This window comes from Oppia nitens, unplaced genomic scaffold (assembly GCF_028296485.1).
Source record: "Oppia nitens isolate AA-2021 unplaced genomic scaffold, nextdenovo-longstitch-racon4-pilon3 scaffold3_pilon_pilon_pilon, whole genome shotgun sequence".
Lineage (NCBI taxonomy): Eukaryota > Metazoa > Arthropoda > Arachnida > Sarcoptiformes > Oppiidae > Oppia > Oppia nitens.
The window spans coordinates 73,317-217,495 of record NW_026533221.1 but is presented as its reverse complement, the minus strand read 5'-3'; the positions used below and the strand labels follow the sequence as shown (position 1 = coordinate 217,495).

The 144,179-nt window shown below is 30.1% G+C and overlaps 18 protein-coding genes across 18 annotated transcripts in view; 9 read left to right on the top strand and 9 right to left on the bottom strand.

Moving 5' to 3' along the window:
• Positions 1–602: 602 nt before the first annotated feature.
• On the bottom strand, positions 603–1,541 carry LOC128958909 (keratin, type II cytoskeletal 1-like). The gene is made up of 2 exons (XM_054304870.1): positions 1,533–1,541; positions 603–1,310 (listed from the first exon to the last, which is right to left on the bottom strand). Exons 1-2 carry the CDS (start codon positions 1,539–1,541, stop codon positions 603–605), a joined length of 717 nt encoding a protein of 238 aa, XP_054160845.1.
• A 6,729-nt stretch (positions 1,542–8,270) lies between these two features.
• On the top strand, positions 8,271–9,065 carry LOC128958908 (keratin, type I cytoskeletal 10-like). Its single transcript, XM_054304869.1, has 2 exons — positions 8,271–8,279; positions 8,367–9,065. The coding sequence occupies exons 1-2, from the start codon at positions 8,271–8,273 to the stop codon at positions 9,063–9,065; spliced, it is 708 nt and encodes a 235-aa protein (XP_054160844.1).
• A 3,645-nt stretch (positions 9,066–12,710) lies between these two features.
• LOC128958907 (probable H/ACA ribonucleoprotein complex subunit 1) lies at positions 12,711–13,786 on the top strand. Its single transcript, XM_054304868.1, has 2 exons — positions 12,711–12,719; positions 13,043–13,786. The coding sequence occupies exons 1-2, from the start codon at positions 12,711–12,713 to the stop codon at positions 13,784–13,786; spliced, it is 753 nt and encodes a 250-aa protein (XP_054160843.1).
• Positions 13,787–15,722: 1,936 nt separating this feature from the next.
• On the top strand, positions 15,723–27,530 carry LOC128958906 (fatty acid synthase-like). Its single transcript, XM_054304867.1, has 17 exons — positions 15,723–16,005; positions 16,390–16,539; positions 16,651–16,923; positions 17,011–17,372; positions 17,449–17,713; positions 17,787–18,059; positions 18,138–18,731; positions 18,806–19,678; positions 20,231–21,015; positions 21,130–21,166; positions 21,227–21,266; positions 21,396–22,657; positions 22,730–22,984; positions 23,072–24,417; positions 24,890–25,987; positions 26,675–26,747; positions 27,421–27,530. Exons 1-17 carry the CDS (start codon positions 15,861–15,863, stop codon positions 27,528–27,530), a joined length of 7,941 nt encoding a protein of 2,646 aa, XP_054160842.1. The 5' UTR covers positions 15,723–15,860.
• A 16,743-nt stretch (positions 27,531–44,273) lies between these two features.
• On the top strand, positions 44,274–50,961 carry LOC128958899 (cytochrome P450 9e2-like). Its single transcript, XM_054304859.1, has 5 exons — positions 44,274–44,371; positions 47,847–48,024; positions 48,309–48,551; positions 49,523–49,994; positions 50,615–50,961. The coding sequence occupies exons 1-5, from the start codon at positions 44,274–44,276 to the stop codon at positions 50,959–50,961; spliced, it is 1,338 nt and encodes a 445-aa protein (XP_054160834.1).
• An 803-nt stretch (positions 50,962–51,764) lies between these two features.
• LOC128958896 (protein white-like) lies at positions 51,765–54,879 on the top strand. The gene is made up of 15 exons (XM_054304857.1): positions 51,765–51,948; positions 52,041–52,089; positions 52,181–52,370; positions 52,494–52,565; positions 52,699–52,797; positions 52,913–52,941; positions 53,028–53,212; positions 53,291–53,325; positions 53,447–53,495; positions 53,600–53,643; positions 53,729–53,959; positions 54,046–54,177; positions 54,363–54,455; positions 54,538–54,673; positions 54,770–54,879. The coding sequence occupies exons 1-15, from the start codon at positions 51,765–51,767 to the stop codon at positions 54,877–54,879; spliced, it is 1,638 nt and encodes a 545-aa protein (XP_054160832.1).
• A 927-nt stretch (positions 54,880–55,806) lies between these two features.
• On the top strand, positions 55,807–59,970 carry LOC128958895 (protein white-like). Its single transcript, XM_054304856.1, has 17 exons — positions 55,807–56,097; positions 56,180–56,228; positions 56,337–56,526; positions 56,744–56,815; positions 56,941–57,039; positions 57,125–57,153; positions 57,231–57,415; positions 57,507–57,541; positions 57,652–57,700; positions 57,782–57,825; positions 57,915–58,166; positions 58,243–58,374; positions 58,887–58,979; positions 59,093–59,228; positions 59,352–59,457; positions 59,597–59,889; positions 59,942–59,970. Exons 1-17 carry the CDS (start codon positions 55,914–55,916, stop codon positions 59,968–59,970), a joined length of 1,977 nt encoding a protein of 658 aa, XP_054160831.1. The 5' UTR covers positions 55,807–55,913.
• Positions 59,971–63,045: 3,075 nt separating this feature from the next.
• On the top strand, positions 63,046–74,679 carry LOC128958893 (fatty acid synthase-like). Its single transcript, XM_054304852.1, has 16 exons — positions 63,046–63,193; positions 63,307–63,459; positions 63,577–63,849; positions 63,942–64,303; positions 64,391–64,655; positions 64,722–64,994; positions 65,080–65,086; positions 65,163–65,653; positions 65,717–66,589; positions 66,749–67,542; positions 68,002–69,265; positions 69,363–69,617; positions 69,719–71,064; positions 71,142–72,230; positions 72,949–73,021; positions 74,672–74,679. The coding sequence occupies exons 1-16, from the start codon at positions 63,046–63,048 to the stop codon at positions 74,677–74,679; spliced, it is 7,674 nt and encodes a 2,557-aa protein (XP_054160827.1).
• A 65-nt stretch (positions 74,680–74,744) lies between these two features.
• On the top strand, positions 74,745–77,124 carry LOC128958891 (mitochondrial ribonuclease P protein 1 homolog). The gene is made up of 2 exons (XM_054304851.1): positions 74,745–76,145; positions 77,105–77,124. The coding sequence occupies exons 1-2, from the start codon at positions 74,912–74,914 to the stop codon at positions 77,122–77,124; spliced, it is 1,254 nt and encodes a 417-aa protein (XP_054160826.1). The 5' UTR covers positions 74,745–74,911.
• A 312-nt stretch (positions 77,125–77,436) lies between these two features.
• On the bottom strand, positions 77,437–81,594 carry LOC128958890 (fatty acid synthase-like). Its single transcript, XM_054304850.1, has 4 exons — positions 80,406–81,594; positions 80,068–80,322; positions 78,615–79,960; positions 77,437–78,537 (listed from the first exon to the last, which is right to left on the bottom strand). Exons 1-4 carry the CDS (start codon positions 81,409–81,411, stop codon positions 77,437–77,439), a joined length of 3,708 nt encoding a protein of 1,235 aa, XP_054160825.1. The 5' UTR covers positions 81,412–81,594.
• A 95-nt stretch (positions 81,595–81,689) lies between these two features.
• Positions 81,690–84,426, bottom strand: LOC128958888 (fatty acid synthase-like). The gene is made up of 5 exons (XM_054304848.1): positions 83,962–84,426; positions 83,018–83,887; positions 82,100–82,893; positions 81,762–81,948; positions 81,690–81,709 (listed from the first exon to the last, which is right to left on the bottom strand). The coding sequence occupies exons 1-5, from the start codon at positions 84,404–84,406 to the stop codon at positions 81,690–81,692; spliced, it is 2,316 nt and encodes a 771-aa protein (XP_054160823.1). The 5' UTR covers positions 84,407–84,426.
• Positions 84,427–84,599: 173 nt separating this feature from the next.
• Positions 84,600–86,555, bottom strand: LOC128958887 (fatty acid synthase-like). Its single transcript, XM_054304847.1, has 6 exons — positions 86,391–86,555; positions 86,124–86,276; positions 85,739–86,011; positions 85,293–85,654; positions 84,953–85,217; positions 84,600–84,886 (listed from the first exon to the last, which is right to left on the bottom strand). The coding sequence occupies exons 1-6, from the start codon at positions 86,533–86,535 to the stop codon at positions 84,600–84,602; spliced, it is 1,485 nt and encodes a 494-aa protein (XP_054160822.1). The 5' UTR covers positions 86,536–86,555.
• A 2,402-nt stretch (positions 86,556–88,957) lies between these two features.
• Positions 88,958–98,961, bottom strand: LOC128958885 (fatty acid synthase-like). The gene is made up of 9 exons (XM_054304845.1): positions 98,497–98,961; positions 97,549–98,421; positions 96,657–97,427; positions 94,946–96,190; positions 94,608–94,862; positions 93,155–94,500; positions 91,956–93,044; positions 90,362–90,434; positions 88,958–88,968 (listed from the first exon to the last, which is right to left on the bottom strand). Exons 1-9 carry the CDS (start codon positions 98,939–98,941, stop codon positions 88,958–88,960), a joined length of 6,108 nt encoding a protein of 2,035 aa, XP_054160820.1. The 5' UTR covers positions 98,942–98,961.
• A 173-nt stretch (positions 98,962–99,134) lies between these two features.
• Positions 99,135–101,117, bottom strand: LOC128958884 (fatty acid synthase-like). Its single transcript, XM_054304843.1, has 6 exons — positions 100,939–101,117; positions 100,669–100,821; positions 100,284–100,556; positions 99,831–100,192; positions 99,488–99,752; positions 99,135–99,421 (listed from the first exon to the last, which is right to left on the bottom strand). The coding sequence occupies exons 1-6, from the start codon at positions 101,084–101,086 to the stop codon at positions 99,135–99,137; spliced, it is 1,488 nt and encodes a 495-aa protein (XP_054160818.1). The 5' UTR covers positions 101,087–101,117.
• A 1,605-nt stretch (positions 101,118–102,722) lies between these two features.
• LOC128958882 (fatty acid synthase-like) lies at positions 102,723–113,580 on the bottom strand. The gene is made up of 15 exons (XM_054304841.1): positions 113,313–113,580; positions 113,056–113,208; positions 112,695–112,967; positions 112,276–112,637; positions 111,922–112,186; positions 111,579–111,851; positions 110,913–111,506; positions 109,971–110,843; positions 108,868–109,643; positions 107,147–108,707; positions 106,814–107,068; positions 105,379–106,724; positions 104,206–105,282; positions 103,352–103,421; positions 102,723–102,742 (listed from the first exon to the last, which is right to left on the bottom strand). Exons 1-15 carry the CDS (start codon positions 113,455–113,457, stop codon positions 102,723–102,725), a joined length of 8,043 nt encoding a protein of 2,680 aa, XP_054160816.1. The 5' UTR covers positions 113,458–113,580.
• A 3,965-nt stretch (positions 113,581–117,545) lies between these two features.
• On the bottom strand, positions 117,546–135,617 carry LOC128958879 (fatty acid synthase-like). The gene is made up of 16 exons (XM_054304839.1): positions 135,479–135,617; positions 135,227–135,379; positions 134,854–135,126; positions 134,418–134,779; positions 134,085–134,349; positions 133,748–134,023; positions 133,068–133,580; positions 132,141–133,001; positions 122,429–123,225; positions 122,253–122,307; positions 120,801–122,135; positions 120,463–120,720; positions 119,619–120,355; positions 118,998–119,519; positions 117,781–118,926; positions 117,546–117,668 (listed from the first exon to the last, which is right to left on the bottom strand). Exons 1-16 carry the CDS (start codon positions 135,615–135,617, stop codon positions 117,546–117,548), a joined length of 7,815 nt encoding a protein of 2,604 aa, XP_054160814.1.
• Positions 135,618–139,361: 3,744 nt separating this feature from the next.
• Positions 139,362–142,564, top strand: LOC128958877 (ABC transporter G family member 23-like). Its single transcript, XM_054304837.1, has 5 exons — positions 139,362–139,429; positions 139,563–140,030; positions 140,150–140,884; positions 140,972–141,471; positions 142,274–142,564. The coding sequence occupies exons 1-5, from the start codon at positions 139,414–139,416 to the stop codon at positions 142,562–142,564; spliced, it is 2,010 nt and encodes a 669-aa protein (XP_054160812.1). The 5' UTR covers positions 139,362–139,413.
• A 574-nt stretch (positions 142,565–143,138) lies between these two features.
• LOC128957533 (alkylglycerol monooxygenase-like) overlaps positions 143,139–144,179 on the bottom strand; it is a 4,309-nt gene continuing 3,268 nt past the window's right edge. The window contains exons 5-7 of the mRNA XM_054303308.1: positions 144,147–144,179; positions 143,968–144,050; positions 143,139–143,859 (exon numbers count right to left, since the gene is read on the bottom strand). The exon at positions 144,147–144,179 is cut by the window's right edge and continues 540 nt beyond it. Coding sequence (XP_054159283.1) covers positions 143,427–143,859; positions 143,968–144,050; positions 144,147–144,179 — 549 coding nt within the window. The 3' untranslated portion in view covers positions 143,139–143,426. The remainder of the gene's footprint in view (positions 143,860–143,967; positions 144,051–144,146) is intronic.

The window sequence follows — 144,179 nt, the reverse complement described above, 5'->3', positions numbered from 1 at the left end:
TATGCGATGGACAGTCGGCTAACTAAATTGGATGAACGTATGGCTAGACTAGAGGCTGTCGTTCAATCCAACACTCCCTACCAATTGCTTGGATCAGCCGCCATATTACTGGCCATATACTGGGCCGGCTGGGTGTTGATGGGCTGGTTTTTTGGATGGGTATAGTTCCTGTGCCTGTGCATAATAATAATAATAATAATAATAATAATAATAATAATAATAATAATAATTTAAAGATATACCATTATTATTTGTATTTTTTTTATAAGCAATTATTTGCTTATTATTATTATTTATTAAATTAAATACATTAAATAACAGTAAAAAGAAAAAACAATTTAGAAATTTATATTTAATTAATTATTAAAATTATTAATTATAATTGAAAAAAAATAACAAAATATATATATATATATTATATAAAATTAATTTCAAATTTAAAACCTAAATAATAAAAAAATATTAATATAAAACAATTAATTAATTAAAAATTAAAAATCTCTGAAATTTTGTTGCTATAATTAAAAAAAAACTTTTTAAAACTTTTTTATTACTACTAATAATTAATATATATTAATAATTTAATCTAAAAAAAACTTTAATTAATAGGCTTTTTTAGTTTGTCCGCCGCCATAGCCACCACCAACACTGCCGCCGACGCCGCCGATAACGCGTCCTCCGCCGACAACACCGCCGGCAATACTGCCACCAATTGCGGCAAAATTATTAGTATTAGTATTAATATTTCTATTGACTGTTTGACTATTCAATTCCCGTTGTTGTTGACCTCTGGCCACAATAGTCTGGATCTCTTCCTGAACCGGTTGTATCTCTTGGACTATCTTACGGAACGGTGTAATCACTTCCCGGACCTCTTGAATGATCGGTTTGGATACTTCATGAATGAGTCGATGGGGTTCGTCCTCCGATTGGCTACGTTGGGTATCGCCGCCGCCTCCCTGATGATCCTGTTGTACATTCAAGTTGGACGATGACGATCGGAACAGTATGTTCAGGGGTACGGATGATGAGCCGACTTCAATGGTTGCCGGATTGACGGCACCCGACGATGGGACGTCCTTGAAGTCGATTTGATGGCGTGTATGGATGGCTGCCTGTATAATACCGCCACTGTGTCCACCACCACTTTGTACGGCTCCTCCACTGCCACCACTATAACCACCAACACTTGCACCGCCACTATAACCGCCACCGCCTGAACCACCATATGATGCACCACCTGATGATCCTCCATAGCCGCCAGCGCTGGCCATACAATAGGCCATCACTGATGACAATACAATTGTTAACTATATTTTATCAAAAATAATAAAAAAAATATTTATTAGTAAATTTTATTATAATATATATATAAAGTATTGATATAAAAAAAACTTTTATTTTTTATATTATATTGTAATATAATATTTATTTTATAAATAATAAAAATTTAATAGCAATAATATACTAATAAAACAAAATAATAAACAAAAATTAAAAAAAAATAAAGTTATAAACTATTAAATACTTACTTTAAGCATCTTTGACTCAAAAAAATTTTTTTTTTGTGTTTAACAAAAATAAAAAATAAAATAAATATTTTTTTTAAATAATAATGTTTTGTTTTTTTCGTGGGCTTTTATATATACTGGAAAAAATTATCCCAAAAAATAAATGTTAATTAATATTATTATTAATATTAATAATATGCCCGGACTTACTTTCAAAATAATAATAATAATAATAATAATAATAATATATACTGTACTATACGGTTGTGTTATAAATTACATTAAAAGATTGAAAATAAATATTATATATATATAAAAAATAAAATAAATTTACAATCATGTATTTTTTGTGTGTAATTAATGCAATAAATTATAATTTCTATACTAAAAAAATAATTGTAAACTTTTTTTTTTTTGATTTAAAATAATAATAAATGTATCCCATTTCTGGTTAGATAACATAAACATATAGTCATACATACATATAAACACAAATACACACACATACAACATTTACACACATACATACATACATACACGCACACACATACATATACACACACACATATATATATATACACACATACATACACACATACACATAGACAGGTAGTAAAGTATAACAAATTAACCCATAAACACTTTGGGCTAATTGATAATTTTGTATTATATATATATATATATATAAATAAAAAGTTTATATACACTATCAAATATATATATATATATATACCTGTATATATATAGATATACAGTATAATATATGATACAATATAATATATGTGAATTTTTATACATACACACACACATATGTGTATATAAACACACACACACACACACAAAATTAAAACAAAAGTTATTTAATTAATAGCAATCAATACAAATAATAATTAAAAAAAATATATTATTTCCTTTATGATTTACATTTATATAATAACTATTTAAAAATTTGGAGTATTTTTTTATAGTTATAAAAAATAATAATAATTAATCTTTATTTTTATCAAATAATAATCATATATATATATAACCTATAATACTAATAGCTTTATTTAATCAAGGTGGTATTATTGGTATATCGATATTATAGATATATAGATTTTATGATTTAAAAAAATATAATTATTACCAGTCCTAGTTTTATTAGGTTAATATTTTTAGGCCATAACCTATGGTCCCCTACTATATGTCAATGTCATAAAATAAATACTGTAATTAATTGATAAATGTGTTAAATGTAATGAATTTTTTTTTAATATAGACTTATAATATTAATAATTTTTTTTTAATTATTTACTCATGTATAATTTGTATAATTTAATTAACATTTTTTTAAAACAATTGTTATACTAATTGTTGTTATTGTCATAAAACTTGCATTATTTCACATTAATTAGTTACTAGTTTTATTTTGTTGTTGTTGTTGATTTTTATTATTATAATTAATTTTAATTTCAATTAGAAAACACCAAGGTATTAACTATACAAATATATATTTATATAAATACTGTATATCATAATTGCCATATTATATGTTATGCTATAGTTATGCTACAAAAAAAATTGTTAATAATTATCATAATAAAAATCAATTGATATATTATCCTATTATAAACAAACATTTACAGTACTATACAAAGTGATTAACACTGAAATAGATTTATGTAATAACTATATAATTTTAAATAAACTTTATATAATATAAGTTATTAGACGTTTTGCAATTAGTAGCAATCAATACAAATACAAATATAATAATAATTAAAAAATATATTATTGACTTTACGATTTACATTTATATAATAACTATTGAGTATTTTTTTATATAAAAAAAATAATAATAATTAATCTTTATTTTTATCAGATAATAATCATTTTTTTTATATACAGTATACTATCATATACAGTATAATACTAATAGCTTAATTTAATCAAGGTGGTATTATTAGTATATGGATATTATAGATAGAGATTTTATGATATTTAAAATAAAATTATTACTAGCCCTAGTTTTATTAGATTAATATTTTTAGGTCATAACCTATGGTCCCCCCTATATGTCAATGTCATAAAATAAATATTGTAATTAATTGATTTTAAATGTAATCAAAATATTTTTATTTATTTTTTACTTTTATTTTAAGGTTTATATTAATAAAAAATTTTAATTTTAATTATTTACTCATATAAAATTAGTTGAAAAAAAATTAATAAATTAAATAAACATAAAATATACTTATTTTATTATTTTGGGGATATATTTAATAACCCAATAATCCGATATTATTTATAAATGACAAATAAAATAATTATTTATATCTTAATATATTTACAGGTATAACATAAATAGTTTAATATTATCAAGGACAAACAAACAAACAAATAAAATTATTATTATTAATAATAAGTTAATACAGAGTCTATATATCTATATATAATTTTATAAAAATTATTAACAAAATTAATACCCACTGTATTGAACAAAGTAGGTATATATATATATATATAAATAGTTTGAAATAAAATACATTTATTTTAAAAGTAATTTATTAAATGTGAAACTTAACAGTTATTTTTGTTATCATTATTATTATTGTCAAACAATAAACTGTTAACTACTTTACTATATATATATTATAGTAATTATTATATTATTATCAAAAAAAATTAAATTAGTTTTCTATAAAATTAAAATAATAAATACAATATATTAAACTAATTATATTTTTAAAAATTAATAATTAAAAGTATATACAGTTATAGTTTAAAATAATATATAATTTCTATATATATATAATAATTTAAGTATAATTAATGTAAATTATATATTATTATTATTATTACTACTAATTATTTAGTTTATAGAGGATATGCCTACTATTATTGGTGACGACAACAATCAACAAACAGATAGTAGTCGTACCGATGATAGGTTGACACTAGCGGCCAAACAGTTGGCCGATGACCTGCTATGCGGTATATGTCTGGCAATAGCCGGCGATCCAGTGGTAACTCCATGTTGTCGGCAGCTATACTGTCGCCGATGTATGAATCGTTGGCTACTGACTGGTCCACGACTGAATACGTGTCCATTGGACAGCAAACACATAACTGTCCAACAGTTGATGATACCGCCACTGATTATTCATAATCTAATAGTTATATTAACTGAAAATAAAAAAGGTATAAAAGTATTGGTAGTATTTTTTTTAAATAATAAATTTAAAAATATTGAATATATAATATTATATTACAATCTAATATACAGTATATGAAAGCTATATATATATATATTATATATATATATAATTATATAAATAATATAAATGTTATTAAACTTAATTGATGTTTAATTTAAATTTTATCTATAATTATATAGTATTTTTAAGGAATGATTAGAAATTGATATAATATATTGACTATTAATATATCGACTGTATGTGTGTATAATAATTGAAATTTTAATATTTTATAATAAATTATAAACTATTAATTTTTTTTATATATATACATACTGTATTTATATTATTATAATATAGATATCATAGTTATAAATAAAATAATCTCAAAAGTTTTAAATGTTAGCAAAAAAATTTCCACTAATTTTTAAGTTATATTATCGAGAATTATTTATATATATATATATTATAGTGTATAAACTTATAGTAATAATAATATATTATTTGATAATTTATAATATATATATTTATAATAATTTAAAAATAAAAAATATTCATTTCATTACCATTTTTTTTGTCCAGTGATATACTGTTTAAAAGTATATTTATAGTTAATTTTTTTTTGTTTTGTAATTAATTAATTAATTTTTCATAATTTGTTTATTATATGAATATAAATATACATTAGTTTCCGTCACTTATTTCAAAATGGATCCAAATATACGCCAAATAATAACCACTAAAGAGTCGGAAACATCGGCGGCCGAAACATTGGCTACAACGGCGGCCGAAACATTGGCTACAACGGCGGCCGAAACATTGGCTACAACGGCGGCCGAAACATTGGCTACAACGGCGGCCGAAACATTGGCTACAACGGCGGCGCCGGCAGACAACCGACATTTGTCTAAAGTCTGCTTAATATGTATTCATGTATTGGATGAAAGGCCGATCGTATTGCGTAATTGCGGCCATGAGATCATTTGCGTCAATTGTTACGCTTCTGTATGTCGTTGGGTTGGCTGCGGCCATTTGGCTGCTCTATCACCGCCGGCGACCATCATTGCCGAACCGGTATTAGTGGCGCACGTGTTTCCCAATACGGTAGTCCAATGTAGGTTCGGCTACTATGGCTGCGATATTAACGGCTCATTAGAGTTTATTTTCGGCGGCGGCAATACAGGCCATGAACGTGAATGTCCGTTTCGTTTAGCAGATGATGAGTGGCAACAACAACAACAAGCGGCGGTCAACGAGGAGGCGGTCAACGAGGAGGGGGTCAACGAGGTGGGGGTCAACGAGGAGGGGGTCAATAATCCTCGCCTCCGACACTGGTTTAGGGTTTATAACCACTATATTTCATTGGCTATCGTCTGTTTAATTGGCATTATTTGTATTTTACTTAGATTTTTATTTAATTAAATATATAATCAGATATTTTTTAATTAAAAATTTTTATAAATCTATATAAGATTTACTATTATTATTATTAAATTTAATTAAAATTCAAATTGATTTTTTTAGAAAAAACTGCATTATTTTTTGAAAAATTTATTTATTTAGTTGTTTAAACATAATTTAAAAACTATATTTTTATTGATATGCAATTATAATATAATTTTTTTCTATCGAAAAAGTTTTTTAATTAAATATCGTATTTATTTTTTTTTTTTGATTATAAACTAATAAGTTTTCAATTTAAAACAAATTTAATTCATGATTATATTATTATACACTTATTATAGATTTTTAAAAAAAAAAATTACGAAAAATCTAATATAAATTATATATTTTAAAAATAAAATAAATCTATACACGAATTACATAATTTCTAATAATTAGTTTTTCGCCCCCTTTTTACACTCATATTTGTTTCACAACATTATATCACTTATTATATTATATTATAGTATTATTTTATTAGTTATAATATAAACAGTAATTGTATTTATTTAATATTTAAAAAAAAACTAAATATTTTTTTGTGTGTTTTAGGGCTATAAACTTGAATTGAGTACCAATTAGTTTGATTTTTTTGTGATAAATATTTAATATATATATATATATATATATAAATTAAAATATTTTTTTTATTAACTTATACATTATGTTAACGGTAATAATAATAATAATAATAATAATAATAATAATAATAAAATTGAGCAATACTAATTACTGTAAAATTAATTATTATTATTTTATGTTTGTTAATTTTTACAATTATTGTTTATTATTTAATTATTATTATTTTAGTCATATTTAAATTATTATTATATAATGTTAGTTAGTTAGATAAATCAAGATTTTTTAAAAAAAAATAATACATATATTTAGTATATCTAAAAAGTTAATATTAAAAAATTATTATTTTATATATTTAATTAATAAAAAAAATTGAGTTTATTTTAATTATTTATTTATTTATTTTGTTTTTTTTGAGGAAAAAATAAATATAATTTAATTAACATTTTTTTCACAACAATATTGTTATACTAATTGTTGTTATTGTTATAAAAGTTGCATTATATTAATATATTAATACACTGTATATTTCACACTAATTAGTTACTTGTATTTTTAAAATTTTTTTTATTATTATAATTAATTTTTATTAGAAAACACCAAGGTATTAACTATATAAATATATATTTATATATATTTATTTATATTTATTTATACAAATATATATACATATATATCATAATTGCCATATCATATGTTTTGCGATAGTTATGCTACAAATTTTTTAAAAATAATTATCATAATAAAAATCAATTGATATATTATCCTATTATAAACAAACATATATCATATATGATACTACTATACAAAGTGATTAACACTGTAATTGATTTATGTAATAACTGTATAACATATATATATACAGTATATATAAGTTATTAGACTTTTGCAAACAAAAAAATTTTAATGTAAATCAAATGCATGTAACCCCTGGCCATCAAATAATATACACACAAAACACTTACACATAAACTTATAAAAAAAAAATGATGAAATATTTTTTAAAATATTTATTATCATATAATGCAATAATTGATTTTTTTCGGCTAAAATATATTGTAACATACAGTRTGTGTTATATAATTACAATAATAATAAAAAATTCAAATCTCATATACAACTAAACTAAAGTAATGCAATAATATGTAGATATTTAAAAAAWATATAAATATTTATTATTATTCCACACGTATTTACTCTACAATCCCTTTCCCCCCAAAAAAAATGATCTCCCTTTCCCTTTACACACACACACACACACACACACACACACACACACACACACACACATAAAAAAACCATCCCTAACCTCCAAAACATTTTTTTTACAAATAGATGTATTTATGCAATTAAAATGTAATCGACTTTTTATATATTAATATATATATACAGTATAACCGATTTTTTCTCAAGTATATATAAATGAGACGAAAATTATTTTTTTATTTATCAAACAATCATCAGTCAGTTTAGTTTAGTTAGTTAGTCGACTAAATAAATTGTTTTAATATTATTAAACTATTTGTTTGTTTAAAAAAAAATTTTTTTTTTATCAAAGATGCTTAAAGTATTGATTTGTTTCTATATAATTGTTTTTTAAATGCAATTTGTATTTATATTGTATTTTTTATTTTTTTATTTGTTTGTTAAATAGTTTATACTGGTATCAACATTAGTAGCTTATGTAGCTGGCAGCCAGGGATATGGCGGTAGCAGTGGTGGTGGTGGTGGTGGATATGGTGGTGGACGCAGCAGTGGTGGAGGATATGGAGGCGGACGAAGCAATGGTGGCGGTTATGGCGGCGGAAATGGTGGTAGACATGGCGGTGGTGGTGGTGGTGAGGTAGTCCAGGCTGCCATCCATACTAGACACTCGATCGACTATAAGGACGTACCGTCGACCGGCAATGTTAACCCCACTACCATCGAAGTCGGTTCATCATCCATTCCCCTTAACATACTGTTCCGATCGTCATCATCCAACCTGAATGTCCAACAGGAGCATCAGGGAGGCGGCGGCGATACCCAACGTAGCCAATCGGAGGACGAACCTCATCATCTCATTCACGAAGTATCCAAACCGATCATCCAAGAAGTCCGCGAAGTCATTACACCCTATCGTAAGATCGTCCAAGAGATACAGCCCGTCCAGGAAGAGATCCAGACAATTGTGGCCCGCAGTCAAAATCAACGACACCAGCAGCAAAACAATGGCGGTTTCAGCGGTAGCCGCGGCGGCGGTAGTGGTCACGGAAATGGTGGTTCATTTGGCGGTTCATTTGGTGGCGGATATGGCGGCGGATCTAGTCGTGGATCTAGCGGTGGATATGGAGGCCAATCGAAAAATTATTAAAAAATAATAACAAACTGATTGATAGAAAAAAACTGATTTTTTTAAAAATATATAAAAAGATATATAATATATTGTAAATAAATTTATTAAGTAATTATTTTATTATTATAATATATATAATTATTTGGGAAATTGTAATTTAAATGAAAAAAATAATACATAAAAAATAAATAAAAAAATATTGCCATTTATAAAGAAATTTATATATTTGTATTTAATTTTGTTTTTTTTTAATTTATAACAATTTTTGATAATATTTATTGTGTTTCTTAGGTTTAATAATTTTTTTATTGTTGAAATAATCATAACATTTAATCAATAGTAATAAAGTTAAATAATATTATTACAATAATATTAATAATTTAAATATATTATTATTAATTAGTATTAATATTAAAAATAAACTTTTTAATTGATTATTATTTGGTAACTAAATTTTTAATTTGTAAATATTTAGTATTATTAAATTAACAAATTTAATTAATTTGATTAATTTATTTATTATAATTAGTACAATTTAAACAGCACCATGGTTAAATAATTAAATAAACAGTTAAATATATTAGATTAATTAAATTAAGTAGTTTATTTTAACAAAATCATAATTAATTTTATATAAATCAGGTTTATTACATTAGAAAATAAATTATCCAAAAAAAAATTAATACTATACAAACATGTATTGTATTTAATTAAATATAACTAAATCAAGTGTTTAATTATTATTACATAACAAAATAAATTATTATTATTTTGTTAATTTTTAAATTAGCATTTAAATAAATTGTGTGGCAATAGACTACTCAAAAAAAAACAAACAATATCGTGCTTAACATTATACATATATTAGATAATATATATGTATATATTGTATGGATAGCCCTAGAGTAGATTCATGGACAGGTAGTTTTTTTTGGGGGGCGGGGATATGTAGATATACTTATTTTTTTTTAAAAAAAAAGCGTATGGGTGCACCTGTGTAAATTATAGTTAAATATTTTTATTAATTTTTTTTTGCCTAAACCGTGTTAGTGGTGTTAGATAATAGTCTCTAACAACAAAAAAAGTTATATAATAACTAAATAACTTATATATATAATTAAAAAAAAAAAATCATTACGTGTTATATCACGAGGTTTTAATGGATTTTAATTGATTGCTAGGAGTATCACGATTTTGGTAGAGAGAGAGAGAGAGAGAGAGAGAGACAATTATATATTATTATATAATATAATAAAACACATCAACTATTTTAGTTGACCTCAAACTAAATTCACTTTTGTTTTCATAAAACATAATTTATATTAATATCATATATATATTGTATTAATTTAAGTAATATATGTTTATGTGTGTCTGACTAAACAATATACCCTATATATTATACAGACATGTGTATTGAAAATAATTAATATATACTATAGTATAGTATATATATAATATACAACATAGAAATTTATTATAATTTATAAATTATTTGATAAATTTTTTGATTTAATTACGATATACAATGTATAACTATATTAAAGTATATCACAATTAAATCACAAAATTTAATAAAATAATTTAATTTTACAATAAAATTCATTATTACTATGCATATAATAATTAAAAAAAAATATTGATAATTAAATAAAATAAATTGCATAATATTTATTAGTAATGTAAAAATTTAAGTATTATTATTATTACCAACAAAAAAATAAATAAATAAGATTTAACCAATTAGCCATATAATTATTTAATTATAACCAATGATAATTTATTTTTTTTATAAAAATAAAAATAATAATTATTAAATTTACAATTTATTCATTTTTTAAAAATAATTATGTTCATAATAATTATAATAATAAAAAAAATTTATAATTTTTAAATATTTTAAAATTTGTTAACAAAAATGATTGAGTGCTCCGAGAAAAAAGGGATAAACAAAACAACAAAAATAAAAATAAACAAAAAAATAAAATTTAATTAACAATAAACAAAAAAAAATATTATTTGTTGTCAATATACTGGAAAAAATATTATATTTTTTTTGTTAAAAAATCAAACAAATAAAATAATAATTAAAAAATATTTTACAATTATAATAATAATAATAAAAAACATACCATAAGTTTAAAAAAAATAAAATAATCTGAACTATAATAATAAAATGTAATAAAATTATTGTATTATATTATAGTGTATTTAAATGTTTAGCTATCGTTAATAATAATAATAATAAAAAAACTTTATATAACATTTGCATGACAAACATATTGGGATTGAAAAGACACACAAAAAAAATTATTTATACAAAAAAATGCTTTTGATTTGTTTAATAACATATATAATAATAATAATAATTTTGAAATAAATTCATTAATTCATTTACTATAATTACCTGTTATTAAATTTATATATATGTATAAACAAAATAAATTTTTACATTACATTAAATATATACAGATATTAGATAATAAAAAATTATATGCATTACATTTATTTATAAAAAAAAATTTATATACAGTATATATATTGTATTAGTAATAATTTTTTTGTTGATTTCCCCAAAAAAAAAATTTGAAGCAAATTGTATTTTATTTATTTATTAGTAAAATAATATATCCCAATAGTTTACTTATCAAGATATTAATCAGAAATCAATGCATAGTTTAACTATAAATTTTTAAAAAAATATTATTGAGAGAGAGAGAGAGAGAGAGAGAGAGAGAGAGAGAGAGAGTGGAAAAAATTATTAAATAAAAATTAAGGCCTTAAAGACAGTGTGCCCCCAAAAAAGTGCAATTAAATATCTATTACTTTAAGTTTTTATATTATGTATATAATAATAATAATAATAAAAAGTAAAAATGAAAAGTTTTTAACTTTCTCTCTCTCTCTCTCTCTCTCTCTCTCTCTCTAAGTAGAAAAAAATGATGGAAAAGCAAATCTATAACATAATTATAATACATACTATACATTATGCTATTATAATAAATAATAATAATAACAAAAAAACACTATTAGTTTTTTTTGTATATAAAAAAAATTTAAATCTATTTAAATTAGCTTTTACTTAAGTATTGTATATACAGTACAAAAAAATTAGCAAAAAACAAAAAAAAACAAAATTAAAATTTTTCTCTGAATATGTATATATTATGTGAACTTTTGTTATAAATCTTCAATATTATTATATTATATATTATATATTTTCATTTTATATTTTATTATTATTATTATGTTAAATTTTTATTTTGCATGTTTTTGTTTGTTTGTTTGTTTGTTTGTTTTTTTATGAATACTTAATGATTGATAAAAAAATGTATTGCATATTATATTTTATTTGAAATTGCAATTTAGGATTTTTTTTTCTCACTGACGGATATATAAACCGATTAATTTTGTTGGAAATAAATTTATTAGTTAAATGAGATCCTAATAAATAGTTGTCTAAAAAAGTTTATAAATTTATAAGTTTTAATCCTAATTTTTTTTTGTGTGTGTAGTAATACTAATAGAAAAAAACTTATCGATTACCAAATGATTATTATAATTAATTGTTAATTAAATATAGTTATTATTAAATATATATATATATATATTAAAATTGTGTGTTTATTATAAAAGGAATAGATCTAAATAATAATAATAATAATGTTAAAAGTAAGTACCGAAAAAAATTGTTTATCCAAAAAAAATTATTACAATAATTTTTATCTAAATAATTATATACTTTATATATAATTTTTTAGATAAAATAAATTATATATTATTTTTTATTTAATTTTCTATAATTTATTAATTAAAAATATTTCTATTATTATTGAATACTATTGAAATCAATAATAATATTTCTAAAAAAAAAATTAATAATAAAACTATTATATAACTACAGTATTATTTTGTATTATATTATATATAAAGATAATTTTTTATTTAAAAAAAAATATTATATCTTTAATTTTTTTTTGATAATTATTTAATAGGTATTTATATTGTCTGCACTCATAGCCTATTGTAAGGCTGGCGGCGGAGGAGGTTATGGAGGTAGCAGTGGTGGTGGAGGTTATGGCGGCGGTGGACGCGGTGGTGGTGGAGGTGGTTATGGAGGAGGCGGAGGAGGACATGGAGGCGGCGGTTTCGGTGGCGGCGGAGGATTTGGAGGCGGTGGTGGAGGAGGAGGTGGCGGCGGCGGTGTAGTCCAAGCGGCCATCATTTCGCGTCATAGCATCGATTTCAGGGATGTTCCGTCATCGGGATCCGTGAACCCGACAACCATTGAAGTCGGATCATCGGCCGTACCCCTGAACATACTGTTCCGATCGTCGTCGTCGAACATCAACGTACAACAGGCTCACGAAGGAGGCGGCGGCGGTACTCAACAGAGTCAGTCGGAGGATGAACCCCATCGACTCATACACGAAGTATCCAAACCGATCATCCAAGAGGTTCGGGAAGTGATTACACCGTACAGACGTATTGTCCAGGAGATCAATCCCGTCCAGGAAGACATCCAGACTATTGTCGCCCGAGGAACGGGTGGCGGTGTTGGTGTCGGAGGCGGCGGCGGTGGCGGCGGAGGATTTGGTGGCGGTTTTGGAGGCGGTTTCGGTGGCGGCAAAGGTGGCGGCGGAGGCGGTTATGGCGGCAGTAGTGGCGGAAAAATTATGGGCGGAGGCGGCGGCGGCTATGGAGGCGGCGGTGGCGGCGGTGGACGAAAAGCCTACTAAATACACAAAAAAACGCACCAATTATTTAGTATTAATTAATTAATTATTTTTTTTTATATATAAATAATAATTATTTTATTTTTTTCTAATTATCAAATAATCATTTTATTAATAAGTTTTATATCATATATATATATGTATATATTGTAATGAGAAAAAAAATATTAATTTAGTTATTTGATCAAGCAACAAAAAAAAGTCAACAAAAAAATCAACATTTTTTTATAAAAAAAATATTATATATATATATTATATAATCTCATATTTGTGATAAAAAATTTTGTGTTTTATTTTTTATTTTTGAAAAGTAAAATATGTAAATATTAGTAATAATATTTATAATAAATAAATATATGGAAATAAATTATCATTAATTTTATGTATAACTATTGAAATAAGTGTTTATTTTTTTAATGAATTATGAATAATATTATTTAATCCTCAAAATTTTTTTTTATTTGTATTTATCATTCATTATTAGTTTAATTAAAAATATTGAATTTATTTTAATATTTAAAAAAAATATCGTTATAATAATTATTAATTTTCTACATAAGTCTACCAATTATTACTATATTACTAGTAAATACACTAAAAAAATAAATAATAATTTTGTAAACTATTGTTATATTTATTTTTTTATCAATAATAATAAATAATTTTTTATTTTCAAAATATAAATTTAATTTTTTTTTTGTTTTTTGTTTGTTTAAAAACTTGTATAATTATTAACCGGTAGTTATATTGAAATATCTATTTAGTCCAAAAAATATATATATGAGACAGTATTATATAAATCATATATAATTATTTTTTTTAATATATAATTTAAATAAATAATCAATTAATTAAAAACTAATTACTATTTGCTAAAAGCTATAAATTTATTTTTTTTATTAAAAATAAAATTATATGTATAAAATATTATAAAATTATTATACATAAATTACTAGAAACTAGATAACTGAGTATGATAATTTATTTAATAATTTACTATTACTTGTTTTATTTTATTTAAAAAAATATTATTAAAAGTGTAACAATAATAAAATAAAAATTATTAGTTATGTTTAATTTGATTATAATATATTTCTAAATTATACACTTAATATATATATATATATATATACTGTATATATATATATCATATATACATGTAGTTTTAATATATTATTTCAATTGATATATTTCTTAAAAATATTATTGAATAAACATTTTAATAAAAAAAACTACTAATAAATTAAAAAAATATTATCATATTTACCCATTAAAACCCATTATAAATAATAAAAACAAATTAGTGTACCATATTGATTAGTATATTATAAATTAATAGTGAAACTGATTAGTTAATATTTTTAATAAAAAATTAATAAATATTTAATAAATAAAATAAAAAGTTTTATTAATTGTAATTAATATTTTTATAGAGTAATTAACAAGTAATAATATATATATTAAAATTTTAATTTGTTTATTAACATTTATTTTTTATGTGTATGTGTGTGTATGTGTGTGTATGTGTGTGTATGTGTGTGTATGTGTGTGTATGTGTGTGTATGTGTGTGTATGTGTGTGTGTGTGTGTGTATGTGTGTGTGTGTGTGTGTGTGTGTGTGTGTGTGTGTGTGTGTGTATGTGTGTGTGTATGTGTGTGTGTGTGTATGTGTGTGTATGTGTGTGTGTGTATTTTAATATAATACAAAAATTTTTTTATAAAAACTATTAATATAACATTTTTATTAAAAATTCTAATATTAGTAATAAAATCAGTTATTTTATTAATTAAATTTAAAATATATCATATTTGTTATGAGTATAATTTTATTTAATATAATTATAAACCATTTTTTACTAAAATTACAAAAAATTAATTAATTAAATTTTAGCTTAAATTTATATATATATCATTAAAATAATTCATATATTTTAGTTTGTTAAATATGGTTAGTTTTTTATTAAGTCAAGTATTCAAACTTATAGATAACAATAAGTAACAAAAATAAAAATAAAAACAATTGTTAAGTTTTATTGTGTGTGCAAATCAACAACAAAAAAATATTTTTCATTTAAAAATGAATATAAATAATGATATAGTAATCAGTGGTATGAGTGGTCGGTTCCCATTATCTGATAATATCGATGAATTTGCTGACAATCTATACAATGGTATCGATATGGTTACCGATGCCGATGACGGTGATTGTCGATGGCCTAAAGGTTATTAGTTAATTAGTTAATTATCAATTAATATGTATATATGTGTGTGTGTATGTATGTGTATGTGTGTGTATGTGTGTGTATGTGTGTGTATGTGTGTGTATGTGTGTGTATGTGTGTGTATGTGTGTGTATGTGTGTATGTATGTGTATGTGTGTGTATGTGTGTGTATGTGTGTGTATGTGTGTGTATGTGTGTGTATGTGTGTGTATGTGTGTGTATGTGTGTGTGTGTGTGTATGTGTGTGTATGTGTGTGTATGTCTGAGTGTTAATTAATGTTAATATGCTAATAAAGTTTTTTAAATTAATTTCTTTTAATTAATTAACTAAAAAAAATTATTACAAAAAAAATAAATAAATAATAAAACAAAACAAATCAAAAGATTTATACGGAATTAATTCAAGACAAGGAAAGGTTAGGGACTTTGACCGCTTCGATGTGTTTTTCTTCGGTATTACTGAACAACTGATGGAAATTGATCCGCAATCGCGTAAACTATTGGAGACCACATACGAGGCCATTGTCGACGCCGGTAACCATAAATGCTATTTTAATAATAATTATTATTATTATAAATACCAACAACAAAAAATTCTGTGTATTTGTGTGTTATATTAGATTTTATCGATTTTTAATATTATAGGTATAAATCCGAGTTCATTGAGCGGCACGAAAACCGGTGTCTATATCGGTGTGTCGACCTATGCTATGACCGATAGCTATCCCGAAGAGATACAGCCGGACATTATGGCGAGTAGACAGTCGACAATGTTGCAGATTGTGGGCAATTCAAAGTCTATGTACGCCAACCGGATATCCTATGTTTTTAACTTTAAGGGACCGTCGCTTATGACTGATACGGCCTGTTCGGCCAGTATTGTGGCCTTTAATTTGGCCATAAATGACTTGAAATTAGGTATCGGATTATTAATATTAATATTATATTGTAAATGAAAACATATAATTCAAATATATATTACTATATATAACCTCTAATTCATAGGCAATGTTGACTACGCTGTGGTCGGCGGCACTCATATGACATTTGAACCGTTTATCGTCCAAATGTCTCAGGAGATCAGTGTTTGTTCACCGCGTGGCCTGTCGTCGGTGTTAGACCAGGAGGCAGATGGCTTTGTCAAGGGTGACGCCATTGCCTGTCTATTCCTCCAGAGACGACCCGAGGCTCGCCGTATCTATGCCTCAGTGTTGGCCAGTCGTGTCAATGTTGACGGCAAGAAAACCAAAGGCATGTTCTTTCCATCGACAGAAGCACAACAAGATCTGATGATTATGACCTACAAAGAGGCTAATGTGGATCCATTGAAAGTCAACTATTTTGAAGCTCATTGTACGGGAACCAGAGTAAGATAGTACTCATACCATACCATATACTGTATATAAAATACAAAAGTTTATATATATTAATACAACTAAATAGGTGGGCGATCCTCAAGAGGTTAAGGCCATCTATAATGCCTACTGTTCGACACCTAATCGTATAGGATATCTACCGCTTGGTCTACTCAAGAGTAGTACGGGTCATACGGAAGCGGCATCGGGTGTATCGGCAATCATTAAGACATGTCTAGTATTTGAAAACGAGTTAATACCGGCTAATATTAATCTGAAAACAATAAAAAATGAATGCAAACACTACTGTCCACCACTGTATCCCAATACTGAACCATTGGCCTATGAGCCAGGTATGAGTCAAAAGCAAACATACATACATAAGCTACATATATAATTAATTTAATTTTTTTAAAATATGTACAGCCATTGCCGGCATAAATAACTTTGGCATTGGAGGTGCCAACGGACACGTACTCATTGAATGTAATTATAAGTTGGCCGACGATAAAGGCCTGGATATTGCCGAACCCATACCGCGTATTGTAAACATCTGCGGCCGCACTGAAGCCGCCATTCAACACGTGTTTGAATTTATCGAAAAAAATCCTCACAAAATCACGCGCGACTTTTTAGCCCTTTTGACCGATACTATGAAAGTCAGTCCCAGTGTTAATTCATCTGGATTTCCCTACAGAGGTTTATTTAACTAATTTATAGATAAAATTAAATTTAATATTTTTTTATTATTAAATAATATTAAATATTTTAATTTAGGATCAATTATTTTAAAGAAATTAAGTGATGACAACAATAATAACAAAAACATTAGATATGAATATAAAAAACAATTTTCATTATTTAAATGCAAATCTTTAAGACCTGTTTGGCTGTTGTTTCCGGGTTTGGGCGGACAATGGCCTGCAATGGCTAAGGCTTTAATGCCAATCGATATCTTCAAAAATAAAGTCGAAGAATGTCATAAAATATTACTTGAATTTAATGTCAATTTAAAACATTGGTTACTCTCTGAAGATAACACTTCCATCTCAACAATGACTGCTAAGTTCTGTACGACAACTGCTATAGAGTTGGCGTTGTTTGATGTGATTAAAGCATTGGATATCAATGTCGACGGTATTATTGGACATTCATTTGGTGAGATAGCCTGTGCTTACGCTGACGGATGTCTGACCACAAAAGAGGCAATAATTGTGTCATACATTAGAGGAGCCGTCACTGAAAACGATAAGAAAATACCGAAAGGTTTGATGGCTGTCGTGGGTCTGTCGAAAAACGAAGCAAAGAAATTGTGTACACAAGGAGTGTATGTGGTCTGCAATAATGCCAAAGATACTGTTGTCGTATCTGGTAATCAATTTTAATTATAATCTGTTAATAATTTTTATTCAATTAATCTGTTTGATAATTATACATAATTATAGGCAAACAACAAGAAATGGAGGAATTGATTGAAAAGATACGATCTATGGGTGTATTTGTTCGCCAATTGGACAGCAGTGGTATACCCTATCATTCGCCATATATGGAGAGTTCGGTTAAGCCAATGATTGAGACAACCAGAAAATACATATTAAAACCACGGCTCAGATCCAGTCGATGGTTGTCGACATCAGTGGTAAACTTAGAACAACAGGACAATGACAACAACGACATCTTGAAATACGCTTCTTCAGAGTATTTTGCATATAATGTGTTAAATTCTGTCCATTTTTATGATCGCCTGAAAACACTTCCGACCGATTCGATTGTCATAGAGATGGGTCCGCATACGGTATTCGGCAAAATAGTTACCGAAACTCTTGAGTCGTCCACTTATTTGTCGTTTATGAAGAAAGACTCGAACGACACGAATTTGGATCTGTTTTTGTCGTGTTTGGCCAAACTATACGAATTGGGATTAAATCCGTCTATCGATAAGCTCTATCCGCCTGTCGAGTGGCCAGTGGCCAGAAATACCCAATCAATAGGATCGCTCATTCGATGGGATCATTCGCATCAATACATTTGCAGAAAATATCCCGAGTTTTATACCCGAAGCACGGCATCGGATATGAACGTTGCGGTCAACATACAGATGCCTGAAGATTGTTATTATGCCGATCACGCTATCGACGGCAACATACTATTTCCGGCCACCGGCTATATAATGTTAGTTTGGCGACACTTTGCCAGCTATTGCGGCAAAATCTGGAACAAAACGGCCGTCCAGTTTGAAAACATACAATTCAAACGATCAGTTTTTCTGTCCGATACGTCGCCGACCCGATTGAAAGTCAGATACTTTCAAAATAGCCGTAAGTTTTTATTTGTTTATCAAATAATCAAACAAAACAATTACATAAAATAAATTGCATTATTTCTAAACTATTTTTTTTTAGTTACAATGCTTTTACAGTTCAGTTTAATATAATAATAATAATAATAATACTGTAATAATAATAAGTTTTAATATTCCTATAATTTTATTTTGTTTTTTAAATTATTAAATAATATTTTATTAATTATAATATTCAACAACAAAATATTACAAAATAGCTGTAAGTTTTTATATAAAATAAATATATTATTTCTAAACAAATTTTTTTTTAAGTTACAATGCTTTTACATTTCAGTTTGAATGATAATGCTGTAATTATAATATATATATTATTAGTTTTATAATTTTAATTAGTTTTTTTTAATTATTAAGTAATATTATATTTATAATTAACAATAACAACAACATATTACAGTAATAATAATAACAATTAATTATATTTAGTGTTTAACATTTTATTAATTTAATAAAAAAAACTAAAACTAATAATTATATCACAGTTATATAATTAGTTATCAATTTTTTTCAGATGATTTTGTAATATTGGAAAATGATAATGTTTGTTGTTCGGGTAAAGTTAGCCGATTAACCGATGATGGACTATACGCACAGAATCTAATCTATGAGAATGATGAGAACCGGGAGCTAACCGATGAGTATAGTTTGTCCAGAGATGACATCTACAAAGAGTTACGTATTGTTGGCTACGATTACGGACCGGCATTCAGACGTCTGAAACGGGTTCGGACCAACAATTTTGTCGAAATACTCGGTAGTTGCGAATGGAACGGACTGTTTGTACCGTTTCTCGACTCAGTACTACAGTCGACGGCATTTGTGTTACCGTTTCGTAAGCTAATGGTACCCGTAATGATCAAATCGCTTAAAATCGATCCGAAACTGTTTTTCGAGGCTATCGTCAAAAATCGATTGACCGTCGATGATGACGACCAAGTCGTCAACAAAATCGCCGACAAAGACTGTCAAGAAGTGGCCAAATGGAAATGTCGTCCTAAGGAACTGGATGTTAACGAACAGACAGCTTATACGGATTTATATGAACAGACCGATGAAATACTTAAACAGATTTCTGAACGCTTTCATAAATACAAATCGTTGGTATCGTTTTATTTTGATTACGACACGAAATTGTTGGTCACCTATGGTATCGAAATCTGCGATCTCATAGTGTTTCCCATTACCCGACGATCAGACAATCAGGATCTGGTACTCGATTCCTATGAGTTTGTCGCCAATGAGGACATGGATGCCATCGAACCGTCCCTAAAGCATACGATTTCTGAATATTTAGAGGTAAATACATATATATATTATAATAATAAGATACGAATTAATACAGATTAATTTAATGTATAAAATTGGTATAAACTTTTTTTTAACTATATATTTACTATGAAATCAAAATAGGTTTGCAAAATGTTGATTGTTTTGATAAAAAAAATTGGTGTTAATAATAATAATATTTTATACGATATCAACACTAATATAAACAATGAATTAATAGAAAAATATAGAAAATCATTAAACAATGAAAATTTTGTAATGTTTCGTATTTTGGATAAAATATTGACAACTATTTGCGGTCAAAATTATCTTAATAATGATATTATAATTACAAATAATAACAACGAAAACAATATTATTGATAATATGATACTAAATGATAATAATAGTAAAATTGTTGGAAAAATATGGTCAGAAATTAAGTCCGAACCTGAATATGATTTTGCTAAAGACATCACTAATGAGATCCATACAAATGATTTGTTGTTACGATCGTTGGTCGATATTGTCAATGAAAATCTGGTGCCACAAAAATCCATAAATGTTGTTGAAATTAACTTAACTCATGGATTGTTGGCCAAAGAAATTGAAAAATTAATGTCAAACTATCATTTCTATCCAATTGATGTCAACTACAAACTAATTGTCCGATCGATGGATGTATTGCTAAACGATTTATCATTACAGGACAGATATGCTGCCAGTGTTTGGCAGACAAGAGATAGTGATTTTCCCACTGATATATCGATTGCCGATTTTATTGTTGCGAGAGATTCGCAGCATATCTACGATGACAACAACATAGATGTCGACAAATTTATCATAAATTTAAGCGACTATATTGTCAGCAATGGATTTTTGTTGACAATTCATAGATATAGGTTTACGGATACGGAGCTAATGTTAAACAACATCGTCAACAACGATACAGTTAAGAGTGGAAAACTGTTGGACAACACGTTTCTGGAGCAACGGATCGACCAGTTTATTACGGCTGCTAATCGAGCGGGTCTTCGGCTAATTGGCCGCAAATACGACACCATCGGTACTATGGCTCTACTCTATCGCAAAACGGCTAGCGAACTGGTCAATGGCAACCCTGATTTATCAAAAGTGATCATGGTCGATTCATTAGACTATGATAATTGGTTACCAAAATTGCAAGAAAATAAATCAAGTAGTGATACAGTTTGGCTGATGGCCATTGATTCCTATAGAAACGGTATTATAAGTCTAATTAATAGCCTAAGACTGGAACCGGGAGGCAATTGTTTCAAATGTATTATCGATTACAATATTACGACCGATAATAATGATATCAATTGTTTGGATTTTTATCAAAAATACAAACATATTTTGGCCAATGGTTTGGCTGTTAATGTCATCAACAAATATGATGGCAAACATCAGCCAAAAGTGGGAACTTATAGACATCTCAAACTAAACAAAGATTACGATAAAATCAGATCCAATGACTACTTCTTGAGTATCGGTCAGGGAAGAGATCTGTCAAGTCTTCAATGGTTTGATTCTCGATGTTTGGTGCCGTCCGATGAAGGAGTCTATGATTTTTTAAATAACCGAATAAAACAAATACCGATCAATATATACAGTTCTGGACTAACATTTCGTGACGTTATGTTTGCAACCGGTATTTAATTTTTAATTTTTTTTACTTTTATCTCTCAATTAGTAATATTTTTTTTAAAAATTTACTTTTTAGGTCGTTTAACAATATCAGAGTTGGAATTAATTACTGATTGTTTAATTGGTTATGAGTTTGTCGGACGTCGTATAGACACTGGTGAACGGGTTATGGGTATGAGTATAACCCGATGTTTTGCTACTAGTGTTCAGGCAAATAGCAAATTTATAACTAGTATACCGACACACTGGTCAATGGATGATGCGGTCACTATATTGACCACATATATCACCGTTTGGTATGGTTTGATATATAGGGCTGATTTAATGAAGAGTATGTTTTTTAAAAAATAAATTATAATAATGTATTAATTAATTGATTTGTAAAATACTAAAATTTATTTTTAACTTTTATTATAAGATGAAAGTATTTTAATACATTCGGGTGCTGGAGGTGTGGGTCAGGCGGCCATAAATATATGCCAATACTATAACTGCGATATCTTTGTGACGGTTGGAACTGAAGACAAAAAACAGTTTCTTATCAAAGAATATAATATTCCTGAAAACAGAATATTCAGTTCAAGAGATATATTGTTTAAGTTAAGGATAAAACAGTTAACTAAAGGAAAAGGAGTCGATTTGGTATTGAATTCATTGACCGGTGAAAAATTGGACGCCAGTTACGAGTGTCTGGCAAATAGGGGTCGGTTTGTTGAACTGGGAAAGTATGATCAAATGCAAAACAAACAGATCGGTATGTTTGACTTTTTGAGAGATATATCATTCATTGGTGTCGCTTTCGATATGTGTCTGTTTGAGGCTCAGGATTTTGCCATCAATTTCTTTGAATGGATGCATAAAAACTCTTCAAATGGATGTATTAAACCAATTAATAGGACTGTATTTGGAGTTAATGAAGCGGAAAAGGCATTCAGGTATATGACAACCGGTAAACATATCGGAAAAATTATTATTAAGATTAGAGACGAAGAATCCGATAGAAATGCTGTTAAAGATATGAATCCATCCATTGGTTTATTAGTAACAACTAAGACATATTTTAATCCAAACAAAGTCTATATAATAACGGGTGGTTTGGGTGGTTGTGGTCTTGAATTAGTTCATTGGATGCTATATAAGGGGGCAAAAAAGTTTGTCCTAAACTCACGTAATGGCATCAAAAATGATTATCAAAAATATATTTTGAAACGTTTAGAAACTTTCGGTAAAAAATACAAAATGTTTTCATCGGAAATCATAGTATCGACGGCTAATTGTCTGACAATTGACGGCACAAAACAACTTTTAGGTGAATCACAACAATTGGGTAAAACAATTGGCGGTGTCTTTCATTTGACACTATTATTGAATGATCTGTTGCTGGAAAACCAAACAACTGATACATTTGGTTCAACTGTTGCCTCAAAATATGCAATATTTGCTAATTTGGATCAAATGACTCGCAAATTGGACATCAAATTAGATTATTTTGTTGTATTTTCGTCGTTAATTGCGGGCAAAGGAAACGGCGGTCAAAGTAACTATGCTTTTGGTAACTCAATGTGCGAACGATTATGCGAACAAAGATCTGGTGATGGATTGAAAGCACTGGCCATACAATTTGGTCCGATCGGTGATGTGGGCGCCCTGTCTAACAAGGATCAGGTCGTCCAGATGTCTAATATGAAGAAACAGAGAATCAATTCGGTTTTTGAAGTCATGGATAGACTACTGGCCGTCGATAAACTGATTGTCACTTCATATGTAAATATTATTATAATAATTATTATTATTATTACTTTTGTTTTATGTTTGTTTACTTCCTGTACCGATATGTCTATAACAGGGTTGCTAAAGGTTTTCGCTTTTAAGGGGGTGGTATAGGGGGGGGGGGGGGTTGGTGGTGAAATGGCAAAATTTTCGAAAAAGCTTGGGGGTATAGTGGGGGTTGAACATTTTTTATTGCATTTTTAATTGACAATTTTTGCCAAATTTGAGTAAATTCCCACTAACTTCCCACTAAATTCCCACTAAATTCCCACTAAATTCCCACTAAATTTCCACTAAATTCCCACTAAATTCCCACTAAATTCCCACTAAATTCTCACTAAATCCCCACTAAATYCCCACTAAATTCCCACTAAATCCCCACTAAATCCCCACTAAATCCCCACTAAATTCCCACTAAAGACTATAATATCTAAACAATTAAAAAAATGTAACAATTTTTTTAAAGCTAATATCTGAACGAATAATGCAATCGGAAAGCCGTCAAAAACGTGTGATTAAGAAACTTTGGCGAGCATTGGGCGTCCATCCGGACAATACACCCGATTATCTATCACTCGGCGAACTCGGACTGGAGTCGATGTTTGCCGTCGAATTGCAACAGGAGTTGGAACGGGAGTATAATATAAAAATATCGTTGAATAACATCAGGAATATAACTGTCCAACACATCAAACTCTATGATTCGGGTCGAGTGGATGACGTTAGCCGATACGTCCAGGAGTTTGAAATGGCCAAAACCAATCTATTGAACTTGAAATTCATTATACCGACGGATAGGACCGTCAAATTGAATAACATTACCGCTGGTCGACCCATATATTTATTGCCGACCGTCGACGGATCGTTCAAACAATTTGAAGCGCTGGCCAAACGATTTCGTAGGCCAGTTGTCGGTATCAATTGGACGCGCGATTTGGATGGCATAGAATCGGTCAATGATATGACCAAATATTTTATAGACCTATTGAACACTATCCACAACAACAACAACAACAATGATTTGTTGTACGACATCGTCGGCTACTTTGACTGTGCATTCATTGCCACTAAAATAGTCCGCAAGACTCGTGGTGTCAAACGAGCCGTTATTATTGATATACTATCGGAAACACAGTTCAATGAGGACGCGGTTACCGATGAATTCCTAATGGAGTTTATCATCGGTTTTATATCGACTAATATCCCGAAATCGATTAAGTATAAGATCTATCGTGACATGAAATCCGAGCCAACTATTGATGCACGTGTTCAGCGCGCGTGCAACGAAATACGCGAGTTTGCCGGCCACGGTCTGGTGGCCACCGATTTGGAAGAAATTTTGCGTAATTCACTGAAACGGGCAAAACTGTTGACCGATTATAGGTCGCAGAAAATGAAGAAATTGATGACACAAACGAAGTCCAAGAATCTGATGGATAAATGGTCTAAAAGTAGGCAAAAGCTAACAATAATCAAACCGTTGTTCAAAGAGTTCAATAATATTGATGACGAAGAAGTGTTTGTCAACAAAACAAATCAGTTATACTTTTTGCCAACAAATCCGGTAAAACAATAACTATATATCGATATTAAAAAAATATACAAATATTTAAAAAAAAACTTATTTTAAAGTTATTATATACTTTTGAATTTATTGTACAATACTATTGTAAATATATAGAGACTTGTTATATGAAACATATGTTATACAAATATCAAACATTCAAACAATTAATACATATATATATATATATATATATATATATATATATATACAGTATATATATAAATAAATACACAAATATTATAAAAACTTATTTAATTAGTTTTATTTAAAAAGTTATTTTTATAGTTTTTTGATGATTAAATACCTATGAATTTATTGTACAATAATTTTTACAATACTATTGTAAATATAGAGATATGTTATACAATTATCAAACATTCAAACAATTTTAATATTATAATATTATAAAACCTTATTTAATTAGTTTTATTTAAAAAGTTATTTTTATAGTTATTTTGTTGTTGTTGTTGATTATATACCTATGATTTTATTGTACAATAATTTTTTAACAAAACTTTATATCCTAATCATTGGTTATCATTAGATATTATCTTTTAAAATAATAGACTACTTAATGGAAAATTAGAAATTAATTTCTATATAAAAACTTTTAAATACTTTTAATTTATTATAAAAAATTTGTTTTTTTTTCTAATTATTAAATTTTAATTATATAATAAATAGGAAACAAATAATTTGACGTTTAATTTAATTAAAGTCGACGAACATTACATATCAATTGCATCGGAAAAAATTGGCGATAAATTAATTGATTTATTAGATTATCAATAATTGTTTTTTTTAAAAAAAACATTATTATTTAATAATATTAATAATTTTTTGTTATTATTGTATAACTATATTAAACATATTATTATTAACAATTTGAATAAATAAAAATTTAATATATTTTGTAGTTTTATTTTTATTTTTTTTTTTAGTAAAAATGTTATCGAGTTTTATCATTTTTTTTGATAAAAATTATTTAATTAGTGAAATCTATTGATATTATAATTTAAAAATATAAACTAATTTTTTTTTTGATTATAAAAATTATCCAGTACAATATTTATGCAATGTCTAACATAAATTTAATATAATTATTTAACATTATAAAATAAAAAACACTACAAAACATTATAAAGCAATAAAAAAAATTATAAATATTTTCTAAAAAAATATATTACATATTTATTATCAAATATATATATATATATAAATCAATAAAATTTATTTTAAAATATACAGTAAAATTTATTGATTTATATTTTTTAAATAATAATTTTTTTACTTTATAAAGTTATTAGTTTTTTTTAAATTTATAAAATATGCTAGTTCATTATTGATAATACACTTGTAATAATAATATATGTGACATAAATAAGAAAAAACACTAACTTTATAAAGTAAAAAAATTATTATTTTGATAGAGGTTTTACCCAATTACCGGTCACCAGAGGGCAGCACATCTCAACCTACTTGTTCCCAACAGTCCAACACATGCGCACCGATACCTATACCTCAAGTCATTGCTATATAAGAGCTAACACTACTCTATTCTCGCTCTCTTACGTTTTCGCCTCTCCACGAGTACACTTCAATTATACTCCGTATAACGTTAACGTCTTACGTTAACTTAACTTCCGTTTCCTATTTTAATTATATTTTATTATACACATGTGTTTTTACAAATTATCTTAATTTAGTTCATTTTTAATAAAGAGTTATAAGTTATACATTTTAAACTGTGTTTACCATTTATACACTTTCGTGATCACTATTTACATTATCTTTTGGACACATTATAACCACAATATCATCGGAGACCCACCATTGCTCGTCAGCCCTTTTGCTATCATTTATTGACATCACATTCACATCAATACCGCCTCGCGTTTCTCTGCCGTTCAACGCTCGTACCACCGTTTGGTCAACACCACGTTTACGCCGCGCGCACGATATAAACACTCACGTTCACGTCACACGTTCACGTCACGCGTTGCTCTTTATGTCAACACGTCACGTACATTTCGCACGTACACGTCAACATCTGAAGTCAATGTCAACATAACCCGTCTACGTGTCATCCTCTAAGACAACTTCAGCGTATATTGTCAACGTAGACAGACCACACGTCAAAACTCGTATCAATTGGCGCAGGACCGGCAGGATATCCTCCGCAATAACCATCAATCATTCGGCTTAGAAGCGGTTACCTCAAAACAGTAACACCAGACCCGGAAATGCCAAACACTAACGCCACTCAAACGTCTACATCAACAGACGCCATGACGCCAACGTATAATCACCGCCCGTCGCTTGAAAAATACAGCGGACATAAAACGGTCATACGGGCAGACCTATGGTTAAATCTATTTGAGGTCCTAACTCGTTCCCAATCTAACAGCGATCGCGTATTTACATTAATGGCATACCTAACAGATGACGCGCTGAACTGGTATGCTACAGAAATAGCTAGCATAGCAGACATAACATGGGACCAAGTGAAGGAACACTTCATCAAGCGTTTTGGTGCCCCTCGTCGAGACGCATTTGTTATCGCCCAAGAGAGACGTCTTATGTCAACGGAATCCGTACTGGACTACTTCGACTCAAAAATGAGATTGTTGCGACAAGCGGAGCTAAATGACAACAATATCGTTGGCCAACTAACAGCAGGAATGCCAGACGCTTACAAAGGATATTTATTGTGTGCATTGCCAAATAATCATATCGATTGGTTAACTCTTGCACAGAGACTTGAGTCGTCACTTCCAAAAAGGACTGCTACAAAGGACGTTAACGTCTTCCAACGTAAAGCGACGTATGCAATGATTACGGATACCAATTCACAGCCAAGTCAAAGTCGTCCTCCGAACCCTTGCCGCTATTGTGCAGACGTTGGAATCACTTCTTGGCACTGGCATAGAGAGTGCAGACAACGTAGTCCTCTGATGACTCAAAACATCAGACAGTCTTTCCCGAACCGCCAACAGCTCAACAATCAAAGCGCAACGCAGGTTAGAACTTTTAGACCACAAATCCAAAGACAATATAATAGACCGAATAGCGCACCTGTTAATTACGTTAACGTGAGAGACACACATAACACGTTAACGGATTACGTTAACGTTGAAGACATTGGCGTCCGACATACTGATCCAACGTATTACGTTAACGTTGAAAACAACGACTTTTAACGAAATGATCCAACGTCTTACGCTAACGTTAACTTCTCACGTCCACTCAATCAAACGGCTCAAACTTACGCATATCGTCTTGAAGGTGAAGACCCCATCAATCAGGGAAACTTTCAGGGCGGTCGTCTTTAATTGAAATCGCGGTGCGGGTCAACAATTATCCAATTCGTGCAATAATTGACTCTGGGTCAACAATTAATGTTGTCAGCAGAGAATTTATCAACGTCTTACGTCTACGTCCTGACCCGCAAACCGCTATTAACGTTATCCAAGTCAATGGAAAAACGAAATCTGACGGCCGCCTAATCGTCACATTAACTATAAATAATACGGCTCTTAGAGTCCCCGTTCACGTGCTAAGCGACGCACCCAACTCACTCATAATCGGTATCCCCACTTCTTCGGATTTCTCACTTCATTTGGATTTCAAACGTCGAATCGTATCTCAAGAGAATCCCTTCACGTATCAACGGCACGTATGCCTCGTAGCTAAGCCTACCCACACTCATAATACTTTAACGTCTCGGTACAACGCATTCTTAATAAGTACCCCTCACTCTTCTCATCGGACCCCAACGAAGTTGGACGGATCCCCAACGTGGCCCACACAATTCGCCTGTTGCCAAATCAGGCCCCAATTCATCAACGCTCTTACCGCCACTCACTCGCAGACCTAACAGAAATACGGAGACAAATTCAGATTCTCCTCGACAAACGACTTATTCGACGCTCTACGTCCCCATTCGCATCTCCCGTGACCCTCGCTTCAAAAAAGGACGGGACCAAACGTCTCTGTATCGACTACAGACGACTCAACGCCGTAACGGTTGATGAACGTGAACCGTTACCCAGAATTGTTGACGTGATCGATCAACTTAGTACGTCAACGTACTTCACAACTTTAGATATGGCATGGGGTTACTGGCACGTACCCATGGCCCCGGAATCAATTGAAAAATCCGCATTCGTTACACCCGACGGCCAATACGAATGGCTTGTCTTACCCTTTGGCCTCAAAAATGCACCGCCAACTTTTCAACGAATAATACGTCAAGTCGTTGGTGATCTACTCAACTCAGGAGTCATACCATATTTGGACGACATTATCATTCACGCGTCAACTAAAGAAGCTCACGACAATCTATTAGACGTAGTACTTCAACGTCTAAACAACTCTAACGTCAGACTTCGACGTGAAAAGTGTAAGTTTTCAGTCAATGAAATCGAGTACTTAGGGCATGTAATAAAGGACGGTAACGTTATGCCCTCACCATCGAAGTCCAAAGCTGTCAGCGCATATCCACAACCAAAATCAGACCATGACATCCAGCAGTTTTTAGGGATGTGTAATTTTTATCACCGTTTTATCAATCGCTACACGATAATAGCTGAACCGCTAACTCGACTACTTCGGAAGGAACAACCATTTGTATGGACTACTGAATAAAATAACGCCTTTATTCAGCTAAAAACAGCATTAATAACACCGCCTGTTATGGCAATCTACCGCGACGATCGGCCTGTAATTATCTATACCGACGCCTGCAAGATCGGGATCGGGGCCATACTAATGCAACCCGACGAAGACGGACATAAGAGGGTCGTATCATATTACTCCCGACGGCTCAACATCCATGAATCAAAGTACACAACATCAGAGATGGAATGTCTTGCAGTGATTGAATCCATGGAGAGATGGCACGTCTACGTGCACGGAAAGCACGTCGACGTATTTTCGGACCATTCGGCTTTGCAGTGGCTGCTTAACATCAAAAATACTTCCAACAATCGACTCTTCAGATGGTCCATTAGATTATCAGTCTATAACTACACTATTCACCACAGATCGGGAAAACGCAATCAAGCGGCCGACGCCTTATCCAGAAATCCCGTTTCATTGCTCATCAACGTTGAAGTACTCAAGAAAGCTCAACGTAACACGTCAACGTCCGACGTACTAGACGACGTCAACGTCCCATCAAAATTTTATAAAGATAATGAAGGCCTTGTGGTTCATCGTCACCGTGGCTTAAAGCGATATTACGTACCACCATCTTTACAAATGCAAGTCCTTCGCCATTATCACGACGACCATGGGCACCCCGGAATCGCTGCAACCACTCAACTTATTGGTGGACACTACTGGTGGCCATCAGCAACTGATATGATTTCCTCATACGTCCGCTCATGTAGAAACTGTCAAATAGTAAAACCAAGTAATCAACCACCATTAGGAAAACTACAACCAATTCAGACACCCGACCAGCCAAATCAAATTTGGGCTATGGATACCATCGTTATGGGGTCGACGTCAACGTCGACGTTAAAATACATTCAGTTAATTGTTGATCATCACTCACGGTATGTCTGGGCATACCCCACATCTGACAACAAGACGAAGACAGTTATCCGACTTCTTAAGAACCTTTTCAAAGATATTGCGATTCCAAAACAACTTATAACGGACAGAGGGTCCAACTTTACATCCAAAACGTTAGGCAACTTCATAACCACAAACGGAGTACGTCATGTTTTAACGTCGACGTATCATCCCCAAGCCAACGGTCTGTGCGAAAAGGCTAATGATTTAATCGTAAGAAAACTCCGTTTAGCAAAGCAGGATAATCCTCGAAACGCGTGGTCAGCTCTACTACCAAAGGTTCTACACAATTACAACAATACGCCGCACGGATCCACCGGCCATTCACCAAATTATCTACACTTCGGGAAACCATTTTCGCCTCTACGTAAGACGTTAACGTTATACGGAGTATAATTGAAGTGTACTCGTGGAGAGGCGAAAACGTAAGAGAGCGAGAATAGAGTAGTGTTAGCTCTTATATAGCAATGACTTGAGGTATAGGTATCGGTGCGCATGTGTTGGACTGTTGGGAACAAGTAGGTTGAGATGTGCTGACCTCTGGTGACCGGTAATTTGGTAAAACCTCTATCACTCCCCCGCCGTTGAGGGGCGCACGTAAGTGAAAGCGACGGAGCTGAGATGAGTGCGCTGATGTAGACGTCGTAATACCACGTGAGTCGAATAGGCCAATGGAATACGTCTCCATACCAAGTCGACGTAGAATGACGTAAGGTCCTGTATGAGTTGGCGATAACTTATTATGTGACGGGTGATGAGTGGCCAGTTTACGTATGACTAGGTCTCCTATATCGAAAGCTGAGGATTGATGTTTTTCGTCGAAGGCTTCCTTACGTTGACGTTTCTCGTTGTTTGACTTTTCAGTTGCTTCGATACGTGCAGTTTCTAATGGGACTGTATCGCATAAAGCATCACATGGTTTCCCGAAATGTAGATAATTTGGTGAATGGCCGGTGGATCCGTGCGGCGTATTGTTGTAATTGTGTAGAACTTTTGGTAGTAGAGCTGACCATGCGTTTCGAGGATTATCCTGTTTTGCTAAGCGGAGTTTTCTTACGATTAAATCATTAGCCTTTTCGCACAGTCCGTTAGCTTGGGGATGGTATGTCGACGTTAAAACATGACGTACTCCGTTTGTGGTCATGAAATTGCCAAACGTTTTGGATGTAAAATTGGATCCCCTGTCCGTTATAAGTTGTTTTGGAATCGAAATATCTTTGAAAAGGTTCTTAAGAAGTCGGATAACTGTCTTCGTCTTGTTGTCAGATGTGGGGTATGCCCAGACATACCGTGAGTGATGATCAACAATTAACTGAATGTATTTTAACGTCGACGTTGACGTCGACCCCATAACGATGGTATCCATAGCCCAAATTTGATTTGGTTGATCGGGTGTCTGAATTGGTTGTAGTTTTCCTAATGGTGGTTGATTACTTGGTTTTACTATTTGACAGTTTCTGCATGAGCGGACGTATGAGGAAATCATATCAGTTGCTGATGGCCACCAGTAGTGTCCACCAATAAGTTGAGTGGTTGCTGCGATTCCAGGGTGCCCATGGTCGTCGTGGTAATGACGAAGGACTTGCATCTGTAGAGACGGTGGTACATAATATCGCTTTAAGCCGCGGTGTCGATGAACCACAAGGCCTTCGTTATCTTTATAAAATTTAGATGGGACGTTGACGTCGTCTGATACGTCGGACGTTGACGTATTACGTTGAGCTTTCTTGAGTACGTCAACGTTGATGAGTAGTGAAACGGGATTTCGGGATAAGGCGTCGGCCGCTTGATTGCGTTTTCCCGATCTGTGGTGAATAGTGTAGTTATAGACTGATAATCTGATGGACCACCTGAAGAGTCGATTGTTGGAAGTATTTTTGATGTTAAGCAGCCACTGCAAAGCCGAATGGTCCGAAAATACGTCGACGTGCTTTCCGTGCACGTAGACGTGCCATCTCTCCATGGATTCAATCACTGCAAGACATTCCATCTCTGATGTTGTGTACTTTGATTCATGGATGTTGAGCCGTCGGGAGTAATATGATACGACCCTCTTATGTCCGTTTTCGTCGGGTTGCATTAGTATGGCCCCGATCCCGATCTTGCAGGCGTCGGTATAGATAATTACAGGCAGATCGTCGCGGTAGATTGCCATAACAGGCGGTGTTGTTAATGCTGTTTTAAGCTGAATAAAGGCGTTATTTTGTTCAGGAGTCCATACAAATGGTTGTTCCTTCCGAAGTAGTCGAGTTAGCGGTTCAGCTATTATCGTGTAGCGATTGATAAAACGGTGATAAAAATTACACATCGTAAAAACTGTTGGATGTCATGGACTGATTTTGGTTGTGGATATGCGCTGACAGCTTTAGACTTCGATGGTGAGGGCATAACGTTACCGTCTTTTATTACATGCCCTAAGTACTCGATTTCATTGACTGAAAAGTTGCACTTTTCACGTCGAAGTCTGACGTTAGAGTTGTTTAGACGTTGAAGTACTACGTCTAATAGTTTGTCGTGAGCTTCTTTAGTTGACGCGTGAATGATAATGTCGTCCAAATATGGTATGACTCCTGAGTTGAGTAGATCACCAACGACTTGACGTATTATTCGTTGAAATGTTGGCGGTGCATTTTTGAGGCCAAAGGGTAAGACAAGCCATTCGTATTGGCCGTCGGGTGTAACGAATGCGGATTTTTCAATTGATTCCGGGGCCATGGGTACGTGCCAGTAACCCCATGCCATATCTAAGGTTGTGAAGTACGTTGACGTACTAAGTTGATCGATCACGTCAACAATTCTGGGTAACGGTTCACGTTCATCAACCGTTACGGCGTTGAGTCGTCTGTAGTCGATACAGAGACGTTTGGTCCCGTCCTTTTTTGAAGCGAGGGTCACGGGAGATGCGTATGGGGACGTAGAGCGTCGAATAAGTCGTTTGTTGAGGAGAATCTGAATTTGTCTCCGTATTTCTGTTAGGTCTGCGAGTGAGTGGTGATAAGAGCGTTGATGGATTGGGGCCTGATTTGGCAACAGGCGAATTGTGTGGGCCACGTTGGGGATCCGTCCAACTTCGTTGGGGTCCGATGAGAAGAGTGAGGGGTACTTATTAAGAATGCGTTGTACCGAAGACGTTAAAGTATTATGAGCGTGGGTAAGCTTAGCTACGAGGCATACGTGCCGTTGATACGTGAAGGGATTATCTTGAGATACGATTCGACGTTTAAAATCCAAATGAAGTGAGAAATCCGAAGAAGTGGGGATACCGATTATGAGTGAATTGGGTGCGTCGCTTAGCACGTGAACGGGGACTCTAAGAGCCGTATTATTTATAGTTAATGTGACGATTAGGCGGCCGTCAGATTTCGTTTTTCCGTTGACTTGGATAACGTTAATAGCGGTTTGCGGGTCAGGACGTAGACGTAAGACGTTGATAAATTCTCTGCTGACAACATTAATTGTTGACCCAGAGTCAATTATTGCACGAATTGGATAATTGTTGACCCGCACCGCGATTTCAATTAAAGACGACCGCCCTGAAAGTTTTCCTGATTGATGGGGTCTTCACCTTCAAGACGATATGCGTAAGTTTGAGCCGTTTGATTGAGAGGACGTGAGAAGTTAACGTTAGCGTAAGACGTTGGCTCATTACGTTGAACGTCGGTGTTTTCAACGTTAACGTAATACGTTGGATCAGTATGTCGGACGCCAATGTCTTCAACGTTAACGTAATCCGTTAACGTGTTATGTGTGTCTCTCACGTTAACGTAATTAACAGGTGCGCTATTCGGTCTATTATATTGTCTTTGGATTTGTGGTCTAAAAGTTCTAACCTGCGTTGCGCTTTGATTGTTGAGCTGTTGGCGGTTCGGGAAAGACTGTCTGATGTTTTGAGTCATCAGAGGACTACGTTGTCTGCACTCTCTATGCCAGTGCCAAGAAGTGATTCCAACATCTGCACAATAGCGGCAAGGGTTCGGAGGACGACTTTGACTTGGCTGTGAATTGGTATCCGTAATCATTGCATACGTCGCTTTACGTTGGAAGACGTTAACGTCCTTTGTAGCAGTCCTTTTTGGAAGTGACGACTCAAGTCTCTGTGCAAGAGTTAACCAATCGATATGATTATTTGGCAATGCACACAATAAATATCCTTTGTAAGCGTCTGGCATTCCTGCTGTTAGTTGGCCAACGATATTGTTGTCATTTAGCTCCGCTTGTCGCAACAATCTCATTTTTGAGTCGAAGTAGTCCAGTACGGATTCCGTTGACATAAGACGTCTCTCTTGGGCGATAACAAATGCGTCTCGACGAGGGGCACCAAAACGCTTGATGAAGTGTTCCTTCACTTGGTCCCATGTTATGTCTGCTATGCTAGCTATTTCTGTAGCATACCAGTTCAGCGCGTCATCTGTTAGGTATGCCATTAATGTAAATACGCGATCGCTGTTAGATTGGGAACGAGTTAGGACCTCAAATAGATTTAACCATAGGTCTGCCCGTATGACCGTTTTATGTCCGCTGTATTTTTCAAGCGACGGGCGGTGATTATACGTTGGCGTCATGGCGTCTGTTGATGTAGACGTTTGAGTGGCGTTAGTGTTTGGCATTTCCGGGTCTGGTGTTACTGTTTTGAGGTAACCGCTTCTAAGCCGAATGATTGATGGTTATTGCGGAGGATATCCTGCCGGTCCTGCGCCAATTGATACGAGTTTTGACGTGTGGTCTGTCTACGTTGACAATATACGCTGAAGTTGTCTTAGAGGATGACACGTAGACGGGTTATGTTGACATTGACTTCAGATGTTGACGTGTACGTGCGAAATGTACGTGACGTGTTGACATAAAGAGCAACGCGTGACGTGAACGTGTGACGTGAACGTGTGTTTATATCGTGCGCGCGGCGTAAACGTGGTGTTGACCAAACGGTGGTACGAGCGTTGAACGGCAGAGAAACGCGAGGCGGTATTGATGTGAATGTGATGTCAATAAATGATAGCAAAAGGGCTGACGAGCAATGGTGGGTCTCCGATGATATTGTGGTTATAATGTGTCCAAAAGATAATGTAAATAGTGATCACGAAAGTGTATAAATGGTAAACACAGTTTAAAATGTATAACTTATAACTCTTTATTAAAAATGAACTAAATTAAGATAATTTGTAAAAACACATGTGTATAATAAAATATAATTAAAATAGGAAACGGAAGTTAAGTTAACGTAAGACGTTAACGTTATACGGAGTATAATTGAAGTGTACTCGTGGAGAGGCGAAAACGTAAGAGAGCGAGAATAGAGTAGTGTTAGCTCTTATATAGCAATGACTTGAGGTATAGGTATCGGTGCGCATGTGTTGGACTGTTGGGAACAAGTAGGTTGAGATGTGCTGTCCTCTGGTGACCGGTAATTTGGTAAAACCTCTATCAATATATATATATTTGATAATAAATATGTAATATATTTTTTTAGAAAATATTTATAATTTTTTTTATTGCTTTATAATGTTTTGTAGTGTTTTTTATTTTATAATGTTAAATAATTATATTAAATTTATGTTAGACATTGCATAAATATTGTACTGGATAATTTTTATAATCAAAAAAAAAATTAGTTTATATTTTTAAATTATAATATCAATAGATTTCACTAATTAAATAATTTTTATCAAAAAAAATGATAAAACTCGATAACATTTTTACTAAAAAAAAAAATAAAAATAAAACTACAAAATATATTAAATTTTTATTTATTCAAATTGTTAATAATAATATGTTTAATATAGTTATACAATAATAACAAAAAATTATAAATATTTTCTAAAAAAATATATTACATATTTATTATCAAATATATATATATTGTTATAGGTAGTCACTGCCATTTCAATGCTATACTGATTGGTGTTTTAATGCTATAATTATTTCAATACAAAAGTGATTTTTGTTTGTGTTTAAATTTACTAAAGTGAATTTAACACAACGCTGTTTTATTTTTATTTAAATAATTATATTTGCTTAATACTAAATTCTAGAATTCACTTTTAAAAATGCATTGAAATGTTACACAGAGAAGTGAATAGTAAACACCTACTTTTAAGTAAAGTTTTATTTTATTTTTACTTAGTATTTCTCTATTAAAATAATGATTTGAAATGTTATACAAAACAGTGAATAGTATACTCCTACATTTTAGCAAAGTTTTATTTTATTTTTACTCTATATTTCACAGTTAAAATAATGTATTAAAATGTTATACAGAAAAGTGAATAGTTTACGCCTAGGGATTAAAGCTGACTCAATACGACCTAATTATTTCTCACGTACACTTTAGTATAAATAGTGGTGTCTCTCAGACATCAAAATCAGTTCTCTTCGGAGTTCTCTTTGGAGATCTCTTTCGAGAGTTCTCTCCCGAGAGTTCTCTTGGAGTGCTACAGTGTATAACTGACTCTAAGAAGAAATAAAGTATTTGCATATTACTTTGTGTCTATTACTTACTCGTCGCGGCTGGTGGACTTGGATTGCATCATGAATTACATTATAGATGTTATACTGATGGAAGCTGACCACGATTACATCATGGATAAAATTATGGATTGAGTCATGGAAATAAACCATGGATTACGTCGCGGATGACATTATGGATCACATATGGGTTCACTACAGGCCCAACGGTTCTACAGGCTACAGTTAACATAATGGACAGCTATCGAACGCCGCGCCGATGGAAGTCGACCACTAATTACGTAAGCGAATACTATTTAGAGGGGAACTCCGGTACTGTGTCCGCTACACGGTAGGATCTGACCGGTCCGACCAAAGACTAGTGTTGACACGTGACGACGTTGAGTAAACCTTATTATTGGGTAACCTATTATATGGTATGCAAAAGTAAGCGCAATGATAGGTTAGCTCAGATATAGTAATAAGTGACTAGACACATTAGTCTACTGTCACACTGACCTACTGGCCTACAACTGGCCTACAACTGGTCTACTACTGGCCTACAACTGGCCTACAACTGGCCTACAACTGGCCTACAACTGGCCTACAACTGGCCTACAACTGGTCTACTACTGGCCTACAACTGGCCTACAACTGGCCTACTGACCCTAGGTCAAGGTCACATGTCCAAGGTCAAGGTCACATGTTCAAAGTCAAGGTCACACGTCCAAGGTCAAGGTCACATGTCCAAGGTCAAGGTCACATGTCAAAAGTCAAGGTCACACGTCCAAGGTCAAGGTCACACGTCCAAGGTCAAGGTCACACGTCCAAGGTCAAGGTCACATTTCCAAGGTCAAGGTCACCTATACAAGGTCAAGGTCATCGAGAACTGGAAATCGGGTTTTATGTACTGATGTCAATGGTACTTGTTGGAGATCAGTAGGACAAATGGTTATGGAGATATCAAGGAAAACATGTTTACCAAAACAGACCTTAAACTAGACTTTGTACCAATCAGTTGGATATCCGTACGGTAGTATTATACGGATAGTTTATGCAAGGAACAGCATAAACTAAAACAGTCGGTCGACTAAATACTACACAAAACAACACATAGCTTTGTACACAACCAGTGATAGGAGATCCGCTCGCTCCTTAAGCCACACACCGATAGAGATGATAATGCTGGTACGTACAAGGCACAGTAAGGGCTTAGTCTTAAGCAATAGTAGGGTTTACATTCCGGGTTAGTGAACACTCATAGAGTGTTCACAGTAAAAATATACCCGGAATAACCCCACTTTCCTTACATTTGGTGGCAGCGATGGTGGATACGAATCACCACAAAAATAAACCAAATGACTTACATTTGTTGGCAACGTTGAAGGATACGAATTTCATTAAACTAAAGACGTATAAACCAAATGTTCCTTACATTTGGTGGCAGCGATGGTGGATATGAATTGCCACAAAAAATTAACCAAACGTCCCGTACATTTGGTGGCAGCAGTGGAGGATGCGATATTCCACAAAAAACATAACACGCTTAACCACATGTTCCTTACACTTGGTTACATCGTTGGAGGATACGAAATCCTAAAAGAAACAAAATACGTTTTAACCTAATGTTGCTTACATTTGGTGGAAGCAGTGGAGGATGCAAATTTCCACAAAATACAAATTGATGGATTCACCGATATGTTATACAAACTACTGAAATGAACTAACCAAATATCCGAATAATACGTAATTACTAGAGACGTATAAACCAAAAGTCACTCGCATTTGGTGACAGTACTAAAGAATTTGAATAAAAGAGATTAACATAACCAGACTGGCGCTGAGTCCGAGCCATATGGCTTTGGGCGTAGCTGGTATATACATACATTGAATTTCAACCTTTCGTCGTGGATCGAATATACTGATTAAAGCACATTGGTAATTATTAAACCGTTTACATAATTTCTGAATATAGCTATAATCAGTATAGCTATACATTTGGTATATCGGTTATACATTCACGTATGTTATCGGACACATAGTTTATGACAAAACGCTAGTCTATGGGACGTGAGGCATAGTTCTATTGCACTCCCAAAATACAAAGCAAAGTAATCATAAACTATAGAACTCTATTGTAGTGGCCGATAGCGCTGTGTATACATGTATCACTGCTTATATTCAATACATTATACTGAACTGATAAACCATTTTATGTACACAATGCTCATTTAAACGCATGAGCATCAAGATGAAGCCAACACCTAACAACCACACTACGTTAAAACATAAGTAATTATTTTAATAATGGCTGACGATAACGATACCATACAACTTGTCATGAGAATAGTAAATGTAAACACGAATGCTACGAAGCCATCTACTGGTACATCAACGCAAACTACATTTCACGTACTAGTTAATTTGGACCTGCTCTTATTTGGACTTGATGTTGGTATACGACTTGGTTTAACTGTAAACTTCAGCAGTCGTAACGTTACCGCTCGCATTATGTAAACATAGACGTGTTTTCACACAGCACGACACAGACATTTGAAGAATTCTAGTTGTTAAGCACAAGATTATTACGGTTTCGCAATTTGACTCAGTCCTTACCGCTGACATTAAAATGAATACGACGTGATTGTAAAAATGATTCGAGAGAAGGCAAAGGACGTAAAATTAAGAATAGCCAGTATGCTTTCCTGGTTATTATGGTATCAAAGAAAGACGGTGGAGAACAATTAAGCATAAATTATAGAAGACAACGATATTGCTATAGATGACAAATTGCGGATGACGAATCACTGAAGTGTTAGACCGCCTTAAGGCGCTCGTTATTTTAAAACACTTGATGTGACTTGGGGTTACTGGCATATCGAAATGGTTCAGACGACTTAACAGATTTTGGCACACATGAAAACCATAATGAATATCTGCTGACATATTAGATACTAAGATACGTGAAGAAAAACTAACATTAAAGAAAAAAGCTAAACATTTTACAGCATTAACAAAGAAAGTTTTACATTTCTTTGGGGATCAAAACACGAAAAAACATTCAGAATACAATGAATGGGATTCAAAAGTGAAATAAAAGAAGCTTCATCAGACGAGATTTAATAGAAGAAGATAATCATGATTATTAAGAGATTTTAAAAGACAAATCCTAAAAGATTAACATGACAATGAGCAATCCGGAACTCAATTAGGATTTTATGACATGGAAAATTAAAAAGTTTTGAACTCACTGTGTAGACAATCATAAGTTATTAAATAACTGAGTCATGTCAGTTAAATGAAGAACTGCTGCAGCTGATGGATACCACTTATTATTTGAAATAATCGGAGCTGACATATTGGGCCGTTCCTCCGAAATAGAATTTCAAAATAAAAGATTTTAATGATTGACCTAATTTATTAAAAATGAAGACATAGTGAGAAAGAGTGCAAACCTAGTAAAGTAAAATGGTTTGTTGATGAAGTTCTGACGTGATATGGCGCCATAACGAAATAAAGTTGGTCAGATACTTCATTGAAGATTTCATAAGAAATCTTAGTTCCTCCATTTGCATACACCATATAATCAACAGTAAAATAAATTTGCGGAAAAAAATTTGAAACTGTACATCGCAATTTTATCGATATATGGATGTGAAGACTAGTACCAATAGACGTATTTTAATAAAGTCCGCGTGTATTTGCTTTTGGTATTATTATTTGGAGGATGGAAGATAATTGGTTCAAAGAAATATAATGAATGCGTTTAACGATGATAAATCCCGTTATAGCGCTGACATCGCGATGTTACACACAAGGAGTAGATTTGGTGTCTCTACACAATCCTTCGGAGTAGGGTCTTAATACCCATTTATGGAACCAATTGGTAGGCCCATACATGATTAAGAAGCGGCAAATTTATACACCATCGAGATGACAATTAAGAAAAAATTTAATTGTGTCGATCGACGAGTTTTACAATGCAATTACAAATCATTGAGAAAAATAGATCGCCGATAGAGGCAATTCAATGAGATTTAACTTTCACGTGATAGACATTAAAATGACAATTGTAAAAATAATTGTGTTGTTCGACGAGACTTGAAATGGAATAACAAAACAGTGAGAAAATAGATCGCCGATAGAGGCAATTCAATAAGATATAGATTTCACATGGCTTAGAGACCATGATGATGATTAAGAAAATAAGTTAATTTCACTCGTCGAGTTTTGCAATGAAATTACATAACATTGAGAGAATAGATCGCCGATAGAGGCAATTCAATGAGATATAATGAGAATAAACAAGTGATCACTATTTAGAATTCTAAGTTATATAAGATGAGTTAAAAATGTTATGAAAATGAATTTGTTATAGGAATCATTTGTTAGAGAAGTCAGTACATTAATACATTTCTAGGCCTAGTAAAATGTATAATCGTACACAACTTTAAACTATTTGATTTGTTAAAACTATAACGTGATCAGTAAAAATTAAATTTAGATTATTAATAATTAAATTTAAAGTTAGAGATAAAGAGATAATTGTTAACATTAGTTGTTAATTAAAAAATGTTATTAAGAAATAATAAAAAATAATAATGGTCAACCAAACGACACCTTTGGCAAATATGGGTCAAGAATCAAGCACAAGAAGCCAACGCTTAATTCAAAATCGTATTACAGATGATTTCTGTTATTTGGCTAAACCATTTAAAGCAACTAAAATGAAGTTTAATAATCCAAGAATATATGTTAATGGATATTTGAAAATTGAAAATTCGTAAAATAATTGGATTAGGATTTTATAATTATAATAAATTCTGAAAAATAAACTGGTGAATATTTAATAATCACTGACTTGAAGATGACTGCAATATTATTTCAAGACATTCGCAATTGAAAGAAATTGGTATTAAATACCGAATATAGAGTCAATTTATTATGAATAACGATACGAAGACAACTACAAAATAATTTATCAACATAGTCCACTTTTATAAACTGATTGAAGGATAATTTAAGGAATCAAATGAAAAACAAGTTTATTATAAATAAGAAAAAGAAAGATGACATTGGTGAATTTATCAAATATAGTTGGTTTATTATAAAATGAATAAACCGATACAAAGCTGAGTAAGAAATCGAATATTATATTGGTTGGTAATGGGTATGAAGATGTTGACTAGAAATTATAAATAAAATGAATAATGAAAGAGGCAACGATAACAAACAAACGGACAGCATGTACGTCATTAAATAAAATAGCTTAAATTTATTTATGTAATGCTTGAAATTTTGAAATTTGTAATTAGTTGATAAAAATTAATTGTAAACTATTGTGTACATGAGGGGTAGTTATGAACCAGACGTAATTTCTTAATTACGCATCTGAGGACAGATGCAGACTTGAAGGGGTGGAAGTGTTATAGGTAGTCACTGCCATTTCAATGCTATACTGATTGGTGTTTTAATGCTATAATTATTTCAATACAAAAGTGATTTTTGTTTGTGTTTAAATTTACTAAAGTGAATTTAACACAACGCTGTTTTATTTTTATTTAAATAATTATATTTGCTTAATACTAAATTCTAGAATTCACTTTTAAAAATGCATTGAAATGTTACACAGAGAAGTGAATAGTAAACACCTACTTTTAAGTAAAGTTTTATTTTATTTTTACTTAGTATTTCTCTATTAAAATAATGATTTGAAATGTTATACAAAACAGTGAATAGTATACTCCTACATTTTAGCAAAGTTTTATTTTATTTTTACTCTATATTTCACAGTTAAAATAATGTATTAAAATGTTATACAGAAAAGTGAATAGTTTACGCCTAGGGATTAAAGCTGACTCAATACGACCTAATTATTTCTCACGTACACTTTAGTATAAATAGTGGTGTCTCTCAGACATCAAAATCAGTTCTCTTCGGAGTTCTCTTTGGAGATCTCTTTCGAGAGTTCTCTCCCGAGAGTTCTCTTGGAGTGCTACAGTGTATAACTGACTCTAAGAAGAAATAAAGTATTTGCATATTACTTTGTGTCTATTACTTACTCGTCGCGGCTGGTGGACTTGGATTGCATCATGAATTACATTATAGATGTTATACTGATGGAAGCTGACCACGATTACATCATGGATAAAATTATGGATTGAGTCATGGAAATAAACCATGGATTACGTCGCGGATGACATTATGGATCACATATGGGTTCACTACAGGCCCAACGGTTCTACAGGCTACAGTTAACATAATGGACAGCTATCGAACGCCGCGCCGATGGAAGTCGACCACTAATTACGTAAGCGAATACTATTTAGAGGGGAACTCCGGTACTGTGTCCGCTACACGGTAGGATCTGACCGGTCCGACCAAAGACTAGTGTTGACACGTGACGACGTTGAGTAAACCTTATTATTGGGTAACCTATTATATGGTATGCAAAAGTAAGCGCAATGATAGGTTAGCTCAGATATAGTAATAAGTGACTAGACACATTAGTCTACTGTCACACTGACCTACTGGCCTACAACTGGCCTACAACTGGTCTACTACTGGCCTACAACTGGCCTACAACTGGCCTACAACTGGCCTACAACTGGCCTACAACTGGCCTACAACTGGTCTACTACTGGCCTACAACTGGCCTACAACTGGCCTACTGACCCTAGGTCAAGGTCACATGTCCAAGGTCAAGGTCACATGTTCAAAGTCAAGGTCACACGTCCAAGGTCAAGGTCACATGTCCAAGGTCAAGGTCACATGTCAAAAGTCAAGGTCACACGTCCAAGGTCAAGGTCACACGTCCAAGGTCAAGGTCACACGTCCAAGGTCAAGGTCACATTTCCAAGGTCAAGGTCACCTATACAAGGTCAAGGTCATCGAGAACTGGAAATCGGGTTTTATGTACTGATGTCAATGGTACTTGTTGGAGATCAGTAGGACAAATGGTTATGGAGATATCAAGGAAAACATGTTTACCAAAACAGACCTTAAACTAGACTTTGTACCAATCAGTTGGATATCCGTACGGTAGTATTATACGGATAGTTTATGCAAGGAACAGCATAAACTAAAACAGTCGGTCGACTAAATACTACACAAAACAACACATAGCTTTGTACACAACCAGTGATAGGAGATCCGCTCGCTCCTTAAGCCACACACCGATAGAGATGATAATGCTGGTACGTACAAGGCACAGTAAGGGCTTAGTCTTAAGCAATAGTAGGGTTTACATTCCGGGTTAGTGAACACTCATAGAGTGTTCACAGTAAAAATATACCCGGAATAACCCCACTTTCCTTACAATATATATATAAATCAATAAAATTTATTTTAAAATATACAGTAAAATTTATTGATTTATATTTTTTAAATAATAATTTTTTTACTTTATAAAGTTAGTGCTTTTTCTTATTTATGTCACATATATTATTATTACAAGTGTATTATCAATAATGAACTAGCATATTTTATAAATTTAAAAAAAACTAATAAAATATAATTTATTATATTTGTAAAAATGTAATAATAAACTGATAATGAAATGATAATGAGCTAGCACATTTTTTTAGAAATTAAAATATTTATTAAATTAATATTTGTGTTTTTTTTATTTTGCTTGAATTGCATTGAATCATACAATTGTATAATACAATTGAATTATTAAACTTAAAATTTAAAAATTGTATCAATAACTATTATAATATGTTAACAATATGTTATTAATATGTTATTAATATATTATATATTAATATTAATATATTATATATTAATATTAATATATTATATATTAATATTAATATATTATATATTATTATTAATAATTTTCTAAAAAAGTTTTGAATGTTTCTACGGTTTAGCTAATAATGTATCAATTTTTAATCAATTATTTTTAATGTCTAACTAACATAATAATTAATATTTTAATTTCCCATTAAATTATAGATATTTTTTTCTGAACATTTTTTTGTCTAATTTTATAGCTTGTATTGAATAATATATATATATATACAGTATATAATATATTATATTGTATTTATAATATAGGATATATATATATATACAAGTATTACAATAAAATACACTAATATATATAATATTAATACATTTAAAAAAATAAATAAATTTTTACTATGTATAAGTTCGAAAATATTTTGCAATGATTGGAAACTTTTTTTATAAATATAATTTTAGTACGTAAATGATTTTTTTAAACAAAAAATTTTTGTTTAATCATTTCATTTTTTGAATTTTTTTTAAGTGCATTTGTTAACATATTATTTGTTTCCATATATATATATATATATATATATATATATATATATATATATATATATATTGTTGTGGTTGTCGTTAACTTAAGGATCAGTGAGTCTCGCGTGAGTCGATATGAGACCAACAACTGATTCCTGTGTGACGGGAATATATGGGGGGTTTACCCGTTAATAGCCTGTAATTTGTGAACTTTACGAAACAATAAGCAAATCGGTGTATGTTTGATAGGGAACTGTGACGTAATTTATGAATGGGTTGCTATTAGAAGACTATTTAAGAGTTACGGTTTATTTGTATGGCTTTAATCAAAATGATGTACAGATCTGCAGTAGTGTTAACCAGAAAGTAAGTTAGGAATCGATCTGTTAGTACTGTCGGAACAGGTAGTATAGAGGGATCAAATCAATTGATGAATTTAAAAAATAATGGATTAAATGCACAAAAATAAATAGTTATCAATAAAATAATATAAAAGTGGAACATTAAATTTATCGTTAAATTGTATTTTTTTTCACACACATGGAGTTCAGAAAAAAATGAAATATAAACATTTTCATATGGTAAAAAACTTTTTTAATCATCCCTGGTAATAATGACACTAAATTTTTTTACATAGTAAAAAAACTATATTTATCATATGGAAGAAAACTCGCATTATTTACCCATGAATAACATTTCCATATGGGAGAAAAAAACACAATTTAACGGTAAGACTAAATAATAATTCATATATGAGTTCCTCAACAATATATATATATATATATATATAAATTATATGTATAGCTTATTGAATTTACGTATATACTTGTTATATTTAATTAAATATATTATATGTATACAAATCATCACTTATTGAATTATTTTTTTTTAAAACAATTAATAGTTAATAAAAATAATTGTAATATAAATATAATATTCATTTATTTGATTTTTTCTATAGTTTATAGTAAAAGTTATTTTATTTTTTGATTATAAAAAATTAAGCAGTTTTTTAGTTGTTTATATTTTTTTTAAAAAAAAGTGTGCCTGTTTATTAAATTAATTAAAATATTATGGAATTAATTATTTTAATTGCGATATTTACTATAATTGGCTTAATTGGCTATTAGTAAGTAATAAAACTATAAATAAAATTTATTAAAAATTATCTTAGATATCTATTTAATAATTATATATATTTAAAGAATATTTTAATTTTTAATGAAATACAAATCTAATTATATATATATATATATATATATATAAACCTTTTTTTAATATAACTTTTTTTCATTAGTCATTTGACCCGTAATTTCCATTTCGCGACCTCTCTCGGGATTCCTGGACCCAAACCGCTACCATTTGTCGGCACTTTCTATCAAAGTTTTACAAAACCACTACAAGTGGTGTTTATCGACAATGTTTTAAAATATGGCAAAATATATTGGTATGTATTTACTATTATTTTAAATATACAGTATATATCTATATATATAGTTTGCAAATAATTTTATACTTAAAAATCTGTTTTTAATTTTATTATTAATTATATATATTTATATATAAGTGATTACTTTGGATCGATGCCGATGGTTATGATAGCTGATCCACAATTGATTAAAGATATTATGATAAAAGACTTTCATTTGTTTGCCGATAGACACGACTCGATCACTGGCGACAAACTAATGGATAGATCGCTGTTTAATCTAATGGGAAATGAATGGAAAAATATGCGATCAATTGTATTATTGATTGATTATTATTGTTGTTATATAAAAATATATATATAATTTAGTAAATTTAATTAATTATAAAAAAATATATAAATTTATTTTATATAATATATATATATATATATATATATATATATATATATATATATATATAGATATCTCCAACATTTTCATCGGGAAAAATGCGTTCAATGTATCCAATTGTTAACGATTGTATCAATCGATTGGTTGAAAATATTGAAAAAAAATTAATAATAAAATCAAATAATAAACTAATGGCCGCCGAAATTGAGATTAAAAAATTGATGTCCAGTCTGACTATGGATGTGATAGCTTCGTGCGCTTTCGGGACGAAAATCGATACCTATGAGGAAGAAAAACATGAAAACGAATTTCTAATAATTACCGAAAAAGCTATCAATCAATCGTTTCGTTCGTTTATTTTCTACTTTACGTTTACATTGTTTCCCAAATTGATTCAGTGGACTGGTTTTACTTTACATCACCCGAGTGTCGATAGATTTTTTAGGACAGCTGTATATATATATATATATATTAATTATATAATAATTGATTTTTTTTTTAAAAATCAATAAGGCGTAGTACACATATTACGTTCGCACTTGAGGGGAGGGGGGGGTTAGCCAAAGCGAACTTTTGCGAACGATGGGAGGGGAGGGGTAGAGACTTAGATAATATCTTATTTCTTGTGGTGGCTGGGGGGGGGGTAGCAGCGGTTAGGGATAAGCGAACGTAATTTTTTTTAAATGACTACATGCGAATAATTGCGAACATTGAGGAGAGGGAGGGGTCTAGATTTCTTAAAAAGTGCGAGCGTAATATGTGAACAACGCCTAATAATAATTACCGTATGTAAGCGTAAATCAAGCCCCACTTGGACAGATTTTTAGAAAATTATAAAAATCAACTTTTTTTGTGGTGGATATGTAGGCTAGTAATAGCAGTAGGGTATTACATATACCCTATACTCTCCCCCATTCTACTGGGGGAGGAAATTATAAGTGAATTCGCGGGGGTGGGTGTATAAAACAATTAGGGTGGGGTGGTGTAAGGTGTTCAATGTAATATAAATTTTATTTATTCAACAACAAAAAAAACAATTTTTTATATTATTTGGGTGCGGGTGGTTTTATAAGTCACATTTAGTCTACCGTTAAATTGTGTTTTATTTCCTTATATGGAAATGTCAAAGTCAAAGGGAAATAATGCGAGTTTTTCACATATGAAAAATATAGTTTTATTTTACTTTGTATAATAATTTAGTGCTTAATTATTACCAGGGGTTATAAAAAAATACGAGTTTATTACAATATGAAAATGTTATTTTTTATTTTTTTCAACAAAAATAATCCATATGGGAAATAAAACACAATTTTACGGTACTCCTGAAAGCCAGTAGGGTCTATATACGCTTACTGACGGTAGTAATACAATTAAAGTTATTAAAATTAATTTTTAAAAAAAAATTAATTATTATTAATATTAGATTCGATCGATAATTAATCGCCGAAAGACTGATAATATTCAATACAAAGACTATTTGCAACTGATTTTGAACGCACAGAACAAATCGCTTGAAATTACCGCCGATGACAATGATTTCGGCGATAATGATGATGACAATACAGATAAGATTTATGGATCAATTGGCAACAACAAACACAACACTATAGGCGACAAGTCTGCCGCCGCCGCCGCCAACAACAAACAGTTGATTGCTATTACCGAAGACGATATACTGGCCACTAGTCTGCTGTTTATTGTTGCCGGCTATGAAACTACTGCATCGTTGCTGACATTAATGGCCTATTGTTTGGCAATGAATGACAACTGTCAGCAAAAACTTTACGAAGAAATCAGTGGTCAATCATCGTCTAATTGTTCAACCGATGGCAACTATACCTATGATTTTGTTGTAAACATGCCATACCTGGAGGCATGTATTGCCGAAACATTACGTATTTACAATCCATTGGTTTCCGTCAATAGATTAGCTACTGATAATTATAAATTAGGTTTTTATTATTTATTTTTTTTTAAATAATTGTTTCATATATTATATTATAATTTTTTGTTAAAAAAATTTATTTATTTTCTAAATCTACCGTTAAATTGTGTTTTTTCTCTCCCATATGGAAATGGGGGAAGTAATGCGAGTTTTCTCCCAATAGATTAGCTACTGATGATTATAAATTAGGTTTTTTTTTAAAAAATAATAATTGTTTCATATATTATATTATATTCTAATTTTTTGTTAAAAAATTTATTTATTTTCTAAATCTACCGTTAAATTGTGTTTTTTCTCTCCCATATGGAAATCATGTCAAAATCATGGGGAATAATGCGAGTTTTCTACCAATAGATTCACTATTCCCCCAATTTTTATTCCCCCAATTTTGCTTTTCTCCCAAAGACTCGTTTAATTTAACAGGAGTGGTAAAAAATGAGAGTTTTTTACCGTAAAAAAATTTTATTTTTCATTTTATTTTTATTTATTATTTTTTTTTTTTTGAATTCAACGTGTGAAATAAAACACGATTTTACGGTAATATATATATTTGTTGTTTATTATTTTTAGGCGATACCGGCATAACTATACCGAAAAATACTATTATCAGCGCAAACATCCAATACATACATCACAATCCCGATTATTATCCCGAACCGGATCGTTGGAATCCCGAACGATTTATGCCCGACAATCGCCATCAGTTAGTTCCCTATACTTATATGCCGTTTGGTTTGGGACCCAGAAATTGTGTTGGTATGCGGTTTGCCCTAATGGAGGCCAAGACAGCCATTGTCTATCTGGTCAATCGGTATCGATTTTACCGGACAGACAAAACACCCGCTAAACTAAAACCATTGAAAATGCAATCGTTGTTCAATTGTGGAGAAATTATCATAGGAATCAAACATAGATAATCTCAATAATGATATATTATATATATATAGACTATATATAGTATATGATTATTAAATATATTCAAGTATATCATATATATATAAATTAACTAATAATTTTTTATAAATAGCAATAATTGGGAATAATTATAAAATACAAAAATAGATTGCAAAATATTTTTAAATATATATATAATTACTATTAATATTTTTAAATATATAATTATTATTAATATTTTTAAATATATAATTAATATTAATATTTTTAAATATTTAAATAATATTAATATTTTTTTACTAATTAATACTTTTTTTTAAATACAATTTAATCAATTAGCTATAATTTTTTTATTGTTAGTAATTTTGATGATTAATTAACACATACTGTAAACAAATATCAAAGTTTTGAAAAAAAAATTTAAATAAATAACTTTTTCATTTAATTTAATTTATATATTGATATATTATATAATTATTATTTGTTAATAACTTTTGTTGTTGTTGTTGATAATATAAAATTTATTACTTAACCAAATATAAAGATTTACTATTATAATTAAAAAAAACTTTTTGAAAAATTAATTAAATTTGTTTAAATAATGAATTGTGGGCTAAATCTCGTGAAAAAAGTAAATCAAATTGCATGACAGCAGATACTATAGATATTATTATTATTACTGTATAATTGATTGATTGCACAAAAATTATTTATTTATTTAAACTATTTATTTTTGAAAAAAATCATTTGAAAAAAATCTAATATATTTATTAAAAAAAAATCATAAAGTGTTTGTCAATATAATTAAATCAATATTATAATTGTTATGACAGACTATAGTAAAACTAATCAAATAAATAAACGGTTAAACCTATCGCCAATATCACATCCATTGTCCATATCATGGCATAACATACGAGTGCAGAGTCGACTGTCGACATCAACCGCTATGGACACCATATTTTGCCGTAAAAATAGTGGACAACAAACGGTTGATATCATTAAAAATGGTAAATAATTTTTTTTTCAATATATGATATATTAAACTACTGCTGTTTTAATGTCCTAATGTTAATGTCATTATCTTTTTGTGTGTGTTTAGTGTCGGGTGATGTAAAATCTGGTCAATTGTTGGCCATAATGGGCGCCAGGTTTGTATAAAATTCGTAGTATTATTATTGTCCATATTATACACAATAATACATAACCTATTGTAGCGGTAATTGTTGTTTTTTTTATTAGTGGGGCCGGAAAGACAACACTACTAAATGTATTGACGGCCAGACATCTATCGAAATTGTTAGTCGACGGTGAGGTCAAACTAAATGGACAACCGGTCGATAGCAATACAATGTCATCGGTTTCAGCTTATGTACAGCAAATGGATTTGTTTGTACCGGTGCTCACTGTTAGAGAGCATCTCATATTTCATGTATGATATATCATATATACTCTAATTAATCATTCAAAATAGTCAACTAATTATTAGTCTTAATAAATATCTATTGATTAATGATTTTTGTTTTTTTTTATATTTTTTTCTGTGTGTTTGCAGTCATTGTTACGAATGGATACCCGATTGACAGCAAATGAAAGGACTGAACGGGTGAACCAATTGATGATTGATGTCTGTATTAATCACTTTTTTTTAAAAAAAAACCTAAAAAATTGTTATCAAATTTATGGATAACTAACTAACTAACTGTTTATCATATTTTGAGATTTAATTTGTTTAAAATTATTTTTTTATTTTAAACTAGTTTTCATTAAACAAATGCTCAGACAGTCGTATAGGAAGTAATACTACTTTCAAAGGTATCTCTGGAGGAGAAGCCAAAAGATTGTCATTTGCTTCAGAGGTATATATAAAAAAATATAATAATAATAATAATAACAATAAGTTTAGTAATAATTTTTAAAAAATAATTAATTTAATAAAACACTTATTTTTTGTTTGTTTTATTTATAATACAGATTATGACTAACCCGTCGATAATGTTTTGGTAATTTATTATTAATTAATTAATTTTTTTCAATTAACTAATATTTAAATTTTCAAATTTTTTTTTTGATAACAAAACTCTTTAAGCGATGAACCGACCAGTGGTTTGGACTCATTTATGGCCGAAAACATAGTTCAAGTAATGAAACAAATGGCTAGTAATGGTCGCACAGTTATCTGTACTATACATCAGCCGTCATCGCAAGTATTCAAACTGTTTGAACAGTTATTGCTGATTGCCGACGGAAGGGTAGCATTTATGGGCAAAATTGGTATCTAATTAATAACTGATTGAATGAAAAAAAATAAGTTATTTTTTAATTATATAAATATTGTTTAACACTATATAGACGATGCCTACAATTTTTTCTCAACTATCGGTTATGTAAATAATTATTAATTAATTATTTTTTTGTTGTTGAATTAATTTTGTTGTAAATTTTTTTTTGGGTAACAATTTTAAGTTTAATTTTTATTTTATAAATTTTTGTTGTACTGTATATCAGACATGTCCGACAAATTTCAATCCCTGCGACTATTATATCGAACAATTGGGTAATTAATTGATTAATTAATTAATTAAATATGTTTTTTTTCATTGACATTAATAATTGATTTAATTTTTAATTGTTTTTTTTAATTATTATATTACTTATTAGCTGTAATTCCTGGTAAAGAAATTGAATGCAAAAACAAAATTGATGTAAACTTTTTATATTTAAAAATAATTATTTAATAATTGAATTAAATGTTTGTTGTTTTGACTCCAATTCAAAAAAAAAAATCAGGAAATATGTAATAAATTTACCGAATATTCTTCGGGAACTGATTTGAAACCATCGATTGCTAACAACTCATTCCAGTCGTTGTTGACTAAGAAATCATTTCCGGATATACTAACTGATGCACCAAAATATCGGTCAAATTGTTTGCGACAGTTTCGGGCAGTGATGTGGCGATCGGCACTTGTTGTCCTACGGGAGCCAATGATTACACAGATACGGATAGTGCAGACTATGGTAAATACTATGGGGGATGGGATGGGGTGATAGGCTTATTTAAACTTAATAATTACTTATTTTTAACTATACCTTTCCATAAATAGATAGTTTCCCTAATACTCGGTGTCGTCTATTTTAATCAAAAATTAGACCAAAAAGGTGTTATGAATATCAATGGCGCCCTATTTCTCTTACTAACAAATATGACATTTCAAAATGCTATGGCAGTTGTCAATGTAAGTGTGTGTATGTGTGTATGTATGCATGTGTATGATTGTGTATGAGTGTATATATATATATATATATATATATATATGTGTGTGTGTGTGTTATAATAATTGCAATAATTAATATAATTATTATTATTTGATTTACCGCTGTTTGACTACTTTTGTTGTTTGGGGGGACAAAATCGGGACAGACCTTCTGTGCCGAACAGCCCGTATTTTTTAGGGATCATCACAACGGCATGTATAGAGTGGACGTATATTTTGTGTCCAAAACAATTGCTGAAGTAATTATTATTAATAATGATTTAAAACAGCGATTAATTTTATACTTTGTTTTTCTCATATATATATAAAAAAAACTTTAAGATACCGGTTTTTATATTGATTCCCACAATATTTGTATCGATTTACTACTATATGGTTGGCTTTAATCCACGTTTTGATCACTTTATTATAATGATAATTATCGGCAATTTGTCCACACAGTGTGCCGTCTCATTTGGTTAGTTTTTTTTGTTTATTTATTTATTTTATTAGTTTAACCGATTAGTTATAATAATATTGATTATAAAACTTATACTTTAAATTACATTTAAAGGCTATCTAATGTCGTGTATGACCTCAACGGCAACAATGGCCCTATCAATGGGTCCGCCGATACTCATACCAGTCATACTTTTTGGCGGATTTTTGCTAAACAATGCGTAACTATAATATAATCTAATATAATGTTTATTTGTTTGTATTTTACTAATAAATTATTTTTTTTTCATAAAAAAACTTTTTATAATTGTATATATATAAAAAAAATAATTTTCAATATAGATCTGTACCCAATATATTTGTTTGGATTAAATATATTTCATGGTTTTACTATTCATTTGAATCGCTAATCATTAACCAATGGTCAGACATCAAACATATTGACTGCGATCTACCGATACCTCAAAATAATCAGACAAACAATAATCAGATGATACCGTCGGCACCATCGAGACTATGCTTTACTATCGGTAAAGATGTTATCGATTATTATAATTTCAATGAAAATCATTTACTAAGAAATCTATTGCTTCTATGTTTGATTGCATCCATCATCCGATTTATGGCATTTATTGCACTATTTATTAGATCTAAACAACGATAGTCAGCCCTTCAATCAATTATATTATTATTTATATCATTTTATTATTTATTTATTATTTTGTTAAAAAAAATTAAATTATCAAAGTTAATAATAATAATAATTTTAAAAATATATATTAATTAATTGTGTATAAAAATAGTATAATTAATAATTAGGTGTGTTATACAATATTTATATAAATGTTTATCTAATCATATCTAATTATATATACATATGTATGTTTAATATTAGTTTATTTTTTTGTTGACTTTATTATAATCTGAAAAACTTATTTCACGTGCAAATAGTAGTTTCAATCAAATGCATGTATATATTACACGTGATAATAAAAAAAAATCAATAATAAATCAATAAATTAATTTAAAATTACAGTCAAAAATCTCGCTCAAAACAAAACACTAAACAATTGAAACAATAGTTTTGAAAACACTTATTATATATATTTTTTTCAAAAAATATTAGTAATCTATGATATAATTATTATCTGTAGTACTGGTCAATGATATAATTTTGTTTTATTATTTTTTTTGTATTTAAAAATAGTAACCTTGATGTTTATTGTCCATACAGTGTTAATACAGCTGAAAATTACTAAATGACAAACAATAATAATAGTAGACGAGAAACTAGCCGTAGTTTAAATCCATTTCCTCTATTACATCCAGTGTCCATATCATGGCATAACATACAGGTCAGGAGTCAAGTGTCGGCATCAGTTGTCGACACCGTATTTTGCCGTAAAAATAGAGGACAACAATCAGTGGAAATCATCAGAAATGGTAAGTGATTTTTTCAACAACAAAATTACGTTATAAACTAACTATATATATATATATATATATATATGTCATTATCTGTTAGTGTCGGGTGCTGTAAAATCTGGTCAATTGTTGGCCATAATGGGTGCCAGGTTTGTATAGGCAACTATTATTATTATTATTGGCCATATTATATACGGTAATACATATCCTATTGTACCGGTAATTGTTGTTTTTTTTATTGATTGATTATTGATTAGTGGGGCCGGAAAGACAACACTACTAAATGTATTGACGGCCAGAAATCTATCGAAAGTGATAGTCGACGGTGAGGTCAAACTAAATGGTCGATATGCCGATACCAATACAATGTCATCGGTTTCAGCTTATGTACAGCAAATGGATCTATTCATACCAGTCCTAACTGTTAGAGAGCATCTCATATTTAATGTAAGCTATTATATAATATATCATATGATTAATTCAATTTAAATGTTTGGTAACTGTTTGGGTATTATTTATGTTTTTTTATTGATTGATTGATTGATTGATATTTTTTATATATACTATATACACTAATTAATTCAATTTAAAACTAATTAATCATTAGTTAACTAATTATTAGTCTTAATAAATATCTATTGATTAATGATTTTTTGTTTGCCAGTCATTGTTACGAATGGATCCCCAATTGACAGCTAAAGAAAGGACTGAACGGGTGAACCAATTGCTGATTGATGTCTGTATTAATCACTTTTTTATAAATAAAAAAACCCTAATATTTGTTATCAAATTTTATGGATAACTAACTAACTAACTGTTTGTCTTATTTTTCTATTTTTTTTTGGTATAAAATTATAATAGTTTTCATTGAAGAGATGCGCTGACAGTCGTATCGGAAGTAATACTACTTTCAAAGGTATCTCTGGAGGAGAAGCAAAAAGATTGTCATTTGCTTCAGAGGTATACAACAACAAAAAAAACAAATATTTTTTTAATTATAATATAAATAATTTTTTAAAATGTTTTATTTTTACTGTAATTACAGATTATGACAAACCCGTCGATAATGTTTTGGTAATTAGATTACTATTTTTTTAAAATAAATATTTATTTAATTTTTTATTTTTTTATAAAATCTTTTTAAAAAAAAGCGATGAACCGACCAGTGGTTTGGACTCATTTATGTCCGAAAACATAGTTCAAGTAATGAAAGATATGGCTAGTAATGGTCGGACAGTTATCTTTACTATACATCAGCCGTCATCACAAGTGGTCAAACTGTTTGAACAGTTATTACTCATTGCTGACGGAAGGGTAGCTTTTATGGGCAATATTGGTATTAATTTCTATAAACTATTAAAAAATAAGTTATTTTTAACTAAATATATTATTTTTATATATTTTTAATTTGTTATTGAATACTATAGATGAGGCCAACAATTTTTTTTCATCAATCGGTTATGTAAATCATTATTTTTTATATATAATTAAAAAAAACTGTTTGATATTTTTATTGAAATAATTTTAAGATATATATATAAATATTTTTTTGTTTTTTGAATAACATATCAGACATGTCCGACAAATTTCAATCCATGCGACTATTATATCCAACAATTGGGTAATTAATTATGTTTTTAAATATAAAACTAATAATTGATTTAATTATTATTATTATTATTATTATTATTATAATCAATAGCTAAGATTCCGGGCAAAGAAATTGAATGCAAAACCAAAACTGATGTAAACTATTATTTTTTGTTGAGATAATTATGATTTTATCATTGAATTAACTTTTTTTTTGTTTTTTATCTCAAAAAAATAAATAACAGGAAATATGTGACAAATTTCTTGATTATTCTTCGGGAACTAATCTGAAACCTAAGTCAGTGACGACTACGTCTTCGGGCGGCAACAACTCCTTCAAGTTGTTAAAGAAAAAGAAATCACTACCGAAACAGATATTAGAGGCACCAACCTATCGGACAAACTGTTTCCGACAGTTTCGGGCAGTGATGTGGCGGTCGTCACTTATTGTCCTACGGGAGCCAATGATTACACATATGCAACTATTGCAGACAGTGGTATGGGATGGGGTGTTATACCCGTCTACCAGGGGGTTAATTGATACTTAACTATTTATTTATTTTTGTCCAACAGATAGTTTCAATAGTAATCGGTGTCGTCTACTTTAATCAACAGTTGGATCCGAAAGGTGTTATGAATATCAATGGCGCCCTATTTCTGTTACTAACAAATTTGACATTTCAAAACGCAATGGCAGTTATCAATGTGAGTTTGTATGTGTGGGTGTGTTTGTATGTGTGTATATATTTGTATATGTGTGTGTGTGTGTTTGTATGTGTGTGTGTATATATGTATGTGTTTGTATTTGTATATGTGTTTCTAAGTGTGTGTGTGTGTTTGTATGTGTGTGTGTGTTTGTATGTGTGTGTGTGTTTGTATGTGTGTGTGTGTTTGTATGTGTGTGTGTGTGTTTGTATTTTTTGTATTTGTATGTGAATTTGTATGTCTGTCTGTGTATGTATGTATGTATGTACGTGTGTGTGTGTGTGTGTGTGGTGTTTGTCTGTCTATGTGTGTGTGTATGTATGTGTGTGTGTGTGTGTGTGTGTGTGTGTGTTTGTATGTTTGTATGTTTGTATGTTTGTGTATGTGTATGTGTGTGTGTTTGTGTGTGTGCGTGTGTGTTATAATGATTGCAATAATTAATATAATTATTATTATTTGATTTACCGCTGTTTGACTGCTTTTGTTGTTTGGTGGGAACAAAATCGGGACAGACCTTCTGTGTTGAACAGCCGCTATTTTTTAGGGATCATCACAACGGCATGTATAGAGTGGACGTATATTTTGTGTCCAAAACTATTGCTGAAGTAAATTATAATTGTTTTATTTTTTTAAAAATTAATAACCAATTTATACTAATACTAACTAAAAAATTTTGTTTTCTGATTAAACAACAAAAATAAAACTAAACTAATTATAGTTACCGGTGTTTATATTGATACCCACACTGTTTGTATCAATTTATTACTATATGGTTGGCTTTAATCCACGTTTTGAACATTTTATTATAATGATAATAATCAGCAATTTGTCCACACAGTGTGCCGTCTCATTTGGTTAGTTTTTTTTTAAAAAAATATATATATAATTTCCCATTGATTTATTTAGTTATAAAACTAATTAGTTATTAGTTAATAATTAAAAATATTATTTTTTTCACAAAAAAATATTATTTAAAGGCTATTTAATATCGTGTATGACCTCATCGGCATCAATGGCCCTATCTATGGGTCCGCCCCAACTCATACCTATCATATTATTTGGCGGTTTTTTGCTAAACAATGCGTTAGTAACTAATAATAATAATATATATTTTTTTTATTATTATATCCACTATAACATACTATCACATATCAAATACACATTATATTATATTAATTAATAGAAAAACAAAATTAATTTATAAATTTTTTTTTATCATTAGTTCAATACCAAAACTATTAGTTTGGATTAAATATATTTCATGGTTTTACTATTCATTTGAATCGCTGGTCATTAACCAATGGTCAGACATCAGACATATTGATTGCGATCTACCGATACCTCAAACTAATAATCAGACGACAATTATCGGTAATAATAATATTGATAATAATCAGACCATACCGTCACCATCGGCACCGTTACCATCGAGACTGTGCTTCTCTATCGGCAAAGATGTTATCGATTATTATAATTTCAATGAAAATCATTTAATTCGTAATCTATTTGTATTGTGTTTGATTGCAACCCTATTAAAAGTTGTGGCATTTATTGTACTATTTATTAGATCCAAACAACGATAACGATCTCAATTAATTTATAAATTTTATTTAAAATATTTTTCAAATATATATATATATATTTATATATTTTAAATATTTATGTTTTATGTTTTTTAATGTTTATTATTTTAATTGTATTTTAATTTATTATCATTTACTGAGTTATAAGCAATTATATTTATTGTACACTTAATATATAGTCTATTGTATTATTTAATTATATTAAATTGATAATAAAATTTTTTGTATCAAAATTATTTGAAGATTATTATAATAACTATTATTATTATTATTATTATTATTAAAAAGTTTATCTCAGCAATTTTAAATAATATTTATAAATATCTATATAAACATATTAAGTTAAACAAAAAAAATCAATTTACTAATTTTATTTTGTTTTAAGTGCATTTTAAAAAAAATAATAATTATGAATAAAATATGAATTTGAATATGAATTATTATTATTATTAGTCAAATATCTGTACAATATATTGTTTGTTTTAATTACCGGTAATTAACAAAAAAAATATCAATTTTTATTATATATTTATATTAATTTTTATCTAATAAGGATTATATTTGTACACTTAATCTATAAATATATAGTGTCATTAACTATTTAATGTCTCTAAATAGCTATCATATTTGGATTATTAAATATATTTTGATTTGTATATAAAATTTATATATAAATTACTTTAATATATCTTTAAAAAAAACAAATAAATTTTTCCATCAAATTATTGGACAGTTATTGTTATTTTAAAGTTTTGTCTTATAAGTTATTTTTAAACAAATTTATATAACTATATAATATATATAATTTTTTAATTTTTAATTTAGTAATCTAATTGTGTGTTATTATGATATAAATATTTTTTTTAGTTTATAAATAATAAATTTATAGTACAAGTATGTAACGTATTATACAAAAAAAATAAATATAAAAACTATATTTATTAATATTGTATAATTAATTATATATAATTAATTACGTTTATCAAAAGCAATTATTTTTTTTTAAAAAATATTGATGATAAATTGATAATATTTTTAATGATATAATTGATTTTTATTGATAACAAGTTTTTTTAATATAAATTTTATAATCAATATTTTTTTAAAAAATAATTTTGAATTTATTTCATATCAAGTAGTTTTTAAAACAAAATTTTTATAATTATATTATTCTTATTATATGTTAATAATATTTATATATATTTTAATCAATAGTTAAACACCTAATACTATGTCACTAAAAAAATTTTTTTGAAGGTTACAGTACTATGTATAGCATAATAATAATATATATAATATTATATATATAACTAGGGTTTGTAATGATTTTATCTAAAATTTTTTATAAATATTTTACTAATGATTTTTTACATAAATAATAGATATATATATATTTATTTATTTATTTTGAATTTAAAATGTTTATTTTATTTAGATTTTCTGAATATATTGTAATCATATAATATTTTATAATATGGAAAAATAGTATTTTTTATATAAAAAAAATCTATTAAAATTTATGATAGTTTATAGCTTGAAAACAAAATTTAAATATTTATCATAAATTTAAAAGTATATTTATTTTTTTTAAAAGAAAAATTATAATAAGTTATTATTTATTTTTATTTTAACTAATAATTTTTTTTTATAAAATAAATAAATGTATTTTATCTTATTTTATAATTCATATATTTTTTGCTATCAATTTTATTTCCTGACTAATACTGTATTTTAAAATAAAGATTATTATTAATATTAATATTAATATTATATGTTAATAATATTTATATATATATTAATAATTAGGAAAACACCTAATTGGTAGTCAATCAACAACAAAAAATTATTACACCAAGTTTACATAAACACCACGTTATAATATATATAACATATAATATGTATAACAATATATATATAATATAACGGGTTGTTTAAAATAAATCCCGCAAAATAGTGATAATGTTGCCGACAAAAAACTATATATATATATAAAGTAAACAATGATTTAAAAATAATAATAATAATAATTTTTATTAATTAAAAATTCCATACTATATATAATGATTTTTTGTTTGTTTGTTTTCATAAATACTTGAATCATTTATCATGATTTATTATGTGATGAGTAGTTTATTTATTTATTTATTTTTGTTAAGATATCATTATATTTAAAATTTAGCAAGGTTAGGAGATACCGATTTTTTTTTAAAAAAAATGTTTGTTTAATAATAATAGTTTTTTAGATTTGATATTTTATTTTTGATAATTACAGTAATAGTTAGTTAATTTAATAGTTAAGCTAATTTGTAATTTATATTGATTGAAAAATTTAAATAAAACAATGATGTTGACTAATATTAAATTTACTAACAGAGAGATAGATAGATAGATAGATAGATAGATAGATAGATAGATAGATAGAGAGAGAGAGAGAGAGATTTACATCAGACTTATCTTTCCTTCAATAACTTGTCCTTCAATTAATAATAATAATTATAACATATTTATAACTTTAGTTTATTGTTATTTTAGTCAATATTTTAAATAATTGTAGTATATTTTATAATTAATATCTTTATTATTATAATTTTTTAAAAAAAAATATATTTCATGATAAATCTTTATTATTATTATTATTATATAGTATATAGTATATTGTATGCTAATAATAGAAAATGCACCTAGTACAATTTGCGTCATAAGTAATGAGTTAATTGTTAACATTAATCGATAATTATAGATAATATTTATATTAAATAGGCAATTAATAATAATTGACAATAAATATAATAATAATAATGATAACCTTTTTTTTTAAAAAAAAAAAAATTATAAGTATTATGTTAACTGTCAAAAAAAACAAATTTACAATTTAACATTTATGATAATTTTCCTATAGTTTTTTTTGGAGTATAAATTGGCAAATCATAGAAAACAGTTTCAAATCATTTATTCAAACAAAAAACAAAAATTTAACTTAACTATTGAATTGAAACAATTTACTATATTTTGTTTTAAAAAAAAATTCAAATACACATATAATTTGTTTGCTTTATATTATTAAAACTATAACACAACAAATTAAAAGATGAGTTTAAACAACGATGATATAGTAATCAGTGGTATGAGTGGTCGGTTCCCATTATCTGATAATATCGATGAATTTGCTGACAACCTATACAATGGTATAGATATGGTTACCGATGCCGATGACGGTGATGGTCGATGGCCTAAAGGTTATTATTATGAATTATTGATTTATTAATTAAATTATCTACATATTAATGTAAAAATGATTTTTTTAATTAACTAAAATTTATAAATAAAAATAAAACAAACAAATCAAAAGATTTATACGGAATTAGTTCAAGACAAGGAAAGGTTAGAGACTTTGACCGCTTCGATGTGTTTTTCTTCGGTATTATGCAACAAATGGCCGACGAAATTGATCCGCAATCGCGTAAACTATTGGAGACCACATACGAGGCCATTGTGGACGCCGGTGACTAAACTATTTTATTTAATTATTTTTTAATTATCATATTATTACAAATATCAAACTATTTGTATTGTATAAGTAATATACATTACTTTATATTTGCGATAATATAATATTTAGGTATAAATCCGAGTTTATTGCGCGGCACGAAAACCGGTGTTTATGTCGGTGTGTCGACCTATGCTATGACCGATAGCTATCCCGAAGAGGTACAGCCGGACATTAGGATGAGTAAACAGTCGGTAATGTTGCAGACAATGGGAAATATGAAGGCTATGTACGCCAACCGTATATCCTATGTGTTTGACTTTAAGGGACCGTCGCTTATCACAGATACGGCCTGTTCGGCCAGTTTTGTGGCCTTTAATTTGGCCATAAATGACTTAAAATTAGGTATCGGATTAATACTATTAATATTATACTCTAAATGTAAACATATAATACAAATATATAGAGTATTACTATATATAACCTATAATTCATAGGCAATATTGATTACGCTGTAGTCGGAGGAACTCAAATGACATTTGAGCCGTTTCTCGTCCAAAATTTACAAGAAATGAATGTTTGTTCACCGCGTGGCGTATCGTCGGTGTTAGACCAGGAGGCAGATGGCTTTGTCAAGGGTGACGCCATTGCCTGTCTATTCCTCCAGAGACGACCCGAGGCTCGCCGTATCTATGCCTCAGTTTTGGCCAGTCGTGTCAATGTTGACGGCAAAAAAACCAAAGGCATGTTCTTTCCATCGACAGAAGCACAAGAAGAACTGATGATTATGACCTACAAAGAGGCTAATGTGGATCCATTGAAAGTCAACTATTTTGAAGCCCATTGCACGGGAACCAGAGTAAGATTGTTATACTCATGCCATACCATATACTTTACATTACATAAAAAAGTTTATATATATATTAATACAATTAAATACAAATAGGTTGGCGATCTGCAAGAGGTTAAGGCCATCTACAATGCCTACTGTTCTGCACCTAATCGTGAGGACTACTTACCGCTTGGTGTACTCAAAAGTAATACGGGCCATACAGAAGCGGCATCGGGTGTATCGGCAATAATTAAGACATGTACTGTATTTGAAAGAGAGTGTATTCCGCCTAACATTAATTTGAAACAAATTAAAAATGAAATCAAAAACTACTGTCCACCACTGTATCCCAATACCAAACCATTGGCCTATAAGCCAGGTAGGTATCAAAACAAAACACACATACATAAGCTTTACATAATTAATTTACAATATTTTTATACAGCCATTGCAGGCATAAATAACTTTGGCATTGGAGGTGTTAACGGACACGTACTCATTGAATGTAATTATAAGTTGGCCGACGATAATGGCCTGGAAATAGCCGAATCCATACCGCGTATTGTAAACATCTGCGGCCGCACTGAAGCCGCCATTCAACACGTGTTTGACTTTATCGAGAAAAATCCTCACAAAATCACGCGCGACTTTTTAGCCCTTTTGACTGATACTATGAAAGTCAGTCCCAGTGTTAATTCAGCCGGATTTCCCTACAGAGGTTTATTTAACTAATTTATTGATAATTTTAATTTTATTAATTAAATAATATTAAATATTTAAACTTAGGATCAATTATTTTGAAGAAATTAAGTAAAGATAATAACAACAAAAACATTAGATATGAATATAAAAAACAATTTTCATTATTTAAATGCAAATCCTTAAGACCTGTTTGGCTGTTGTTTCCGGGTTTGGGCGGACAATGGCCTGCAATGGCTAAGGCTTTAATGCCAATCGATATTTTCAGAAATAAAGTCGAAGAATGTCATCAAATATTACTTGAATTTAATATCGATTTAAAACATTGGTTACTCTCTGAAGACAACACTTCCATCTCAACAATGACTGCTAAGTTCTGTACGACAACTGCTATAGAGTTGGCGTTGTTTGATGTGATTAAAGCATTGGATGTCACTGTCGACGGTATTATTGGACATTCATTTGGTGAGATAGCCTGTGCTTACGCTGACGGATGTCTGACCACAAAAGAGGCGATGATTTTGTCATATTTTAGAGGAGCCGTCACTGAAAACGATAAGAAACTACCGAAAGGTTTGATGGCTGTCGTGGGTCTGTCGAGAAACGAAGCAAAAATATTATGTCCACAAGGAGTGTATGTGGTCTGTAATAATGCTAAAGACAGTGTTGTAGTGTCTGGTAATCAATTTTAATAACACTTATATTAAAAATTTACAAATAATAATATTATTATAATAATAGGCAAACAACAAGAAATGAAGGAATTGATTGAAAAGATACGATCTATGGGTGTATTTGTTCGCCAATTAGACAGCAGTGGTATACCCTATCACTCACCATATATGCAGAGCTCGGTTAAGCCAATGATTGAGAAAACCAAAAAATACATAGAAAAACCACGACTGAGATCCAGCCGATGGTTATCGACATCAGTGGTAAACTTAGAACAACAGGACAATGACATCAATGATATCTTGAAATATGCTTCTTCAGAGTATTTTGGATATAATCTGTTAAATGCCGTCCGTTTTTATGATCGTCTGAAAACACTTCCGACCGATTCGATTATCATAGAGATGGGTCCGCATTCGGTATTCGGCAAAATAGTTACCGATACTCTTCAGTCGTCCACTTATTTGTCGTTTATGAAGAAGGACTCGAACGACACTAATTTGGATCTGTTTTTGTCGGGTTTGGCAAAACTATACGAATTGGGATTAAATCCGTCTATCGATAAGCTATATCCGACGATCGAATGGCCAGTGGCCAGAAATACCCAATCAATAGGGTCGCTGATCCGGTGGGATCATTCACAACAATACTTTTGCAAAAAATATCCCGACTTTTATTCCCGAACCACGTCATCGGATATGAACGTTGCGGTCAACATACAGATGCCTGAAGATTGTTATTACGCCGATCACGCTGTCGACGGCAACATAATATTTCCGGCCACCGGCTATATAATGTTAGTCTGGCGACACTTTGCCAGCTATTGCGGCAAAATCTGGGACCAGACGGCCGTTCACTTTGAAAATATTCAATTCAAACGACCAGTTTTTCTGTCCGATTCGTCGCCGACGCGACTCAAAGTCAGATACTTTCAAAATAGTCGTAAGTTATTATTTATAACTATAATAAAAAACAATTATTCTTAAAATTATTCTTAAAGTTTTTATTTATTTTTTAATAATTATAATATTTAGTGATAATTATTCTTAAAATAAAATTTATTACTAATATTATAATAATATTATTAATTTTTGTTTTCAGATGATTTTGTGATAATGGAAAGTGACAACATTTGTTGTTCGGGTAAAGTTAGCCGATTGACCGATGATGGACTATACGCACAGAATCTAATCTATGAGAATGACGAGCACCGGGAGCTAACCGGTGAGTATAGTTTGTCCAGAGATGACATCTACAAAGATTTACGTATTGTTGGCTACGATTACGGACCGGCATTCAGACGTCTGAAAAATGTTCGGACCAACAATTTTGACGAAATACTCGGTAGTTGCGAATGGAACGGACTGTTTGTACCGTTCCTCGACTCTCTACTACAGTCGTCGGCATTTGTGTTACCGTTTCGTAAGCTAATGGTACCCGTAATGATCAAATCGCTTAAAATCGATCCGAAATTGTTTTTCGAGGCTATCGTCAAAAATCGTATGACCGTCGATGACAATGACGGCGAGGCCATTGCCAACACAGACAAAAACAAACAAGAAGTGGCCGAAACTGTAGCCGAAGGGAAACGTACGGAACTGGATGAAGAAGAACTGGCCGTTTCTATATTACAAGATCTGGAACAGACCAATGAAATGAACGATCAGTTTTCTGAACGCTTTCATAAATACCAATCGTTGGTATCGTTTTATTTTGATTACGACTCGAAATTGTTGGTCACCTATGGTATCGAAATCTGCGATCTCATAATGTTTCCCATTTCTCGCCGATCAGACAATCAGGATCTGGTACTCGATTCCTATGAGTTTCTCTCCAATGAGGACATGGATGCCATCGAACCGTCCCATAAGCGCATGATTTCTGAATATTTAGAGGTAATTATTCAACTCATATATTGTAATAATAATTATATACTAATTAATAATAATTAATTTAATGTATAGAGTTAATTAATTAAGTAATTTTTAAATATATTATGGTATAAACTTTTTTTTAACTATATATTTACTATGAAATCAAAACAGGTATGCAAAATGTTGATTGTTTTGATGAAAAAATTCGGTGTTAATAATAATAATAATATTGTATACGATATCAACACTAATATAAACTATGAATTAATAGAAAAATATAGAAAATCATTAAATAATGAAAACTTTGTAATGTTTCGTATTTTGGATAAAATATTGACAACTATTTGCGGTCAAAATTATAGTAATAATAATAATGTTATCGATAGCAACAAAAATAATATTATTGATAATAGTACTTATGATATGAAATTAAATGAAAATAATAGTAAAATTGTTGCAAAAATATGGTCAGAAATTAAGTCAGAACCTGAATATGATTTTGTTAAAGACATCACTAATGAGATCCATACAAATGATTTGTTGTTACGATCGTTGGTCGATATTGTCAATGAAAATCTGGTGCCACAAAAATCGGTAAAAGTTATTGAAATTAACTTAACTCAAGGATTGTTGGCCAAAGAGATTGAAAATTTGATAACAAACTATAATCTCCTACCCATTGATGTCGACTACAAACTAATTGTCCGATCGATGGATGTATTGCCAAACGATTTATCATTACAGGATAGATATGCTGCCAGTGTTTGGCAGATAAGTGATAGTTATTTTCCCACTGATATATCAATTGGCGATTTTATTGTGTTGAGAGACTCTCATCATATCTACGATGACAACAACATAGATGTCGACAAACTTATCATAAATTTAAGCGACTATATTGTCAGCAATGGATTTTTGTTGACAATTCATAGATATAGGTTTACGGATACAGAGCTAATGTTAAACAACATCGTCAACAACGGCACAGTTAACGGCAGAAAACTGTTGGACAACTCGTTTCTGGAGCAACGTATCGACCAGTTTATTACGGCTGCTAATCGAGCGGGTCTTCGGCTAATTGGCCGCAAATACGACACAATCGGTACTATGGCTCTACTGTATCGCAAAACGGTTAGCGAACTGGTCAATGGCAAACCTGATTTACCAAAATTGATCATGGTCGATTCATTTATGTATGACAATTGGTTGCCACAAATCAGAGATAAAATAATTGAAAATAATGAAACCGATAGATCAAGTGATACAGTTTGGTTGATAGCTAATGATTCCCAAAGAAACGGTATTTTAGGATTAATTAATAGTCTAAGACTGGAACCGGGAGGCAATCGTTTCAAATGTATTATCGATTACAATATTAGTGACAATAATAATATTATAACCGGCAATGATATCAATTATGTAGAATTTCAGGCAAAATACAAACATATTTTGGCCAATGGTTTGGCTGTCAATGTCATCAACAAAGATGATGGCAAACATAAGCCAAAAGTGGGAACTTATAGACATCTTAAGCTAAACAAAGATTACGATAAAATCAAATCCGATGACTACTTCTTGAATGTCGGTCAGGGAAGAGATCTGTCAAGTCTTCAATGGTTTGATTCGCGATGTTTGGTGCCGTCCGATGAAGTCGTCTATGATTTTTCAAATAACCTAATAAAACAAATACCGATCAAAATATACAGTTCCGGACTTACATTTCACGACATTATGTTTGCAACCGGTATTTAATGCAATTTTTTCACTTTTAGCTCACTTATCATATACATGTATATATATTGAATGAATTAAATTTAATAAACATATATGTGTTTGTTTAGGTCGTATACCGAGTGGACCGATGCTATTATTTATCGATTGTCTCATTGGTATTGAGTTTGCGGGCCGTCGTACTGACACTGGAGAACGGGTTATGGGCTTTGATATAACCCGATGTTATGCGACTAGTATTCAAGGAAATGACAATTTTATAACTAATATACCGAATCACTGGTCAATGGACGATGCGGTCACTATATTGAGCACATATAGCACCGTATGGTATGGTTTGATAGATAGAGCTCACTTAAAGAGAAGTATGTGTTTATCATATATCGTAGTATTTAATATATTAATTATTATATTTAATAGTTAAATGGTAGAAAAATTTGTTATTACTTATTATTATTACTTATAGATGAAAGCATTTTAATACATTCGGGTGCTGGAGGTGTGGGTCAGGCGGCCATAAATATATGCCAATACTATAACTGCGATATCTTTGTGACGGTTGGAACTGAAGACAAAAAACAGTTTCTTATCAAAGAATATAATATTCCTGAAAACAGAATATTCAGTTCAAAAGATATATTGTTTAAGTTAAGGATAAAACAGTTGACTAAAGGAAAAGGAGTCGATTTGGTATTGAATTCATTGACCGGTGAAAAATTGGACGCCAGTTACGAGTGTCTGGCAAATAGGGGTCGGTTTGTTGAACTGGGAAAATATGATCAAATGCAAAACAAACAGATCGGTATGTTTGACTTTTTGAGAGACATATCGTTCATTGGTGTGGCTGTCGATATGTGTCTGTTTGAGGCTCAGGATTTTACCATCAATTTCTTTGATTGGATGCATAAAAACTCTTCAAATGGATGTATTAAACCAATTAATAGGACTGTATTTGATGTTAACGAAGCGGAAAAGGCATTCAGATATATGACAACCGGTAAACACATCGGAAAAATTATTCTTAAGATTAGAGACGAAGAATCCGATAGAAATGCTGTTAAAAATATGAATCCATCCATTGGTTTGTTAGTAAAAACTAAAACATATTTTAATCCAAACAAAGTTTATATAATAACGGGAGGTTTGGGTGGTTGTGGTCTAGAATTAGTTCATTGGATGCTATATAAGGGGGCAAAAAAGTTTGTACTAAACTCACGAAATGGCATTAAAAATGATTATCAAAAATATATTTTGAAACGTTTAGAAACTTTCGGTAAAAAATACAAAATGTTTTCATCGGAAATCATAGTATCCACTGCTAATTGTTTGACAATTGACGGCACAAAACAACTTTTAGGTGAATCACAACAATTGGGTAAAACAATTGGCGGTGTCTTTCATTTGACACTATTATTGAATGATCTGTTGCTGGAAAACCAAACAACTGATACATTTAGTGAAACTGTTGCCTCAAAATATACAATATTTGCTAATTTGGATCAAATGATTCGCAAATTGGACATCAAATTAGATTATTTTGTTGTATTTTCGTCGGTAATTGCGGGCAAAGGAAACGGCGGTCAAAGTAATTATGCTTTTGGTAACTCAATGTGCGAACGATTATGTGAATTAAGATCTGATGACGGATTGAAAGCACTGGCCATACAATTTGGTCCGATCGGTGATGTGGGCGCCCTGTCTAACAAGGATCAGGTCGTCCAGATGTCTAATATGAAGAAACAGAGAATCAATTCGGTCTTTGAAGTCATGGATAGACTACTGGCCGTCGATAAGCTGATTGTCACTTCTTATGTAAATATTATTATTATTACTTATGTTTTATGTTTTACCGATATGTATATAATATCTAAAAAATGACAATTTTAAAGCTAAAATCTGAACGAATAATCCAATCGGGAAGTCGTCAGAAACGTGTGATTAAGGAGATGTGGCGGGCATTGGGTATCGATCCGGACAATACTCCCGATTATCTATCACTGGGAGAGATAGGACTCGAGTCGATGTTTGCCGTAGAACTTAAACAAGAGTTGGAACGGGAGTACAATATTAAGATGTCGTTATATCACGTCAAGAATATTACCGTCCGATTACTTAAAGAGTATGAGTCGGGTCGGGTTGAAGACTTTAATCGATACGTCCAGGAGATCAAAGTGGCCAAAACTAATCTATTGAAGTGTAAATTCATTATACCTACCAATAGGATCACCAAATTGAATGACATTACCGTTGGTCGACCCATATATTTCTTGCCGGCCATTCAGGGATCGTTCAAAGTTATCGATGATTTAGCCAAACGATTTCATAGGCCAGTTGTCGGCATCAATTGGACGCGCGATATGGATGGCATCGAATCGGTCAATGAATTGACCAAATATTTTATAGATCTATTGAATACTATACACAACAACAACAATGATTCGTATGATATCGTCGGCTACTTTGACTGTGCATTCATTGCCACTAAAATAGTCCGCAAGACTCGTGGTGTCAAACGAGCCGTTATTATTGATATACTATCGGAAACACAGTTCAATGAGGACGCGGTTACCGATGAATTTCTATTGGAATTTATCTTTGATTTCATGACCAGTAATATACCGAAAATATTTAAGGATAAGATATCTCGTGATATGAAATCCGAGCCAAATATTGAGTCACGTCTTAGACGCGGATGCAATGAGATCCGTGAGTTTGGCGGCAACGGTCTGATGGCCACCGATTTGGAAGAAATTCTTCGTAATTCATTGAAACGGACAAAAATGTTGGCCACTTATAGATCGCTGAAAATAAAGAAATTGATTACAAAACAACAAATCAAATCCAAGAATCTGATGGATAAATGGGCTAATAATAGGCAAAAGCTAACAATAATCAAACCGTTTGAGTTCAACAATATTGATGACGAAGAAGTATTTGTCAATAAAACAAATCAGTTATACTTTTTGCCAACAAATCCGGTAAACAATTAATACATTTTTTTTATTATATTATAATATTATCTATTTTTTTTAGTTACTTTCTTACAGTTGTTTTTATTATACTGTACTTGTATTTAGTGTACAGTATTTAGCCTACAATTTACTATTGTTTTAATCTATATTTTCATCCGTCTATTATCCAAATTGTTTAATGGAAACTAATTGAATTGAATTATTATTATTATTATTATTATTATTATTATTATTATTATTATTATTATTATTATTATTATTATTATTATTATTATTATTATTATTATTATTATTATTATTATTATTATTATTATTATTATTATTATTATTATTATTATTATTATTATTATTATTATTATTATTATTATTATTATTATTATTATTATTATTATTATTATTATTATTATTATTATTATTATTATTATTATTATTATTATTATTATTATTATTATTATTATTATTATATTGACTATTATTTTAATTAGTTTCTTACAGTTGTTTTTTATTATTATACTTGTATTTAGTGTACAGTATTTAGTCTACAATTTACTATTGTTTTAATCTATATTTTCATCGATCTATTATCCAAATTGTCTACTTTTAATGGAAACTAATTTGAATTAATTAATTTGAATTTAATTGATTACTTTATGTTAAAATTTATGCTTAATTTATTTTATATATCATTTTTTGAAAGATATATTTTTTCTCTAAAAAATATTAGGAAACAAATGATTTGACGTTTGATTTAATTAAAGTCGACGAACACTCCCTAACATTTGCATCGGAAAAAATTGGCGATAAATTAATTGATTTATTAGATTATCAATAAATTTATTCTCAATAAAATAAATTACAAATATTATTCTAACATTTATATTTTGTTTTATGTCTTTAAAAAAAAATATTAAACATATTATTGTATTAATAAAAAAAATTTAATATAATAAGATTTAAATGTTAATTATTTTATATTACTATATTACACAAATATAAACTATAGTGTATAAACGTAATACTCTATGTACTACTGTATAAATATGAAAAATAATAATTATATAAGAAAATACATTTTACTAATTAAAATATTTGAATTATTTTTTATAAAATAATAAAAGTTATTATTTAAATTTTCTATAAATTACTTAATTACAAAAAATAAATAATAATTAACTACTACTAATATATATATATATATATATATATATATATATATATATATATATATATATATATATATATATATATATATATATATATATATATACAGTATATGTATGCAATTAAATATATTTACTAATAATCATATTTTTTTAATTAATAAAAATTAAAAATTTATTAGACAATTCTTGATTATTAATTACATATTACATTAACACATAAACATATAGTATATAGTAATGATAAAAATTTTACACAATTAAACATTGCTTCAAAATATAAATTAATAACATTATTCGATCATTATTATCAAGTTTCAATAATGTGGCCAATAATGTTTAGATCGAAAATTATTTATCGAATTTAGACATTCGAGTTCGAATCCTGGAGGGGTAGTCATGTCTTTTTTTTTATTGTCCATCGATTTTTCAACAGGACTGTAGTAATCATACGATTCTATTTGATTATGATTTATCAAGGTAGTACCAATTTCATGATAATTTGATGCTATATTTTTTAAATAGACAGTCAGAAGTATATATAGTATATATATATCAAATTAATTAGCATTGTATATGTTATTGAAAAATCTATGAATGGCCTATGCAGTGAAAGTATGTTTTTCTATTTGGTAAAATAAATGCAAAAAAAACTGTCCGATTATTAACAAAACCAAAACAATAGTATACACACCACAAGCAAATATCATAGATTACACTTAATATATATATATATATATATGTACAAATAAAATAGTGTGTATAATAACTATGTAACCTATAGTCTATGTTTTGTAAAAACTCGGCCCCTCTAAGCATTAAACACTAATATTGCGCGCATATCTGTAACATTAAAACTGTCAGAATATATTCAAAACCAAAATATTGGATAATTTTAAAAAAAAATATTATAGATCTCTCAGCTATAAGTTTAAGCATTAATTCAATAATATTATAATTGGTATTTTTTAAAAGTGTTATTACTATAAATAAATAGAATATATTTATAAATAAAAAAATACTAATTATAAAATTAGTTTTTTATTAAAAAAAACAATTGTTGAAAAAATGGGAAAAATTTGTTGTTTTTTGCCTATTTATTGATTACATAATGCATTTATACATTATAATAATAATATCATTGTATTAATGCCTAAACTTAAAAGCTGACACATCTATAATAATTTTTTTTTTTTAAATATCCAATACTGTATTTTGGTTTTGAATATAGTCGATTAGTATTACTGTATTAATGGGTAGTCATTATTGTTTTGGTTTTGAATATAGTCGATTAGTATTACTGTATTAATGGGTAGTCATTATTGTTTTGGTTTTGAATATAATCGAACAGTTTTTTGTTGTTGTTATTGAATGCAATATACAAAACACATGTGTTTTTATTATTGAACACAAAAAATAAAATATTTAAACACAAAACACATAAACAAAACAAAAATCAAAAAATGTTTTTTTTGTGAATTAAATGATTGACTGAAAGTGTTTTTTTTGGGAACCGATTATCGGGTGATGTCTGCAGCCGTAGTAGTAGTGGTAGTGAAACGATTGTCACGACTAGTGGACACCGTATATCGTCAGCTAAAGTACAACAACCGATTCGTACGCAAATGGAAGAGATATTTATGGCCAACGAATAGTCCAGTGAATTGGCCGAACAAATGTCGCCGATATCCCGATTTGATGAACAAATTTATGGCCGAAAGAGACGATCGGCTGAGCAAACAGCCAATCCAGAGGTTAACAGTCGATATGTATAGGGATTTGATAGCCGACAGCGGCGGAGGAGACTCGGAGGCGGTGATCACCGAGGAAGACACGGCAGCGGCGGTTCGCGAAATTGTCGACTATTTTAATTCGTCGCTAATTAGGTCGAGATATTGTCCGGAAACGGTTACCGTTAAGGATATGAAGTATATGTTGGGAAATATCGGCGAATTTTATCGCCGAAAACAACACTTAGATTATATGTTTGTCCATGAATTTGATTGTTGGCGACAGCGTAGGGAACACGAGGCCAACCGATCCGATCGTAAGGCCAAAGAGTTGGCAGCGATGGCCGACTTTCGACAGATCGGTTGTTTTGATAGCGAAAATCGTCTGCAATACGGCTTCTGGAGGAACACACTGTTCACCAGATATTTCAATCAATCGGCTAAACAATACTCGTTCAATAGATTACGAACGGCCACACTTTACGGCCAAAAACTGGTCATCGATTGTTCGTTTGATACGGAAATGCAAGACTACGAAACCGAAAGCGTTGGCCGACAATTGGCCGGCATTTATCATACAAATCGTTTGCCGCCGTCGCCGACAACCGAACCGTTTGATCTGTACTTTTGTAACTGTCGTCCCGACGGTCGTGTCTATCGAAAATGGATGAAATATATGCGTCCGCTGGACAGTGATCTCAACAAATACTATGTAAATGTTACCGAAAACAACTATTTAGATATGTTTCCTAAGGAACAACTGATTTATTTGACACCCGATGCCCGACAAGTACTGACCGAATTTGATCCGAACGCTATCTACATATTGGGTTCATTGGTCGGCAAGACATGTAGTCTACCGCTGACCAAATGGAAAGCCGAACGGGAAGGTCTACAACATTATAAGCTACCGATACATATGTTTGTCAAATTGAATCCGGGAGTCAAACGGACACAAAGTTTTCTGTCGTGTTTTAAGATATTACTCGAAATGAAAGATCATAACAATTGGGAACTGGCTTTCAATAGAGGCATCAAATCCGACAAACTTTATATAAATAATAATAATAATAATAATAGATTATAATATTAGGATAATTTAGTTAATATATTCATATCATATCATTTAAGATTATTAATAAATTTTTTAAAATTATTGTCAATGATATACATATTTACATATAATTAAATAAATTAATTAAAAATTAATTAAAATAGTTATCGATAATAATTAGTTATATATATATAAATAAAATATTTTATTATATGATTATTTAGGTACAGTACTAGTAAATAAAATATATGATTTATTTCAATTAATTATGTATTATTTGTGTAATCTATTGATCCAGAAATCATCAAATCAAGTGATATTTTTTTTATATTCGACTTTATCGATAAAGTCGAAAGTCGAAAATTTTTTTTAACTAAAGTTATTTATGAATATAATAGACGATTTCAATGTAATTAACAAAAATTATTATTAGTAGTAGTAAATTACTACTAGTAATTATATTAGTAGTAAATATATTTAATTGCATAGATATATATATATATATATATATTACCAGTAGTTAATTATTATTTTTTTTGTAATTAAGTAATTTATAGAAAATTTATTATTATTATTTTTATTATTAAAAAAAATAATTCAAATATTTTAATTAGTAAAATGTATTTTCTTATATAATTTTTATTTTTCATATTTATACTGTAGTACATAGAGTATTACGTTTATACACTATAGTATAGTATAGTGACTATACTTTATATGTGTGTAATATAGTAACAGAAAATAATTAACATTTAAATCTTATTATATTAAATTTTTTTTTATTAATACAATAATATGTTTAATATTTTTATAAAAACATAAAACAAAATATAAATGTAAGAATAATATTTGTAATTTTTTTTATTGACAATAAATTTATTGATAATCTAATAAATCAATTAATTTATCGCCAATTTTTTCCGATGCAAATGTTAGGGAGTGTTCGTCGACTTTAATTAAATTAAACATCAAATCATTTGTTTCCTAATAATTTTGTGAGAAAAAAATATTTTTAAAAAAAAGATCTATAAAATAAATTAAACATAAAGTTTAACATAAAGTAATCAATTAAAATCAAATTAATTAATTCAATTAGTTTCCATTAAACAATTTGGATAATAGACGGATGAAAATATAGATTAAAACAATAGTAAATTGTAGGCTAAATACTGTACACTAAATACAAGTACAGTATAATATAACTGTAAAAACAACTATAAGAAAGTAACTAAAAAAATAGATAATATAATAATTTTTAAAAAAATGTATTAATAGTTTACCGGATTTGTTGGCAAAAAGTATAACTGATTTGTTTTATTGACAAATACTTCTTCGTCATCAATATTGTTGAACTCAAACGGTTTGATTATTGTTAGCTTTTGCCTATTATTAGCCCATTTATCCATCAGATTCTTGGATTTCATTTGCTGTTTTGTCAACAATTTCTTTATTTTCAGCGATCTATAAGTGGCCAACATTTTTGTCCGTTTCAATGAATTACGAAGAAYTTCTTCCAAATCGGTGGCCATCAGACCGTTGCCGCCAAACTCACGGATYTCATTGCATCCGCGTCTAAGACGTGACTCAATATTTGGCTCGGATTTCATATCACGAGATATCTTATCCTTAAATATTTTCGGTATATTACTGGTCATGAAATCAAAGATAAATTCCAATAGATATTCATCGGTAACCGCGTCCTCATTGAACTGWGTTTCCGATAGTATATCAATAATAACGGCWCGTTTGACACCACGAGTYTTGCGGACWATTTTAGTGGCAATGAATGCACAGTCAAAGTAGCCGACGATATCATACGAATCATTGTTGTTGTTGTGTATAGTATTCAATAGATCTATAAAATATTTGGTCAATTCATTGACCGATTCGATGCCATCCATATCGCGCGTCCAATTGATGCCGACAACTGGCCTATGAAATCGTTTGGCTAAATCATCGATAACTTTGAACGATCCCTGAATGGCCGGCAAGAAATATATGGGTCGACCAACGGTAATGTCATTCAATTTGGTGATCCTATTGGTAGGTATAATGAATTTACACTTTAATAGATTAGTTTTGGCCACTTTGATCTCCTGGACGTATCGATTAAAGTCTTCAACCCGACCCGACTCATACTCTTTGAGTAATCGGACGGTAATATTCTTGACGTGATATAACGACATCTTAATATTGTACTCCCGTTCCAACTCTTGTTTAAGTTCTACGGCAAACATCGACTCGAGTCCTATCTCTCCCAGTGATAGATAATCGGGAGTATTGTCCGGATCGATACCCAATGCCCGCCACATCTCCTTAATCACACGTTTCTGACGACTTCCCGATTGTATTATTCGTTCGGATTTTAGCTTAAAAATTGTCATATTTTTATGTTTAGATATTTTATACATATCGGTAAAACATAAGTAATAATAATAATATTTACATATGAAGTGACAATCAGTTTATCGACGGCCAGTAGTCTATCCATGACTTCAAAAACTGAATTGATTCTCTGTTTCTTCATATTAGACATCTGGACGACCTGATCCTTGTTAGACAGGGCGCCCACATCACCGATCGGACCAAATTGTATGGCCAATGATTTTAATCCATCAGCAGATCTTTGTTCACATAATCGTTCGCACATTGAGTTACCAAAAGCATAGTTACTTTGACCACCGTTTCCTTTGCCCGCCACTACCGACGAAAATACTACAAAATAATCTAAATTGATGTCCAATTTGCGAGTCATTTGATCCAAATTATCAAATATTTTATATTTTGAGGCAACAGTTGAACCAAATGTATCAGTTGTTTGGTTTTCCAGCAACAGATCATTCAATAATAGTGTCAAATGAAAGACACCGCCAATTGTTTTACCCAATTGTTGTGATTCATCTAAAAGTTGTTTTGTGCCGTCAATTGTCTGACAATTAGCTGTCGATACTATGATTTCCGATGAAAACATTTTGTATTTTTTACCGAAAGTTTCTAAACGTTTCAAAATATATTTTTGATAATCATTTTTGATGCCATTGCGTGAGTTTAGTACAAACTTTTTTGCCCCCTTATATAGCATCCAATGAACTAATTCTAGACCACAACCACCCAAACCACCCGTTATTATATAGACTTTATTTGGATTAAAGTATGTCTTAGTTTTTACTAACAAACTAATGGATGGATTCATATCTTTAACAGCATTTCTATCGGATTCTTCGTCTCTAATCTTAAGAATAATTTTTCCGATGTGTTTACCGGTTGTCATATATCTGAATGCCTTTTCCGCTTCATTAACACCAAATACAGTCCTATTAATTGGTTTAATACATCCATTTGAAGAGTTTTTATGCATCCAATCATAGAAATTGATTGTAAAATCCTGAGCCTCAAACAGACACATATCGACAGCCACACCAATGAACGATATGTCTCTCAAAAAGTCAAACATACCGATCTGTTTGTTTTTCATTTGATCATACTTTCCCAGTTCAACAAACCGACCCCTATTTGCCAGACACTCGTAACTGGCGTCCAATTTTTCACCGGTCAATGAATTCAATACCAAATCGACTCCTTTTCCTTTAGTCATCTGTTTTATCCTTAACTTAAACAATATATCTCTTGAACTGAATATTCTGTTTTCAGGAATATTATATTCTTTGATAAGAAACTGTTTTTTGTCTTCAGTTCCAACCGTCACAAAGATATCGCAGTTATAGTATTGGCATATATTTATGGCCGCCTGACCCACACCTCCAGTACCGGAATGTATTAAAATGCTTTCATCTATCAGTAATAATAAAAAGTAATAACAATAATTAAATATATATTATATATCTTATGATAGTTAATATATTAAATACAATATACTACAATATACGATAAACACATACTTCTCTTTAAGTGAGCCCTATCTATCAAACCATACCATACGGTGCTATATGTGCTCAATATAGTAACCGCATCGTCCATTGACCAGTGATTCGGTATTTTAGTTATAAAATTGTCATTTCCATGAATACTAGTCGCATAACATCGGGTTATATCAAAACCCATAATCCGCTCTCCATTGTCAATCCGACGGCCAGCAAACTCAATACCAATGAGACAATCGGTAAATAATAGCATCGGTCCACTCGGTATACGACCTAAATAAACACATATATGTTTATAAAAGTTAATTAATTCAATATATATTTGATAAGTAAGCTAAAAGTTACAAAATTAATACCGGTTGCAAACATAATGTCGCGAAATGTTAGTCCAGAACTGTATATATTGATCGGTATTTGTTTTATTCGGTTATTTGAAAAATCATAGACGCCTTCATCGGACGACACCAAACATCGCGAATCAAACCATTGAAGACTTGATAGATCTCTTCCCTGACCGACATTCAAGAAATAGTCATTGGATATGATTTTATCGTAATCTTTATTTAGCTTAAGATGTCTATAAGTTCCCACTTTTGGTTGATTTTTGTCATCATATTTATTGATTACATTGACTGACAAACTATTGGCCAAAATATGTTTGTATTTTTGATAATAATCCAAACAATTGATATCATTATTGCCGGTTATAGTATTGTAATCGATAATACATTTGAAACGATTGCCTCCCGGTTCAAGTCTTAGACTATTAATTAATCCTAAAATACCGTTTCTATGGGAATCATTGGCTATCAACCAAACCGTGTCACTTGATCTATTGGTTTCATTATTTTCAATTATTTTATCCCTGATTTGTGGCAACCAATTGTCATACATAAATGAATCTACCATGATCATTTTTGGTAAATCAGGGTTGCCATTGACCAGTTCGCCAACAGTTTTGCGAAACAGTAGAGCCATAGTACCGATGGTGTCATATTTGCGGCCAATTAGCCGAAGACCCGCTCGATTAGCAGCCGTAATAAACTGGTCGATCCGTTGCTCAAGAAACGAGTTGTCCAACAGTTTTCTATTGTTAACTGTGTCATTGTTTAACATCATCTCTGTATCCGTAAACATATATTTATGAATTGTCAACAAAAATCCATTGCTGACAATATAGTCGCTTAAATTTAAGATAAATTTGTCGACATCTATGTTGATGTCATCATATATATGCTGAGAGTCTCTAAACATAATAAAATCGCCAATTGATATATCAGTTGGAAAATCACTATCACTTGTTTGCCAAACACTGGCAGCATATCTGTCCTGTAATGATAAATCGTTTAGCAATACATCCATCGATCGGACGATTAGTTTGTAGTCGACATCAATGGGAAGGAGATTATAGTTTGTTATCAAATCTTCAATCTCTTTGGCCAACAATCCTTGAGTTAAGTTAATTTCAATAACTTTTACCGATTTTTGTGGCACCAAATTTTCATTGACAATATCGACCAACGATCGCACCAACAAATCATTTGTATGGATCTCATTAGTGATATCTTTAATAAAATCATATTCAGGTTTCGACTTAATTTCTGCCCATATTTTTGCAACAATTTTACTATTATTTTCAGTTAATTTCTTATCATAGCTACTATTATCAATAATATTATTTTTGTTGTTATCGATAACATTATTATTATTACTATAATTTTCACCGCAAATAGTTGTCAATATTTTATCCAAAATACGAAACATTACAAAGTTTTCATTATTTAATGATTTTCGATATTTTTCGATTAATTCATAGTTTATATTAGTGTTGATATCGTATACAATATTATCATTATTAATACCAAATTTTTTCATCAAAACAATCAACATTTTGCATACCTGTTTTGATTTCATAGTAAATATATAGTTAAAAAAAGGTTTATACAAAAAACATATACAAAAATTACTTAATTAATTAATTTTATACATTAAATTAATTATTATTAATTAGTATCTTATAATTATTACAATATATGAGTTGAATATTTACCTCTAAATATTCAGAGATCATACGCTTATGGGACGGTTCGATGGCATCCATGTCCTCATTGGCGACAAACTCATAGTAATCGAGTACCAGATCCTGATTGTCTGATCGCCGGGAAATGGGAAACATTATGAGATCGCAGACTTCGATACCATAGGTGACCAACAATTTCGAGTCGTAATCAAAATAAAACGATACCAACGATTGGTATTTATGAAAGCGTTCAGAAAACTGATCGTTCATTTCATTGGTCTGTTCCAGTTCTTGTATTATAGAAACTGCCAGTTCTTCTTCATCCAGTTCCGTACGTTTCTCTTCGGCTACAGTTTCGGCCACTTCTTGCTTGTTTTTGCCGGTGTTGGCAATAGCGTCGTCGTCATTGTCATCGACAGTCACACGATTTTTGACAATAGCCTCGAAAAACAGTTTCGGATCGATTTTAAGCGATCTGATCATTACGGGTACCATTAGCTTACGAAACGGTAACACAAATGCCGACGACTGTAGTAGAGAGTCGAGGAACGGTACAAACAGTCCGTTCCATTCGCAACTACCGAGTATTTCGACAAAATTGTTGGTCCGAACGCTTTTCAGTCGTCTGAATGCCGGTCCGTAATCGTAGCCAACAATACGTAAATCTTTGTAGATGTCGTCTCTGGTCAGCTTATACTCATCGGTTAGTTCCCTGTGCTCATCATTCTCATAGATTAGATTCTGTGCGTATAGTCCATCATCGGTCAATCGGCTAACTTTACCCGAACAACATATGCTGTCACTTTCCATAACTATAAAATCATCTGAAAACAAAAATTAATAATAAAATTTTAATAATTGTAATAAATGTTATTTTAATAATAATTGTTTTTATTATAGTTATCACTAAATATTATTATTATTATTAAAATATAAATAAAAACTTACGACTATTTTGAAAGTATCTGACTTTGAGTCGTGTCGGCGTCGAATCGGACAGAAAAACTGGTCGTTTGAATTGTATGTTTTCAAATTGAACGGCCGTCTGGTCCCAGGTTTTGCCACAATAGCTGGCAAAGTGGCGCCAGACTAACATTATATAGCCAGTGGCCGGAAATATTATGTTGCCGTCGACAGCGTGATCGGCGTAATAACAATCTTCAGGCATCTGTATGTTGACCGCAACGTTCATATCCGATGCCGTGGTTCGGGCATAAAAATCGGGATATTTTTTGCAAAAGTATTGTTTCGAATGATCCCATCGGATCAGCGATCCTATTGATTGGGTATTTCTGGCCACTGGCCATTCGACTGGCGGATAGAGCTTATCGATAGACGGATTTAATCCCAATTCGTATAGTTTGGCCAAACCCGACAAAAACAGATCCAAATTAGTGTCGTTCGAGTCTTTCTTCATAAACGACAAATAAGTGGCCGACTGAAGAGTATCGGTAACTATTTTGCCGAATACCGAATGGGGACCCATCTCTATGACAATCGAATCGGTCGGAAGTGTTTTCAAACGATCATAAAAATAGACGGAATTTAACAGATTATATGCAAAATACTCTGAAGAAGCATATTTCAAGATGTCGTTGTTATCATTGTCCTGTTCTAAGTTTACCACTGATGTCGATAACCATCGGCTGGATCTGAGCCGTGGTTTTGGTATGTATTTCCTGGTTGTCTCTATCAATGGCTTAACCGAGCTATGCATATATGGCGAGTGATAGGGTATACCACTGCTGTCCAATTGGCGAACAAATACACCCATAGATCGTATCTTTTCAATCAATTCCTCCATTTCTTGTTGTTTGCCTATTATTATGTATAATTATCAAACAGATTAATTGCATAAAGATTATTAATAAATTATAATTAAAATTGATTACCAGATACGACAACACTGTCTTTGGCATTATTGCAGACCACATACACTCCTTGTGGACACAATTTCTTTGCTTCGTTTCTCGACAGACCCACGACAGCCATCAAACCTTTCGGTAGTTTCTTATCGTTTTCAGTGACGGCTCCTCTAAAATATGACAAAATCATTGCCTCTTTTGTGGTCAGACATCCGTCAGCGTAAGCACAGGCTATCTCACCAAATGAATGTCCAATAATACCGTCAATATTGACATCCAATGCTTTAATCACATCAAACAACGCCAACTCTATAGCAGTTGTCGTACAGAACTTAGCAGTCATTGTTGAGATGGAAGTGTTGTCTTCAGAGAGTAACCAATGTTTTAAATCGACATTAAATTCAAGTAATATTTGATGACATTCTTCGACTTTATTTCTGAAAATATCGATTGGCATTAAAGCCTTAGCCATTGCAGGCCATTGTCCGCCCAAACCCGGAAACAACAGCCAAACAGGTCTTAAGGATTTGCATTTAAATAATGAAAATTGTTTTTTATATTCATATCTAATGTTTTTGTTGTTATTTTCTTTATTTAATTTCTTCAAAATAATTGATCCTAAGTTTAAATATTAATAAATTACTTTAATTAAAATTATCTATAAATTAGTTAAACAAACCTCTGTAGGGAAAGCCGGTTGAGTTAACACTTGGACTGACTTTCATAGTATCAATCAAAAGGGCTAAAAAGTCGCGCGTGATTTTGTGAGGATTTTTCTCGATAAAGTCAAACACGTGTTGAATAGCGGCTTCAGTGCGGCCGCAGATGTTTACAATACGCGGTATGGATTCGGCTATTTCCAGGCCATTATCGTCGGCCAACTTATAATTACATTCAATGAGTACGTGTCCGTTGACACCTCCAATACCAAAGTTATTTATGCCGGCAATGGCTGTATAAAAATATTGTAAATTAATTATGTAAAGCTTATGTATGTGTGTTTTGTTTTGATACCTACCTGGCTTATAGGCCAATGGTTTTGTATTGGGATATAGTGGTGGACAGTAGTGTTTGATTTCATTTTTAATTTGTTTCAAATTAATGTTAGGCGGAATACACTCTCTTTCAAATACAGTACATGTCTTAATTATTGCCGATACACCCGATGCCGCTTCCGTATGGCCCGTATTACTTTTGAGTACACCAAGCGGTAAGTAGTCCTCACGATTAGGTGCAGAACAGTAGGCATTGTAGATGGCCTTAACCTCTTGCAGATCGCCAACCTATTTGTATTTAATTGTATTAATATATATAAACATTTTTATGTAATGTATGGTATGGTATGAGTAATATCTAACTCTGGTTCCCGTGCAATGGGCTTCAAAATAGTTGACTTTCAATGGATCCACATTAGCCTCTTTGTAGGTCATAATCATTAGTTCTTCTTGTGCTTCTGTCGATGGAAAGAACATGCCTTTGGTTTTTTTGCCGTCAACATTGACACGACTGGCCAACACTGAGGCATAAATACGGCGAGCCGAGGGTCGTCTCTGGAGGAATACACAGGCAATGGCGTCACCCTTGACAAAGCCATCTGCCTCCTGGTCTAACACCGACGACACGCCACGCGGTGAACAAACATTCATTTCTTGTAAATTTTGGACGAGAAACGGCTCAAATGTCATATGAGTTCCTCCGACTACAGCGTAATCAATATTGCCTATGAATTATAGGTTATATATAGTAATATATATATATTTGTATTTACAATATAATATTAATATTAATAGTATTAATCCGATACCTAATTTCAAGTCATTTATGGCCAAATTAAAGGCCACAAAACTGGCCGAACAGGCCGTATCAGTGATAAGCGACGGTCCCTTAAAGTCAAACACATAGGATATCCGGTTGGCGTACAGAGCCTTCATATTTCCCATTGTCTGCAACATTACCGACTGTTTACTCATCCGAATATCCGGCTGTACCTCTTCGGGATAGCTATCGGTCATAGCATAGGTCGACACACCGACATAGACACCGGTTTTCGTACCGCGCAATGAACTCGGATTTATACCTAAATATTATATAATCGCAAATATATAGTACTGTATATTACTTCTACAATAAAAATAGTTTGATATTTGTAATAAAATGATAATTAAAAAATAATTAAATAAAATAGTCACCGGCGTCCACAATGGCCTCGTATGTGGTCTCCAATAGTTTACGCGATTGCGGATCAATTTCGTCGGCCATTTGTTGCATAATACCGAAGAAAAACACATCGAAGCGGTCAAAGTCTCTAACCTTTCCTTGTCTTGAATTAATTCCGTATAAATCTTTTGATTTGTTTATTTTATTTTTGTTTATAAATTTTAGTTAATTAAAAGAAATCATTTTTACATTAATATGTTGATAATTTAATTAATAAATAAATTAATAATAATAATAACCTTTAGGCCATCGACTATCACTGTCATCGGCATCGGTAACCATATCTATACCATTGTAGAGGTTGTCAGCAAATTCATCGATATTATCAGATAATGGGAACCGACCACTCATACCACTGATTACTATATCATCGTTTAAACTCATCTTTTAACTAATTTTTAACTAATAAAATACAGTAAATTATTTTATTCAATATTTTAAAAAAATAATTTGAAACTGTTTTCTATGATTTTGCAATTTATACTCAAAACTATATGAAAATTATGATAAATGTAAATTAGATTCGTTTTATTTTTTGACGTAATCATTAACAATGTTTTTATAAAAAAATGTTATGATTATAATTATTATTATATTTATTATTAATTGTTTTTTTATAATATAAATATTGTCTATAATTATTGATTAAAATTAACAATCAACTTTTTCCTTATGACGTACCTAGGTATTTTCTCATTGTTAACATACTGTATATAATAATAATAATAATATATCATAATTATATTTATCTTATAAATATATTTAAAAAAAAATTATAATAACCTAAAATTATTAATTATAAAATATACAACAATTATTTAATATTAAATAAAATAAAATAAATTTAAATTTTTAAACATATTATTATTATTATTATTAAGTGAAGGACAAGTTATTGAAGGAAAGATAAGTGTGAAATAAATTCTCTTTTATTCATCTCTCTCTCTCTCTCTTTCTCTCTCTCTCTCTTTCTCTCTCTTTCTCTCTCTCTTTCTCTCTCTCTTTCTCTCTCTCTTTCTCTCTCTCTTCTCTCTCTCTCTCTCTCTCTCTCTCTCTCTCTTTCTCTCTCTCTTCTCTCTTTCTCTCTCTCTTTCTCTCTCTCTTTCTCTCTCTCTTCTCTCTCTTTCTCTCTCTCTTTCTCTCTCTCTTTCTCTCTCTCTCTCTCTCTCTCTCTTTCTTTATTTCTTTCTCTCTATTTCTTTTTGTTAGTCAATTTAATATTATGCAATATCATTATTAATATTTTCAATTTTTTTCAATATAAAAATTTTATTAGTTTAACTATTAAATTAAAATTATTAAAAAAAATAATAACAACTTTATTATTATAAAACAAACATTTTTAAACGGTGTTTCCTAACTTTGTTAAATTCTAAATATTTATGAAATAAATAAAAATATTGTTTACATTTTATATAGTTTTAATTAAGTTTTTTTTAAAAAAAAGATTACAATATATTAATAAAATTTAAATAAAATAAACATTTTAAATTAAATAAATAAATATATTTTACAGTATTTATCATGAAATAAATTAAAAATTGATAACAAAAAATATATGAATTATAAAATACATTTATTTATTTTATAAAAAATTAGTTAAAATAACAATAAATAACAACTTATTATATTTTTTAAAAAAATAAATATACTATAATAAATATTAAAATTCTGTTTTCTATAAACTATCATAAATTTTAATAGTTTTTTTTTAAATAAAAAAAATACTATTTTTCAATATTATAGATTACAAATTGTAATTGTAAATTGTAGTGCCATGCAAAACGTTATCTTTTTAATCCCTTAAATAAACAAAAAAGGTATACTAAGAAACTAACTTCGGATTAAAACGATATGATAATATAAATTGTACTCAAATCATATGTTAGTGTTTATTAGAGTTGAAAAAATGTTTTATCATTAGTATTATAAATAAATACTATATAATTTATTAGAAAATATCTTATAAATTTTGTTTATTAATCTATTGTATTAAACTATATAATACGCTTTGGTTTATACAAACTTTGTGCTACTGCCAACCTTAGTTTTTATTAAGTATTATATATTTATATATAAATAATAAAACATTTTAAAACCGAAGTTACTTTTTTTGTAAACTATATATTTATTATTAGATTGAAACTGAGATAACGTTTTGCATGGCTTTAATTACAATATATTCAGAAAATTTAAATAAAATAAAAATTTTAAATTAAACAAATAAATATATTTTACATTATTTTTGAATAAAAATCATGAGTTAAATATTATTTTAAAAAATTTGGATGAAATCATTACAAACCCTAGTTATACAGTACTACTGTAACCTTCAAAAAATTTTAGTCACTAGTTTTTAGGTGTTTAGCTATTGATTAAAATATATTAATATTATTAACATATAGGGTTAGATCAGATTCCCTCCCTCGTCTTATTATCCATAAGTTCCTTATATTCCCTGTTCCCTGGGAATTCCCTGGGAAGACATTTCCTTGTGGTACCACCTATCGTACCATAACTCACATTACATAATGTTTAATTAAAAACACGTTTGTATAGTAAATGACTACAAAATGTATTTAATATTTTTACTAAATGTTTAATAATATTTGAATCATATTTTGATTGAGTTATTACTAACATAATGGTCCCAATTGAAACACAGTCATTGAGATTATGTACTTTATAATGTATGACAAATTATATTTTCCCTTTCTAACGATCAAGGGAGGGAATATAATATATTTTCCATATTTTCCGGGAAAACTGGAGGGATTTTATTTGGGAACTTCCCTCCCTGGGAATCTCATTCTAACCCTATTAACATATAATAAGAATAATCAAGATAACACTTTAAGATAATAGTTCTGTCTGTATTTCTGACACTCCTCAACAACCATATTTTAATTCAAATCTAAAAATGTATTGTTATATTTTCAATTTTTATTTAAAGCAATGTTATTTCTATGGGAAATTTTTAATGATTATTGAGCTCAGGTAGATTTTAGGGACAGGTAGGCAGGTATTGTGTAATAACATATTGCTATATTATATGAGTCATAAGGCACCGGGAGGTTAGCTACCTGTGCTAAATTTTTGTAAAATTTTCTCAAATGCAAAAATTTTCAATTTGTGTTAAAATTTTCAATTTTTATTTAAAGCAATGTTATTTCTATGGGAAATTTTAAATGATTATTGAGCTCAGGTAGGTTTTAGGGACAGGTAGGCAGGTGCTGTGTTATAACATTTTGCTATAAAATATGAGTCAGAGGGCACCGGTAGGTTAGATACCTGTGCTAATTTTTTTGTAAATTTTTCTCAAATGCAAAAATTTTCAATTTGTGTTAAAATTTTCAATTTTTATTTAAAGCAATGTTATTTCTATGAAAAATTTTAAACGTTTATTGAGCACTGGTAGGTTTTAGGGACAGGTAGGCAGGTGTTGTGTAATTACACTTTGGTATATTGTGTTAGTCTTATAGCACCGGGAGGTAAGCTACCTGTGCTAAATTTTTGTAAAATTTTCTCAAATGCAAATTTTTTCGCAAAAATGATTAAATTTTAAATTTTTATTAAAATTATTTAAATATATATAAAAACTAAAAATTCTCAAAAGTTTAGACGAATTAATGTGTATTGGTTCTGTAGTTTAGTTACATTAGGTTAAGTAGTTTGTTGTATAAAATAAATTAGCCAGTCATTCAAATTACTTATGATGAATATTTTAAAATTAGTAAAAGAATTGCACGGCTATACATGTTGCGCGGGACAATCTAGTATAATTATAATAATTTTATTTAAAAAATACTTCAAAATAGGAAATAAATTTTTAAAAAAAATTTAAAATAAAATATTAATTATAAAATACTTAAAAACTTTAATAAAAACCAATTATTATATCATTAAAATATTATCATCAATATTTTTGAATTATAATTTTTTTTTTTGAAAAACGTAATTATTAAATAAAAACATTTATATAATAATAATACACAATTAGATTGTTTAATTAATATAATACTATATAAAGTTGTAATACAATATTATATATCTATATAAAAATAATATTTAATATTAATATTATTGAATTATATTTTTAATGTTTAATATTTTTGAAATATAAATGAAATTTTTTTATTAAATTTTAGTATACAATAATTTTTTTGAGAATAAATTTATTGATAATCTAATAAATCAATTAATTTATCGCCAATTTTTTCCGATGCAAATGTTAGGGAGTGTTCGTCGACTTTAATTAAATCAAATGTCAAATCATTTGTTTCCTAATATTTTTTAGAGAAAAAAAAATATCTTTCAAAAAATGATATATAAAATAAATTAAGCATAAATTTTAACATAAAGTAATCAATTAAATTCAAATTAATTAATTCAAATTAGTTTCCATTAAAAGTAGACAATTTGGATAATAGATTGATAAAAATATAGATTAAAACAATAGTAAATTGTAGACTAAATACTGTACACTAAATACAAGTATTAATATATATAAAGGACAGTAAGCGACCCCCATTACCGACCCCCGCATAGGAGTGGCTTTAAGTGTGTATTAATCAGGGTTTTAAAAATGGCAGGCATTAACAATAGATGCCTATTTTGCCAAATGCCTGCCCTGCCTCTGCCATGCCCTGGGCATCTATTTTCAGGTGGTGACACCTATTATTTTAATTTTATATTATTAATTTATCTATAAAACATTGTTTTATCGATATTTGTTTGTATTTTTATTTTGTATATCTCTACTTAAAAGGTAAAATCATTGGAATTAATTATATTAATTGTAAATTTAATTAACAAGCTAAAAACAGTAAATTACATTATTTTTATAAATTCAGTTGCTTTTTAGCAATTTAATTTGGCAGGCAAATAAAATAGATGCCCAAAATGCCAGGCATTTATGGCATCTATTTGGGCATTGCCAGGGCAGGCATTTATTTCCTTAAAACCCTGGTATTAATATATATAAAAGACAGTACACGACACTCATTAACGACACCCACATAGGAGTAGATTTGTGTGTATACTGTATAGCACTAGCACTGTGTGTGTGACTGTGAACTACAGTAAGCTATACAATACATCTACAGTACATGTATTAACATAACACACTTAAACACATTTTAAGCATTGATATCATGTGTGAGACATAGGCAACACGTTTACAGAGAGTCTTAAATAGTGGCGGCGGAGATGATATTAATTACAATTATATGGTCATCAATACATTGAATTAAAAAGTGACCAAGGGCAATGTTGTAGATGATTTTAAACTAAATAAAATTGTAATTGGTCATTTTTAAATTAATTGTATGATTTGCCAGATAAATGCAGTCGACTATCATTTATAAATTTTTTAAACAGTCGACTGTAAATTATTTAGCATATAATACAATTAATTAAAAAATGACCAATTACAATTTTATTTATTTTAAATTTATCTACAACATTGCCCTTGGTCACTTATTAATTCAACGTATTGTTCACCAGATAATTGTAATTAATAGCATCGCCGCCGACGCTGTTTAAGATTATCTGACACTTTCACAAAGTTTTCATAACATTTCAAAACTAATATTTCAAATTATTTGTCGCTATTGTCTCAATAAATACTATCCTTGAATTAAAATATATTTATAATAAAAATTTTGATTTAATTTAATTAAAACGGGCCGTAATTACGGGCTTTAAAGTCTTGTAATAATAAAAACAACTGTAAGAAACTAACTAAAATAATAGTTAATATAATAATAATAATAATAATAATAATAATGTATTTATTGTTTTACCGGATTTGTTGGCAAAAAGTATAACTGATTTGTTTTATTGACAAATACTTCTTCGTCATCAATATTGTTGAACTCAAACGGTTTGATTATTGTTAGCTTTTGCCTATTATTAGCCCATTTATCCATCAGATTCTTGGATTTGATTTGTTGTTTTGTAATCAATTTCTTTATTTTCAGCGATCTATAAGTGGCCAACATTTTTGTCCGTTTCAATGAATTACGAAGAATTTCTTCCAAATCGGTGGCCATCAGACCGTTGCCGCCAAACTCACGGATTTCATTGCATCCGCGTCTAAGACGTGACTCAATATTTGGCTCGGATTTCATATCACGAGATATCTTATCCTTAAATATTTTCGGTATATTACTGGTCATGAAATCAAAGATAAATTCCAATAGAAATTCATTGGTAACCGCGTCCTCATTGAACTGTGTTTCCGATAGTATATCAATAATAACGGCTCGTTTGACACCACGAGTCTTGCGGACTATTTTAGTGGCAATGAATGCACAGTCAAAGTAGCCGACGATATCATACGAATCATTGTTGTTGTTGTGAATAGTATTCAATAGATTTATAAAATATTTGGTCAATTCATTGACCGATTCTATGCCATCCATATCGCGCGTCCAATTGATGCCGACAACTGGCCTATGAAATCGTTTGGCTAAATCATCGATAACTTTGAACGATCCCTGAATGGCCGGCAAGAAATATATGGGTCGACCAACGGTAATGTCATTCAATTTGGTGATCCTATTGGTAGGTATAATGAATTTACACTTTAATAGATTAGTTTTGGCCACTTTGATCTCCTGGACGTATCGATTAAAGTCTTCAACCCGACCCGACTCATACTCTTTGAGTAATCGGACGGTAATATTCTTGACGTGATATAACGACATCTTAATATTGTACTCCCGTTCCAACTCTTGTTTAAGTTCTACGGCAAACATCGACTCGAGTCCTATCTCTCCCAGTGATAGATAATCGGGAGTATTGTCCGGATCGATACCCAATGCCCGCCACATCTCCTTAATCACACGTTTCTGACGACTTCCCGATTGTATTATTCTTTCAGATTTTAGCTTAAAAATTGTCATATTTTTTGTTTAGATATTATAGACAAATCGGTAAAGGAATTAAACAAACATAAAACAAAAGTAATTATAATAATAATTATTATAATAATATTTACATATGAAGTGACAATCAGCTTATCGACGGCCAGTAGTCTATCCATGACTTCAAAAACCGAATTGATTCTCTGTTTCTTCATATTAGACATCTGGACGACCTGATCCTTGTTAGACAGGGCGCCCACATCACCGATCGGACCAAATTGTATGGCCAGTGCTTTCAATCCATCACCAGATCTTTGTTCACATAATCGTTCGCACATTGAGTTACCAAAAGCATAGTTACTTTGACCGCCGTTTCCTTTGCCCGCAATTAACGACGAAAATACAACAAAATGGTCTAAATTGATGTCCAATTTGCGAGTCATTTGATCCAAATTATCAAATATTTTATATTTTGAGGCAACAGTTGAACCAAATGTATCAGTTGTTTGGTTTTCCAGCAACAGATCATTCAATAATAGTGTCAAATGAAAGACACCGCCAATTGTTTTACCCAATTGTTGTGATTCATCTAAAAGTTGTTTTGTGCCGTCAATTGTCTGACAATTAGCTGTCGATACTATGATTTCCGATGAAAACATTTTGTATTTTTTACCGAAAGTTTCTAAACGTTTCAAAATATATTTTTGATAATCATTTTTGATGCCATTGCGTGAGTTTAGTACAAACTTTTTTGCCCCCTTATATAGCATCCAATGAACTAATTCTAGACCACAACCACCCAAACCACCCGTTATTATATAGACTTTATTTGGATTAAAGTATGTCTTAGTTTTTACTAACAAACTAATGGATGGATTCATATCTTTAACAGCATTTCTATCGGATTCTTCGTCTCTAATCTTAAGAATAATTTTTCCGATGTGTTTACCGGTTGTCATATATCTGAATGCCTTTTCCGCTTCATTAACACCAAATACAGTCCTATTAATTGGTTTAATACATCCATTTGAAGAGTTTTTATGCATCCAATCATAGAAATTGATTGTAAAATCCTGAGCCTCAAACAGACACATATCGACAGCCACACCAATGAACGATATGTCTCTCAAAAAGTCAAACATACCGATCTGTTTGTTTTTCATTTGATCATACTTTCCCAGTTCAACAAACCGACCCCTATTTGCCAGACACTCGTAACTGGCGTCCAATTTTTCACCGGTCAATGAATTCAATACCAAATCGACTCCTTTTCCTTTAGTCATCTGTTTTATCCTTAACTTAAACAATATATCTCTTGAACTGAATATTCTGTTTTCAGGAATATTATATTCTTTGATAAGAAACTGTTTTTTGTCTTCAGTTCCAACCGTCACAAAGATATCGCAGTTATAGTATTGGCATATATTTATGGCCGCCTGACCCACACCTCCAGTACCGGAATGTATTAAAATGCTTTCATCTATCAGTAATAATAAAAAGTAATAACAATAATTAAATATATATTATATATCTTATGATAGTTAATATATTAAATACAATATACTACAATATACGATAAACACATACTTCTCTTTAAGTGAGCCCTATCTATCAAACCATACCATACGGTGCTATATGTGCTCAATATAGTAACCGCATCGTCCATTGACCAGTGATTCGGTATTTTAGTTATAAAATTGTCATTTCCATGAATACTAGTCGCATAACATCGGGTTATATCAAAACCCATAATCCGCTCTCCATTGTCAATCCGACGGCCAGCAAACTCAATACCAATGAGACAATCGGTAAATAATAGCATCGGTCCACTCGGTATACGACCTAAATAAACACATATATGTTTATAAAAGTTAATTAATTCAATATATATTTGATAAGTAAGCTAAAAGTTACAAAATTAATACCGGTTGCAAACATAATGTCGCGAAATGTTAGTCCAGAACTGTATATATTGATCGGTATTTGTTTTATTCGGTTATTTGAAAAATCATAGACGCCTTCATCGGACGACACCAAACATCGCGAATCAAACCATTGAAGACTTGATAGATCTCTTCCCTGACCGACATTCAAGAAATAGTCATTGGATATGATTTTATCGTAATCTTTATTTAGCTTAAGATGTCTATAAGTTCCCACTTTTGGTTGATTTTTGTCATCATATTTATTGATTACATTGACTGACAAACTATTGGCCAAAATATGTTTGTATTTTTGATAATAATCCAAACAATTGATATCATTATTGCCGGTTATAGTATTGTAATCGATAATACATTTGAAACGATTGCCTCCCGGTTCAAGTCTTAGACTATTAATTAATCCTAAAATACCGTTTCTATGGGAATCATTGGCTATCAACCAAACCGTGTCACTTGATCTATTGGTTTCATTATTTTCAATTATTTTATCCCTGATTTGTGGCAACCAATTGTCATACATAAATGAATCTACCATGATCATTTTTGGTAAATCAGGGTTGCCATTGACCAGTTCGCCAACAGTTTTGCGAAACAGTAGAGCCATAGTACCGATGGTGTCATATTTGCGGCCAATTAGCCGAAGACCCGCTCGATTAGCAGCCGTAATAAACTGGTCGATCCGTTGCTCAAGAAACGAGTTGTCCAACAGTTTTCTATTGTTAACTGTGTCATTGTTTAACATCATCTCTGTATCCGTAAACATATATTTATGAATTGTCAACAAAAATCCATTGCTGACAATATAGTCGCTTAAATTTAAGATAAATTTGTCGACATCTATGTTGATGTCATCATATATATGCTGAGAGTCTCTAAACATAATAAAATCGCCAATTGATATATCAGTTGGAAAATCACTATCACTTGTTTGCCAAACACTGGCAGCATATCTGTCCTGTAATGATAAATCGTTTAGCAATACATCAATCGATCGGACGATTAGTTTGTAGTCGACATCAATGGGAAGGAGATTATAGTTTGTTATCAAATTTTCAATCTCTTTGGCCAACAATCCTTGAGTTAAGTTAATTTCAATAACTTTTACCGATTTTTGTGGCACCAAATTTTCATTGACAATATCGACCAACGATCGTAACAACAAATCATTTGTATGGATCTCATTAGTGATATCTTTAACAAAATCATATTCAGGTTTCGACTTAAGTTCTGACCATATTTTTGCAACAATTTTACTATTATTTTCAGTTAATTTCTTATCATAGCTACTATTATCAATAATATTATTTTTGTTGTTATCGATAACATTATTATTATTACTATAATTTTCACCGCAAATAGTTGTCAATATTTTATCCAAAATACGAAACATTACAAAATTTTCATTATTTAATGATTTTCGATATTTTTCTATTAATTCATAGTTTATATTAGTGTTGATATCGTATACAATATTATCATTATTAACACCAATTTTTTTCATCAAAACAATCAACATTTTGCATACCTGTTTTGATTTCATAGTAAATATATAGTTAAAAACAAGGTTTATACAAAAACATAAATTACTTAATTAATTAATTTTATACATTAAATTAATTATTATTAATTAGTATCTTATAATTATTACAATATATGAGTTGAATATTTACCTCTAAATATTCAGAGATCATACGCTTATGGGACGGTTCGATGGCATCCATGTCCTCATTGGCGACAAACTCATAGGAATCGAGTACCAGATCCTGATTGTCTGATCGACGGGAAATGGGAAACATTATGAGATCGCAGACTTCAATACCATAGGTGACCAACAATTTCGAGTCGTAATCAAAATAAAACGATACCAACGATTGGTATTTATGAAAGCGTTCAGAAAACTGATCGTTCATTTCATTGGTCTGTTCCAGTTCTTGTATTATAGAAACTGCCACTTCTTCTTCATCCAGTTCCGTACGTTTCTCTTCGGCTACAGTTTCGGCCACTTCTTGCTTGTTTTTGCCGGTGTTGGCAATAGCGTCGTCGTCATTGTCATCGACAGTCACACGATTTTTGACAATAGCCTCGAAAAACAGTTTCGGATCGATTTTAAGCGATTTGATCATTACGGGTACCATTAGCTTACGAAACGGTAACACAAATGCCGACGACTGTAGTAGAGAGTCGAGGAACGGTACAAACAGTCCGTTCCATTCGCAACTACCGAGTATTTCGACAAAATTGTTGGTCCGAACGCTTTTCAGTCGTCTGAATGCCGGTCCGTAATCGTAGCCAACAATACGTAAATCTTTGTAGATGTCGTCTCTGGTCAGCTTATACTCATCGGTTAGTTCCATGTGCTCATCATTCTCATAGATTAGATTCTGTGCGTATAGTCCATCATCGGTCAATCGGCTAACTTTACCCGAACAACATATGCTGTCACTTTCCATAACTATAAAATCATCTGAAAATAAAAATTAATAATAAAATTATAATAATTGTAATAAATGTTATTTTAATAATAATTGTTTTTATTATAGTTATCACTAAATATTATTATTATTAAAATATAAATAAAAACTTACGACTATTTTGAAAGTATCTGACTTTGAGTCGTGTCGGCGACGAATCGGACAGAAAAACTGGTCGTTTGAATTGAATATTTTCAAAGTGAACGGCCGTCTGGTCCCAGATTTTGCCGCAATAGCTGGCAAAGTGTCGCCAGACTAACATTATATAGCCGGTGGCCGGAAATAGTATGTTGCCGTCGACAGCGTGATCGGCGTAATAACAATCTTCAGGCATCTGTATGTTGACCGCAACGTTCATATCCGATGCCGTGGTTCGGGCATAAAAATCGGGATATTTTTTGCAAAAGTATTGTTTCGAATGATCCCATCGGATCAGCGACCCTATTGATTGCGTATTTCTGGCCACTGGCCATTCGACCGGCGGATAGAGCTTATCGATAGACGGATTTAATCCCAATTCGTATAGTTTGGCCAAACCCGACAAAAACAGATCCAAATTAGTGTCGTTCGAGTCTTTCTTCATAAACGACAAATAAGTGGCCGACTGAAGAGTATCGGTAACTATTTTGCCGAATACCGAATGCGGACCCATCTCTATGACAATCGAATCGGTCGGAAGTGTTTTCAAACGATCATAAAAATAGACGGAATTTAACAGATTATATGCAAAATACTCTGAAGAAGCATATTTCAAGATGTCGTTGTTATCATTGTCCTGTTGTTCTAAGTTTACCACTGATGTCGATAACCATCGGCTGGATCTGAGCCGTGGTTTTGGTATGTATTTTCTGGTTGTCTCTATCAATGGCTTAACCGAGCTATGCATATATGGCGAGTGATAGGGTATACCACTGCTGTCCAATTGGCGAACAAATACACCCATAGATCGTATCTTTTCAATCAATTCCTCCATTTCTTGTTGTTTGCCTATTATTATGTATAATTATCAAACAGATTAATTGCATAAAAGATTATTAATAAATTATAATTAAAATTGATTACCAGATACGACAACACTGTCTTTGGCATTATTGCAGACCACATACACTCCTTGTGGACACAATTTCTTTGCTTCGTTTCTCGACAGACCCACGACAGCCATCAAACCTTTCGGTAGTTTCTTATCGTTTTCAGTGACGGCTCCTCTAAAATATGACAAAATCATTGCCTCTTTTGTGGTCAGACATCCGTCAGCGTAAGCACAGGCTATCTCACCAAATGAATGTCCAATAATACCGTCGACAGTGATATCCAATGCTTTAATCACATCAAACAACGCCAACTCTATAGCAGTTGTCGTACAGAACTTAGCAGTCATTGTAGAGATGGAAGTGTTGTCTTCAGAGAGTAACCAATGTTTTAAATCAACATTAAATTCAAGTAATATTTGATGACATTCTTCGACTTTATTTCTGAAAATATCGATTGGCATTAAAGCCTTAGCCATTGCAGGCCATTGTCCGCCCAAACCCGGAAATAACAGCCAAACAGGTCTTAAGGATTTGCATTTAAATAATGAAAATTGTTTTTTATATTCATATCTAATGTTTTTGTTGTTATTTTCTTTATTTAATTTCTTCAAAATAATTGATCCTAAGTTTAAATATTAATAAATTACTTTAATTAAAATTATCTATAAATTAGTTAAACAAACCTCTGTAGGGAAAGCCGGTTGAGTTAACACTTGGACTGACTTTCATAGTATCAGTCAAAAGGGCTAAAAAGTCGCGCGTGATTTTGTGAGGATTTTTCTCGATAAAGTCAAACACGTGTTGAATGGCGGCTTCAGTGCGGCCGCAGATGTTTACAATACGCGGTATGGATTCGGCTATTTCCAGGCCATTATCGTCGGCCAACTTATAATTACATTCAATGAGTACGTGTCCGTTGACACCTCCAATACCAAAGTTATTTATGCCGGCAATGGCTGTATAAAAATATTGTAAATTAATTATGTAAAGCTTATGTATGTGTGTTTTGTTTTGATACCTACCTGGCTTATAGGCCAATGGTTTTGTATTGGGATATAGTGGTGGACAGTAGTGTTTGATTTCATTTTTAATTTGTTTCAAATTAATGTTAGGTGGAATACACTCTCTTTCAAATACAGTACATGTCTTAATTATTGCCGATACACCCGATGCCGCTTCCGTATGGCCCGTATTACTTTTGAGTACACCAAGCGGTAAGTAGTCCTCACGATTAGGTGCGGAACAGTAGGCATTGTAGATGGCCTTAACCTCTTGCAGATCGCCAACCTATTTGTATTTAATTGTATTAATATATATAAACTTTTTTATGTAATGTATGGTATGGTATGAGTATAACAATCTTACTCTGGTTCCCGTGCAATGGGCTTCAAAATAGTTGACTTTCAATGGATCCACATTAGCCTCTTTGTAGGTCATAATCATCAGTTCTTCTTGTGCTTCTGTCGATGGAAAGAACATGCCTTTGGTTTTTTTGCCGTCAACATTGACACGACTGGCCAACACTGAGGCATAGATACGGCGAGCCGAGGGTCGTCTCTGGAGGAATAGACAGGCAATGGCGTCACCCTTGACAAAGCCATCTGCCTCCTGGTCTAACACCGACGACAGGCCACGCGGTGAACAAACATTCATTTCTTGTAAATTTTGGACGAGAAACGGCTCAAATGTCATATGAGTTCCTCCGACTACAGCGTAATCAATATTGCCTATGAATTATAGGTTATACTATATATAGTAATATATATATATATTTGCATTTACAATATAATATTAATATTAATAGTATTAATCCGATACCTAATTTCAAGTCATTTATGGCCAAATTAAAGGCCACAAAACTGGCCGAACAGGCCGTATCAGTGATAAGCGACGGTCCCTTAAAGTCAAACACATAGGATATCCGGTTGGCGTACAGAGCCTTCATATTGCCCATTGTCTGCAACATTACCGACTGTTTACTCATCCGAATATCCGGCTGTACCTCTTCGGGATAGCTATCGGTCATAGCATAGGTCGACACACCGACATAGACACCGGTTCTCGTACCGCGCAATGAACTCGGATTTATACCTAAATATATTAAATATTATTTCAAACAAAGGACTGTACAGTATATTGCATATACAATACAAATAGTTTGATATTTATAATAATATTATAATTAAAAAAATAATTTATTTACCGGCGTCCACAATGGCCTCGTATGTGGTCTCCAATAGTTTACGCGATTGCGGATCAATTTCGTCGGCCATTTGTTGCATAATACCGAAGAAAAACACATCGAAGCGGTCAAAGTCTCTAACCTTTCCTTGTCTTGAATTAATTCCGTATAAATCTTTGATTTGTTTTTTTTGGTCATAAATATTGGTATTAGTTAATCATAAAAAAATTATTTTTATTATAATTTTTTTTCATAATTTTTTTTAATAATTTAATTGATAATAATAATAACCTTTAGGCCATCGACTATCACCGTCATTAGCATCGGTAACCATATCTATGCCATTGTATAGATTGTCAGCAAATTCATCGATATTATCAGATAATGGGAACCGACCACTCATACCACTGATTACTATATCATCGTTGTTTAAACTCATCTTTTAATTTGTTGTTATAGTTTAATAATATAAAGCAAACAAATTATATGTGTGTTTTGTGTTTGAATTTTTATCTAACAAAATAAAGTTTTATTCAATATTTTTGTTAATTTTTTTTAGAAAAAATTATTTGAAACTGTTTTCTATGATTTGCCAATTTATACTCCAAAAACTATATGAAAATTATCATAAATGTAAATTAGATTTGTTTTTTTGATAGTTAACATAATCCTTATAAATGTTTTTTTTAAAAAAAGGTTATGATTATTATTATATTATTTATTGTCAATTATTATTAATTGTCTTTTTAATTTAAATATTGTCTATAATTATTGATTAAAATTAACAATCAACTAATAACTTATGACGTTAACGGTACTAGGTGCATTTTTATTATTAGCATACAATATCAACAGTAATAATAATAATAATATAATAATCTTATAAATATTTGTCATGAAATATATTAAAAATAAAATTATAATAATAAAAATATGAATTATAAAATATACTACAATTATTTAATATTGATTAAAATAACAATAAATTAAAGTTATAAATATATTATTATTATTATTATTAAGTGAAGGACAAGCTATTGAAGGAAAGTGTGAACTAAATTCTCTCTATGTTTTAGATGTCATTTAATTGTGATAATTGAAAGTTTCTCTCTCTCTCTCTCTCTCTCTCTCTCTCTCTCTTTCTCTCTTCTCTCTCTTATTATTAAACAAACATTTTTTTAAAACGGTATCTCCTAACCTTGCTAAATTTTAAATATAATGATATCTCAACAAAAATAATAATAATAATAATAATAATAATAATAAACTACCCATCATGATAAATGATTCAAATATTTATGAAAACAAACAAAATCATTATACATTGTATGGTGTTTTTAATTAATTTTTTTAAAAAAATCATTGTTTACGTTCATTATATATAGATTTAATTAAGTTTTATTTTTTTAAAAAATTTGTTGCGGCAATATTGTCACTATTTTTGGGATTTATTTAACCAATCCGTTATATTATATATTTTGTTATATATATATAAATGATATATATTATAACGTGGTGTTTATCTAACCTTGTTGTAATAATTTATTTTAATGATTACTATTAGGCGTTTTCCTAGTTATTAAAATAGATATAAATATTATAAACATATCAATATAATAATAATAATCTTTATTTTAAAATACAGTACATTTGTCATGAAATAAATTAAAAATTGATAACAAAAAATACATTTATTTATTTTTTAAACAAAAATTAGTTAAAATAACAATAAATAACAACTTATTATATTTTTTGAAATAAAAAAATATACTTTTTAAATTTATGATAAATATTAAAATTCTGTTTTCTATAAACTATAATCATAAATTTTAATAGTTTTTTTTTAAATAAAAAAAATACTATTTTTCAATATTATAGATTACAATATATTCATAAAATTTAAATAAAATAAACATTTTAAATTAAACAAATAAATATATTTTCCATTATTTAGGAAAAATAATCATGAGTTAAATATTTTTAAAAAAAAAATTTGGATGAAATCATTACAAACCCTAGTTATATATATTATTATGCTATACAGTACTACTGTAACCTTCAAAAAATTTTAGTCACTAGTTTTTAGGTGTTTTCACTATTGATTAAAATATAAATATTATTAACATATAATATGAATAATATAATTATACTAATTTTATTACAAAATACTTGACATGAAATAAATTAGAAATAAAATATTAATTATAAAATTTAAAAAAAAACTTGTGACCAATTATATACAGTAATTAAAATCATCAATATTTTTTAATAATTGTTTTTTGATAAACGTAATTAATTATAATCAATTTTATAATATTAATAAATTAAAATATTTATATCATAATAATAGACAACTAGATTGCTCAATTAAAATATATAAATTTTATATATAAAGTTATATAAATTCTATATATAAAGTTATATAAATTTTATATATAAAGTTATAGAAATTTTATATATAAAGTTATAGAAATTTTATATATAAAGTTATTTTATATAAAATTATATTATATGTGTAATACTAAATATAAAATAATAATATTTAATCTTAATATTATTGAATTTTATTGTTAATACAATTTACTTTTGTAATACAATATACATAAAAAATATAAATGAAAAAAAAATATTTGTTATTTTAGTATACAATAATTTTTTTGAGAATAAATTTATTGATAATCTAATAAATCAATTAATTTATCGCCAATTTTTTCCGATGCAATTGATAGGGAGTGTTCATCGACTTTAATTAAATCAAACGACTCACTTGTTTCCTAATAATTTTCACAAAAAAAACAAATAATTAAAAAAAAATAATTATATTAATATTAATAAATTAATCATAAAATAAATTAATATATTGCCTTAGATTTAAAATATATTAATTTGTATAATACATTAGATAATAATGATAACAGTAATGATTTGAAAACTATTATAGTAATTGCAAAACTACTGTAAGCAAAAAAAATATATATAATAATATTAGTTAATAAATTTAGATAATAATATTAGTTAATAAATTTAGATAATAATAGTTGATAATAAAAATTTTGTTAAATTAATTTATATTAATTTGTATAATATATTGATAAAAATAATTAGAAAACTATTATAGTAATTGTAAAACTATTTTAAGCAATATATATATATAATAATAATAATAATATTAGTTAATAAACATTGTTAATAATATTAGTTAATAAACATTGTTAATAATATTAGTTAATAAACTTTGTTAATAATATTAGTTAATAAATTTAGATAATAATAGTTGATAATAAAAGATTTTGCTAATCTTTTCATTAAAATATACTAATTTATATATAATATTTCGATAAAAATAATCAGAAAACTATTTAAGTAATTATTAGATATAATCAAAAAAAAAACTACTGTAATATATAACCAAAAAAAATTAAAAAAAATATAATTAAAAGTTAATTAAAAGTTTTTTGTTAAACATATAAACAATATATAAATAAAAACAACTGTAAGAAACTAACAAAAAAAAAATTAGTTAATATAATAATTTAAAAAAATGTATTAATTGTTTACCAGATTTGTTGGCAAAAAGTATAAATCATTTGTTTTATTGACAAACTCTTCTTCGTCATCAATATTGTTGAACTCAAACGGTTTGATTATTGTTAGCTTTTGTCTACTTTTAGACCATTTGTCCATCAATTTTGATTTCATTTGTGTCATCAATTGTTTCTTCATCTTCCGCGACCTATAAGTGGTCAACAGTTTTGCCCGTTTCAGTGAATTACGTAAAATTTCTTCCAAATCGGTGGCCACCAGACCGCTGCCGGCAAACTCGCGTATCTCATTGCACGCGCGTCGAACACGTGCATCAATATTTGGCTCGGATTTCATATCGCGATATATCTTATCCTTAAACGATTTCGGGATATTACTGGATATAAAACCGAAAATAAACTCCAATAGAAATTCATCGGTAACCACGTCCTCATTGAACTGTGTTTCCGATAGTATGTCAATAATAACGGCACGTTTGACACGTGTTTTGCGTACAATTTTAGTGGCAATGAGTGCACAATCAAAATAGCCGACAATATCGTAGGAATTCTTGCTATTGTGTATAGTATTCAATAGGTTTATAAAATATTTGGTCATCTCTTTGATAGATCCGATGCCATCCATATCGCGCGTCCAATTGATGCCCACAACAGGCCTATGAAATCGTTGTCCTAATTCTTCAAACGCTTTGAACGATCCTTCGATGGCCGGCAAGAAATATATGGGTCGACCAACGGTAATGTCATTCAATTTAGTAATCCTATCGTTAGGTATAATGAATTTACACCTCAATAGGTTAGCTTTGGCCACTTTGATCTCCTGGACGTATCGTTTAAAGTCTTCAACCCGACCGGCCTCATAGTCTTTCAACATTCGGACAGTTATATTCTTCACATGATTTAACGACATCTTGATATTGTACTCCCGTTCCAACTCCTGTTGCAGTTCGACGGCAAACATCGATTCCAGTCCTATCTCGCCGAGTGTCAAGTGATCGGGAGTAGTGTCCGGATCGACACCCAATGCCCGCCACAGTTCCTTAACCATACGTTTCTGACGACTTCCCGATTGCATTATTCGTTCAGATTTGAGCTAAAAAATAATAAAAAGTTTTATAATTAGTTTTTTAAGACACCTTTTTAAAGACATTATCGATGAATCATATTATTATTATTATTAGATATTTACATATGAAGTAACAATCGGTTTATCAACGGTCAGTAGTCGGTCTAAGGCATCGAAAACCGAATTGATTCGCTGTTTCTTCAGATTAGACATTTGGATGGCCTGTTCTTTGTCAGACATAGCCCCGACATCACCAATCGGACCAAATTGTATGGACAATGCTTTCAATCCATTACCATATCTTTGTTCACATAATCGTTCGCACATTGCGTTACCAAAAGCATAGTTACTTTGACCGGCATTTCCTTTGCCCGAAGCCAGCGACGAAAATATAACAAAATAATCTAATTTGATGTCCAATTCACGAATCATTTGATCCAAATTAGCAAATATTGTATATTTTGAGGCAACAGTTGAACCAAATGTTTCCGTTGTTTGGTTTTCCAGCAACAGATCATTCAATAATAGTGTCAAATGAAAGACACCGCCAATTGTTTTACCCAATTGTTGTGATTCACTTAAAAGTTGTTTTGTGCCGTCAATTGTCAGACAATTAGCTGTCGATACTATGATTTCCGATGAAAACATTTTGTATTTTTTACTAAAATTTTCTAAACGTTTCAAAATATATCTTTGATAATCATTTTTGATGCCATTGCGTGAGTTTAGTACAAACTTTTTTGCTCCCATATATAGCATCCAATGAACTAATTCAAGACCACAACCACCCAAACCTCCCGTTATTATATAGACTTTGTTTGGATTAAAGTATGTCTTAGTTGTTACTAACAAATCAATCGATGGATTCATATCTTTAACAGCATTTCTATCGGATTCTTCGTCTCTAATCTTAATAATAACTTTTCCGATGTGTTTACCGGTTGTCATATATCTGAACGCCTTTTCCGCTTCATTGACACCAAACACAGTCCTATTAATTGGTTTAATACAACCATTTGAAGAGTTTTTGTGCATCCAATCAAAGAAATTGATTGCAAAATTCTGAGTCTCAAACAGACACATATCGACAGCCACACCAATGAACGATATGTCTCTCAAAAAGTCAAACATACCGATCTGTTTGTTTTGCATTTGATCATACTTTCCCAGTTCAACAAACCGACCGCTATTTGCCAGACACTCATATCCGGCGTCCAATTTTTCACCAGTCAATGAATTGAGCACCAAATCAACTCCCTTTCCTTTAGTCAACTGTTTTATTCTTAACTTAAACAATATATCTCTTGAACTGAATATTTTGTTTTCAGGAATATTATATTCTTTGATAAGAAACTGTTTTTTATCTTCAGTTCCAACCGTAACAAAGATATCGCAGTCAAAGTGTTGGCATATATTGATGGCCGCCTGACCCACACCTCCAGCACCCGAATGTATTAAAATACTTTCATCTTATAATAGCGTAATAAATAAGTATTTTACAAAACAATTGATTTATTCATTATTGTTTTTATAATTTTTTTTAATAAAAAATACATACTTTTCATTAAATGAGCCCTCTTTATCAAACCATACCATACGGTGCTATATGTGCTCAATATAGTGACCGCATCGTCCATTGACCAGTGATTCGGTATATTAGTTATAAAATTTCTATTTCCTTGAATACCAGTCGCAAAACATCGGGTTATATCAAAACCCATAACTCGTTCTCTATTATCTAACCGACGGCCAGCAAACTCGCATCCAATAAGACAATCGGTAAATAACAGCATCGGTCCACTCGGTATACGACCTAAACAAAAAAATTATTGAATAATATATTGCTAATTGAATTAAAACTAAAAAACTAAAAAATATTGCATTTAAATACCTGTGGCAACCATAACGTCGTGAAATGTTAGTCCAGAACTGTATATATTGATCGGTATTTGTATTATTCGGTTATTTGAAAAATCATAGACGCCTTCATCTGACGGCACCAAACATCGAGAATCAAACCATTGAAGACTTGATAGATCTCTTCCCTGACCGACATTCAAGAAGTAGTCATCGGATTTGATTTTATCGTAATCTTTGTTTAGCTTAAGATGTCTGTAAGTTCCCACTTTTGGTTGATGTTTGTCATCATATTTATTGATAACATTGACTGTCAAACCATTGGCCAAAATATGTTTGTATTTTTGATAAAAATCCAAACAATTGATATCATTATTGCCGGCCATAGTATTATAATCGATAATACATTTGAAACGATCGCCTCCCGGTTCCAGTCTAAGACTATTAATTAATCCTAAAATACCGTTTCTATGGGAATCATTGGCTATTAACCAAACTGTATCACTTGATATATCGGTTTCTTTATTTTCTATTAATCTTTCACTGAGTTGTGGCAACCAATTATCATACATTGATGAATCTACCATGATCAATTTTGGTAAATCAGCAAAAATTTGGTCCTCATTAACCAGTCCGCTGCCAACTGTTTTGCGAAACAGTAGAGTCATAGTACCGATGGTATCACACTTGCTGCCAATTAGCCGAAGACCTGCTCGATTAGCAGCCGTAATAAACTGGTCGATCCGTTGCTCCAGAAACGTGTTGTCCAACAGTTTTCTGCCGTTAATTGTGTCGTTGTTGACGATGTTGTTTAACATTAGCTCTGTATCCGTAAACCTATATCTATGAATTGTCAACAAAAATCCATTGCTGACAATATAGTCGTTTAAATTTAAGATAAATTTGTCGACATCTATGTTGTTGTCATCGTAGATATGATGAGAGTCTCTCAACACAATAAAATCGGCAATTGATATATCAGTGGGAAAATCACAATCACTTGTCTGCCAAACACTGGCAGCAGATCTGTCCTTAAATGATGAATCATTCGCCAATACATCCATCGATCGGACAATTAGTTTGTAGTCGACATCAATGGGATAGAGATGATAGTTTGCCATCAATTTTTCAATCTCTTTGGCCAACAATGCTTGAGTTAAGTTAATTTCGACTATTTTTACCGATTTTTGTGGCACCAGATTTTCATTGACAATATCGACCAATGCTCTCAACATGTGATCGTTTTTATGGATCTCATTGGTGATGTCTTTAACAAAATCGTATTCAGGTTTGAACTTAATTTCTGACCATAATTTTCCAGCTATTCTACTATTATTATCATTCAATTTCATATCATCAGTGCTATTGTCTATAATATTATTTTTGTTGTTTACAATATCATTACTAATATAATTTTCACCGCAAATAGTTGTCAATATTTTATCCAAAATACGAAACATTACAAAGTTTTCATTGTTTAATGATTTTCTATATTTTTCTATTAATTCACTGTTTATATTAATGTTAATATCGTATACAATATTATCAGTATTAACACCAAATTTTTTCATCAAAACAATCATCATTTTGCATACCTGTTTTGATTTAATAGTAATAAAAATAATTAAATATAAAAAATAATAGTCTAGTAAAAGTAATTAATGCAAAATAAATTAATTACTGTTTTATTATAATAATAATTTTAAATAAAGTTTGATAGAATTAATATATAAAATATAATTTTTGTATAAATACCTCTAAATATTCAGAAATCATGTACTTATAGGACGGTTCGATGGCATCCATGTCCTCATTGGCGACAAACTCATAGGAATCGAGTACCAGATCCTGATTGTCTGATCGACGGGTAATGGGAAACACTATGAGATCGCAGATTTCGATACCATAGGTGACCAACAATTTCGAGTCGTAATCAAAATAAAACGATACCAACGATTGGTATTTATGAAAGCGTTCACAAATCTGGTCAAGTATTTCATTGGTCTGTTCCAGTTCTTGTAGTACCGAACCTGCCTGTTCTCCTTCGTCCAGTTCCGTTCGTTTCCATTCGGCTACAGTTTCAGCCACTTCTTGCTTGTCTTTGCCGGTGTTGTCGACTTCATCGGCGCAACGATTTTTGACTATAGCCTCGAAAAACAGTTTCGGATTGATTTTAAGCGATTTGATCATTACGGGTACCATTAGCTTACGAAACGGTGCCACAAATGCCATCGACTGTAGTACTGAGTCGAGGAACGGTACAAACAGTCCGTTCCATTCGCAACTACCGAGTATTTCGACAAAATTGTTGGTCCGAACACTTTTCAGTCGTCTGAATGCCGGTCCGTAATCGTAGCCAACAATACGCAACTCTTTGTAGATGTCGTCTCTGGTCAGACTATACTCACCGGTTAGCTCCCGGTGCTCATCATTCTCATAGATTAGATTCTGTGCGTATAGTCCATCATCGGTCAATCGGCTAACTTTACCCGAACAACAAATGTTGTCACTTTCCATTATTACAAAATCATCTGAAAAACATAACACCGGTAATTATAATTATTAAATGTTTGTTAAAAACACTATTTTTATATACTGTATATAAATGTTATATATATATATATATATTTATAAATATCAATAATGTAATAACTATTACCAGTATAATAAACTATTAAACAATTATAATTAAGTTATATACTTAATAGTTATAGTAATAGAAATTATTTTTTATAACTTTCTTAAATATATGTTTGTATTAATTATAATCTAGTTTTTAAAAAAATAATAAATAAACAAAAAAAAAGTTATATAATGTTAAACTCAAAATATACATAATTATTATTATAAATACTTACGGCTATTTTCAAAGTATTTGACTTTTAATCGGGTCGGCGATGACTCGGACAGAAAAACTGGTCGTTTGAATTGTATGTTTTCAAAATGGACGGCTGTCTGGTCCCAGATTTTTCCGCAATAACCGGCAAAGTGGCGCCAGACCAACATTATATAGCCAGTGGCCGGAAACATAATGTTGCCGTCGACAGCATGATCGGCGTAATAACAATCGTCGGGCATCTGTATGTTGACCGCAACGTTCATATCCGATGCCGTGGTTCGGGTATAAAAATCGGGATATTTTTTACAAAAGTATTGTTGCGAATGATCCCATCGGATCAGCGACCCGATTGATTGGGTATTTCTGGCCACTGGCCATTCGACCGGCGGATATAGTTTATCAATAGACGGATTTACTCCCAATTCGTACAGTTTGGCCAAACCCGACAAAAACAGATCCAAATTCGTATCGTTCGAGTCTTTCTTCATAAACGACAAATAAGTGGACGACTCAAGAGTATCGGTAACTATTTTGCCGAATACCGAATGCGGACCCATCTCTATGACAATAGAGTCGGTCGGAAGTGTCTTCAGGCGATCATAAAACTGGACGGCATTTAACAGATTATACGCAAAATATTCGGACGAAGCATATCTCAAGATATCGTTGTTGTCGTTATCCTGTTGTTCTAAGTTAACCACTGATGTCGACAACCATCGGCTGGATCTGAGCCGTGGTTTTGGTATGTATTTCCTGGTTGTCTCAATCATTGGCTTAACTGAACTCTGCAAATATGGCGAATGATAGGGTATACCACTGCTGTCCAATTGGCGAACAAATACACTCATAGATCGTATCTTTTCAATCAATTCCTTCATTTCTTGTTGTTTACCTATTGTTATAATAATAATAATAATTGTAAATTATCAACAATTCTAGTATTATAATTAAAATTGATTACCAGATACGACAACAGTGTCTTTGGCATTATTGCAGACCACATACACTCCTTGTGGACATAATTTTTTTGCTTCGTTTCTCGACAGACCCACGACAGCCATCAAACCTTTTGGTATTTTCTTATCGTTTTCAGTAACGGCTCCTCTAAAGTACGACACAATCATTGCCTCTTTTGTGGTCAGACATCCGTCAGCGTAAGCACAGGCTATCTCACCAAATGAATGTCCAATAATACCGTCGACATTGATATCCAAAGCTTTAATCACATCAAAGAACGCCAACTCTATAGCAGTTGTCGTACAGAACTTAGCAGTCATTGTTGAGATGGAAGTGTTGTCTTCAGAGAGTAACCAATGTTTTAAATCGACATTAAATTCAAGTAATATTTGATGACATTCTTCGACTTTATCTCTGAAAATATCGATTGGCATTAAAGCCTTAGCCATTGCAGGCCATTGTCCGCCCAAACCCGGAAACAACAGCCAAACAGGTCTTAAGGATTTACATTTAAATAATGAAAATTGTTTTTTATATTCATATCTAATGTTTTTGTTATTATTGTTGTCATCACTTAATTTCTTTAAAATAATTGATCCTAATTTAAAATATTTAATTAAAAAATAATTAAATTTATTACAATTATTAAATAAATTAGTTATTAACAAACCTCTGTAGGGAAAGCCGGCAGAGTTAACACTGGGACTGATTTTCATAGTATCGGTCAAAAGTGCTAAAAAGTCGCGCGTGATTTTTTGCGGATTTTTCTCGATAAACCCAAACACGTGTTGAATGGCGGCTTCAGTGCGGCCGCAGATGTTTACAATACGCGGTATGGGTTCGGCTATTTTCAGGCCATTGACATCCGCTTTCTTATAATTACATTCAATGAGTACGTGTCCATTAGCTCCTCCAATGCCAAAGTTATTGATACCAGCAATAGCTATAGAGTATAAAATATTTTTAGTTAATTATATGGTTTAATGTATGTATGTTTGCTGTTTGACCCATACCTGGCTCATAGGCTAATGGTTCGGTATTGGGATACAGTGGTGGACAGTAGTATTTGCATTCATTTTTAATTTGTTTCAAATGAATATTAGACGGTATACACTCTCTTTCAAATACTAGACATGTCTTAATGATTGCCGATACACCCGATGCCGCTTCCGTATGACCCGTATTACTTTTGAGTAGACCAAGCGGTAGATAGCCCTCCCTCTTAGGTGTTGCACAGTAGGCATTATAGATGGCCTTAACCTCTTGAGGATCGCCCACCTATTTATTTAATTGTATTAATATACATATAATCCTTTATTTGTTTTATGTATATAGTAGATGGTATGGTATGAGTATAACAATCTTACTCTGGTTCCCGTGCAATGAGCTTCAAAATAGTTGACTTTCAATGGATCCACATTAGCCTCTTTGTAGGTCATAATCATCAGTTCTTCTTGTGCTTCTGTCGATGGAAAGAACATGCCTTTGGTTTTTTTGCCGTCAACATTGACACGACTGGCCAACACTGAGGCATAGATACGGCGAGCCGAGGGTCTTCTCTGAAGGAAAACACAGGCAATGGCGTCACCCTTGACAAAGCCATCTGCCTCCTGGTCTAACACCGACGACAGGCCACGCGGTGAACAAACACTGATTTCTTGTGACATTTGGGCGATAAACGGCTCAAATGTCATATGAGTGCCGCCGACCACAGCGTAGTCAACATTGCCTATGAAGGATAGGCTATATATTGAATATATATATATTTTTGAAATTATACTGTTACCTAATTTCAAGTCATTTATGGCCAAATTAAAGGCCACAATACTGGCCGAACAGGCCGTATCAGTAATAAGTGACGGTCCCTTAAAATCAAACACATAGGATATCCGGTTGGCGTACAGAGCCTTCATATTTCCCATTGTCTGCAACATTACCGACTGTTTACTCATCCTAATGTCCGGCTGTATCTCTTCGGGATAGCTATCGGTCATTGCATAGGACGACACACCGACATAGACACCGGTTTTTGTGCCGCGCAATAAACTCGGATTTATACCTAAATATTATCGCAAATATATTACATATACACCAAAAATAACTTCATATTTATAATAATAATAATATTATTTTAATAGTTTATTCACCGGCGTCGACAATGGCCTCGTATGTGGTCTCCAATAGTTTACGCGATTGCGGATCAATTTCGTCGACCATTTGTTGCATAATACCGAAAAAAAACACATCGAAGCGGTCAAAGTCTCTAACCTTTCCTTGTCTTGAATTAATTCCGTATAAATCTTTGATTTTTTGTTGTTGTCATAAATTTTAGTTAATTAATAAATAAATATTTTTACATTAATATGTTGATAATTTAATTAATAAATTAATTGATAATAATAACCTTTAGGCCATCGACTATCACCGTCATCGGCATCGGTAACCATATCTATGCCATTGTAGAGGTTGTCAGCAAATTCATCGATATTATCAGATAATGGGAACCGACCACTCATACCACTGATTACTATATCATCGTTTAAACTCATCTTTGAATTTGTTGTTATAGTTTTAATATAAAGCAAACAAATTATATGTGTGTTTTGTGTCACCAATTATTATCTAACCAAAAATAAATTGTAAATATTTTAGTAAAATTCAAACAAAAAATATATTTTTTTTAAAAAATTCTTAAAATCTTTAAAACTGTTTTGTATTAATGTTTTGCATTCAATAGTAATTACTAAATACTGTAATCATTTACTAAACTTTTTTTTTAAACTGAATACTTATACAAATAATTATAATAAATAAACAAAATAAATAAAAATTTTAGAAATTTTATAATTAAAAAAAACGTTTTAAGTACTGACAATGAATTAATACAAACCAAAATAATAATTTTAAAAAAAAGTATTTAATATTTTTGTTTTTAAAGTGTCAACAAATTGCTATACAGTATTAAATATTATACTATTTTTTGTTTGTTTGTTAATATTATATAAATAACTTTTCTTAAATAAAATTTATACTAAACTAAAATACAAATTTGCATAAATGTAATTAGATTTTTATTTATTATTATTATTATTATTAGATTGATAACATAATCCTTAATAATGTTTTAAAAATTATGATTATCGATAAATAAAGTATAATGTGTTTTCCCATTATTAAAAATATAATTATTATTAACATATATATATAATATGATATAACATGAAGGACAGCTAAAATGCTTAATAAATTTGTTTTGTTTTTATTTACATTTAAAATTTATTTCATTAACTCTCTCTCTCTYTCTCTCTCTCTCTCTCTCTCTTTCTCTGAATATTAGGCAATATTACAGTTAAATTGAATTTGAATAAAATTTAATTAACTTAACTATTAAATTATACTATAATTTAAAAAAACTAATAATATCAAACAATTTTATAAACACTAAGTTTTTTATTTAATTTTAATAATTATTGAATATTCAAATTTGAAATAAAAATAAATAAAATAACAAAATATTTATATTTCTTTATAATTTATTGATATATTGAAAATACAATATTATATTTGTAGTGAATTTAAAATATAATTAATATAACCTCAAAATTATTTTTATTAAATCAAAATTATTTTTTTAAACAATAAAACTTAATAATTAAATATCTATATTTTACTGTATAAATTATATTACAGTATAAGCAAATATTTAAATGTTTTATATAATATTTAATTAAATTTTTAGCAAAATATGTGAATATAATTAAAAAAAATTATCTTAAAGATTATTGTATTATAAAGTTATTGAAATTTTTTATTGTTTTGTTTATATAAATTTATTCATTATTTACTTTTTTAACAAATTTTAAAAAAACTATTTTATAATTTATGATAAATATCTAATTTCTGTTTTAGCTATAAACTATCGTTATTTTTAATATTGTTTTTTTTAAAAAATACATTTTAAATTGAAAAAAATATTTATTATAATTTTGAAAAATCATGACTTAAAATATTTAAAATTTATAGTTCATTAAGTTTTATCAATAACATTAATAAATTTCAAAAATATTATAATACTATCACATCAAAAATTTTATTATTTATTTAAAGATTTTAAATAATTGATTTATTTAAATGATTTTTTTAATAATATAATATTTAAAATTTTGTCAATTGTAAAAAAATATATTTATTATATAGGATTATAATAGTGATTTATTTTTTATTTTTGGAAAATATTATATTAAAATATTAGCTTTTATTAAATAATTGGTATTTTAAATGTTTATTATAATAATATATAATAATATTTTGTAAATTTTCAACAAAAAAAAACATTTATTAAATTTATTAGAGTTAAGTTGATTTTATAGTTGAAACTTATAATAATTTTAATTTATTAATATATAGTTTATTTACTAATTGTTTCTATTAATAGTTGAATAAAAATAATAATATATTTTATGCTTTTTTAAAAAAAATCGGTAAAACATTTCTACTAATTAATCAATTAATAATTAAAAATATGTGTTTTTACAAACAGTAATTACTACATGTTTTACAAGTTTTTTTTAAAAATATTTAAAAATAAGGTAAATTACATTATTATATATAAATGCAATTGATTTATTTAGAAAAATAAATCATTAATTATTTATAATTTGTCATACATGTAGATAATTAATATACAGTATAATCTAATAATAAACTGTTTGTATATAATTTTAATAATATATATTAATAATATATTTTTAAATAATACAAAAATAATAATTATACATATATAACTTTATATAAATATATTGATAAAATTGATTTTGCTTAAAACTTACTAAAAATGATATCATCAATTGACCAATATTATTTAATTATATATTGTTTTTTTTTAATTATTTTATATAATTATTAAAGTTTTTTCCCCTTAATAAGCTATAGTGTCAAGGTAAATATAATTATTTGAACAAATTATATGTAAATTATATGTACAATACTTATATTAAAAAATATATATATAAAAAAATAAAATTATATATACCATTAGTACGATGATTGGATAATATAAAGAAAATAACAATTTATTTTACTTTATTTTTTCAAAATTAATTTTAATTAAGTTACTATCAAAACAACCATGATCAATATTAGTCAATTACATTAAACTGGTTATAAAAATATAATATTATTAAACTTAATATATAGTTTTGATAAACTAATAAAATATATAAATAATAAAAATACAAATAATTTATTGTTTTTAGTTGAAAAAAATTGTTTATATCAATACATTATATATTTTTTATATTAAATTTAATTAATTTTCATAATTAAAGTATATATTGTAATTATATGTATTATATTATATTATAATAAACATATTTGCTTTAAAAATATATGTTATGTGGCATTTGATGTATTTATTATTAATAATCAATTTATGAATGAAAACCTATTTATTTTACTGTAACTAATAAATAAAATATTAGTTAAAATTTAGTTAATTAAACCTAATGGCTATTAGACTTTTAACCATGGTCAAAATAAAATCATTGAAAGTTTATTATGTAAAAAAATTATGATAATCTTAAATATTAAGATTGTTTTGCTTTTGTTAAGTTATTTGTATTTTTTAAAAAAAATTATTTCAATATTAAACTTATGAATAAATATTTTCAATATAAACCAGTTGAGAATGCTAGAAAGCATTTCCACACGAATTCCTAATCATAATTAAAAATTAAATTCAGTATGATAAAATAAAATCAACTATAGTTATGTGGGGTATCAAACGATTCAGTATTACAAAATAAACTACTATTTTCCTAAAAAATAAACTTAAAAACGAAAAAAATAAAAAATCAATATTCAAAAAAATTTTTAAAAAAATTAAAAAAAAATTCAAATTTTTTTTAATTAATTTTTGGACACCATTTTCTTCAATTTCCTAAAAAATAAACTTAAATAAGAAAAAAAACAAAAAAAAATCAAAAAAAATTTGTAGCGGATAGTGGATTCGAACCTATGTCCTCGTGGGACAGACAGACCGACAGACAGACAGACAGACAGACAGACAGACAGACAGACAGACAGACAGACTTATAGAATGCATATACGTATTCCTTTCAGGAATTCGTGAAAATATTTAATTAAAAGTCTACTTATTTTTGATATTTCAATAACTAACGTATTTATTTAAATAGTTAAAACTTTATAAATAAATATATATATATATATTAAATTATTAAACTATTATAATAATAACATCTAAAAGTTATTATAAATCATAATTAATTAATAAAAAAATATAAATAATAATTATTTTTATTTTTAATTATTTAAAAATAAATTAAATCTATAATTTAAATTTACAACTTAACAATAACAATGATTATTATTAAGTTATTTTTTTTAAATAATTATTACTTTTACTCCTTAAAAGATAATGTTAATTATATTAAATGCTATTAAATAAGATAAATATATTTTTATTTAGATTGATATAATTAATTTTATTTTATTATATTATATTATTTGATATACTGTATATATTAATATAAATTTATATATATATATATATTGAATATTATATAATTAGTATAATTAGTTAGCCAATAATAAACATCGGTAATTAAAAGTTAGTTAATTAATATTGTAAAGCCTGCAAAACTTGTTGACCAATCTTATCGGATGATACAGCAAATGGACATTCATCGACCTTAACAAACAATATGTCGGCACCACTACCATCACCAGCAACATACTGTTCCTACACATCAATTAAACAGTACAATCAATATCCATACAATCAAAAACATAAAATACATAAACATAAACATAAAATCAACAAAAAAATAATATTAAAAATTATAAATGCATACATCGTTTGCCGGCAATTGTTGCGGCAAAAAGTATAGATCACGGGCTCTGGTAATCAAATCGTTTTGGTTGCTGTCATCTCCTACATCATCATCAGCATCGGTAATATTGCTGAACTCAAACGGCTTAATAACAACCAATTTGTGCCGTAGTTTTGCCCACTTTCTGGCCGCCCGTGTCTGCCATTTGTCCAGAAATCTCATTTTTCGTTTCAATTTATCCAATCGATAACTCGATAACAGTTTGGCCCGTTTGAAGGCATTCCGGATAATATCTTCAAGATCTGTAGCTACCAATCCTTTACCGGCAAACTCCTTGATCTCTGTACAGGCTCTCCGTATCCGACTATCAATGTCCTGTTCGGACTTCATGTCCCGTCGGATCTTATCTCTGAACGACTCCGGTATTTCATACGATATAAACTCAAATATAAACTCCAGTATATAATCATCGCTGACGTAGTCTTCGTTGAATCGACTTTCGGACAGTACGTCCAACAGTACAACCCGACCGATGTTGGCCCGACGTAACAGTTTGGTCGATATGAGTGCACCGTCAAAGTAGCCAACAATATCGTAGCTGCCGTTTGCCGCCGTCGCCGACGCCAACGAGTTTAACAACTCTATATAATAGTTACCGATTTGTTTCATTGTGGTCAACCCGTCCAACTCGCGGGTCCAGTTCAGGCCAATTACTGGCCGATCGATTTGTTTGGCAAACTCTTCAAACGCCCGAAACCCGCCATCAAATGTCGGCATAAAATAAACGGGTTTTCCTTCGGTAATATTATTCAATAGTGTAGTCTTTTGTTGAGGTATTTGAAATCGATATCTCAATAGTTTTGCACGTGCTGTACGTACATCATCGACATAGCGTTTAATATTTTCCACATTTCCCGACTCGTAATCCTTCAACATTTTGATGGTTATGTTTTTCACGTGATTGATAGACATCTTGATATTCCACTCCCTGTCCAACTCCTGTTGCAATTCTACGGCAAACATCGATTCCATACCAATCTCTCCGAGTGTCAAATGGTCGGGTGTGGTCTCCGGGTCGATGCCCAGCGCCCGCCACAGCTCTCTGACCATTCGCTTTTGTCGATTACCGCCGCCGCCGCCTGTCTGGACAATACGTTCGGCTCTTACCTATTAATTATGTGATTTAAAAAAAACATTTTTTTTGTTAATATCATATTATTCTGTGTATTAAAACATACATATGATGTGACAATCGGCTGACTGACTGATAATAGTTTATCCAATACTTCGCAACACGAATTGATACGTTGTGTTTGCATAGTTGTCAACTGAATCAAGTGTTGGTCACTACTACTGGCCTTATCGGCAAACACACCGACATCGCCAATAGGTCCGTATTGTACGGCCAGACCGTGCAGACCATCGCGACGTCTTTGTTCGCAAATGCGTTCGCACAACGAATTACCGAAAGCATAGTTAGATTGACCGACGTTTCCCTTACCGCAGATTACCGACGAAAATACAGTAAAATAGTCTAATTTATAGTCCAACTGTCGGGTCAATTGATCCAAGTTTGCAAACACCTTGTGTTTAGTATCGGAAGTCAAACAAAATTTATCGTACGATTGATTTTCCAGTAGACTATCATTCAAAACAAGTGCCAAATGAAATACACCGCCGATTTGGCCTAAATGTTGGGCCTCTTTTAGCAACCATTTCGTACTTTCAATAGTATCGCAATCATTAGTCGATACCAATATCTTTGCGCCAAATATTTTGTATTTATTGCCAAAATATTTCAAACGTTTAATAATAAATTTCTGATAATTAGTACGAATGCCTGACCTCGAAGTCAATACAAATTGTTTTGCACCCATATATAGCATCCAATGAACTAACTCGAGACCACAACCACCCAAACCACCCGTTATTATATAGACTTTGTTTTGATTAAAGTATGTCTTAGTTGTTACTAACAAATCAATCGATGGATTCATATCTTTAGCAGCATTTCTATCGGATTCTTCATCTCTAATCTTAATAATAACTTTTCCGATGTGTTTACCGGTTGTCATATATCTGAACGCCTTTTCCGCTTCGTTAACACCAAACACAGTCCTATTTAATGGTTTAATACATCCATTTGAAGAGTTTTTGTGCATCCAATCAAAGAAATTGATGGCAAAATCCTGTTTTTCCATCAGACAGATATCGACGGCGACACCAATAAACGATATGTCTCTCAAAAAGTCAAACATACCTAACTGTTTGTTAAGTACTAAATCATATTTTCCGAGTTCAACAAATCGGCCGCCGTTTGCAATACACTCATAGCTGGCGTCCAATTTCTCGCCGGCCAATGAATTCAACACTAAGTCGACACCCTTTCCCTTAGTCAGCGATAGTATCCTATATTTAAACATAATATCTCTTGAACTGAATATTTTGTTTTCAGAAATATTATATTCATTGATAAGAAACTGTTTTTTGTCTTCAGTTCCAACCGTCACATAGATATCGCAGTTATAGTATTGGCATATATTTATGGCCGCCTGACCCACACCTCCAGCACCCGAATGTATTAAAATACTTTCATCTGATAATAAAGTAAAATAACAAATCAAACAAATATATTATAATATTATACAAATTATTTTGCTATATTATTCTACAATACAAGTATATTATCTGAAAAAATCATACTTCTCTTTAAATGAGCCCTTTCTATCAGACCATACCATACGGTGCTATATGTGCTCAATATAGTGACCGCATCGTCCATTGACCAGTGATTCGGTATATTAGTTATACTTTTTTCATTAGCACTTATAGTTGTAGCAAAACATCGGGTCATTTCAAAGCCCATAACCCGTTCGCCTCCAGTGTCTAAACGACGGCCGGCAAACTCGCAACCAATTAGACAATCAGTGAATAGGAGTTGTGGTCCACTTGGTATACGACCTATAATTTAGATATAAAAAAACAAATTAATTATTTAACATTACATCCACACTGAAAAAAAATAATAATAATATCAATACCAGTGGCAACCAAAACATCGTGAAATGTTAAGCCAGAACTATAGATATTACAATCGATAAGATTTGTTAAATTATTATTGATGTCAAACACTTGACTTTTGTTTGTCGACTCAATAGATGTCGAATCAAACCATTGAAGACTCGACAGGTCTCTGGTTTGTGAGATATTTAGAAAGTATTTATCAGTAGTTGTCTTATCATAATTTTTAGCTAATCTCTGGTATCTATAGGTTCCGATGGTTGGTATAGTTGTTATAATGTTGTTGTTGTTGTTTTTAATAACATTGATAACCAAATCGTTGACAAATATATCATAATAAGGTTTACTATGAAAATCAATTGTTGTTTGGCAATGATTTTCATCGTCATCATCGTAAACAAACAAACATCTCAACCTATCGCCTCCCGGTTCCAGTCGAAGACAGTTAACTAATCCTAAAATACCGTTAACAACATTGCCATCGGAAGCAATCAGCCATACAGTGTCATCACAATTATCATCATCTTTGCATACATTTAGCTTATCTTTTAATTTATCAAACCATTGATCATATTGTGATGTAATACTAATTATATTGTTATCTGTAGGCAGAATACTGGCTGATGATAACAATGTTTGATGGACAGGTAGTTTTCTGAATAGGAAACCATGTGAACAAATACTGTCGCATTTGGTAGCTATAAGTGCCAAACCTTGGCGATTGGCAGCTGCAAGAAAACTATTGATACGTTTGTCAAGATCGGCATCATCTGGACTAACGGTTCGGTCAAACAAAGAGTTCAGTGAAACCTCCGGTTCGGTAAATCGATACTTGAATACAACTAATATGAAACCTTTAACCACAACCAAGTCTACAATTGATTGGACAAACAAATCCAAATCAATTAGCCATAACTCTGGACTATCTCTGACGATACACAGATCAGCTGACGTAACATCAATGGCTATGGTATCACCTCCTAGACTGGCATCCCATTCAATAGCCCTGTCCTTATATACACTATCGTTAATCATGGATTGTTTTGATTTGACCACAACTTTATAGTCAACATCGACAGTATAGATGTGACAATTGTTGACATACTGTTCCACTTCTTTGGCCATCAATGGACACGAAGTTTGATTAATCTCAACAATTTTCAATTGTTTTTTTGGTACAAAATTTTCGCAAACAATATCAACGAGTGTTCGTATAAAGCATTCATTCTTCGAGATCTCATTAGTGATGTCTTTAGATATATTAAACTCTTCAGTGAAAGAATTTGTTTGAATATCTGACAAGAATTTCTTCAATTCATTATCAGTAAGTTTTTTCTGATTATTATTATTATTATCTTTTAGATAATTAACAATTTTAAGCAATATTTTTAGTAAAACAAAATTTTCGTTACAATTTTTATCCATATAATCATCAATAAAATTGTCGCTAAAATTGCGATAATTGTAATCACATTTGATATGTTTCAGACCAAGTCCTTTGATTTTGATGGCAAGCGATTTGCAAATCTATTAAACAAAAAAAAATTAAATTTTCAATAATAAATGTTTTGTTTTTTTGATTTCATAATAAAAAAATTATTTTTTAATAATTAGTGTTTTTTTTATCTTTAAATTTTAATTAACAGACCTCTAAATACTGATTCAAATTTGTCCGCTGATAGTCATCGATGGCTTGAATGTCATGATTGGCAACAAATCCATAGGAATCCAGTTTCAGATCGTTAGTATCCGATTTACGTGGTATCGGAAATGCCATAACATTTTCCACTTCAATACCCGGACTAACCAGTAGCCGGCACTCGGAATCAAAATAAAACGGTTGAACAGATTTATACAAATAAAATCTGTGATAAAAATATTGTTTCAAATCTTGTTTATCTGAATCGGTTAGGAAAGCACTGGCCGTTTCACCCTGATCAGTTTGCATTGTTGATAACTGGGCCAATTCAGCTTCGTAGTGGTCCTCCAGGTCATTGTCCTCCGCCGCCGCCGCCGATCCCGATGACGACACTCTATTGTTGACAATGGCCGCAAAGAAAACATTGGGATCAATACGCAACGATCTGATCATTACGGGTACCATCATCTTGCGAAACGGTATGGCCAATGCCATTGACTGTAACATACTGTCGAGGAATGTTATGATATTACCATTCCATTCGATAAGACCGCGGAGTTCGCCAAACGTCTCGGTCCTAACCTCAAGCAAACGTTGAAACTCTTTCCCGTAATCATAGCCCATAATACGTAACTCCCGATAGATATCGTCTCTGTTTAATGTCAGCTCATCATTATTGTCGTTATCATCAACTACTTGGCCATCATTGACATATTGTTGACATATTAGAAAGTCATCGCTGATGGGTGGGGCCCGTACTTTGCCCACACACGTAACGTTTGAATTTTCCAATATAACAAAATCACCTTGATGATAAGTTGTTTTTTTACAATTGAAAAAAATTGTATATTAATATTATTACTATAGGGATATTATAATAATAAAACTGGGATTGAAAACCCCATATAAAATTCATATAAGTGTTTATAATGTAAGGGAAGTGGGGTTACCACGGGTATATTTTTACTGTGAACATTCTATGAGTGTTCACTAACCCGTGATGTAAACCCTACTATTGCTTAAGACTAAGCCCTTACTGTGCCTTGTACGTACCAGCATTATCATCTCTATCGGTGTGTGGCTTAAGGAGCGAGCGGATCTCCTATCACTGGTTGTGTACAAAGCTATGTGTTGTTTTGTGTAGTATTTAGTCGACCGACTGTTTTAGTTTATGCTGTTCCTTGCATAAGCTATCCGTATAATACTACCGTACGGATATCCAACTGATTGGTACAAAGTCTAGTTTAAGGTCTGTTTTGGTAAACATGTTTTCCTTGATATCTCCATAACCATTTGTCCTACTGATCTCCAACAAGTACCATTGGCATCAGTACATAAAACCCGATTTCCAGTTCTCGATGACCTTGACCTTGTATAGGTGACCTTGACCTTGGAAATGTGACCTTGACCTTGGACGTGTGACCTTGACCTTGGACGTGTGACCTTGACCTTGGACATGTGACCTTGACCTTGGACGTGTGACCTTGACCTTGGACATGTGACCTTGACCTAGAGTCAGTAGGCCAGTAGTAGACCAGTTGTAGGCCAGTTGTAGGCCAGTTGTAGGCCAGTTGTAGGCCAGTTGTAGGCCAGTTGTAGGCCAGTTGTAGGCCAGTTGTAGGCCAGTTGTAGGCCAGTTGTAGGCCAGCTGTAGGCCAGTAGGTCAGTGTGACAGTAGACCAACGTGTCTAGTGCCTTATTACTATATCTGAGTTAACCTATCATAGCGCTTACGTTTGCATATACTATACTTATAAGTACACTACCGCTGTTTTGTCATAATCATATACTAATACTATCCTTATAATAGAATCGTAATTATAGTATACAAAATACATTGTATCTCTATTAACATTGTCTATAACAATAATTTACTAGTACTGTAAATTAAATAATACAGTCACTATACTTATTTTAATATCTTTATAGTATAACTAACTATGACTATGTTAATAATAGGCATATACTAAGGCTATGCGTATAACACTACTGCTTTAATACTAATAGTATTACTAACTATTAAATAGGTTACTCAACAATAAGGTTCACTCAACGTCGTCACGTGTCAACACTAATCTCTGGTCGGACCGGTCAGATCCTACCGTGTAGCGGACACAGTACCGGAGTTCCCTTCTATAGAGTATTCGCTTACGTAATAAGAAGACGACTCCCATCGGCGCGGCGTTCGATTGCTATCCTTTATGTTAACTGTATCCTATAGAACTGTTGGGCCTATAGGACCAATGGGCCTGTAGTGAAGCCATATGTGATCCATAATACCATCCATGACGTAATCCATGGTGTACTTCCATGACTCAATCGATAATGTTATCCATGATGTAATCTTTCTTGTGGTCAGCTTTCATCAGTATAACATCGATAGTGTAATCCATGACGCAATCCAAGACCACCAGCCGCGACGAGTAAGTAATACACACAAAGTAATATGCAAATACTTTTATTTCATCTTATAAACAGTTATACATTGTAGCACTCCAAGAGAACTCCGAAGAGATCTCCGAAGAGAACTGAGAACTGATCTCAGAAGAGAACCCATTTTGATGTCTGAGAGACACCACTATTTATACTAAAGTGTACGTGAGAAATAATTAGGTCGTATTGAGTCAGCTTTAATCCCTGGGCGTAAACTATTCACTTTTCTGTATAACATTTTAATACATTATTTTAACTGTGAAATACAGAGTAAAAATAAAATAAAACTTTACTAAAATGTAGGAGTTTACTATTCACTGTTTTGTATAACATTTCAAATCATTATTTTAACAGTGAAATACTAAGTAAAAATAAAATAAAACTTTACTTAAAAGTAGGTGTTTACTATTCACTTCTCTGTGTAACATTTCAATGCATTTTTAAAAGTGAATTCTAGAATTTAGTATTGAGCAAACCTTGGTTTGCAAATATAATTATTTAAATAAAAATAAAACTAAGCGTTGTGTTAAATTCACTTTAGTAAATTTAAACACAAACAAAAATCACTTTTTTATTGAAATAATTATAGCCTTAAAACAATAATGAGTATATCTTGCAATGGCACTGACTGTCTATAACACTTCCGCCCCTTCAAGTCTGCATCTGTCCTCAGATGCGTAATTAATAAATTACGTCTAATTTATAACTATGCCTCATGTACACACTAGTTTACAAATACTTGTAAAAACCTTTCAACTAAAAAAATTCATGCATTATATAACTAAATTTAGAATATCTAAATTCTAACTTATATTATAATTAATTTTTATCGATGTCCTTATGATCGTCAACGTTCTTCATTTCTTGATAATCTTATTTTTAGTTGATCAACATCATAAACATTATCAACCAATGTAATATTCGATTTCATCTATTCATCTTCAGCTTCTTATCGAATATCCATTACATAATAAACTAAAACATCTTGCTGTTTAAACTGTTATTGAATTCTTTAAATTATTCTTTAATCAGTGTATAAAAGTGGACTATGTTGATTAATTAGTGGACTTAGTATCGACATTCATAATAAATCGACACTATATTCGGTATTGGATACCAATTTCTTTAAATTGCGAATTTGTCTTTGCAGTTATCTTTATGTCTTCGATTATAACATATTCACTTTTTTATTTTTCAGAAATTATATCTGTAAAATCTTTATCCAATCATTTTACAAATTTAATTTTCCAATATCCATTAACATATATTCTTGGATTATTAAACTTCATTTTAGTTTCTCTAAATGGTTTAGCCAAATAGCAGATCATCTGTCATACGATTTTGAATTAAGCGTTGGCTTCTTATGCTTGATTCTTGACCCATATTTGCCAAGGGTGTCGTTTGGTTGACCATTATTATTTATTAATAACATTTGTTTACTTAATTAATTTTAACAATCATCTTTCTAATTAATTAATTATCTAATTTTAATTTTCGCTAATTACGTTATAGTTTCAACAAATCAAATAGTTTAAAGTTGTGAACAATTATACATTTTAATAGGCCTATAAATGTTTAATGTACAACTTCTCTAACTTATGATTCCTATAACAAATTCATTTTAATAAATTTTTTTTTACTCATCTTATATAACTTAGAATTCTAAATAGTGATCACTTGTTTATTCTCATTATATCTCATTGAATTGCCTCTATCGGCGATCTATCCTCTCAATGTTATGTAATTGCATTGCAAAACTCGACGAGTGAAATTAACTTATTTTCTTAATCATCATCATGGTCTCTAAGCCATGTGAAATCTATATCTTATTGAATTGCCTCTATCGGCGATCTATTCTTAATGTTTTGCTATTCCATTTTAAGTCTCGTCGAACGACACAATTATATTCATAATTGTCATCATCAAGTTGTCAATGTTAAATTAAATTTAAGTCTCATTGAATTGCCTCTATCGGCGATCTATTCTTCTCAATATTCTGCAATTGCTTAGAAAACACGTCGATCGACACAATTAAATTATTTTCTTAATTGTCATTTTCAGGGTGTTTAAATTTGCCGCCTTATAATGGTATGGGCCTACAAATTGGTTCCATAATTAAGTACAAAGACCAAGGATTGTGTAGAGACACCAATTCTACTCCTTATATGTAACATCGCGATCTCAGCGCTATAACGGAATTTATCATCGTTAAACGCAATCATTATTTTCTTTGAACCAATTCTCTTCCATCCTCCAAATAATAATACCAAAAGCAAGTACACGCGGACTTTATTAAAATACGTCTATTGGTACTAGTCTTCACATCCATATATCGATAAAATTTCGATGTACAGTTTCAAATTTTTTCCGCAAATTTATTTTACTGTTGATTATATGGTGTATGCAAATGGAGGATCTATGATTTCTTATGAAATCTTCAATGAAGTATCTGACCAACTTTATTTCGTTATGGCGACATATCACGTCAGAACTTCATCAACAAACCATTTTACTTTACTAGGTTTGTACTTTTTCTCACTATGTCTTCATTTTTATAAATTAGGTCAATCATTAAAAACTTTTATTTTGAAATTCTATTTCGGAGGGATGGCCCAATATATCAGCTCCGATTATTTCAAATAATAAGTGGTATCCATCAGCTGCAGCATTTCTTCATTTAACTGACATGACTCAGTTATTTAATAACTTATGATTGACTATACAGTGAGTTCAAAATTTTCCTAAATGTCATAAAATCCTAATTGAGTTCCGGATTACTCATTGTCATGTTAATCTTTTAGGATTTGTCTTTTAAAATCTCTTAATAATCATGATTATCTTCTTTTATTAAATCTCGTCTGATGAAGCTTCTTTTATTTCTCTTTTGAATCCCATTCATTGTATTTTGAATGTTTTTTCTTGTTTTGATCCCCAAAGACCTTTCTTTGTTAATGCTGTAAAATGTTTAGCTTTTTTCTTTAATGTTAGTTTTTCTTCACGTATCTTAGTATCTAATATGTCAGCAGATATTCATTATGGTTTTCATGTGTGCCAAAATCTGTTAAGTCGTCTGAACCATTTCGATATGCCAGTAACCCCAATTCACATCAAGTGTTTTAAAATAACGAGCGCCTTAAGGCGGTCTAACACTTCAGTGATTCGTCATTCAGTCGCAATTTGTCATCTATAGCAATATCGTTATCTTCTATAATTTATGCTTAATTGTTCTCCACCGTCTTTCTCCATAATAACCAGGAAAGCATACTGGCTATTCTTAATTTTACGTCCTTTGCTTTCTCTCGAATCATTTTTACAATCACGTCGTATTCATTTTAATGTCGGCGGTAAGGACTGAGTCAAATTGCGAAACCGTAATAATCTTGTGCTTAACAACTAGAATTCATCAAATGTCTGTGACGTGCTGTGTGAAAACACGTATATGTTTACATAATGCGAGCGGTAACGTTACGACTGCTGAAGTTTACAGTTAAACCAAGTCGTATATCAACATCAAGTCCAAATAAGAGCAGGTCCAAATTAACTAGTACGTGAAATGTAGTTTGCGTTGATGTACCAGTAGATGGCTTCGTAGCATTCGTGTTTACATTTCCTATTCTCATGACAAGTTGTATGGTATCGTTATCGTCAGCCATTATTAAAATAATTACTTATGTTTTAACGTAGTGTGGTTGTTAGGTGTTGGCTTCATCTTGATGCTCATGCGTTTAAATGAGCATTGAGTACATAAAATGGTTTATCAGTTCAGTATAATGTATTGAATATAAGCAGTGATACATGTATACACAGCGCTATCGGCCACTACAATAGAGTTCTATAGTTTATGATTACTTTGCTTTGTATTTTGGGAGTGCAATAGAACTATGCCTCACGTCCCATAGACTAGCGTTTTGTCATAAACTATGTGTCCGATAACATACGTGAATGTATAACCGATATACCAAATGTATAGCTTTACTGATTTAACCAAATTATGTAAACGGTTTAAACATTACCAATGTGCTTTAATCAGTATATTCGATCCACGACGAAAGGTTGAAGTTCAATCTATGTATATACCAGCTACGCCCAAAGCCATATGGCTCGGACTCAGCGCCAGTCTGGTTATGTTAATCTCTTATTCAAATTCTTTAGTACTGTCACCAAATGCGAGTGACTTTTGGTTTATACGTCTCTAGTAATTACGTATTATTCGGATATTTGGCTAGTTCATTTCAGTAGTTTGTATAACATATCGGTGAATCCATCAATTTGTATTTTGTGGAAATTTGCATCCTCCACTGCTTCCATCAAATGTAAGCAACATTAGGTTAAAACGTATTTTGTTTCTTTTAGGATTTCGTATCCTCCAACGATGCAACGAAGTGTAAGGAACATGTGGTTAAGCGTGTTGTGTTTTTTTTGTGGAATATCGTATCCTCCACTGCTGCCACCAAATGTAAGGAACGTTTGGTTAATTTTTTGTGGTAATTCATATCCACCATCGCTGCCACCAAATGTAAGGGACATTTGGTTTATACGTCTTTAGTTTAATGAAATTCGTATCCTTCAACGTTGCCAACAAATGTAAGTCATTTGGTTTATTTTTGTGGTRATTCGTATCCTTCACTGCTGCCACCAAATGTAAGGAACGTTTGGTTAATTTTTTGTGGTAATTCATATCCACCATCGCTGCCACCAAATGTAAGGGACATTTGGTTTATACGTCTTTAGTTTAATGAAATTCGTATCCTTCAACGTTGCCAACAAATGTAAGTCATTTGGTTTATTTTTGTGGTGATTCGTATCCTTCACTGCTGCCACCAAATGTAAGGGAAGTGGGGTTACCACGGGTATATTTTTACTGTGAACATTCTATGAGTGTTCACTAACCCGTGATGTAAACCCTACTATTGCTTAAGACTAAGCCCTTACTGTGCCTTGTACGTACCAGCATTATCATCTCTATCGGTGTGTGGCTTAAGGAGCGAGCGGATCTCCTATCACTGGTTGTGTACAAAGCTATGTGTTGTTTTGTGTAGTATTTAGTCGACCGACTGTTTTAGTTTATGCTGTTCCTTGCATAAGCTATCCGTATAATACTACCGTACGGATATCCAACTGATTGGTACAAAGTCTAGTTTAAGGTCTGTTTTGGTAAACATGTTTTCCTTGATATCTCCATAACCATTTGTCCTACTGATCTCCAACAAGTACCATTGGCATCAGTACATAAAACCCGATTTCCAGTTCTCGATGACCTTGACCTTGTATAGGTGACCTTGACCTTGGAAATGTGACCTTGACCTTGGACGTGTGACCTTGACCTTGGACGTGTGACCTTGACCTTGGACATGTGACCTTGACCTTGGACGTGTGACCTTGACCTTGGACATGTGACCTTGACCTAGAGTCAGTAGGCCAGTAGTAGACCAGTTGTAGGCCAGTTGTAGGCCAGTTGTAGGCCAGTTGTAGGCCAGTTGTAGGCCAGTTGTAGGCCAGTTGTAGGCCAGTTGTAGGCCAGTTGTAGGCCAGTTGTAGGCCAGCTGTAGGCCAGTAGGTCAGTGTGACAGTAGACCAACGTGTCTAGTGCCTTATTACTATATCTGAGTTAACCTATCATAGCGCTTACGTTTGCATATACTATACTTATAAGTACACTACCGCTGTTTTGTCATAATCATATACTAATACTATCCTTATAATAGAATCGTAATTATAGTATACAAAATACATTGTATCTCTATTAACATTGTCTATAACAATAATTTACTAGTACTGTAAATTAAATAATACAGTCACTATACTTATTTTAATATCTTTATAGTATAACTAACTATGACTATGTTAATAATAGGCATATACTAAGGCTATGCGTATAACACTACTGCTTTAATACTAATAGTATTACTAACTATTAAATAGGTTACTCAACAATAAGGTTCACTCAACGTCGTCACGTGTCAACACTAATCTCTGGTCGGACCGGTCAGATCCTACCGTGTAGCGGACACAGTACCGGAGTTCCCTTCTATAGAGTATTCGCTTACGTAATAAGAAGACGACTCCCATCGGCGCGGCGTTCGATTGCTATCCTTTATGTTAACTGTATCCTATAGAACTGTTGGGCCTATAGGACCAATGGGCCTGTAGTGAAGCCATATGTGATCCATAATACCATCCATGACGTAATCCATGGTGTACTTCCATGACTCAATCGATAATGTTATCCATGATGTAATCTTTCTTGTGGTCAGCTTTCATCAGTATAACATCGATAGTGTAATCCATGACGCAATCCAAGACCACCAGCCGCGACGAGTAAGTAATACACACAAAGTAATATGCAAATACTTTTATTTCATCTTATAAACAGTTATACATTGTAGCACTCCAAGAGAACTCCGAAGAGATCTCCGAAGAGAACTGAGAACTGATCTCAGAAGAGAACCCATTTTGATGTCTGAGAGACACCACTATTTATACTAAAGTGTACGTGAGAAATAATTAGGTCGTATTGAGTCAGCTTTAATCCCTGGGCGTAAACTATTCACTTTTCTGTATAACATTTTAATACATTATTTTAACTGTGAAATACAGAGTAAAAATAAAATAAAACTTTACTAAAATGTAGGAGTTTACTATTCACTGTTTTGTATAACATTTCAAATCATTATTTTAACAGTGAAATACTAAGTAAAAATAAAATAAAACTTTACTTAAAAGTAGGTGTTTACTATTCACTTCTCTGTGTAACATTTCAATGCATTTTTAAAAGTGAATTCTAGAATTTAGTATTGAGCAAACCTTGGTTTGCAAATATAATTATTTAAATAAAAATAAAACTAAGCGTTGTGTTAAATTCACTTTAGTAAATTTAAACACAAACAAAAATCACTTTTTTATTGAAATAATTATAGCCTTAAAACAATAATGAGTATATCTTGCAATGGCACTGACTGTCTATAACAATATTGATTATTAAACTTTGACTTAAATTATTATTTTTTTTAAATATATAATATTAGTTATCGTAACAAAATTTTCCAGATATTTTAACATTATATATACAATACTATAGTTATTTTAATAGTAACCTGACTTCAATATAGTAATGGATATCCTGTATATAATGTTTTAAAAAATATATGTAAAAAAATTTATACAAAAATAGCTAAATTTTTTTGTATAAATTAAGTCAAAAGTTTATTATAAACTCATAGATTATAGTGTTTTTTTGTGTCAATTATAATCAATGATTCAAATTACGAAATAAAATAACAAAAAATACCTGTGTTTTCAAAATACCTGACCTTAAGTCTAGTGGCCGTCGACTCCGATAAAAATACTGGCCGCCGAAACTGTATGTTTTCAAATACTACTGGTGTCTGCATCCATGTACGGCCTCTGTGGGCGGCAAAGTGTCGCCACGCAAGCAACAGATAGCCAGTGGCCGGAAATAGCAGATTACCATCAATACAGTGATCGGCATAAAAGCCTTCATCTTTGAAGGCAATATTTATTGTAAAATTAAAGTCGGAAGCCGTGGCTCTGCAAAAATATTCGGGATATTTGCGTACAGCGTATGATTGTTTGTGATCCCAACGTATTAGCGAACCAATTGACTGAGTATTTCGGCTAACTGGCCACCCGATAGACGGATATAGTCGTTCAATAGCCGGATTCAGACCCAACTCATAGAGTGCGGCAATGGTCGACAAAAATCGGTCCAAATTTGTATCGTTTGAATGTTTTTTTATTGTCGACAAATATCTACAGTCATTGAGTGTCCGTTTGACTACTTTTTCAAATACTGAATGCGGACCTAATTCAATGACAATGGCATCCGATGGCAGCTCTTGAAGTTTGTCGTAAAAGTGAACCGGATTTAGCAGATTGTGTACAAAATACTCGGCCGACGCGTACCGAAGGCCGTCGTCTTTTGGCTCCGTTTCCAACACAGCCGTCGACAACCATTTCTTAGATCTTAGCCGTGGTTTTGGTAAATACTTTTTGATGTTTGCCGTCATTGGTTTGGCCGATGATTGCAAATATGATGAATGATATGGGATTTCATTGCTTTCAAGAAGACGAACAAACACTTCTCGGCCATTGAGATCATCAATCATTTGTTTAACTAAAGAGGATTCACCTAAAAAAAAGTGAATAAATAGATATATAAAATCAATTATATTTAATTTTATAGATAATTGATTACCAGATACGACAACATTGTCTTTGGCATTATTGCAGACCACATACACTCCTTGTGGACACAATTTTTTCACTTCATTTCTAGACAAACCCACGACAGCCATCAAACCTTTTGGTATTTTCTTATCATTTTCAGTAACGGCTCCTCTAAAGTATGATACAATCATTGCCTCTTTTGTGGTCAGACATCCGTCAGCGTAAGCACAGGCTATCTCACCAAATGAATGTCCAATAATACCGTCGACATTGATATCCAATGCTTTAATCACATCAAACAACGCCAACTCTATAGCAGTTGTCGTACAGAACTTAGAAGTCATTGTTGAGATGGAAGTGTTGTCTTCAGAGAGTAACCAATGTTTTAAATCGACATTAAATTCAAGTAATATTTGATGACATTCTTCGACTTTATTTCTGAAAATATCGATTGGCATTAAAGCCTTAGCCATTGCAGGCCATTGTCCGCCCAAACCCGAGAACAATAGCCAAACAGGTCTTACAGTTTTTTCATTAAAAACTGAATAATGTTTTTTATATTCATAAGTATTAGTAGTAGTAGTATTGTCATCACTATTTTCGGTCAACTTTTTTATGATAACAGATCCTATCATATAATTAATAAAAAAATATTGGTTTAATAATAAATTATTGTAAATAATAATAATAATAATATATAATACAAACCTCTGTAGGGAAATCCGGCTGAATTAACACTGGGACTGACTTTCATAGTATCAGTCAAAAGGGCCAAAAAGTCGCGCGTGATTTTATGAGGGGTTTTCTCAATAAAGTCAAACACGTGTTGAATGCCGGCTTCAGTGCGGCCGCAGATGTTTACAATACGCGGTATGGGTTCAGCTATTTTCAAGTTGACCTCATCATCGGCCAGTTTATCATTACATTTGATCAGTACGTGTCCGTTAACACCGCCGATACCGAAGTTATTGACTCCAGCTATGCCTATAAGTTTTCAACAAATAAAAAGGTAATGAAATTAAAATATGTAATTATGAGGACATACATGGATTGTACGGCAATTTTTCGGTATTTGGATACAATGGCGGACAGTATTGTTTGCATTCGTCTTTGATTTGTCTTAAGTTGATATTCGGAGGAATGCATTCATTTTCAAACGATATCAACACTTTGATTATGGATGCCATACCCGAACAGCCTTCGGTGTGGCCAATGTTACTCTTCAACAGACCCAATGGTAACGGTTCCCGACGGCCAGGCAGTGCACAGTAAGCATTATAGATAGCGCTAACCTCTTGCGGATCACCTGCCTGTGAGTCAGTTCACAAATTTATGTGATTATATTAATTGTAACAAAAAATAATATTATAACACATACCCGTGTTCCCGTACAGTGAGCCTCAATATAGTTAACAGTCAACGGGTCGACATTGGCCTCCTTGTAGGTCATGACCATCAGATCCTGTTGAGACTCAGCCGACGGGAAAAACATTCCTCTGGTTTTCTTGCCGTCGATGTTGAGTCTCGATGCCAACACCTGGCCGTAGACGCGTTTGGCCCGATGTCGGTGCTGCATCAGTACACTGGCCACACCGTCAGCTTTGACAAAGCCGTCGGCGTTTTGATCCAACACTGCCGACACACCGCGCGGCGAACACAGACTCACTTCCTGACCGATTTGGCTGACAAACGGTTCAAATGTCATGTGCGTACCGCCAACTATGGCATAGTCAATGTTGCCTATACGGGTAATATACGGCCAATTATTATATACCCGTATATATAGTATAGTATATTATATTTAGATTACATACCGAGTTTCAGATCGTTAACAGCCAGATTGACAGCGGCCAGACTGGCCGAACAGGCCGTATCGACTACCATTGACGGACCCTTAAAATCAAACACATAGGATACCCGATTTGCTTGCAAACCTTTTTGGTTGCCCATTGTTTGCAACAATGTTTGCTGTTTATTGGATCGCAAATCGGGCTGCAGTTCCTCCGGTAGACCTTCAATACAGGCGTATAAGGAAACACCGATATAGACGCCGGTTCGCGATCCACGAAGCGATTGCGGATTTATGCCTATAATTATTATTATTATAAAACAAACATACAGTATATTACATATATAATAAGCATTTTTTTGTGAATATATATTTTTTTTGAAAAAAAACTTGAATACCGGCGTCAACTATAGCCTCGTAAGTTGTTTCCAACAATATTCTCGATTGCGGATCAATTTCGTCGACCAATTGTTGCATTAATCCGAAGAAAAATCCGTCAAATTTGTCAATATTTCTGACTTTTCCCATACGCTGACACATACCATACAGATCTGTAATAAATCAAACGAAAAAAATAAAATAAATATAAAAAATACTATATTTTTATTATATATATTGTATTTTCTATATAATATCGAAAAATCAATTACCTAATGGCCAACGGGTGTCGTCCTCTGTAATCATATCTATACCATTGTATAGATTGTCAGCAAATTCATCGATATTATCAGATAATGGGAACCGACCACTCATACCACTGATTACTATATCATTATCATTAGTCGACATAATTGTAAATTATTATTAGTTTTTTTTAACAAATATTCATATTTTTTTTTAAAAAATCAATATAAATGAATAACAAAAAAAAACAAAAATTAAGAAATTATTTTTTGTGTTTCATATACTATATATATCATGAAGAAAATGAATAAAAATAATGTTTAAAAATTATTTTTTTTAAAAATATATGAATATATAAACTGTAATAACTTTATAGTAAAATAAATGACACAAATTACTATTAAACATATCATTTATATGTTATTTTAATTGAGAAAATTAAAAATTATTGAAAGATAAATGTGGAACATATTGACAATAAGATTTATTTTAACACATTTTAAAAGTTTTATTATAACTTTATTTATTTTTTGACAAATTTATATGATTATCATTTTATTTAATCACTAAATTATATATACTGTAATTATATAAATATGTTTTATTGTTGTTGTTTTTTTTAGGTATTTATTTTTTTATAATTGTAGGTAAACTCATAAATTGCATAAACAAATCTTTTAAACAAAATTTTAAAAAACTTTTATTTTTGTTGATGTAAATATAACACATTTTACATATATTATATAAATTTCTATAATAAATAAGAAAAATTTATTACTAATAATTATCTAATAATGTTATTTAATAATTGTTGCATTAGATCCTAAAATTTGTAATTATAAAATTATATGCATTATATATTTATATGATTGGTTGACAAACAAACAAACAAAATTATATATTAATATTAGTTTATAATTTACGGCATAATTATATTATTTATAATTAGATGATATTATATAGAGTATATACTGTATTGTATTATCAAAATTTCAATTGTCGAAAAAAAAGTTATTTAAATAATTAACTAAATTAATAATAGATTTTTTTTTATTGAACTATTTTTAAATTATTATAATAATTTTAAAATTTATAATAAATTAAATTATCTTTATATGATAATTATAAAAATTTTTGTTTAGAGATTAAAATTATTTTATATTTTATTATTAATTTTCAACAACAAAAAATTACTCATCCGTTAATATAATAAATTTAAAAAAAAACATTTAATCTATTGTAGTATACTATTAATAATATATTACTATATTTTTTTATTATATTATGTCTTAATTAATTACTATTGTTTTGTTAATTATTTTATTATTTTATCTATTGTTAATCATTTCTATATTTAAATTAATATTTTATATATATTTGTAGAATAACCTAGATCATTATTTAAATATTGATAAATACTATAATTTTAACCGATATTTCTATAAATATTATCATAAATACTATGATTTTGTCAACAATTTGTTAGTTTTTCAAAAAACATCATTAATTTAATAATAATAATAATACTTTATTATATGTAAATAATAATTATATAAATAATATTATTTTTATTATATGTAAATATAATGATAAATAAGTTTTGTCAACATGTTGTTATTAAAAAATTCAAGATTTTAATAATTATTTTTTAAATATATGTTAAATAATAGGAAATGTCGTATTTCTTAATAATTACAATAATGATGTTAAAGTAAAAATTGCAAGTTTTTATAATATTATGGTATTTCCACTATTATTATTGTAATTTAGATAAAAATAATGTAATATAATATAAATTATATATATATATATAGTGTACTAACAGTAGTATTAAGTTTTATTATTTTTTTGTTAATTTCAATTTTATTTATACATTAAAATTAAATATATTAAATAATAATCATATACATGATATAATATTTTTAATTGGTAAATAATATTATAATTTAATATTTACATTATTACACTCACGTAATAGAGTATTATATAATCATAACCAGATAAATATTTTTGTTTAATTTAATAAAATTTTTCAATTTTAATAATATTGTAAATATCTAATGATTTTTTTCAATATATTTATGTATTAAAAGCTTAGTCTAATACTAAAAATATTTACAAATACTGTTTATACTGAAAATCAATGATAGAGGCAATAATCCTGCACTTGAACTTGTTTTTGCTTAACCTCCCGGAGCTTCTCTATACTAATAATATAACAATAATTATTTTTTTTAAATTAAGTATAGTTTTTTAAAATTTATTATACCATAAATATTATAGTATTTATAATTGTGTATTTATAATTTACTATTGTATATACAGTACAGTTTATATATATATAAATTATTTAATTCAAATTAATTTACAAGGAAATATAATTCAAGTATAAATTATTTTTTTAGTTAGAGGAAAATAGTTTGATTAATTTTAAGACTTAATTTATTTAAAATAAAACAATTTGTCTTAAAAAACAATTTGTTTTTTTAAAAAAAATTAATGCCCATGGCAATTTTTTTTATTAAGCTAGCAATTTATATATATACTGTATGTTATGCTATTGGTTGATTAAGTTGGATTTGAGATGAAAAAATGTTATAATCTATATTTGATAAGTCTATGTAATAAAATAAATACCATTAGTCACAAAACATGTTTATAATACTAATATTTATGCCATTAAACATTTTTTTTTATTAAATTTTTAAAAATCTTTTTAAAACATTTGTTATAATTTTATTCTCTCTCTCTCTCTCTCTCTCTCTCTCTCTCTCTCTCTCTCTCTCTCTCTCTCTACCTCACTGTATATAACCAAAAAAAATCAGTTAATTTATATATAATATAATATTTTTTTTATTAAAATTATTATTATTATTTTATAGACATATAATACTAGGATACTTTTCTTTTTAAAAAAAAATTATAATATTACGTATACTATGTTTTTATATAATAATATTTAATAAAATTATAATTGACAAGTATAAGCAATTAAATTATTGTTATTGACAAGACATTGCGATTTTAATATTATAATTATTATTATCTTATTTTCCAATGTATTGTACAAAAAAAAAAATAAATAAATTAAATGATGACATGAGTCATATGCGCATATAATTATTTTTAAAACAAACTTATCAAAAATATTTTTTTCAAGTTTATAAATACTATTAATAATTTATTTAAACAAATTAGTATATAAGTATAATACAATTAATTTGAGTTATTTATTATTAAAAATAAATTTATTAGATTTATGCCTATTTATGGCAACTATAATATATTAAGTTTAAAAAATATAATTTTTCAATATTGTGTTGTTTTTATGTGACAAATAAAATGACTGTTTTATTATTATAATGATTGTCAACTGATTTTTTTTTCAGCTAATCGTATAGTTTTTGAAATATATTTTGTTTTCAATGAAAGCAAAATAAAAACCTGTTTTTTTATTAATAATTTTCTTTGTATTTTTCCAATAACTTTCCTCTGATTTTTAATGTATATGTGTTTCACTAATTATAGTTTAATTTGTAACTAATTTTTTTGTTTGTTTGTTTGTTTCATCAAAATAAACTTTATATCAAAGTTTTTTTGTGTGCAAAGTTTAAAAAAGTTAATTTGTTTTTTTTTTGAATAAATAAATTTGACATAATTTAAGCACAAATTAAAAAATAATAATATATTAATTTATTATTTATTTAAAACATATTAAGTTGTTTAGTTAGTAAACAGCTTAATTAAAATAAAAATATCAAATATAAAAATGTCAAATGTAAATGAATTTTGTAATATAATAATTGATGAGAAACTAAATAATAATAATAATAACAGTAATAGTAATAATAATAATAATATTAATACTAATAATAATGATTGTAATAATTTATTGGCTGTTGATGTAAATAATATACATTTTGGTTATAGAAGTAATCATCAAGTTTTGAAAAATGTTAATATGAAAGTACCCATTGGTAAGCAATTTTTGAATAATCTTTATATTAATAATTAATATAAGATTTTTATCTTGAATTAATTAGTTTTATTTTTTAATTAAATAACTTAAAATAACTGATTGATTGATTGATTGAATAATTGAATTTAAAGGCAAAATATTTGCATTGTTGGGACCAAACGGTACGGGAAAGACAACCTTAATTCGTACGATATTAGGCCGACTACGGTGTTCGTCGGGTTCGGTCAAAGTTTTCGGTCTGAGAACCGGAACACACGAATCGGATATTCCCGGACCGGGGGTCGGCTATATGCCCCAAGAGTTGGCACTGTTTGAAGAGTTTACAATAGCCGAGTGTCTTACTTATTACGGTACAATCTATCACATTGGCCGGGACGATATCAATATCCGTATCGATGCCCTAATCGAGTTGCTAAACTTACCGGAAAAAACACGGCCAGTCGGCCGGCTAAGCGGTGGCCAACAGCGTCGGGTATCGATTGCCATAACAATGATACACAAACCGAAACTTATAATACTGGACGAGCCGACTGTCGGTGTCGATTCGCTACTTCGGCGCCGTATTTGGGATTATTTAGAAGATATTTGTAAAAATTTTGGTCAGTTATTAACAATTTTAACATTTTTTTAGCTGAATACTGATTTTACTGTATTTTTTAAAATAGAAATTTAATAATAATTTGTGTTTTTTTTGGCTAAAAATATTGTTTTTTTATAGGCCAGACAGTAATCATAACTACCCATTACATTGAAGAGGCACGAAGTGCGTCGACGGTTGCCTTTATGAATAACGGAACTATACTGAAACAATCGGATCCCAATCTATTGATGTCTCAGTACCAGTGCTCGACACTGGAGGATGTTTTCCTCAGATTGTGTCAAACAGATATCCAGCGCCGCAAGAGTCGGCAAATTGATCCGGCAATATTGGCCAACAATTTCAATAACGATAAGTCATCGAAATCAGATGACACCAATGATTTGATTCAAAAACACGACTCAAAAGTATCCAATCAGCACGTGTTCAACAATTCAGTGTTTGATTTGACCCGTATTAGGGCCATGTGCTGGAAATACTATACCCTAACCAAACGTCGGCCGCTATTTCTGTTCGGGTTTTATTTAATACCGATGATTGCATTGATAACAATGAATCTGACAATCAGTAAGAGTCCCTATAATATACCGGTAGCCATTTATAACCAGGATGTTAGCAATGATGGCCGACTGTCCCAATTGTTTATCGACTCGATAGACAAAGATTATATAGCCCTCAACTATTTTACCGATAACCAGTCGGCCTACGATTCAATAGTTGCCGGCAAAAACTCGTTGTCCATTGTTTTTGGTCAAAATTTTTCGGATGCATTTGAAATCCGAGCCAACGATCTGTTTGATTTGTCCGATGACGAAGTGGATGAAAGTGGGATCAAAGTGTATATCGATTTTTCAGGTATAGTAATCAATCAATCAATGGATGGATGGACTAATGGACAGTCATTTAATTTATTTATGTTTATCTTATTGCTCTATAAAACAGATGCAGCTATCGGTGCCTTTGTATTGAAATATCTATTGCAGGCATTCAAATCATTTTTGGATAGCCTGACCGTAATGTTAGGCAAACGTGACCTGTATCGGGCCCTATCGCCCATACATATTGTCGAAACCATTTACGGTGATTCCAGTCTCGATGTTACCACACATTTTGGTCCATCAATAATGATTGTATTGGCACAGGTACTACCCATGGTATTGTCAGCTTTTCAGATAGTAAGCGACCGGAAAAACAGTAGTTTCGAGCGGGTATTTGTGGCCGGAGTTAAACCCATCGAGTATTTCATAGCACATATGTTACAGCAATTGATTATGTCGGTTGTGTTGGTCATCATGTGTATGGCCATTGCGTTTGGCGTCTTTCAATTGACACAAATTGGCAGCTATTTTGAAATTTTTATTATGCTATTCCTCCAGACAGTGGTCGGCATATCTATTGGACTACTCGGCGCTCTGGTTATGGCCGATGAAGTATCAGTTGCGGTAAATATTTATTTTTTTTTGTGTAAATTTTAATTAATATTGTGATATTATATGATTTTTTTTAACAATTTAGTCATTTAAGGAAAGTTTAGTTAACTATGCAATTAAATAATTAAGAAAACCTTATTATTCATTAGGTTTATTGCATTCATTTGTATTTTTTTTAAAAATAATTATTATATTTAAAACAAAAAATTTTATTACTTTTTCATACTAATTGTTATTTTGAAGTGAAAAAAAACATTTACGTAGATACAAAAAAATTAATATTAATATTTTTTTTATACTTTATTTAAGTGTAAATATAAATATATGAATTGCAAATTTTTTTATATTACCTATGAATCATGCAATTGAATAATTTTAATATATATTTCTATATATTAGTACTGTATTAGTATTAGTTTTATTATTGAAAGTTTTTCTTTAAAAAATATATTAACTATTAGACAATAGCATTGAAAAATTTTAAATAGTTGCACTTGGCTAATTCCCCCCTCTCTGACCCCCTCAACAAACAAATTAAACAATATATTGATAATTTAAAATACATTAACATTTGCAATGATGACTAATAGACATGTATTGTATTTAGAAATATTATATATTTATAATATATTATATATAATATTTAGGAAATATATTAGAAAATTATTATTATTATTATTATTAAGTCTATTAGACAGACACTTAATTTTTATAATATTTAATATTATATAAAATTAATGATAAATTTTAACCATTAAATACAATTATTTATTAATAATTAAATATTTATTATTTTATATATATATAATTATAGGTCAGTATATCTGGATTTATGCTTCCCTTATGGATAATGTCAGGTGTTTTATGGCCATTGGAGGCGATTCCCGCATATTTTCTCTATGCATCAAAACTAAGTCCCATAACAATACCATTAGAGGGCATGCGATCAGTTATGTTGAGAGGCTGGTCATATAACCGGCCAGTTGTCTTCTATGGCTATTTTGTTAGCTTATCCTATTCACTAATAGTCAGTCTATTAAATATTATATTATTTTATAAATTTACTGATAAGGCATTTACATGGAATGTATGGAAAAGTTCATAATTATATTTGATATTTTATTATTATTATAATATATTTTTTTACAAATTACTTTATTTACAAATAATTTGAATATTTATTGATATACATGTACTCTAAATAATTATTTTTAATATGTAGTACTAGATATAATATTTAAACTTTAATGATAGTATAATTGCATATAAAATTGCATATATTCATTACATAAAATATTAAGTTTTACATAATTTAAAAATATTGTATTTTTTATAATTATTTCATATTTTTTTAGTATAAACTATTTATATTGATATAATATAAAATAATTAATGCTGTTTTCCTATCTATTACTGGGTATACAATTAATTAAATTTTAAAAATAAAAATATTATTTATTTAAAAAATGATTTTTAAATTTTGATTTAATATTTATTAAATTTGTAGTTAGTATTAATTGTAATTAATTAAAATGTATAAAATAATATTTTTACATATACTGTAGTGTTTATTAAAAAAATGATACAAAAATAAAACTTAATTCAATAAACATTATTATTAATACTTTTTAATTGCGATTAATACAACATTATTATATTAGTAAAATAAAAACCCTGTTTTTAAATAAGACGACCCATTGATTAATTAATATAATTTTTTTTGTTGATAATTAATAGATACAAAAAATTATTTAAAAAATATACGTAATATTTAAAAAAAACTGAGCATAGATTTGATAGTTTTGCTAATATATACAGTAGTATTGATATAAGATTATACTGATATAAGCAAAAGTGGTGTTTATATAATTAGTATAATAACATAAAAAAGTGAGTATTTTTTATATATTACTAATAATATCAAATCATATATCAAATAGAGGTATATTTGTATTGATTGATATCAGTTAAAATATAAGATAATAGAAATCGTTAAACATTTTGATACAACTGTTTAATCTAACCATAAATGCTATACCAAATGGTATTGACGTTAGCATCAAAAATGCTATAATTGCCATAACTTTGATTGAATTTTGCTGTAATACCGATGAGGTTTCACTTTCGACATCTTTACCGCCGCCGCCGCCAGACTTATCGACAATTGTATATTGAGTGGTGTCTTCAGCGACTGATTTATTATGAGCTGAACACTGTCTACAACTATAGACACACCAGACTACTATGGATATGATATGCAACAAACGTATGGACCACATGAGCACCTGTACCATTGTATACTGTGCCGGACCAACTTTCCAATTGACTGATTCAATAAGGAAATAGTCGAATAAAAAGTAGGCTAAACATCGGGTAATTTCTAGCGGGGCTGTCCATGATCTATGAGATTGTAATTTGTGTTGATTATAAAAAATTATTTATTAACAAATAATAATAATAATAATAAATTAAAAAAATAGGACCCTGATAAAATTTTCAGACACTAACCGATTGTCGAAAATAGCTCCAAATGATGTCAAGATATAAATTATATACAAAATAGCCAAAAGTCCTTTTTCTGGTGAAAATCGCTAAAAATATTTGATTTAAAATTATTGTTATTTGTTTTTTTTAATGAATTTGAAACTATATTTTTATATTAATTTAATAATAATAATATGGCTTACAATGTATGGATGTTCAGCTAATATGTAAAATCC

Excerpts from the sequence above, each read along its gene's own strand:
- LOC128958879 (XM_054304839.1), bottom strand. The coding sequence starts at position 135,617 with ATGTCGACTAATGATAATGATATAGTAATCAGTGGTATGAGTGGTCGG. Across the intron at positions 135,380-135,478 it reads CGACACCCGTTGGCCATTAG|ATCTGTATGGTATGTGTCAG; the intron begins GTAATTGATTTT and ends GATTTATTACAG. Across the intron at positions 119,520-119,618 it reads ATATGGGTGCAAAACAATTT|ATATTGGTATCGACTAATGA; the intron begins GTATTGACTTCG and ends TTTGGCGCAAAG.
- LOC128958906 (XM_054304867.1), top strand. The coding sequence starts at position 15,861 with ATGAATATAAATAATGATATAGTAATCAGTGGTATGAGTGGTCGGTTC. Across the intron at positions 16,006-16,389 it reads TGATTGTCGATGGCCTAAAG|ATTTATACGGAATTAATTCA; the intron begins GTTATTAGTTAA and ends ACAAATCAAAAG. Across the intron at positions 18,732-18,805 it reads AGATACTGTTGTCGTATCTG|GCAAACAACAAGAAATGGAG; the intron begins GTAATCAATTTT and ends ACATAATTATAG.
- LOC128958899 (XM_054304859.1), top strand. The coding sequence starts at position 44,274 with ATGGACAGCTATCGAACGCCGCGCCGATGGAAGTCGACCACTAATTAC. Across the intron at positions 48,025-48,308 it reads GGAAAAATATGCGATCAATT|ATTAAAAAATTGATGTCCAG; the intron begins GTATTATTGATT and ends GCCGAAATTGAG. Across the intron at positions 49,995-50,614 it reads ATGTATTGCCGAAACATTAC|GCGATACCGGCATAACTATA; the intron begins GTATTTACAATC and ends TATTATTTTTAG.
- LOC128958895 (XM_054304856.1), top strand. The coding sequence starts at position 55,914 with ATGACAAACAATAATAATAGTAGACGAGAAACTAGCCGTAGTTTAAAT. Across the intron at positions 58,375-58,886 it reads ACGCAATGGCAGTTATCAAT|ACCTTCTGTGTTGAACAGCC; the intron begins GTGAGTTTGTAT and ends AAATCGGGACAG. Across the intron at positions 59,458-59,596 it reads GGTTTTTTGCTAAACAATGC|TTCAATACCAAAACTATTAG; the intron begins GTTAGTAACTAA and ends TTTTATCATTAG.
- LOC128958882 (XM_054304841.1), bottom strand. The coding sequence starts at position 113,457 with ATGAGTTTAAACGATGATATAGTAATCAGTGGTATGAGTGGTCGGTTC. Across the intron at positions 112,187-112,275 it reads CTCATTGCACGGGAACCAGA|GTGGGCGATCCTCAAGAGGT; the intron begins GTAAGATTGTTA and ends TTAAATAAATAG. Across the intron at positions 111,852-111,921 it reads ACCATTAGCCTATGAGCCAG|CTATTGCTGGTATCAATAAC; the intron begins GTATGGGTCAAA and ends TATACTCTATAG.
- LOC128958884 (XM_054304843.1), bottom strand. The coding sequence starts at position 101,086 with ATGAGTTTAAACAACGATGATATAGTAATCAGTGGTATGAGTGGTCGG. Across the intron at positions 100,822-100,938 it reads TGATAGTCGATGGCCTAAAG|ATTTATACGGAATTAATTCA; the intron begins GTTATTATTATT and ends AACAAATCAAAG. Across the intron at positions 99,422-99,487 it reads ACCATTGGCCTATAAGCCAG|CCATTGCCGGCATAAATAAC; the intron begins GTAGGTATCAAA and ends ATTTTTATACAG.
- LOC128958891 (XM_054304851.1), top strand. The coding sequence starts at position 74,912 with ATGTCTGCAGCCGTAGTAGTAGTGGTAGTGAAACGATTGTCACGACTA. Across the intron at positions 76,146-77,104 it reads GGAACTGGCTTTCAATAGAG|GGAGTGTTCGTCGACTTTAA; the intron begins GCATCAAATCCG and ends TGCAAATGTTAG.
- LOC128958896 (XM_054304857.1), top strand. The coding sequence starts at position 51,765 with ATGACAGACTATAGTAAAACTAATCAAATAAATAAACGGTTAAACCTA. Across the intron at positions 52,798-52,912 it reads GATTGTCATTTGCTTCAGAG|ATTATGACTAACCCGTCGAT; the intron begins GTATATATAAAA and ends TTTATAATACAG. Across the intron at positions 54,456-54,537 it reads TGTCCAAAACAATTGCTGAA|ATACCGGTTTTTATATTGAT; the intron begins GTAATTATTATT and ends AAAAACTTTAAG.
- LOC128958885 (XM_054304845.1), bottom strand. The coding sequence starts at position 98,941 with ATGGCTAAGGCTTTAATGCCAATCGATATTTTCAGAAATAAAGTCGAA. Across the intron at positions 98,422-98,496 it reads AGACAGTGTTGTCGTATCTG|GCAAACAACAAGAAATGGAG; the intron begins GTAATCAATTTT and ends ACATAATAATAG. Across the intron at positions 94,501-94,607 it reads TAGGGCTCACTTAAAGAGAA|ATGAAAGCATTTTAATACAT; the intron begins GTATGTGTTTAT and ends TATTACTGATAG.
- LOC128958877 (XM_054304837.1), top strand. Across the intron at positions 140,031-140,149 it reads AGATATTTGTAAAAATTTTG|GCCAGACAGTAATCATAACT; the intron begins GTCAGTTATTAA and ends GTTTTTTTATAG. Across the intron at positions 141,472-142,273 it reads CCGATGAAGTATCAGTTGCG|GTCAGTATATCTGGATTTAT; the intron begins GTAAATATTTAT and ends ATATAATTATAG.
- LOC128958887 (XM_054304847.1), bottom strand. The coding sequence starts at position 86,535 with ATGAGTTTAAACGATGATATAGTAATCAGTGGTATGAGTGGTCGGTTC. Across the intron at positions 86,012-86,123 it reads CGAGGCCATTGTGGACGCCG|GTATAAATCCGAGTTCATTG; the intron begins GTGACTATTTTA and ends TATAATATTTAG. Across the intron at positions 85,218-85,292 it reads CCCATTGCACGGGAACCAGA|GTTGGCGATCTGCAAGAGGT; the intron begins GTTAGATATTAC and ends AAATACAAATAG.
- LOC128958893 (XM_054304852.1), top strand. The coding sequence starts at position 63,046 with ATGAGTTTAAACAACGATGATATAGTAATCAGTGGTATGAGTGGTCGG. Across the intron at positions 69,266-69,362 it reads CGACATTATGTTTGCAACCG|GTCGTATACCGAGTGGACCG; the intron begins GTATTTAATGCA and ends GTGTTTGTTTAG. Across the intron at positions 72,231-72,948 it reads ACTTTTTGCCAACAAATCCG|GAAACAAATGATTTGACGTT; the intron begins GTAAACAATTAA and ends AAAAAATATTAG.
- LOC128958888 (XM_054304848.1), bottom strand. The coding sequence starts at position 84,406 with ATGGCTAAGGCTTTAATGCCAATCGATATTTTCAGAAATAAAGTCGAA. Across the intron at positions 82,894-83,017 it reads CAGATACTTTCAAAATAGTC|ATGATTTTATAGTTATGGAA; the intron begins GTAAGTTTTTAT and ends TTTTGTTTTCAG. Across the intron at positions 81,710-81,761 it reads TATTTGCGGTGAAAATTATA|TAGCTATGATAAGAAATTAA; the intron begins GTAATAATAATA and ends TATTGATAATAG.